The 121,896-nt window shown below is 42.6% G+C and overlaps 8 protein-coding genes and 1 pseudogene across 12 annotated transcripts in view; 6 read left to right on the top strand and 3 right to left on the bottom strand.

Moving 5' to 3' along the window:
- The first annotated feature begins 13,210 nt into the window (after positions 1-13,210).
- Positions 13,211-18,865, top strand: LOC133906674 (transcription factor LHW-like). Of its 3 annotated transcripts, XM_062348643.1 has the most exons (11): positions 13,217-13,803; positions 14,314-14,460; positions 14,564-14,645; positions 15,182-15,223; positions 15,311-15,370; positions 15,760-15,916; positions 16,016-17,481; positions 17,613-17,714; positions 17,823-17,960; positions 18,052-18,177; positions 18,385-18,865. In XM_062348643.1, the coding sequence occupies exons 1-11, from the start codon at positions 13,712-13,714 to the stop codon at positions 18,544-18,546; spliced, it is 2,574 nt and encodes an 857-aa protein (XP_062204627.1). In that variant the 5' UTR covers positions 13,217-13,711; the 3' UTR covers positions 18,547-18,865. The 3 variants fall into 3 exon arrangements, 2 of the variants coding, with proteins under 2 accessions (XP_062204627.1, XP_062204626.1); XM_062348642.1 differs by having other exon boundaries at positions 15,760-17,481; XR_009907827.1 differs by lacking the exons at positions 18,052-18,177; positions 18,385-18,865 and having other exon boundaries at positions 13,211-13,803; positions 15,760-17,481; positions 17,618-17,714; positions 17,823-17,858.
- Positions 18,866-19,451: 586 nt separating this feature from the next.
- Positions 19,452-24,091, top strand: LOC133906675 (protein FAR1-RELATED SEQUENCE 9-like). Its single transcript, XM_062348644.1, has 5 exons — positions 19,452-19,971; positions 20,390-22,604; positions 22,686-22,816; positions 22,909-22,989; positions 23,755-24,091. The coding sequence occupies exons 2-5, from the start codon at positions 20,423-20,425 to the stop codon at positions 23,815-23,817; spliced, it is 2,457 nt and encodes an 818-aa protein (XP_062204628.1). The 5' UTR covers positions 19,452-19,971; positions 20,390-20,422; the 3' UTR covers positions 23,818-24,091.
- A 9,971-nt stretch (positions 24,092-34,062) lies between these two features.
- Positions 34,063-35,672, top strand: LOC133906476 (E3 ubiquitin-protein ligase PUB23-like). The gene has a single exon (XM_062348399.1). It carries the CDS (start codon positions 34,252-34,254, stop codon positions 35,497-35,499), a length of 1,248 nt encoding a protein of 415 aa, XP_062204383.1. The 5' UTR covers positions 34,063-34,251; the 3' UTR covers positions 35,500-35,672.
- A 17,182-nt stretch (positions 35,673-52,854) lies between these two features.
- Positions 52,855-60,499, bottom strand: LOC133905733 (uncharacterized). The gene is made up of 6 exons (XM_062347495.1): positions 60,086-60,499; positions 57,826-57,911; positions 55,647-57,458; positions 55,350-55,562; positions 54,400-54,524; positions 52,855-54,202 (listed from the first exon to the last, which is right to left on the bottom strand). Exons 1-6 carry the CDS (start codon positions 60,086-60,088, stop codon positions 53,280-53,282), a joined length of 3,162 nt encoding a protein of 1,053 aa, XP_062203479.1. The 5' UTR covers positions 60,089-60,499; the 3' UTR covers positions 52,855-53,279.
- A 7,460-nt stretch (positions 60,500-67,959) lies between these two features.
- On the top strand, positions 67,960-86,838 carry LOC133906236 (uncharacterized; annotated as a pseudogene).
- Positions 86,839-94,980: 8,142 nt separating this feature from the next.
- LOC133906479 (calcineurin B-like protein 6) lies at positions 94,981-98,348 on the bottom strand. 2 transcript variants are annotated; one of them, XM_062348403.1, is made up of 9 exons: positions 98,226-98,348; positions 97,709-97,858; positions 97,505-97,587; positions 97,331-97,390; positions 96,791-96,899; positions 96,150-96,202; positions 95,672-95,752; positions 95,467-95,579; positions 94,981-95,280 (listed from the first exon to the last, which is right to left on the bottom strand). In XM_062348403.1, exons 2-9 carry the CDS (start codon positions 97,821-97,823, stop codon positions 95,223-95,225), a joined length of 672 nt encoding a protein of 223 aa, XP_062204387.1. In that variant the 5' UTR covers positions 97,824-97,858; positions 98,226-98,348; the 3' UTR covers positions 94,981-95,222. The 2 variants fall into 2 exon arrangements, with proteins under 2 accessions (XP_062204387.1, XP_062204388.1); XM_062348404.1 differs by having other exon boundaries at positions 97,709-97,829; positions 98,226-98,342.
- A 3,996-nt stretch (positions 98,349-102,344) lies between these two features.
- Positions 102,345-105,879, top strand: LOC133906569 (transcription factor VIP1-like). The gene is made up of 4 exons (XM_062348514.1): positions 102,345-102,901; positions 103,218-103,350; positions 105,060-105,144; positions 105,352-105,879. The coding sequence occupies exons 1-4, from the start codon at positions 102,474-102,476 to the stop codon at positions 105,603-105,605; spliced, it is 900 nt and encodes a 299-aa protein (XP_062204498.1). The 5' UTR covers positions 102,345-102,473; the 3' UTR covers positions 105,606-105,879.
- Positions 105,880-107,139: 1,260 nt separating this feature from the next.
- LOC133906791 (tropinone reductase-like) lies at positions 107,140-107,538 on the bottom strand. Its single transcript, XM_062348807.1, has one exon. The coding sequence runs from the start codon at positions 107,536-107,538 to the stop codon at positions 107,140-107,142; it is 399 nt and encodes a 132-aa protein (XP_062204791.1).
- A 7,839-nt stretch (positions 107,539-115,377) lies between these two features.
- Positions 115,378-121,896, top strand: part of LOC133906284 (serine/threonine-protein kinase STY46-like) — an 8,488-nt gene continuing 1,969 nt past the window's right edge. The window contains exons 1-10 of one of the 2 annotated variants that reach the window (XM_062348145.1): positions 115,378-115,793; positions 116,712-116,826; positions 118,513-118,589; positions 119,438-119,510; positions 119,828-119,938; positions 120,806-120,856; positions 121,004-121,140; positions 121,230-121,337; positions 121,464-121,537; positions 121,805-121,896. The exon at positions 121,805-121,896 is cut by the window's right edge and continues 84 nt beyond it. In XM_062348145.1, the coding sequence (XP_062204129.1) occupies positions 115,561-115,793; positions 116,712-116,826; positions 118,513-118,589; positions 119,438-119,510; positions 119,828-119,938; positions 120,806-120,856; positions 121,004-121,140; positions 121,230-121,337; positions 121,464-121,537; positions 121,805-121,896 (1,071 nt within the window). In that variant the 5' untranslated portion in view covers positions 115,378-115,560. Of the gene's footprint in view, positions 115,794-115,908; positions 116,200-116,711; positions 116,827-118,512; positions 118,590-119,437; positions 119,511-119,827; positions 119,939-120,805; positions 120,857-121,003; positions 121,141-121,229; positions 121,338-121,463; positions 121,538-121,804 lie in introns of those variants that run through there. The other variant, XM_062348146.1, reaches the window with a different exon arrangement.

Below are 121,896 nucleotides of genomic sequence, written 5' to 3'. Positions count from 1 at the left end.
TTTCTTTGTAATCCCTAGCTGTTCGTAGATATATTTGGACGGTCGATTTTGTCATTGGACACTTGGTTGGAAGCTTGATCGTTTAGCAGCGAGAGAACATCCGAAAACTAGAAATGGTTGGAGCCAGTTTCGGCTATGTGTTTAAAGCGAAAGAAGTAGGATATTTCTCGTAGGTGCTCTGGATGTTTTTATCTGCCATCATCGGTTAAGTAGAATAAAAGTTACAGCTCGGTCAGCAAGCAACCCGGGTGTTGGTTGAATTCCCAAGAAAAAGGTAGAATTGGGATTTTGGGGTTCGGCTAGTGAGAGAGAGTAGTTCAGCCATCCAACGTTTAGTCTCGTGGTCGTTTGGGACAACTTCTGAGCGATCTTGTTCTTCAAGTAAACGGCGCGAAGCTAGTTTCTCATCACGGTTAAGGCAAGTGCATTTCAAATCTATGATTGGCTTGCTTTGCTTGACAAATGTTTTGCTGATCTCTTTTAATTGTGTTTATTCAATATTTGAATTTTTCCTATATTCCTATGATTCAAGTCCAAGAATGAGTTCATGTTAGTATTCCAGTTTCAAATTGTTCCAATTTTATCTATCATTCATGGTCCGGTGTTACCGGGCAATTTGATTCTTATGTTCATGATCCTATGAGTGAGTGCTGGCCCCACTTGCTCGGCTTTACCAGTAAATGCAAAGGAAATTCAGGATGGTCCGTATCGATGGAAACTATTATCTTCTTGCTGTTTTCAAGAAAAAGGAAACCCAATATTTCTCATTTTTCATTGACGTTGTTGATGCGTCCGTTCTTCCGGTTTCATATTTGTACTTGCTGAGTGTTTTTACCCACACTTGTGTTTCATTTGTTTTTTAGGTACCTCTGCTCACGACATGTTCGGAAAGGGAAATAGCATCACTTAGGGATAATTGTTCACACTTAAAATACTTTATAGTTGTATCCATAACTCTTTAGCATCGTACTTGGTTATCTTGGTCAGTATGTAACTCGTGGCTATTTTTGGTGTTTCGTAACGGGTCTGTGAGTTGTGTCAGGTTCTAGTTTTAGACGGTTACGTCTACTTTCCCTTTATAAATACCCCGGCCTATGATGAATGCGTTTTTGTTGTCCATGAAAGCAGTAGATACGAGGGAAACTCTACCGAAATTTCTTATAATTTTCGGACTTGTTAGGTTTTTGTTGAGAGTCGGTAGCGTTTCGGGTTTGTTGAAATCCGGGGTGTTACACATACAAAAATTGATCGTTGAATGTAGCAAGTTACAAGCAACTACAAGCGTACCGTCGGCCACGGATGGTGAGCTATGGGAGTTGGCGCACGGCGGTTGCTGGTGGAAAAATAAGATGTGTGCTTTTCCACCCGTGTAAATCTCATTGAGAAATAGGAGTGTAAGTGCGCAAAGCATGAATTCGATGGTCGGGACCTCTACGCTAATGAAGAGAATAGAATCCCCTGCAGAGATGGAAAAGGCGAGAACTGAAATGAGATTTAAGGAGTTCAGAGAGAGGACTTCAGTTCACAAAGCTTTGAAAGATCTTAGCGGGTGCACCGAGCCTGAGCAGCATGTTCGCCTGAGGAACCGGATCCTCTGACTTGAAGAAGGGAAGTCACCGGTGAACAGTATTTTCTGTGAGGCGGCGAACAGTGTTGTGCCTTTACTGTAGCAAATATAATGTACATGAAACTACTGTGGCGATTGTACTGTAGCATAGTATTGTATCAGTATTGTGGCGATCGGTCTCGTTGTTTATTTCCAATCCGACGGTTCGTAGGGATAAAGTCACAGGCATTGTTCACCTCGTGACTTCACTCTCTCAAGTCAGAGGATCTCAGTCCTTCGCCTGATGGGACGAATGTTGGCCCGACTCAATGTATTCGTCATTTTAGAGGAAAACATGTGTCCGTTAGAGCGAGAAAACGGCCGGGCGTTATTGTCATATTGTGTAGGAACACTCCAACACTTCTGCTTTATCATGTTTTCATGGGAGGGGCGGGACGAGGATTTTTGTAGTGGGAACAGGAGGTCTAGGCATGATTTAGATTTTTAGGATCTTCAAAACCGAGAGTTTGCTCAACAAAGATAAGTTCACTAATTTTACCATTCAAAAATGCATTTTTCATATCCATTTTATATAACTTGATATTATGAGATGAAACAAAAACAAGTAAGATTCTAATAGCCTAAGTCTAGCTACGGGAGCAAAAATTTCACCGAAATCCAAACCTTCGACTTGAGTTTATCCTTGTGCAACCAATTTTACTTGTTTCTCACAACAATTTCTTCTTCATCTAGCTTATTCTGAAAAACACATTTTATGTAAATCACATTATGATCTCTTGGTCTTTCTACCAATTCTCATACATTATTACGGGTAAAGTTGTTTAACTCTTCATGCATTGCATTCACCCAATCCGGATCATTTAGAGCTTCTTCTATATGGTTAGACTCGATAGAGGATATAAAAGAATAGTGTTCACAAAATGAAGCAATACGAGAATAAGTTTGAACACCCTTACTAAGGTCACCAATAATTTGATCAATGAGATGATCATTGGCAGTGGCATGCTGAACTTTTGGATGAGTTACCGGCACTTGTGATGGAGTTGATGAAGTAGTAGCTTGTTGTGATTAATCATTTATGTCTTTCACATTATGAGTTTAAACTTGATTATTTATAGTGGTATTAGATGGAATATCTCGAATTAAGATAGGTAGATCATCCTCTTGTTCATCTTCTTTTTTGGTTTAATGTCACCTATTGATGTATTCTTGATAGCACTTCTAAAACAATTATTACCTACATCATTCAAATTTTCTTGCTCTTCTTTAGAGCCATTAGCTTCATCAAATTCAACAACATGTGTCTTTTCAACCAAACCGGAATTTTGGTTATAGACACGATAAGCTTTACTTTGAGAAGAATAACCAAGTAAGAAACATTCATCACATTTTCTTTGGAATTTTAATAAACGAGCACATTTCTTTAGACTGTAGCATTTGCATCTAAATACCCGAAAATATGAAATATTTGGTTTTCTTTCAATAAGGAGCTCATATAGAGTCTTCTTTAACAATTGGTGACAATATAACCTATTTGATAAATGGCAAGCGGTACTGATGGCTTCAACACAAAAATTATCTAAAACATCATATTCCAAAAGCATTCATCTTGCTATATCAATAGAAGTTCGATTATTTCTTTCAACTACTCCATTTTACTCTGGAGTGTATTTGACCGAGAATTCATGTTTGATACCCCTTTTTTCAAAAAAAATCCTCAACCTTTGTGTTCTTGAATTCGAAGCTATTGTCACTTGTCACTTTCACAAAGATGGTTTTGTGATGAATAAATGCTTTCTTACCCTTCTTGGAAACATACCCAAGTCCTTCTTTCTTCATGGAGAACATTTGATTATCCAAAATTTGTCTAAGTTTGGATTCTCCAATATAGCATCTTACAAGATCATTGGTTAGCTTTTCAACATTTTGTTTTAACATGATATTTTCATCAATAATCAGAACATCATTGCAAGATATATCTTTAGGAAAGGTAAGCAAATCATTATGCGAGGTAGATGAATACATAAGAGATGAAGTAGATAAGTCATCAATAATATTGCAAGATATGCTTATATCTACTTTTGTTTTGTTGTTTTTATGAGCAATAAGAGAGTCATGAGTTTCTTTTAGACCCTCATGAGATATTTTTAGCTCCTCATAGGATTCTTGAAGAGAGGTGTGTCTTCTCTTCAAAACCTTAAACTTTGCTTCTTCTTTTTTTCTCATGAAGTCATCAAAAACATTTATTAACTCAACTAGATCATCATATCAATACTCATCTTCATTACATAATACCTTAGAGTCTCCTTCTTTCCATGAGGCAATAAGGTGTGGAGAAGAGGGAATGTGCCTCCTTGATGGCTACACCAGCAAGACTCTTTTGAGATGGCTTCTCATATCGAAATCGGGGCTTGAACTTGCATCCGAATCTCACTCAACATAGCATGCTTGACCATCTTTCTTCTTCTTGTGTATTTCTTAAATATTTTCTTTTCATCACTCTCCTTCTTATTCTTGGTATACTTTTTTTTGTTCTTGCAATTCATGGCAATGTGTCCCTTTTCGCCACATTCAAAGCACATTCTTTCTTCGAAGGGATTCCCTTTGGAAGATTGTCCTTTCTTGCTATATCCACCTTGATATCTCTTATTCTTCATGAATTTCTTGAATCTTCTTACAAAGAGGTTCATTTCTTCATCATCTTCATCTTCATTATCACTCTCTTCATAATCATCTTTGTCTCTTGATGATTGAGCCTTGAATGCAACATTTTTCTTCTTGGCATCGATATTATTATCATGAAGATCTTCTTGTGACTTCTTGAAAATATCATGACTAAGAATTTCACTCAAGATTTATATTAGAGTTGTATCCTTCAAATTTGACCTCATAAGCAAAGTCACAATAGTATCATATTTGTTAGGCAAAGTTCTAAGAAATTTATGAGAGAAATCAACACCGAAAACATCCATACCAAGCCTATTAAGCTCATTTATTTTGTTTAAATGATTAAAAATTTCTTCAATGCTTTCATTTGGTAATATAGTAAATTTCTCAAGTTGCCATTTGTAAACAAAAAGCTTTGTATCATTAACCATGGTTATGCTTTTATGAATTTCTTTGAGTCTTTCTCAAATCTTATGAGCGGTTTCAAGTTTGCAAATGTGTTTAAACTCATTAAGATCTAAAGCACCATAAAGAACATTCATAGCTTGGGTATTTGCAAGAGCATTATCCCTATCTTCAACGGTAAGATTAGTAGGATAAAGAATTACATAATTCTTATCCACTATATCCCATAATTTACCGCGTATAGCCTTAAGATAGGTGATAATTCTAGCATTTCAATAGGCATAGTTTGACCCTAAAAAAACATAGGCTTCCCCGTATTGACATGAGCGTCATTAGCTATAATCCTACTCTGAGATGGTTAAATCTGCTATAAAAAGGAGTCCTAAGCTCTGATACTACTTATAGGATCTAGGATACTAACTAGATAGGGTAAATAGACGGTTTTAAAACTAATTACTAAGCGACCAACCAAACTTGTGGAAAAAAACTAAAAATCACTAGAGCAATATGAAAACAACTAAGAGATATGTCAAGGTTTGCAATCTTAAAGTAACATGCAACAATTTATATTCTAGGAAGATAAATTGCATGAAAGTAAATAGCTCAAAGGATGACACACGGAATTTATCCCGTGGTATCGGGGATTTGCCGATCACCCCTAATCCACATCGAGGTGAGTTCAAGCTTCTAGCCGCTTCTCTATCAAGTATCTAATTCTCATACGAGAAAGGGCTCACACCGAGCAACTTAATGTTAAGCTAGAATAGAACAGGAACTAATCAATACCTCTATTTCACTAGAGTAGCATTTTGCCTCTTCGGCAAAGCGTGCTCCAAGCCTCTCACAATCACCGTCGTGGCTTCTTCAAAATCTTCTTTGAAGAGTTCAACAGCATAACAACCTCCAAGCCGCCTAGGTGACGACAACCTCTAAGAATAACAAGTCGATGATGCTTGCTTGAAGGATCACTAGTGCCACAATGCTCAAACTATATATATGCACACTCCAAAATGTGACAGATTCTGTTGATTTGACACTTCTGCGACACTAGCAGTCAGACCATATGTCAATTGGTGGTCAGACCGTCAGCCGTTCAACGGCTATAAAGTCGTGATGATTATTTCTAACATAGGCTGGTGGTCAAATCGCCAACCCTCTCATCACACCACGAGTAGGGAACATAGTGTCAAAACTCTCTTATCCTGTGCGGTCAGACCGGCCATGCCCGGCGGTCAGACCGTCAGCCAGAGAAGAGGGTCTAAACCCCTCTGTTCCTTGACGATCAGACCGGCCTGCGCCACAGTCAGACCAAGACTAAGGTCCGAACACATCTCAAATATGGTTATATAGCAGTCAGACCGTCAAGGCCCTTCAGCTAGACCATGACACATGAAACTTGAACATAACAGCCTTTTCTATATAGCGATCAGACCGGCCATTTCAGCGATCAGACCACCATAACTCAGAAACACTAAAAGATCGTCTTACTTTCATTTCTCTCAAACTAAATTTCCCACTCTATATAAAATGTAAGTTTGAGCAATTTTGGCACTTTAGATGTCTCAAGTAAACGCATATCAACCAACACTCTTAATAGTACGACACTTATCCTATCAATCCGGTTAATTTTTTCTCTAATCTCCTTTGACCAGTAAAAGAAAATACCATACAATTATACCTTTGCCTTGAGCTAGCTATTTTTATATTTTTCACATATGCTTCTTCTAGCTTTGCAACAACTTTAGGTTTAGCGGTCCACACTAACCTTTTTATAACTCAAATAAACATGTGTCCATAGATTTCTTATCGTCATTAATAACCAAAACATAAAATAGGTGTCTAGATGCTTCAAGCGAGCACAAGGGTCGTGGGCCTCGCCATGACGTAGACAAGCTCGGTGACCTCCTCCGACCCGAGAATGTCATCGTGGTGGCGATGCGTTGCCACCGTCACCTTCTCCATTGCATCACCCCCTCGCTCTCTCTATCTGGTGGCAAATGGAGTTTAGGGTTAGGGTTTGGTCCGGCGATGATTTGGTTCTAGGCGTAGTCGTTCTTAGCCGTCAGATTCAATCCAACCGCTAACATGCATCGCAAGGCACTGCAGGCTTTGACTAAATAACGGGCCACGCGAGGGAGCTAACTGGGCCAGGCCAAATTTAGTACTGTTTGGGTAGTTTTCTTGGGTCTTTTTGTATTGGGCTGCATTTTCAGTCAAGAGCCCAACTAATTAATGTTTTCTTTCCTTTTTCCATGGGCTGCTAAAATGTTCTACGGCCAGGCCGAAAGCAAATTTCGGGCTTCAATTATTTTCAGCGTCCCTACGATCTTTAACACTGTTTTCTCCCTTACGTACTATTCAAATTAACGCTTACTCACCAAAATTCATGCAGAATTCTGAAAAATTATAATTAGTCTCAATAATAGACATTTCCAATGTCAATTTCGAGACTAAATACTCTTTTAAATTTATTTCCTCACTTTTCACAAAAAATGTATCAAAATAACATTTGTTTATAGCTCTTATTATTCATTTTGTCAACTGATGCGTTTAGATTTACATGAATGATATATTGTGTCCGTGAACCAACGGCGTGCTATGTTTCTAGTGGTACCTATGATGAGCGATACAGGTATGATTTTGGAATGTGGAATATATCAGGATGCTGTATTCACTTTCATTGTGGATGTGCATGCATGTTCATGGGCCAGTAGACATTAGTGGAGGCCTGTTCCATGCCATATTACCATCTTTATCCAGTACCATGCAATGTGGGCTCTACGCTGCAGAAAATTGCAGCAGGGGTGCCCCGAGCGGTGATGTGTTTCTGCAATTCTGCTGCTCCTGTGACTGTGAGGGACCATCTGCTGCCCATCGATGGTGCAGCAGGTAGTATGAGCTAGAGCTAGCCTAGACTGGACATCAACAGACGTAAGTAAGATCAGTTTACATTTCCATTTTTTTTTAAAAACTTGTTTTGTTCTTACTAGCATTAAATGCCGTGCTGGTTTCTTCCTCCATCTGCCCAGAGACATCAAGATTTGCCGAGATCCTCCGGGTGATCAGATGGGCCTGCACATTTGTCTCTCTTCCATTTCCATTTCCATTTCATCCATGGAAGCTGTAGACGCTGGGACGGCAGCAGTACCATGCTTATGCTGGAGTGGAGTGACGGCACCTCATGATAGATTAGAGCCAGGCTGCGGTGTGAACTAATGCATACGGCCAATGGGATCTTGCGCTCTCGCCCGCTGGCTGTTTAGACCTACGGGAGGGTACCGTACCTAGCTACTTGTTTACTGCTGCAACGACCGACAAATGGGCTGCTGAATGATCTCCCTTTCCAGACGCGAGATCTGTCCAGATGGCGCCCTTTTGATCTTTAATTCATTGGTCATCAGGACATTCAGATCTTGTTCAGTATGCACAATGGCTGTTTTCCTAATTGTATACTACAGTACTTTATAGTAGAAGTTGCCAGGATAGTGTAGTTGTGTGGGAGTTATACATCTGCTGTAATCATCTCAATGTGACACATATAATATTGTGTGTAGTAGTGGTGAAAGTTTTCAAAGGTTGATTGCGTGCATCTTATGACCATATTTATGTTGGATCCGAGCTAGCATATTATGTACTCCTTCTATTTCATAATACTTGGCAACCTTGACTTTTTGTTCAGGCTTTGACTAATATTAATTTTAAAATATCTAGTTTGGTAAAGTGAAAATAGTATTGTTAGATTTTCCATCAAATGTACTTTAAGAATGTTATATACTTATAAATGTCTCCATATGTGTTGGTCCAAAATCATGAAAGTTGGAAAAGTACCAAGTATTATGAAACGGAGAGGGGCATCTTGGTTATGAATACGTTTAGGTTTTTTTGGGGGAAAGTAGAAGATTTTTTAGAGATTCAGTAGAGAATGTCTGGTTGAATCCAAAAACTACAAAAAAGAATTCAAAAAGAAATTGTAGGTTTTCTCTAGCATTACTCACATACTATCTGAATCGTCAATGCAATAGTATTGCTGTATAGTCACATATTTTGCTGGATTGGGGGTACTGTAGAGCTGTGTGCCCCTCTAGTCTTCACCCTGCTGCTGCCGCCTTTGTGTCATGGCCACCTTTCTTGTCATCCATGATTAGGGCTTTAATCGATGGGAGTAGCAAACAAAAAGAAAGAGGAGGAGACACATCACAATCGCCATCACCGAGCTAGCACCACACTGGGTGGGCACACCATATGGATCCACCATGCCCAGCAATTGTACGCTCCTACTCGCTTTCCCCTCCTCTTCTTGCCCTCTCTCAAGTTTTGTTAACCCTAGCGCTTAGCTAGGATTTTACAGTTAACTTTATGATGGTTCAAAGTTCGTAAAACCTACCTGATATATCATAAGGATTGTTTTCATGAGTAGGAATCATATCACCACGTTCCTTGATCAATTCGTGTGGAAATGTTCAACATCAAATAGAGTAATATGGCAATTAGAGCAAACCCTCGACAAAATGTGCACACTGCATGGCAATCTCTGACTGTAGCGGGATTGATAGATCGCGAAGAATAGACAAATTATGGTATTAAGAAAAAAGAGAACAGGGGACCCAATTCCCTAATACCACTGCTGATCCATGTGTGCCTGCCCCTTTCTTGAGGCCAGTACCCATTGCTAACAGCACCATCAGGTTTCAGTGTGGGGGCAAGGCAGGCTTCAGATCAAAGGAACTGTTGCCCTCTTGCCTAGGGTTTGTAGAGGTGGTGTTATTTGCAAGACGCCAATGCCAAGATTCTCATACAGATTGTGTCCTGTAGTGGGTTGCTGCTTCCTCTATTTTTCATCTCAATCTAATAAATCCCTCCTGCATAGTGCAAGGAATAAAATTTTATTCCCCTTCTTCCATACAAACTTAGTGTTTGTTTTGATACCAATTGAACAAAATATTTTTCGAGTCGCAGATTTGCGACCTTCTGCCTTTTTAAAAAAATCAAATATACCTCATTCTCCCCATGTGTTTCACTTTCTTCTTCTGATCGGATGTCATTCTTTTTCTTGAATGTGTGATCTCATTCCTCTAAGGTTTGTTTGGTATTTGTCCTATGACCTCAATCCCTTGTTTAGCACTAACCATCAGTTGCATCAACAAGATGAGTTGCTGGTGATCCTACTTCTGGTACCAACCACATCAGAACAAACAGTGAGGTGACCATCTAATTTGGCTCTACCTGATAAGCTGACACGTATATATGAAATTGAGCCATTCCAGCCAAAACAGCTTTGGCTTGTTCGACGATGTGACTAGACTCAAATAAACGTCCCTGTTTGTGCTCTAGTGGCGCACTTCTAGAAGCGACGCATCCACATCAAGGAAGAGGAGTAGGATTAGCCTGCAAGCCTCCACTAATGAGTCAGCATAATCTTTGGATTAATACTTCGTTTATCACTTGGATTAGGCCACCTCTCATTAAACAATGGAATGGAATGCCACACGTTTGTTCAAGGATGGATAATGGATGTTTAGTTTTCGTTGCAGGAAAGGATGGATTCATAGGTTGAAAGTTTTGGTTTTTGGTAGTTTAAAAGCTGGTTGTTTCCTTGTCCTGGGGCTCTTGGCTTTCTGACTGTGAAATGGAGAAGCAACAAACTTGGACCGCAGCTCGAGTAATATTATTGTAGTTGTGAACCTAGCACAGACAGATTTGGATCACCTCACTTCACACTATGAAGCGAGAAGGAAATAGTAAAATGTGTCTGTTGCTACAGTGGAGAACAATATCTCTAACTTTAAATACTGCATAGATTTACTGTTCATTAAAATACTGTCCATGTTCACTATTTATAGTGTTGTTGTATCTATGAATCTTGTGTATTCGTTCCGCTACAGTACTCTTAACTTCAAATGATATGCAGTCAGGAGATCTAAATCCAGCACAGACACCGTGCTCACTCTATTTTTCCTTGTTTTTTCAGAACATTTGCAAAATCTGAATGGATATAGTGTATTAGTGTGTACTAGAACGTAGGAATGTTTTCATTGAGATTTTATGAAAAATAGAATAACCCTCAAAGTATCCATGCCTAATATATTACGAAAATTCGATGATGGAACATCAGTTATATGCGTTCTCCATGTTTATCGTCAATAGAGGATCCAGATCAGAATAAATGAAAGTTCTTTATCACATCACTTGAATTAATCAGTAGGAGAACAGCTACATTATCCCAAAATCAAATAACTAATAAATCCTTTTCTTCAGAATAAAAGATCAAGCTCAAACAGCTATGATATAATAACATATCTTTCCAACGAAAAAGCAGGTTCAGTCAGTCTCCCATTCAAAAAAACAACTAAGATCTCACAAAGCACCACATTATGAAATATCCCTGCAAAAAGAGAGCAACAAAAAACAGTTGATATCTGTACACACCTGATGCAGCCATTGCAACTGACCATGGGTCCTTGTGCACATAAAAAGTAGCAGGCCCACCTACCAGTGACTTTGAAAGTGAAATAACCTAGCAAGATTATTTTAACATAAGCATCTGCAGACAGTACATTGCAGCTAACACAGCCTTTGGAAAATGTTTCAATTACAGTAGGCTAAGACAGGCTCTGCCATCTGATTGTTTAGCCTCTGCCTTTTGCCCCCTCTGTAAATATTTTTTATGTGTTTGTTAATCTATAATTACCCCACCACTCCCTCAAAAGAATACACGACCACATAATTGTACTTCATGCCCACCTTTTGAAGGCCCATATTGGCATAGTTATAATTGTTTTGCAACCTTGAGGGCATAACTGTAATGTCTAGATAAATTTAGTACACGACATTCCATTTGTTGGATTAGCTTACATTATCCTGTGTGTCTTCTTTGGAGGGGTTCTGAATATACTATGTCGAGCTTTTGAAAAGAATTGCTACATGGAAGAATGTGACCAAAGCTTTGCACCATGATGATTGTCTTTTTTTTAGAAGTAGAAGAGAATAAGAAGAGCAATAACCGAGGTTTTTAATCCTGGTTTTTGTGGCTTCGTTGTGAATAGGAACTAGCACAATTTGCACACTTGTAAAGCCTTGGCATCAATTACGAACAAAATAAGCTACAACGAAAATTATCCGTCGCGTGTTAGGATCATAAAATGAAACATGCCAAATATATAACAAAATACAAAAAAAAAACATTATTATCTTATTATCTTCCTTTGTTAAGTTTGTCCTTCATCTTGCCCGGGAGCAACTGAAGGAGCTCGAATCTCATTTGTGTTGCTCATGCTCACTGGCATTAGAGAGTTCGTGCTCTGCCACACCACACGAGTAGGTAAGAAGAGTTCATGTTCATCCAAAAAGTAAACTAAGGCAATTCATTTTTATAAATTGTTAGGTGATCAAACGGCACCGAGAGTCTATTTTATGTAAAAAGTTCACAATTTCTTTTACAAGATCTAGCTTAATTTCCACAATAATCAAGAAAAATCTCTGGGTTACAAACAACTCTCACATGATACCGTATATGCATATACCACCTCCGTTTACAAATAATTGCCACTTTTTATTTTTACTATTCAACTTTAACTAATAATATTTATTAAAATATTTAGTTAAATAATATGGAGAAAGTATCAATAGATTTGTTATCAAAAGTGTTTTAAGCATATTTTATATTTCTGATAATTTGCACAAGAGTAAATTTTGTAAAATTACATATACTTTGATAAAATTATTATAAAACTACATATTTAAGTAATAGTTTTACAAAACTACATATTTAACGCTGATTTTATTGTAAAACTATAGATTCTAGAGGGGTTATTCACAGCCCCGTTACCATGACAACCGGACCTCATTTGCAATCTCACAGCAGCTGTCAGCTCATGAAGCAGACTCTTCGGCAGCTTATAAAATTACAAATACTTTGGTAAAATTATCACAAATCGTTAAATTACAGATTTAAGTAATAATTTTATAAAACTATAAATTTAGCATTGATTTTATTGTAAAATTATAGATTCTGTCGCAAACCTGTTAACATGACTAATGTGTCCCACTTGCAGTCACATGAACTGTTGGATGATCTGTTTCATGAGCCGGCAGTTGCCACGTGACTGCAAGTGAGGTCTGATCATTATGATAATAGGGCTGGAAACACCTCCTTAGGATCTGTAATTTTACGATAGAATCTATATTGAATATATTTTTTTAAATTATTACTTAAATTTATAGTTTTACGATAATTTTATCAAAGCATCTATAGTTTTATGATAAAATTAATAATAAATTTGTAGTTTTACAAAACTATTGCTTAAATCTATAAGTTTACCATAATTTCATTAAAGTATATGTAATTTTTACAAAATTTACTCTTTGCACAAATATCCATGAAGAAAAAGTAAAATCAAAAGTGACAGCTATTTGTAAACGGAGCTAGTACATCATCAAGTATCCTGCAAAACATAGGATAGGAGCAGCACAAAGAGCATCCCCATTTTGCCCCTCGTGGAGGGAATGATGTCTGCCTCGGGAGCTGCGAAGGAGGGAAAAGAGAGAGAGAAAGAAAGAATGCAAAAGGGCAAAGCAACAACAAAGAGAGAGATAGAGATAGAGAGAGAGAGGGGAGGCACGAGGCACCCCAAGACCAACAAGAGTGAGAGAAGTGAGAACCCAAACCAAAGCGAAAGCGAGGAGGAAGAAAGTGAGAGACATTGACGAGCTGCAGCACCGAATCCACTCTCCCCTGAGCCCCAGTCCGTAGGCAGGCAGTTTGGCCGCCGCCGCCGTCGGCTACCTCCCCACCCCGACCTCCCCCGTGAAGCGAAGCGCCCCCACGGACGCTGACGCTGGGACCCGCGCCTGCTGCGAGACTGGGAGTGCCTCTCCCCCCCTGATGGCCACCTGTGCGCCGGCGGCGAGAGGAAGCGTTAGGACGAGGAGGGCCAGCGGACTCCGCGCGAAGCAGGCCGGGCGCGCCAGCTGCCACGGCGCCTAGGGAGGCGGCCGTCTTGTTCGTTCCGGAAGGACCGGAGGCTGCGGTCTCCCGAGGAGCTAGGGTTCTCTCTGCGTCTGGGGGTTGCGGGGATGGCGGTAGGGGACGCGCTGCGGCGGCTCTGCGAGGAGGTCGGTTGGTCCTACGCCGTCTTCTGGAAGGCCATCGGCGCCGCCGATCCTGTGTAAGCCTTCCCGTTCTTCTTTCCTCCTTTTTTTTTCTGTGTGATATTTCTTTGGATCTTAAGCTTCTCCTACAGCTCGATCTTGCGAAAAATCTCATCTTTTGGGAACTTTGAATGTCTTTTTTATTTGCTGGGTTTGAACTTTGGAGTTTTGCTGAACATTCCATTTCAGCTAGATTGCCTAGTAGTACAAGGGAAGCGCGCGTGGGGAAGATTCGTACGGGCATATTCCTCCTAGGCATCCTTCCTAATAAGGGAGTTCTTTGGTTGGAGAAACTAGTGTCTTGAACATTTGCCGGTGCTGCAAATTTACTAGAGCATGAACCGAAAGAGTTCGTGCGAATGCGTGATAGTTCTTGAGGTGTACAGGCGCGTGAATGCGCGAAATGCTCTTGCAATTCGGTTTATGCTAATTGCTGTGCATTTTAGCTTCATGTTGCACTTAATGCCTTTCACGAATTCAGCTCTTCTTTGCTGATTCGTGTGTGCCTTTGCCTTGGTGATGTGCAGGCATTTGGTGTGGGAGGACGGCTATTGCGGCCACTCGTCGTGCCCCGCCGGATCTGAGGCTTCTGAGGTTGGGTGCGAACCAAGCAGTTCTGTGTGCACGCTTGTTAGGAAGGTTATGACATCACAAGTTCATGTTGTCGGAGAAGGGTAAGCAAGAATCGCATTTGCTTTTTACAGTGTTCTTAGTTAAGTGCTTGCCTTGATGGGTGTTGTCGTACTGATGGATGTCTGCTGCATTTGTATTCTTCAGTACCATTGGCCGTGCCGCTTTTACTGGAAATCATCAATGGATCGTCCAAGATGCTGCCAATGATCACAAGCTCAGATCCGAGGTACAATTCCTTCTTCTTCCTTGTGAACTGATATAATGTAGCCCAATTTCAGTTTTCCGTGGTCCATCTTGCTGTCACCTTATTTAAAGCGTGAGGCTATGGGATTTATACCGTTGCAGCAGTCCTTGTGGGGTTACTTTGTCCTCAAGTATTTGTTCTATGTCTTAAAATTTTGGCATGTAGTGAATTTGATCTATTATTCTGCCGAACAAGTGGTCATTGTGATAAGCTAGCTGCAAAAGCACACAGATAGACATGCGAATAAGTGGAAACGTCTGCTGAGGTTCTTGTTTATATGGTTTGCCCTAGAAGCTAAAGTCAACCAAGGTGTTATTTCCATGAGGACTTCCTTTTTTCCATGCATGCTACATGAGAATTTCCTAATTATCTTTGAGAATAATGTGGCGGGGATTTAGTCTATTGCTTACTTATTGCCCTAAACAGATATTTATTTTACTTGTTTTGGGGATTTTAATTTGTTATATGAGCTTCTGTAATGGAACAACAAGCTAATGAATTAATTCTCACGATAATAGGTTGCTGCTGAGATGAATAATCAGTTCATAGCTGGCATTCAGGTTTGTACGATAGTTGTCCTTACATGGTAGATTATTTGCTGACACTCTGTTTGCCTCTAAACTCTCAGTAAGTTACTTCTCGTGCAGACTATTGCAATTATTCCTGTGTTACCACGTGGTGTACTGCAGCTAGGCTCTACTAGTGTGGTAAGATATCCAAGCTTTAGCAACTGGGATTACTATATATCATTCTACATCTCTTGAAGTTGTTCTCTGTCATTATTATATGGGCCATGCCGTACTACTTTATGACTGTGTTACATTGTTGACTGGTCAAATGTTCTGTTCTCTTGATATCTGTATAAACTTTATCGTGGTGAGATCCTAGGAGGACAAAGCCTTCTTGTCTTGTCGATGGTAGTGGAAACCCGGAAAGAACAACGACTTGTGATATTTCTGCTCTAGTTAGCCCTTAGGATTGTTGTGAAAGAAATAAGGAAAAGATTTCCAGAGGACTGTATTAAGATGAATTTGCTTTTAGTCTGCTAACCATGCTTTGTACATGTTAGAGCTAACAAATCCTTACTTTCTGATAGGTCATGGAAAACACAAACTTTGTGCTCCAATATAAGAAGCTGTGTTCTCAGCTAAACAACCGATCAAATATGGCTTCATCTTCGTCTGTTAAAAATGATTTGAACCAGAAGGTTCAGTCAAGCCCTTTAAATGGTCCCCCAAGTATCTACCCTGCAGGTGCTTGCTCAAAAAATTTCAGTGGATCCCCAGTGACTTATGAACAATTCTATGGTCCTGATGTGACAACTTTATCAAGCAGTACATTGGCAAATGCAGGTAGGAACACTTCAATGCTTGTTGCACAGAGAAATGGTCAAGCGGTTAAAGAGCACATTTTATATGCTCCTGACATGAGGTTCAGGCAGCAAACACCTTACTGTGACAGGAGAGTTGAAAGCAACACCCAAAGTAGTGTTGTGAGCTCTGGTTTTATCTCATCTGTCTCCACAACAGTGGAAAAGCATCCAGCGTTGATGACAAACACTAGACAGTTTGAACAGGGAAACATGGAAGAGTCGTCAGAATTCAGAAATATTCTCTTGAAATCTCTTGGGTGCCGGAATCCTTTAGCCCATGGAAATACAAACATGATTCCGTTGCATGACAGAGGCCAGGTGTCAGATTTTCTTAATGGTCGTAGGAATTTTGATTTTCTCCCAGAAGGTACTAGGGTAGTCAAGGGTAACTTGTATGCCAGCACAGAAAATCAAAGGTTAGGCCAAAGAGGCAATTCCACTTCTGGGATGACAGGGCACAAACAAGCTATTTCATATAAAATGCCCCAATCTACCCAATTCATTATGAAAATGGAGGGCTCCAAGAGAGAGACATTTCAAGGTTCTGCAGCTCTATCGTCTGGCTCTGATATTCAAGTTTCTAGTGGTTTTAAAACGACCATTTCTCAAGAGAATAAGATGAGTAGCTCAGATCTTATTGGCCCAAAAAAGGCTAATGAAGTAAATGACCCTGCTGATGTAATTATTCAAGGTGCTAAGAATGTGGATAGACGCAAGCTCCTAGACATTTCTAATGAGAGAGCACCCTCCCTCCTTATGGATCCTACTACAGAAAATGATTTGTTCGACATATTTGGTACTGAATTTCATCACTTGTACCACAATGTGGATAATGATCTTACCTGGAAAGCTGCAAAACCTGATAGTTCAAATAGAGATGCACCTGAATCCTCTGTTCATCTTGATACCTCTGCTCCCTTTGATTCAGTGGACAACGAGTTCCCTTATTCTGGGATCTTCTCACTAACTGACTCCGACCAACTATTGGATGCGGTTATCTCCAATGTCAATCCTGGTGGCAAGCAGATCTCGGGCGACAGTGCCTCTTGCAAGACTTCATTGACAGACATTCCTAGCAGTTCTTATTGTCGCTCAAAAGAGACAAAACACTGCGAATCATCCGGTGCTCCTCCTTTGCTAATAAAGAATGAGTTGGCTGTTTCAAAATTTGTTAAACAGCCATCTTTCGTAGAAAAGGCAGAGGATGGCTGTCTTTCCCAAAATAATGGAACGCACAAATCTCAGATACGCCTTTGGATTGAGAGTGGTCAGAACATGAAATGTGAAAGTGTCTCAGCCTCCAACAGCAAGGGCATTGATACACCAAGCAAGGCAAGTCGAAAGAGATCTCGACCAGGAGAGAATCCTAAGCCACGACCAAAGGACCGTCAGCTTATTCAGGATCGTATAAAGGAGCTCCGGGAACTTGTACCTAATGGAGCAAAGGTATCCTTTTGTTGACTTGCACATTTCAAATGTCTTTTATGATTATTTAAGCTTTCAATTGCACTTGGTTCAGATTATTCATATGTTTGTAGTGTAATGACTGGTATTCTCACGCCATTTGTTGTCAACAGTGTAGCATTGATGCATTGCTGGAAAAGACCATTAAACACATGCTTTTCTTGCAAAGTGTGACAAAGCATGCAGACAACCTCAAGGATTCTAATGATTCTAAGGTATGCACATACTTGTTAATTTGGATCCTTTAGTTGCAGCCTATTCAATGAGATAATAGTTGCTAACCTCATGCGGTCCGTTGCCATGCTATTGATAAATCCAAACAGATACTTGGTGGTGAGAACGGTCCGCTTAAAAACTGCTTCGAAGGTGGTGCAACTTGGGCCTTTGATGTTGCTAGTCAATCTATGACATGCCCGATCATTGTTGAGGATCTTGACCGGCCTCGCCAGATGCTTGTTGAGGTAAATGATTCTGCTACTGCCGGTTCTTTCTATTCTATCATTCTCGATGCATGCATTGTTCTTTCCATTGCTGATGTTAGTGCCTCTGCAGATGCTTTGTGAGGATAGAGGTATCTTCTTGGAGATAGCTGACTTCATCAAAGGACTAGGATTAACCATCTTGCGGGGCGTGATGGAAGCACGCAAAAATAAAATATGGGCACGATTCACTGTTGAAGTAAGTAGTGTAATGCATTGAAAAAATCGCTAGGTTGGCTGAGAACTCAGAAGCCAAGAATAGCTTCTCCCAACATTGGGGTTTATGTTGCTTCCTCGGAGCATGCTGCAACATTTCTTTTTCATGAATTTAGATTTCTGTTGCTTCCTTCATTGTCAGTTTTTTTGGCAGAAGTTCTTATTTTATTGTGTTCAACTGTTTATGCAGGCCAATAGGGACGTGACTAGAATGGAAATCTTTCTCTCCCTAATGCGCTTGCTGGAACCTAGCTGTGACAGCGGCGGAGCAGGGGATAATCCTAACAATGTAAAACTGCCTCTTGGGATTGTGCAATACCCTGTCATCCCCGCGACAGGCCATCTGAGGTGAGCGAGCGAGTACAAATGTGACCGGAGGCATCTTTGAAATGCTAAGAGCGGGAGTTCGACTCACTTCTGCCATGACTAGCATTGTCAATGCACGACGAGCTGGATTCTTGTGACATACAGTGCATTGTTCCTGCAATGCGCATGCAGAAAGCCTGACAGTAGATGCATATCAAGACATGGATTGTTGGTTCGGCAAATGATCATTAGGCGATGTTTTGGTTGTATAATCTCATTTCTGTTTGTTGCTGATGTTTTTTCTGCATGTTAGTGAATTTTGTGCTGTTCATCGACTGAATGGAAATTCTGAGTTGATTTGTCTAGCATCAGAGTTGGGAAGCCTTCTTTGCAGGCCTTGTTGTCACTAACTCAGAGCTCCCTCCCCCCCAACTATTCCTGTGTGGTAGTTCTCCGAGATAGTGACTTATGAAAAACTACAGTGTTACTCTTACCAAATTATGAGGGTTTGTTTTTTCTCCTCTTACCAAATTATGATTAGCATCAGTTTTACTTATGAAAAGCTTGACATCCATGAGTTTTTACACTCAACCAAATCAGCCGTTGTTCTCCTCTTAAAAATTTTCATGAATTGTAGCTTGTTGATCTCTACTATATAAAAACAAAAATTGGTTCTCGCATCATCTCTTTCTCTACTCTCTTCTCATATAATAAAACCTCTAAAATTCAAATAATTTACTTATATTTATAATTTTTTAGTTTTCTCATCCTATTATCATCGGTAACAGATATATGATTTGTTTTACTAATAAAAATAAATAACGAAATTAGGAAGAAATTTAACTGAAAATTCTTTTTTTAAAATTTTTATCTAAAATTAAACTACCACATCGTTCCCCATGTATTCGCTCGATAGCGTATTTATATTTTTATTGTAACATACGGATGCTATTTAAGTGAAAATCTATTTTACCTCTGGTCAATTTTGCTTCTCTCCCTACCTGACCTGGTGCAGGTAGGGTCCGATCCATGCCAAGGCAAGCCATCTCTCCCGACTCCGAGCCCCCCGACCCGACCCAAACTAGGCGCCGGCGACTCCCGACCGCCGCAACCAGCCAGGGGGCGCCACCACCGCAGGGAGGGAAGTCTCTGGCGGCGCGCACGTGAGCAGCAGCCGAGTCGCTTCTACCCGCTCCCGGCGGCCCTTCGACGCCGGTCGCCGGTCCCTCCCGCCGGCCGACGCCGTGGCCAGAGAGGCCCACCAGCCGCCGCCGCTCCTCTCTCCCTCCCTCGGTAACTCTGCAGAAGCCGGCAGGCCTGCCGCCGCTCCTCTATCCTCGCGCTCCTACCGTCAGGCGGCCCCGGCTCGGCCTCACTCCGGCTTGGGTTCCTCACTGCGCCGCCACCTGCCGCTCGTCAGTCTTCTCCCCGTTATTCTGCCTCTGCTGAGGTCTCAAGTACTAGCCTTCAGGTATGCCAAATTGCTATTATATTCAAGTTTCAAATTATGTTGCCCGAGATTTTGACATTTCTATTATCTCGAATCTCAAAATTTATGGTGCTCCTGCCTGCCTAGGTCCTTGGCACATTCATAGGTTGATTGCAATTCACATACAGTTTTTACTGTAATTTGTAGTTTTAGTCTCACAAGTTAGCACCGGGTTGACTCAATTTGTGGATGACTACCGCAGTAGAAGCTTGATAATCAAAGACAATGGCTGGTTGGCCAGATGTCTAAAGTGTGTTTTCAGTAGGCTTCATTTTCAAATAGTCATGTGAGGGTTAGCATAGAATGTTTGATATTCTACTGTTTCTCAGTTTCACTTGTTGCATTTATCATGTCTTGTGTTGTTGGTAGATCATTGCTCATATTTCACTTTTCTTGGCAGTTGGACCAATACACTGCCTTTTGTGGTATAGTGATGGAAGGCACTAGCATTGCTATTGAGATTGATGGGGAGGCCATCTGTCTTGACAGTGTCAGAGATAATGAACAAGAAGCTCAGAAGAACGGAGAGAAGCAGCAAATAATTTACAACGCTGAAGGTGGGGAGCAAGTAGCCTTTGACAGCCAAGAACAGGGAAGGGAGGCAAATCCTGCGGGAAATGAAGAAGAGCATAGGGAAAATAATTCTATAATCCCAAGCCGTGAGGAGTTGACTGAAGAATTGAGGAATAAAGTTGCATATAGCGAGGAAGAAGCTTATAGGCTGTACTGCGACTATGGGCACCGGATGGGCTTTAGTGTCCGGAAGGGAAAGCAGTACTACTTTACAGGGACCAAAACTATCCGCACGAAAGATTATTACTGCTCAAAGGAAGGTATGAAGGATGACGAGCAGCTTACAGAGTCAAACTTTAATAAGCCGGAGACTAGAACTAATTGCAAAGCGATGGTCCGTTTTAGAGTTGATGCTGAAGGTCAATGGCGAGTTATTCAGATAATTCCTGAACACAATCATGAGTTGGTTCGGCCTGAAGAGATACACTTACTGAGATCAGTGAGGACCCTTTCAGTTCCAAAACCTGGTGTGCTGAATGCAATGGTGAATGCTGAAATCCAAGCAATGCATGATAGTTTGCATATAAATGAAGATGGTATGGAATGTAACAGTCAGCTTAGCATCCGGAGTTACTCACTGCTTCAACCAGAGGACTCTGAGGCACTTGTTAGCTATTTCAAGCACAGAACAAATGAACAAGGTATGTTCTACTGGGATGTAGAAGTAGACCAAGAAGGTCGAATGATTAATTTCTTTTGGAGGGATGGGAGAAGCCGGGTCGACTATGACAGTTTCGGAGATGTTGTGATATTTGATACAACATATCGTACCAGCAAGTATAATATGATATGTGCCCCATTCATTGGTGTGAATCACCACTGGCAAAATGTCATGTTTGGCTGTGCATTGTTGTTGGATGAATCCTCAACATCCTATGAATGGTTATTTAAGTCATTCTTGGAGTCAATGGGTGGTCGTCCTCCTAAAACAATCTTTACTGATCAGAATGAATCTATCTCCAAGGCAGTTGAAGATGTTCTTCGTGGGACACGTCATTGCCTTTGTCAACAGTACATCGAAAAGAACCTGCAGTCCCATTTAGGCACTATAAGTGCTTCTGGAACATTTCATAGCATGCTTTCAAAGTGCATGAAAGAATGTGAGTCAGAAGCTGAGTTTGATGAAGCATGGGCAATGATGCATCATAAATATAATATGCAGGAACACCAGTGGCTCAGTGATCTATATCAGAAGAGGCATAAATGGTGCACAGCTCTTCATAAGGATGTATTTGATGGTGGGATTGAATCGTTGGATAGGGGTGAGAGCTCAAACAATGTTCTGAGCAGCATTTGTGATGAATCAACTTCACTCGCCACTCTAGTTCTGGAGTTTGATAAAATCGTAGGGAGTTGGCGTAAAAATGAATCTTTAGAGGACATTCAGTGCAATCAGACTGCTCCAGAGTGTACAGTTAACCACAGCAGAATTTTGCAACATGCCGCTGAAGTTTACACACACACAGTCTATAAGTCTCTTGAAACAGATTTTCTAGATGGATGCGGTGCAACTTCGTATCAGGAAGTTCAATGTAATGAAACATTCTATAGGTTTGAGTTTATTTTACAAAGAAGTGGTCCAAAAGTTTGGATAGTTTTCCTTGACACCTCTACCATGGACTTGAGCTGTAGTTGTAAAAAGTTTGATACCATGGGCATACTTTGTTCACATGCTCTAAATGCACTTGGTCTCAAGAATCTTGATAGAATTCCTGAAAGGTATATTTTAAAGCGATGGACAAAATATGTTAGAAAAGGAACATATCCATTTCCAGTTGACGAGTTTGCAGAACAAGATCGCACAGAGGCTGAGCTTGCATATCATAATAAAGCTATGTGGTTTGTTTATGATCTGCTCATGAAGAGCAAAAGTCATCAAAATACAAGAAAACTTATTCTGGATGTGCTTGAAAATGGAGAAAAGTCACTGGAAAGTGTGTGTGAATTCAAAAGATTGCATATGCATCCCTCGGGAAAAGAGAAAGATGGAAGTAGGGCTGAAAAGAGAAAGAAAAAATCAACTAGACAGGAGAAACATTCAAGTAACTCCTCTTTTACTTTGTGTGCAAATTTGCTTCTTCAATTATTAAGTTCGTTTTGATAAACTCACTGTTTTTTTATAGGAAATGTAAAACAAGTGGTTTTGCCCCAGCCAGCTGACTCGGTTTTTGTCGATCCACCAAATCAAGTCCAATATTATGCAGCAGAAGATATTGCACCAAACTCGTCTATTGGTAGACCTTTCTTCTACCAGGTAGTGGTCCTACCGTGTTTTCTTTATGAATATTTTTTTATTAACTACTTCCAAATATGTTACTGAATTCATGCACCTTATATGCTTTTTAGGGATATCCTGCTACTGGTGTTTCAGTAAGTCCGATTGAGGGGCATACAAATATGCAATCTGTGCCTCAGTGTGCATCACAGGTACTTCAGTGAACTTTGTACTCTATCTTATTGTAATTGAGGGTATCCTATGTTAAGAAGTATATACAATTGGAAGCTAGAAGACATTACTAGCTAAATACAATTAGCTTGATTAGTCTTAACATTAAGCAAATGTCATAAGCTAATCTGGCATCTTGGCTTCTTCTTTTCTACTATTTTCAAACTTCAAAACATACACAAAATCTGCTTCTAACTAATCTATGATGATAGACTTAGCAGCAAAACAATAAGGTGGGTGGGATATGGTAACGGGGCTATTTTTGATGTTGTTTTAGGCTACCTTGGTCTAGTTTCTATAAATCCGTGTCTTCTTCAGAGGGTATATATCCTTGTTTCCTCACTTCCTCAGTTGGATGATTGACCTTGGAGCAGAGGCTGTATAGTTTTGTTCCACTGTTAAGTCATCACATCAAATAAGAGGTGGCTCTTTTCAGTGCTTCCTGTACTGATGTTGCCATGTCCTGTGAAAAGTAGAAAAATATGATCTGTGCCCCCCTGCCTTGACACACACATGAAAAGAAAAAGGAAGAAGGGCTAAACTTTCCTCGAGTAATGACAGTTTTTTTATGTTTCTAGCACTTAGCTATTAACTGTCATTGTCACAGAGTACATATATCCTAGAAATACTACTTAGTGTTCTTGCCTTTATTTCTGTTCATGTTTTGTACTGATCTCACCTAGTTGCTTTAATGCTTCATGCTTTTATTAGTTTAGTAAGTTCAGTGTATTTGTAAATCATGACAGGAATATTCAGCATACGGCGCAGTTCAACCACCATCGCAATTTGGTGGTGGAAGAAATTTCTGAAAGATGCAGTACCATTGATGTGTGAATATCTGAAGCTCGCATTTGTTCTGCCGATTGTTGTATGTGAATGGTTTATTGAACATTCTACTTAGGCAGTAGGCACCAACCAAGCAACTCTCTCTCTCTCTCTCTCTCTCTCTCTCTCTCTCTCTCTCTCTCTCTCTCTCTCAATGAATTTGCTAATTGATGAACTAGATGTAAATCTCTTCTTCACGTAATCGTATGCAATGGATCAGTGGAAGCATCATGCAGTAGAAAACTACACAAATAAGAATGTTCTAATTTTCTGGCTCCCCATATGTAAATAATTCTTCAAACAACATGAAAAAGACCATGAAATCTGCTTTACTGAGTGAAATCAATACTATTTATGTGCTAGCTTCATAAATGGCTGGTATTAAATGAGAAATGCACTATAATTGAACCCTCCACCACATGCTACTGATTATTCCAAATTCGACCACCAAGTGTTTCACTTGTCCGTGCTGTTGGAAGCGTCGTCACTGAAGCATGGTCTTAAGGAGTTTACGGATGGCAAATTCTTCGATTCAATAATTGTTTAGAAGTTTGAATTGGGAATCTGAATTGAGTCATGAAATCTTTGACTTGTATAAGTGGAAGACTGATTGTTTTTTTTTTTTATGTCCGGTTATTTTTAGGAGCATATATGTTCAAGTGGCAATGGTTCTGCCTAAGGTTGAATTATTTATAGGTCTTTTGAAGGCTTTAGTCATACAACCAATGAATAAAATTACCATCTTTTGCTGGTGATACACTAGTTTTCATCTCCCCTGTGTTGCTTATTGTTTTCAGTTGATTTTATTTTGTTTGTTATATATTGTCGTCTTGCCATACCTCATATGAAGTTCACGTTTGCAATTGAGATGAACAGGGAGCCGTGCACTGGTCCAAAGCGAAGGTTGATGGTGGCAGTTAAGAGAGCATGGGACTTGTTTTGGGTTTATTATATATGCAGCCTGACCCAGTGAAGTTCACTTCTCACTTGTCCTGACGATAGCTCCTCTGTTTCTTTTTTGTAGCATATCCCTTCTCTCGGCTTGGGCCAAGGGCCAGCCCAACAGTCCAGCTTTCAAGCCCACTCCAAAGGCCCATCAGCCATCACGCACATGACATTGCTGAAACATGCTATCATCCTTCCTAACTGTAGTAAGCTTGTGCAGCTCTAGACGAGTCGGCAACATCGCAACAAGAAGCGCAAAGGGGCAATAGACTTGTGCAGTTTCTGACAGCGAACCTTTTTTTGAGAGAGAGTTACTGGGACTTCATTACTCGACGTTCGCGGGCAGATACATTACTGTCCCAACTATATGCGGAATTGACAGATAATTGAGACCCCAACTTGGCAAGCTCATGAGCTGCCCTATTACATTCACGACTCGTTGGTGTTACCCGTGACAGCCCTTCTCTGACGTTGGTGAGGGTTAGCGTTCTGGGCTAGGGGAGAAGCAGAAATCAAGTCGATCTATGGCCGGGGAGGAAGATCTGGCGGCAAGGGAGGCTTGGAGGTTGCGATGGGGGCGAGAAGGTCCTTCTGTTTTTGTTCCTCTGCTTTTGTTTCCGGTAAGTTGATCACAAGCGTAGCATCCGAAATGAAAGAGAAACATGGCATGGCACTAGAAATGTTTATCTGATACTTTTCCTTTAACAAAAGATGCACCTCACAACGATGCTACATTGATCGATTTTATTTACTAGCATATTTTTATTTCAGACCCCTTATTACGGCCATGCGTTCCATTCATCGACATGGCAGCTAGCCGTCCCTTTACCCCATGACCTGATAGGAAAATTAGTGTAGCCCAGTGTTAGAAGAAGGAACAATCTATCTCTCAGCTTATTAGCACTTGCATGTTGTGTAGTAGTGGTATGAAATGGAGAAACAATTAATGAAATTACTGGCAAAAGCGCACCAGTTCCCATACCTGGTGAGGAGGATACAACCATTCCATTTGGCAGTGCTCTTTTAAGTTGAGGGGATTTTTATAACTATGCTATTTCTTTCGTTAAATGTGCATAAGCTTGAGATGCAGTTCATCTCCATGTTTGGCACTTTTTCCACTGTCTTGCAACATCTGGTCAGGTAGGAATGGGGCACTCCTTTCGGGTACTCAGTCTCTGCATTTCTCACAGTCCCTGAAGACGGCAAGTTTATCATCCATGGTACACTCTCCATTCACTTGGTGGCAATGAGTAATTGCACACATTAGGAGGAGAACTCCTAGTTTCCCAAGCATCGTCTCGGTGCTAATCTATAGCAGATGTGAGTGAGGTGAGTGGAGATACAAGGCCTCAAACTAGGTGCTCCAATATATAGGAAAGTGGCCACCAACTTATCAGATTACCAATGCTCATAATCCTCGATAGTACCGATGTTAGATATGTTATCATTTATGGACAATATGATATAGTTGAAAATGGATACTCCTAGACCGATTCTAGATATGTTATCATTTATGGAGAATAGGATATAGTGGGAAACGGATACTCCTAGACCGATGCTAGATATGTTATCATTTATGAACAATGGATTTGTATAGTTTTATTTATATCTAACAGGAAAAAAATCATTTTACTCCTCCAAACTATATCAATGATCTGAATAACCCCTTAACTTTAAATTGATCTAAATAACCCCTTAGAGTATCTTCCCCTTAGAGTATCTTTAGAGACTCTCTAAGGCTCAATCTCAATATCAGCATATCCCTAAATCTTTTTCCTCTCCAACAAACTCCTAATACTCATTCTCTATATTTCCTCTTATATATTACCGATGAGTGGATTCCACCCGTCATCTCTCTCCCCTCTTTTTTTCTCTGTTCGCACGCAGAAGCCACGCGGCCGAGCTCGCCTACGCTCGTTTTGACGTCGTCCAACATTGTGAAGCCCCTCGTCTCTGCCTCCTCCCACTGCCTACCGACATTGTCGGCCTGCCGTAAAGAAACTCGAGCGGTCGGCTTTATCCTCCTACTGTGGCTCTCCCTGCTCTTCTCTCTCTCATTTGCTCTCTCGGCTGAACCATGGCAAGTAGCAGCTTCCGTCCTCCTCTGCCTCTTCTCTGACTAGATCCACATCATATAACTACTGCGAGCTCCTACCTTCCCCGGTGTTCGTGTTTCCTCTGCCATCGAGTGAACCGAGACGCGTCTGTTTGCTTCAATGCCGGTCATGGCAGGGCACTCGACTCTGCCACCGAGAAAGCCCACGACCACCAGGCCCTCTCCGACGTTGTCCAGAACAGCTGCTCCTCTGCTCAAGCCAGCGCGCAGCCCGAGCTAAAGTCTTTCTTTCCCAAGCCCAGCACTGCAGTAGGGCTCCGCCATCAAGGAAGCTCGTCGCCGCTGGCAGTCGTGTGCGGACGAGGGGGTGGGCCTGGGGCTAGTCGGTTATTTTTGGGAGCGAGAGGGTTCTCCCCAAAAGTAGAGATCGAGAAGGGTGATTTTGGGGATTGGTTAATTTTGGAAGTGGTATTAGGGAGCAGTTGGAGCTGTGTTTTAGGGTGAAATTCCCTAAATTTGACCATAGGGGTGGGATTGGGAGACTTTTGAAGATGCTCTTAGGATTCCTAAACTAGATCAAATTTCACATTTTTTCTTATGACAATACCGATTTTGATGACTTGGACTCCGGGTTACATGATTTTGTTGTGTCATCCACGTGTGCAAGCTGACCTGGTATTTCTTCTTCTTACTTGATTCCATTCCCCTCTCTCCCCCCCTCCCTCCAGGTTTTGTACCCAGTTTGGATGACATATATGCCACATCACCACGTGAGGCCCAACTGCTTGTCAATCTCACCTCAAATCTCTCTCTCTCTCTCTCTCTCTCTCTCTCTCTCTCTCTCTCTCTCTCTCTTGGGCTCTTCTCACACTCTCTCCGCTCTCGTTCTCTCCTCTGGTCCTCCCGAACCCCTTCCTCCCTCTACACTGCGGCGGCTCATCGCTGGCTGACTGTTGCTCGTGAGACCTCCGGTCGGCTCCCTCCCAGCTTTTCTCTCTAACTAATATGGTCCCTGCTGCGCATGTAGCCAGTCGCCGCTGCCATTTGGGATTGGGGGCCGTCGCCTCCCGATGGTTCCCCGTCGGAGTTAGGGATAGGGACAAGGTAGGCCGAATCTTGAGCTCCCTCGCCCGAGTCGATGCCCTCCCTTCCCATCCCCTCCATGGTAGCGCGCATCTCGCTGCTTCGTCTAGGCTGATTCGGTGGCCTGGGATTCTATGAGGAGAAGCGGTGGGTACGACGCGCGACGAGTGCTTTGTCCAGGTCTATTCAGCTCGCCATGGCTGCAGTTCAGATGACATAGCATCTCGCCGCTCCGTTGCGGCGTTGGCGCCAGCAGTAGAGATGTGGCGTCGGTTAAAGCTGAGGCATTGTGTCGGCCTCCTTTTCCTTCTGCAAGCGTCATCGTCCTAGGAGCCCTCTACTGCCACGTTGCCATCGCACGCCAGTGAGCAGCTCGCGCTCCCCCTCTCTTGCCTACACCATCCTTGGGCTGAACCACGACGACCTCAACCGTCACAGAGCTTCCCGAACTCGACCGTCGGTGCCTGCACACATGCGAAAGGTCGAGAGCAATAGCTCTGGCGCACCAGCGACCGCGCCGCTCGGCTACGGGGGGAGGGGGAGGGAGAGAGAGAGAGGGGAATGGAATTAGGGAAGAAGAAGAAATGATAGGTTAGCTTGCACATGTGGATGGTACAGTTAGCTAAATCATGTAACCCGGAGTCCACATCATCAAAACCGATATTTTCATAAGCAAAAAGGTGAAATTTGATCCGTTTAGGAATCCTAAGGATTATTCAGACAAATTTAAAGTTCAAAGGGTTATTCAGACCATTAGCATAATTCAGATGAATAAAATGGACTTTTTTCTATCTAATATATAGTCCCATTTAATTCCTTATCCCGAAATGAACACTATTCAACCATTCAGGGGTACCCAAGCCAGCTGTTCAATTGCCCTTCGTAATCTCTCTCCTTAGCAGGGCAGGGGCAGCCAAGTCAAGGGCAAACGGAAGGGGAAAGAGAAGAAAAGAAAAGAAAAGCTAGGCACAACGTATCGTGTGCACTCTGAATGAGTTCATCATGGTTTGAGATATTGCTGATCTTACTTGTCGCGCGGTGTATAAAAAAACTGAATGTGAAGGCATATAGGGAATGTTTGGTAGAGTTTATCTAATCTAATTTTTTTGAGGAAAATGATTATTTTAAAAAATGATTATGGAACTAAAAATGATTCTCGTAAATTTTATAGAGGAAATGATTATATATGAAAAGTGAATTAAAAAAGACTGATTTTTTCAGCTCTTAATATCTAGTTTATTTCAGAGAATAACTCTGAAAACTAAAGATTGCAAACAGTCGTTTGTTAAAGCTCTCAGTTATTCTACTCTAAGAGCTCTACCAAACAAGCTATTAATTATTTTATCAAGACGAATCGAGACCACCCATGACTTTTAACGCTTTACTCCCTCCAATCTAAAATAAGTATCATTTTGGATTACGTGTAGCCGGCTATTTTAAATTTTAGCTACATATTATTTTTTATGTATTGAATTTGTATCCTTAAAAATGACACGTATGGATTTATCTAAAAAGTACTTTCTTAATAATATGTATTTGCTATATTTTATCAATATATTATAAAAATAGTAATTAAAAATATATTTTAAGAATCATATCTATATTCAAATGACACTTATTTAGAGCGAATGGAGTACTAGGAAGAAACTGGACGGCTTGGCTAGTAAGTAAACTTACTTAAACAGTGCAGACTTCGAAAGAAAAGGTTCTCTGTAATATATGGACGGGTTGGGCTGCCCACCTGTTACAGATTCGTGCACTAGGGGCTCAGACAACTGAGATTCCATACAAACTTTTTGTTGTGGGACATCCGTCGGGTTGGTGTCTGTAACCGCTCTGGTATAAAGGATTATGATCTTTGAGATCGTGTTGTCGTGGGTCTCGGTGAATATGACCTACCCGAACAACCACAGGAGGTACGTCTCTAGATGTCGTGAGACGTCCTCGTCGTCTACCGGTGGGTAGATGGTGTCCACCTATCAAATAAGGAAAAAGTACAAATATCTGCATCCGTTAATAACGTAAAAGAGATACCAAACTATTAAAAGACATACGTACCACAAACTAAACGATAAAGATCTTCGTCAAGCCATGCTTCTTGGTTGCTAGAAAAGGCACGAATGCGGCTATGTCATCCCTCCGTTCAACGATGTAGAAGCGGCCCAGCATCTCGTCCTATCAGCCCACGCCCATATCCTTAGCCCCAACAGCGGCACCCGCGTAAGGCAGGCCCATCAAGAGCGAGGCGTCCTTGAGCGTGGGTGCCATCTTGCCGCATGGGAGGTGGAATGTGTGTATCTTGGAACGCTACCTGTCGACAAGGGACGTGAGAAGGGCCATGTCGTAGCTGAACTGTGTCGCCGCTCCGAGGCCCTCGCCAATGCGTCCACCTCCATAAGTCGACAAAGTAGAAGTATGCCAGCAGCACGCAACCTGCAAACATACTACAATTAACAACCAATATCGTATCTAAATCCGTATGAAACCATAAATTCAAAATTAACAAACCTCGAGATCTAGCGCTCATCAATCCTCATGAGCTCATCTAGCACACGAGGTCAAAGTACCGAGAGGTCCTCAGTCTGCACCGCGATGCGGTATGAACGGTGCCTGACGTCGATCTAGGGTTCAAGCAGCTTCAGCTGCGCCTGCATGTTCACAAGTTATTTACATTTTTATATGCAAAACAAATAAAGAGCAAGAAGGGTCGACCGGTATAAACCTGGTCTAAACTGGTCTAGACTAGTCTTTATTTCTAGGAATTGAATAAGTAAGCATCCAACATATAACATGATATAATATATTGTTCAAATCGTACACAAATATATGAACAAATCATAACATAACACGTTACAACCTCGCACATTGTGACCATCTCGGTACTAACACAGTAAAGTACAATGGTATACATATGAATATCCATCACACCACAAATTAGAATATTAATCGATCTCAATGAGCCGATGAAGCCGATGATCAACGACTACGAGGACGTCTCCCATCTGCAGTAGACTCGGAAGGACCTACTTCCACGAGGTTCACATTTGAGACACCAACGGTGTATTTCTTGTAAGTGTGACTTGTTCCATTGCATTTGCTGCACCATTTCACTTGACGTCTAGTTTATGTTTCATCCATGTCATTACAAAGCCTTGTAGTCCTGCGCCGCCCCTTCTTTTGCTTCATTTTGTCGGAATCAAGTATGATTCCTTCATGAAAGAACCATAAATCCTGAAACCATAGACCTCATGGTTTCAGGTGTCGAACAGAGCTTCCTTCTTGAAGTAGTCGGAGACGTACCTCCGAGTTTTCATCCCCGTCACAGCACACATGGAAATCACATGGGAGCATGGCTTATGCAGTAGCATCGGCTTATAGCAGGTACAAACGCACATGTCATCGAAGATGGTGAACTCGTGAATAACTCTCTCACGCTTTCCCCCTCTCCTTCCTTTGTCCCTGTATAGAATTTCGTATCTGTGATGTGCAGTTCCTATGATCTTCACCCGGTGCATCTTTGCCTTATCCGCCTTGTCTTCCATGTACTTAGTCATTTTCATCCCATAAATCATATTAGCATCATTCAGTATCGTGTGCGCTACTGCATAGTAGTCTCTGAAATACTTGTATGTCCATTGAAGTATGAACTCTACAATCTCCACCAGCGGCAACCCCTTCACACATTTCATCACCCAGTTGTAAACCTCTAGTAAATATGTAGTTATAATACCGTATCTAACCTCATTTGTGTCGTAGAGAAGAGCCCACTTCTCCTTGGGCTCATTCTCAATCCACTCGCTAAATGACCTGGTAGATGACCCATTCCTTTGCATGATGCCAGCTTCATAGTCATTTGGTAGGGGCTCAAGAGGTACTGGTATGTCCTCCGGTCTCGTCATGGGCCTCCCTACACACTCATATGATTGCTTCTTCGCTAGCTCATCCAGTGTCTTCCAAAGAGCATTGAACTTTCGCTGCTAGTTTTGACCGCATAACCTCTTGAATATGTTCATGATGTTCTTGTTCTTGAATTAACGAAAAAAGTTTACACCCAAATACCTCATGCACCACCTACTCTGCAGATCTAGCCACACAGGTCTAATCAAGCCATCGTCTGTTCCATTTTGTAACTCCACAATTGCCTTGAGCATCCATATGTGCCGTTCATGTATAATGCACACATTCGACCGAGCACCAACAACTATCATCCTCACACGATACAGGAACCAATACCAACTACTGTTGTTCTCACTCTCCACAAAAGCAAATGCCAACGGTAAAACTTAATTGTTCCTATCAACCTCAATAGCAGTCAGGATCTATCCCGTGAACTTGCCGGTAAGGAAAGTATCATCGATGCACAGGATAGGCCAACAATGCTTGAAAGCTTTGATACATGACCCTATTGTGAAGAAACATCACTTCAGGATGTTGTGCGCAGAGGTTGCCTACAATGCTAATGGTCATCTCTTGAACCTCGTGGTCTATTTTGAAACCCCGCACCAACCAGGCATACAAGTGTACGACACTTTATGCATTGGTCTAGATATACCTTTGTCTATTGACTTAAATACAAACAATACTACCCCTTCTAGACCATATAAGATTTCATTGTCCCTAAAAAATTCTAAACTACCACATATCCGATATACCTAACAACCATCGACAAAAACTATGATATTATTACAACAGAACAGAAAGAATCATGTTAAACTATATCTACAATGCAAAATTCATTACAAATGTAACCCAACATGTAATATATACTGCAACAACATATTCCTTATTCACTACATCAAACACATCTAAATCCTACGTCTATCATATCCGTTATAACTACACTGTATCTAAATTCTACATCTAATACCTAACATATGTCTAAATACTACATCTAATTGCTAAAATATACGTATAAATACGATCTAATTGTTGAACTATATCTAACCCTAATTCTAAAACTAGATCTATATTTTAACCTACGTCTATGAACTATCCTACCAGGTTTATAAAATAAAACCTAGATCTAACATATAACCAATATAAAAAAACTAGCACCATTTGCTATCATACCTGGTTTGTTAAAAAAATAGAAAAAAATTTACCTCTTTTTTCCAGCAGAGCTTTGCCGCACATATCTCCCTCCCCTCCTCTCCTTTCCTCTCATCTCCTCTTCTCTCAGCTAAATGGAAATGAAATGAGATGTTGATGTCGACAGGGCCAACTGCGCTGGCCTAAATACTCAAAAGATCTCGCCCGTTGAACGGGCGAGACCTTGTGGGTGGGCCTGCACGGTGTCATAGCCATGAAGTTCTCGCCCGTTTAACGGACGAAATCAAGTTCTCACTCGCTGAACGGGCGAGACATTTCTCTCTCTGGTTATTAAATTCGCTGACAGTCGGGGCTCATAAAATCTCGCCTGTTCAACGAACGACGATAAAGTAGATCTTATTATTTTTCAAACAGGCATGTAATCTTGAAATGTTTGAAAAAAAGAATATATAAAAATTCTCTTGGGACGTTGCACTCAGCTACTGGGATGTCTGATTTGGTGGGAGTTTTCAGACTCACATTGTATGAATTTTTATTTTTTAATATTTGCAAAAATATAGAATTATTTTAAAATATTACACATCTAATGTACCGTTGTCTGTTAGAGAGACGATAATAAGATGTCATTTATCTAACAAATGATATTTTGTGAGACACATAACATAATAATCAAAAATTAAATACTCTAATCGACGTAACGTCTACATCAACCTATCTTCTAACCAATAACCGACATCTTTACTATCACTGGTTGGACAAGCTTCTCGTCAAACTACGTACCGACTGTCTGGTCAAAGTAGCGATGCCGGTCAAAGAAGACGCATTTCATTGAAGGATGTCCCTCGAATGTATCCACGTCAGGATTTGACGAGAAGGATTTCGTGAAACCGTGTCTGCATCTCTTCTTCCAGACTTGAAACAGGCCGGATAAAACCTGACCAAAATGATGCAAGAATGATCATCTGATAGTGAGAGGACAGAGGAGTGACAATTACCCATCGATATCTAGCTCACATACATGGAACATCTTTGGTGTGTGTGTATATATATATGAACACAGACGGATTAATCGGCCGGTTATGCATCATTTGTAGTGTTGTACAGACTATTACGAACCCTGCAACTAACTGGGTTTAATTTTTTTCCATCGTAATGTCATACTCTGGGATACACCCCCAACACCTATATAAAGCAACCCCATGTCATGAAGCACTCCAACCAGCAAGGCCCAAGCTTGTCAACTATACGTGCTAAGTTACAAGTCACAAGTCACGGCTGCTGACAGATGGAGGCGACGGGCGGCATGCGTCGCCACTTGCTGTGCCCGATCTCGCTGCAGCCCATGCAGGACCCTGTCACGGCGCCCACCGGCATCACCTACGACCGCTGCGCCATCGAGCGCTGGCTCGCCGCCGGCCACGATACCTGCCCCGTCACCGGCCAGCCGCTCTCCCTCGCCAACCTCACCCCGAACCACACGCTCCGGAGGCTCATCCAGTCCTGGCGTCCGAATTCGACGCCGGTGGAGCGAGAGCAGCCGGATGTTGCTGCCGACGTTGTCAAGAAGCTCTTGTCATCAGCGTCTTGCCCGCCGGTTGATGTGCTTTGTAAGGCCGCTGAGGTGGCGTCGGAAAGCGAGGTGGCGCGGCGGTACATGGTGGACGCCGGTGTGCTCCAGCGCGTGCTCCGCCTCGTCGTGTCCTGCGCCAAGAACAAGAGCAGCCCCGGTGATCAGGGGAGTTTCGATATACCGACTACTGTCGAGGCGTGCCTGGCTCTCATCCGCGCGCTCGACGTCTCTGGGGACGAGCTTCGGCCGCTCGTAGTCGACAGCCACGACCTCGTCGACGCGCTGACCGACGTGCTCGTAGCCTTCGAGCCCGGTCCCGGCGGCGCGGCGCGAGCGAGCGCGGTGCAGCTGCTGGAGTCCGTGACCGAGGAGGCCAGTGCTTCGGTCCTGGGGAGATTGAGGCTGGAGCTCTTCCGCGCCGTCACGGCCGTGGTGCGGGACCGGCTGTCCCCGGGCGCGACTCGCGCGGCGCTGTGCGCGCTCCTGCACGCGTGCCCCGTTGGCCGGAACCGCGCGCTGATCGTGGAGGCCGGCGCGGTGCACGAAGCCATCGAGCTGGAGCTCGCCGCGCCATCGTCCCCGGGCTTTGGAGCGGGAGACAGGCGCGTGACGGAGCTGACGATGGCGCTGCTCGCGGAGCTGTGCGCGTGCGCGGACGGACGCGCGGCCGTGGCGGCGCACCCTGCGGGCATCGCCGTGGTGGCCCGGCGGCTGCTGCGCGTGTCCGCGGGCGCCGACGCGTGCGCGGTGCGCGTGCTGGCGGCCGTGAGCGGCAGGGCGGCGTCTCCGGAGACGCTGCGGGAGATGGCGCGCGTGGGCGCCGTGGGGAAGCTCTGCTGCGTGCTGCAGGCGGACTGCGACGCCAGCGTGAAGGAGGCGGCGAGGGCCGTGCTGCGGCTGCACTCCGCCTTGTGGAGCGGGTCGCCCTGCGTCAGCGCCTACCTGCTCTCTAGGTACCTGTAGCTGTGGGCATAGCAGCAGTTCTTGCGGTGCAACATGTTGATTAGATGCCTGTAACCTTAGCATGTAGGAGAGATTTGATTTTGTTAATTTCCCGAGCAATCCTCGCTGCAGGTTGTAAATGTTAATTAGTCATCTCTCACAAAGAAATTTAAAAATCTCATGCGGTATTTTGAACGAGTTACTTTATTTTTTACCGGTGTTCTTTTCTTTGTTTTTCTTGAGACATCACGCGGATTTTCGGATGGTGAGAAGTAGAATTTGTGAGGAAGGGCATGAGAAGAAACCAGCATGATAACATTGTACGGTCAGTTATTCCAGGTTGAAGAACCAAGAATTTGACTTTGAGCAACAGTGCAATGGAAGGCAGCAAAGCAATGTTGCATACACGTTAACGTACCATCCGGATGGGTCTTGAATTCTTGATCGATATCAATGTATGGTACGTTGTTGCCGTGCCACACCAACGTGTTGTATGCAGGGAGTACGTCCTGTCTAAAAGAACATGTGGACTACCAGCAAAGAAATGTGGCATCCAATTAGTTGAATACATCTCAAGTCTACAAGCAAAGTTGGACATTACAGACTTGGAGATTATTTTTCGATTCATATAGACTAGCTAGGGAGGCTTGATTAATCGACACCTTGTCTCCATGAACGCTACTATGGCAATTGGAAAACATGCATGGAAGTCCACACCTGGTCATCAGAGCAGAGTCTGGCTCAAGTGCAGGGTGCCCTGCACCTATTATTTGCAGGGTCAATAGATCGGCTACACCTGTTCTCTTTGCCAACAAAAATTAACTGTTTTTGAAAGCTAATCTGATTGCTACGGGACGTACCCGCCCGCGCCAAATGCTTTGCGCCTTCTTTGACTCATCACCGTCGCGGGATCATCCATTTTTCGACTCTGCGTCGTCGCGTGATCATCCTTTCTTCGACTCCATGTCGACGCGCGGGATCGTCCTCATCTCAGTAAGCAAGCCGAGGCGCTCTCCTTTTCCTCTGCTTCATCTATACTCCATAACGTGAAGGCATGACATATATCACATCCAATCTCCCGTGTCTACAGAGTTTTACGTAATTACTGAACATATGGGCTGTCCCCCTTAATGAATCGAATGGTCCTTCGACCCTCGTTTGACCAAATGCATATGATAATGGTATCAGTCTACTGAATTTTTTTAATATTATCATGTCTAAGTTCCACATCTTGAAGGTAATCTTGTATTTTATTTATTCTTATAGGTCTCACTTTTCCCATTTTTTAATATTTTAATATTATTCTTATATTCTTATAGGACTTCACATATATCATTCAAAAAAATTCTATGCTCTCGTTTTGGAATAGAGTTTGACATAGCGGTTTTCTATTAAAATAAGTCGAAATGAAATGTGATCAGTTTCAAGCTCTATTATTTCTAGTTTTTGATTGAATATTAAATGTGAAATATGATGAGGACTTCGCTATAGATTTTTTATCTTTTGAGGGAAGAAAACATAACATTACAAGTTTCAGAGACCGAGTCTGAAATAGTTCAGAGAATGCTTTTGTACATGTACACACACAAGATAACTACATGTCCAAATAATCAAGCGCTTGTCAGGTCCATTTTGTTCGATCTAGTATGCTAGAGCTACAATGATCGAGCAATGTGCATTTAGAAACCATCTTCCTATTTCCCACATTACCTTGCTTCAATGTATAGTCAAGCTCAAATCTCTCCTAAGTTCCCTGTTAATCCAAGTACCATCGACGGAGCAGGTCATCAAGATCTCTCAACGTCCAAAAACAGTTAATTTTTGTTGGCAAGGAGGATAGGTATTGCTGATCTATTGATCCTGCAAATAATAGTTGCAGTGCGTCTTGCACCAGAGCCGGACTCGTCATAACATGGTATACACACGGTTGCACATCGCCAGTTTTTCCCTATCAAATGGGACTTCGCAAATACTATAGTTGTCTTCGAAACGGGAGAATTTCATCATTGGATTTCATGTCTCTTGCTGAAATTTATTTGCCCCAAACTCGCGTTAGAGAAAGATGCTAGATAAATGTGTGAACATGAGAAAAATTTACGGGAGGAGGTAGCATTGTTCAGAGAATATCGACGCGAAATTGACTAGATACCAATCATATTCACATTATCACATGCATGAACCGACGGGTTACGGCTTCCCATGCAGCACGTTTTCTTCCATTCCAGCGTTCAGATGGGAACGATCGAGACTAGCAGGGACAAGGGTACATGCCGGTTGTTCAAGTAGTAATTAGTTTGGTGCACCGTTGAGCAAAGCATCGCTGTGCTAAGATAGACAAAACCCATAGTTTAACATCAATGTCCCATATTTGTTTTAATGGACTACGCTTCTCAGAAGAGGAAAATTAATAATATTGCAAGCAATGTGCTGGGTCACACCTCATGTGAACACTCGTGTGCATCATGCATGCAGGTTCATACTTGCTTGACTACTTCTCTAGTCATGCGTGCATGCTACACCTATGGCTAATTTCCCAAAAATCACACCTCTGGCTAATTTCTCAAAAATCATCGAATTTTTTAACTGTTGGATACGCCAAACCAATCATTCGATCAGAAATAGGATCACACCTTACACCTGCTCATTCTGACTACCGGAATGTTTGCGTTAGGATGATTAATCTAGGCAATTTCTATGAGAACGATTGGTTTGGCGTAACCAATTCTGGCTGTGTACATGCATTCCACGTGAGTCTGGTGGAGTTAGACGGAGGTGGAGCGGTTGCGGCGGCAAACAAATATGAGATGGCTGATCCACAGATTCTGAATCCGATGCCCTTCAGATTGGAGAGGATGAATGGTCATTTTCAACACTACTCAAAGAACAATCAGCTTTTGCAGTCATCTTCATCTTCGTTTGAGACCACAATCTGAACTTGCAATGGTTCTGTTCATTAGCTCACACACCAGACCTGAAAGTTTCATTCGACGTAGAGCAGATACCACAGCCGGGGTTCTACAATACCACCAGGTTACAACAGAAGCGTCAGACTCATATTCAGAATGAGACATGTGATCAGTCAATTACACTATAAGCGACAATTGTATTACAGCGAACATGCCACAGCTGTGTTAATCTTCATCCGAAGCTTCTTAACAAATATGATTATACATGCAATGCGTGGGATGACAATAATTTCAAATAGCACGTAGCACTCCTCAAGAGCTACGAACAAAACAAGCAGCTTAACACATCTTATCTGCATGCACGCGGAATGCAAAATAAGAGACAAATACGTAATCAGATGCATGTAGACACAAATGCAATGCAAGGAAATGACAAGCATTCACAGAGGTGTACTCATATGTCATACTAGAGAAACTATTTACATAAACAAACCTTCATTAAACTACACTAAGCTACTAGCAGGGATACAAACACCTGAACCTTACTAAGCAGGGATACAAGAGCTGACAAAAAGGCTCATATATAAGAATTCTTGGACCTGATCATCTCAGCTCTAGAAATTCTTAAAGCTAGAACTGTAGATAGATAGAGGGCCTTTGATTTAGTCATCTTATTCTTATTTTGGATTAAAAAAGATATTAAACTACTTTATTTTGTCCTAAAACTCCAGATCTTGCATGGATCTAAGAACTAGAGCTTTGCCAAACAGTCTTCCTTCCCCTTTTTTTTTTTGACAGGGGAAACAGTAGGGGAGGCCCCTACTGCATAAAATATATTAAAAGAGGGAGAACTGTACAACAAAGAAGAAAAAGAAACAGAAGGAGAAGCAAATACCAAAACCCCCAAAACAGGGGAAAAGAAAAGAAACTAAAGAGAGGAGGAGGAAACCCAGTCAAGGAAAGCCTGTCTGTAAACATCTTTAAACCTATGAGCTTGAAGGAAGATATCTTCCTTAAAAGTCCTCTTCCAGAAAGGAAAATTTCGTTGCTTGTGATCGAAGATGAAGGCATTTCTCTGCTTTCAGATGTTCCAGGCTCCGATAATAAAGATATCCATGAAGAAAGAGTGACTGAAGTTGTTTCTAGCTTGAACCATCATATCAAAGAATGGTTTAGAGAAGTCCCAGAAGATGCCCAAAGAACTCCAACACCTCATACTAAAGTTACACCCGAAGAAAAGATAAAAGGCAGTTTCTTCAACATGTAGGCTGCAAAGAACACAATTGTAGTTGTCATTGTCCACTTTGAAGTGTTCTCTTTTGAGAATGTTCCTTGTGTTAAGTCTATCCATAAAGAGTAGCCAGGAGAAGACTTTAAGTTTGTTACAACACTTAGATTTCCATATCCAGTTGAAGGGTTGCGGGGGAAAGAAATACTTGTAAGGTAGGTTATAACACTGTTTGGAAGAATACACATGAGAACCCCAATGATAATGCCAAGAGTCCTTGGCATTTTCTTGAATCTGAATACCCTAGATGAAATCTTGAAGAGAATTGTATTCTTCATAAGCCTGAGCTGAGAGAGGAGTGTGGAATTGCGCATATATATTATTATTTGCCAGGAACTGCGCTACTGAAATTTTCTTGTTCTTTGCAAAGGAATAAAGTCTAGGAAACTTTTGTTCTAGGAGATTATTATTCCATAAGTCAGCCCAAAACATGACTATTTTCCCACAACCGAAAGAACAAGTAGCAATGCCTCTGAATAAAGCACTAAGTCTTAGGACATCCTTCCACCAAAAGGAACCTTTTTCGGAAGAAGCATGAGGCACATGGCCATTTTGATAGTACGAATCCCAAATGAGTCTGACCCAAGGTAGATTCTTCTGGTTATAAAATTTGTCAAGATGTTTGAGCAGGAGAGTGATGTTCTGATTCCTCAGGTTGACAACTCCTAGTCCACCTTTTGATTTGGGCTTACACACTTTTTTCCAAGCAACTAGAGGGATGCTTCTGGCATTAATGTTAGATTTTCTCCAAAGACAATGCCTTCTAGCTCTGTCCATATAATCAATGACAGCAGCTGGGATTTTTAAGGTACACATTGTGTAGGTGGGGAGAGAGGAGATAACAAAATTGGTTAATTGTAATCTTCCAGCAAGGGAGAGAAGAGCAGAAGTAGAATTCAGCCTTCTCTCAGTTTGATTCATAAGAGGAGCATAATGTTCAATTCTTGGTTTAGAGGTTCCCAGAGGCAAACCTAAATATGTGAAAGGAAGCGAGCCCAGTTTGCAACCAAAAACACCAGCCATGCATTTGGCTTTGTCCTGACTGAGATTCAAAGGGATGAGGCAGGACTTTGAGTAATTGACTTTAAGAACAGTTGATTGAGTAAAAGCTTCCAGAATTCCTTTAAGACAAAATAATTCCATTTGGGAGGCATTCAGAAAAAGAATTGTGTCATCTGCATATTGAACCATAGGGAAATCCTTTGTGTACATAGCTGGGATTGGAAGTTTGAGCAGGCCAATCTCATGAGCTTTGTTGATTATGCATTGGAGCATCTCAGCCGCCAAGACAAATAGGAGAGGGGATAGAGGATCACCCTGCCTCACTCCCCTATTACAGTGAAAGAATTTACCAGGTACACTATTGAGAAGAATAGCCAAAGTTCTAGAATTAAGAATTCTATGAGTCCAGTCAATCCATTTGTCGTTAAAACCCAGATGAGCGAACATCTTTAAAATTACAGAGTGTTCAATAGTATCAAAAGCTTTTTCCAAGTCCAACTTAAGCACCACAATTTCCCTCTTAGAGTGCTGACATTGATAGATGTATTCAAAGGACCAAGTACTTTCTACAGTTTCAAAGAATCCTGGGTGATCAATCCAAAAGTTCTCAAATCTGAAGACCTTTGCCTTGGGAATGGAGGTTTGAATTTGCACCATGCAAGGAATGTGATCTGATAGAGGTTTGGATAGAGGTTGAAGGAGAGTATTAGGAAAATTAGAAGACCAATTGACTGTGGTGAAACACCAATCCAACTGTTCTAGCAACGGATTATCTTGCATGTTACTCCAAGTGTATTTCCTCCCTTTGAGAGGTATTTCGATTAAACCCAGATTGCTGATAATCTCATTGAAGATGAAGATGTCATTGAGGTTACCACCCTCCGTGTTTCTATCCGAAATAGATCTATAAAAATTAAAGTCACCAATAAACATCCAGTTTTGAGAGTCATCAATGCTGATAGAGTTCATCCAATTGGCAAAAGCCTCTCTATCAGGACTATGACAGGGGCCATAAACTGTGGTGAGAGTCTAAGAAACATCGTTGTGTTTGGAAGTGAAGATAACAGTGATAGCAAAATTCGAGATTTCCACAACCTCACCAGAGAAGAAAGAACTGTTCCAACCCATCAAAATGCCTCCTGAATTCCCTCTTGACGGAAAGAAGGAAAATTTATCAAATTTTTTTGGAGCTAGGGTCTTAATGAAAGAGTGATCAAAATGTTCCCTTTTTGTTTCCTGGATTCAATAGATATCACAAACAATTTCTTCGATCTTGGACTTGATGGCATTGCATTTATCTGTTGAGTTGATACCTCTAATATTCCAATTCAAAATGTTCCAATTTCTCCTAGCTTGATTATCCATATAGACCAACCAATGGAAAGGAAATCTTTGAATCTCCAACAAAGTAGGAGAATAGAGTTGAAAGAAAGCCACCAATTTGAAAAATAACTCAAGAAGGAAGACATAAAAGACCAGTTACTCCAGCATATTAAAATAGAGTAGACAAACCAAGTCTCAGGGAATACAGAGAACCCCTTCTTAACATAGTCATACTTATCCAGACTATAGCGCAAAATAAGGACCCAGCTTCCACAAAAGGGTGCATACCCACACTGAAGAAAAACAGAGAGATGGGTACAATAGAGGGTATCAGGGCATTCCCTGATGGAAACACAAAATCTGCAGTTTTCAACCATTGGTAACTGGATTAAGATCCTAGAAGCTGCTCCTATCAGATCTGTACAAACCCAGATCCCTTCTGAATCTTGAATCTCCTTCAGAAGTCTCCATTGATCTTGTCAGGAGCAGCTCTAGTGTAATCTCCGAAGGAGGCACACAACATCTTTCTTTTGCTACCAGCTGAATTTGCATAAGTGGAATTTCAGGATAAATCAAATCCAATTTGCTGTAATCTTCTAACAAAGATAGTCCAGAAAAATCAACAACAGAATTGAAATCATTCTGAAGAGATTTACCAGAAAGGAGACATTGGGAGGGGGTTCTGTTGAATTTGGACCTACTTTTTGTGACCCTCTTTTGGATTTTTATGCACTGGGATAACTTGTGGCCATCTAGTATGTTCCTGATTCTCTCACTTCTTCTCAGACTCCTGTCAGTAACAGGAGTAGGACTATCATTCTTTTCCTTGCTTTTGAGACTCCTACCCTTTTGAAAGCTGTTTTTTCCTGAACAAACTCTACAGCAGTTGCAAGAAAGAGGTGTGAAACATTAACCCTATCATTCATTCCATTCTTCGACTTTCTGAACTTCTTCCTATAGAAGACTCTTGAAATAACTGGTTTGACAGAATAAATATCCTTGTTTTCATAATGGAGTTGTAAGCCTTTAGAATCTCTTATCCAGGTCAAGCAAAACTGCTTGCTAGCTATAGAGCTAGGTTGAGAAAGGACATCATAGCCTTCTAACAATAAATTCATCCCAATTGACAGAAATTGAGAGAAGAGATCCTGGTTAACCAACAGAACCGAATTCCCCATAGTAAAGCTGATTTATTCAGCATTACGGCTGATCGTGACCTGTGAGACAGGTACAGTTGGAGAAAGGAGGCTTTTCAGACTGTTGAGGGGATGAATGAGGGAACCATTGAGGACGTTCCTAAAAAGAGCAGTTAAGAGGCCAGCATACCCATTAGAGCTGGCAGCAGACTGAATACTTGAGATTTGAGGAACCAATCGCAGGCAAGGTAACTTGTCAATAGGCGACAACAGCTGGAGGGACTAAGAATTTGTACCTGACTGCTCTGAATTCTCATTTTGCAACTTATCAAGAATAGATGACCGCTGATGAGACTTTAAACTCAAAACCATTTCAGAAGAGTGGACCAAAGGCACGGAGGCAGAAGAAGCCTGATTTACTGAACTGACTTAAGATATTTCATCAATTTGCATTTCCTGCTCTTGGTTGTTTAATTGTTCATTGCCAAGGAGCTGATCAGCTAGGTGTGCAACTTCTTCAGGTTCTCTAGGAAGGATAGGACCCTCAAAAGGATGAGGATTGCCATTGTGCACTGGGGGATCATCTTCATCTGGTGGGATAACATCAGCCATAGTGGTGTTGAAGATATAAACTGGGACAGTCCGGGATCTACCATCACCATCAAGTTCTCTGCCAAGCTTTATGACTAAACTTCTAGGAATATCAAGAGGGTTGTCAATCAACACTTTGACTAGAACCCAAGCCAGGCTACGATCAGAAGAATGCCAATGGAGTAACTTGCCAAAGGAAGAGCAGACTTGCTGAATGAAATGCAGTTCTTTGAAGTCCAGAGGGAAGCCTAGGAACATAATCCATCCTTTCCTAGTAAAAGGAGATCTTTTGTGATTCTTAGCGTCGTCATGCTTCAAAAATCTGACGTCATGCAGACCAATCCAGTGAGGGTTACAAGATAACAAAACATCTCTTTCGCAAAGGTCCCGGAGCTTAAAGATACCAATCCCATGAGGGTGAGGACTAAAGAAAAGAACATGTTTCTTGAGGTCTATCTCAATGTAATGTCTAATGTCATGTAACAGAGCAAGTTCTTGAGCTGGAGAAAGCACCTCATCAGATTCCGCAATCAACACATCTTCATGTCTCTTAGCAGGGTTTCCTGCTATGCTGACGAAGGTTCTGACCTTGCGATGTTGACCACCATCCTCAATGATAAGACCCGGGGGGATGAAGCGCGTCGGATTCACGGCGAAGTTTGCCATAATCGCATTCAAGAATACAGAATCAAAGAGAAAGTGGAAGAGAGGGTTTTTTGCTCTGGAGGAAGGCGGGGAGGTCGAGAGAGAGCACTGGGAAGGTGAAGCGTTCTCGATGCGAAGTTGAAGCGGAGGAGAGACCTCTGAGAGTGCCGATGGGTTGGGCCTGGAAGGGGGAGAGACGTTTGGGCTAGATTTGATGACCCACCTGTACCTCGAGTTAAGACGTCGTTTGAAGCAAAATCTGGCCCGGTGACCATAGTTAAAACAAAATAGGCATCTTGGGACAGCACAATCTCTGCTGGAATGGGCCATGCGCAGATGTTGGAGGGTTAACTCCTGTCGCAAAGATCCTGAGGGACCCCTTTTTAGAGATTCGGTCGGGGGATGATCCTGAATATGTTCGCCGGAGAAATAAATGGGTATGAATGCGATGGCCGGTGGGGTGGAACGATCTAGTGGGGAACGGAGTAAATACGCTGGTGTTTAGACAGGTTCGGGCCGCACGGAGGCGTAACACCCTACTCTTGTATGTATACTATAAATGCCTTGAGAATGTCCCTCAAGGATGTTGCTGGTTACAAGAATGTTTGTCTATCTTAGAGTCTGAGGCTCCTTGTTCTTCGGTCTGCGTGTATCTGTTGGCTTTGGGTGCTCTCGATCTTCTCTTCTCTTCACTGCTTTAAAGCCTATTCTCAGTTTCTTCAACTTGCTCAGAGATTTTCCAGCTTCAAAAACTTGTCTTTGTCCGTGCTGCCGGCTGCTTTAAATACCTGCCGGCAGTAGCGTGCCCCGAACGGGAGGGGGGCACGAGTTCCAAGATACCATAAATGGAAAGGGTGTCATCATAGCCTCTGTGTGAAGTGACCGGGGGTGGAAAATGCGCCCCACGCCCGGTCATCCATCACCATAAATGCACTGGCAACAGGCGCCGTGGAGAGGGCCCACCGGGCAGCCGCAGAACGGTCCGGCGTGCCCGTCCTGTCTTGTTCTCCTGCCATAGCAGCGCGACAGATGGAACGCCTCGGCCCTTACGACGTTATCCCGAGATGGGCCGGATGGCACGGGATGGGACCCGTGCATTTAATGACCCCACGCCCTTATGCCAGAATGTGGCAGGAACTGACACCGCGCGTGGCGGGAGCAGTTGAGGGTGACAGGACACGCGCGCTCTTTAAATGCGGCCTTGGGCCTTTGACTGGCTGACACCTCATCAGTGGGCCCCTGCGGGGGCCACTATCAGGGGGCTCTCTAAGTCGTCGGGGAACCGAGTGCTCGAAGGTATTGTTCACCTCCCCGAGCACTCTCTCCCGGGCACACTTGTACGGACCTTCGGGGGACCGAGTGCTCGGGGGCCGTTGCTCGCAGCCCCGAGCACTCTCTCCCAGAACTTCCTTCAGTGGGTCCTCGGGGTACTTGGGTGCCCAAGGGGCCACCGCTCGCGGCCCCAGGCACACTTCTCCCGGTACTTAGCTTTCCTAATCGTCGGGGGACTCGGGTGCTCGGGGGTCACCGTATACCTCCCCGAGCACTTTCTTCCCGGTACTTAGACTTCGCAGATCATCGGGGAACTTGGGTACTCGGGGACCACTGACTGTGGCCCCAAGCGCCCTCTCCCGAGACTTAATCTTTTTTACCTCGCGGAGGAGACTCTGCGGGATGGCACCACGTGGCGGATTGCTGGCCTGGTCTCGGGATTCGGGGACCTCCGGTTCCTGATTCACCGATAGCAGACATTTGGGGCAAGGAATTGAATGGTGTTGTAAAGCGGCACAAGTACCAGCGATAGGAGGAGAAGACGAGGCAACAACAGCCTGCTCCATGTTGTTCCCCATGACAGATTGGGAACCCAAATCATTATTGAGCCTTTGAAAGACACAATTAAGGGGAATTTGAGTTGAGTTTTTACTGGTTTGACCGTCATCAGCAGACTGAAACAAACTTTTTGAGGCTTGAGAATGATCATCAAGCACAAGAGAAGGTCTGAAAAACCCTGAGAGATGAGCCTTAGACTGAGGAAGAACATCTTCCTTCCCTACCTCCACCACAAAAGTCCAGCACATCTGCTGCTGCTACACCGGAAATGGCTCGAGGCTGCGATCCCCTTGTCAGGACAATTTCTGCTCATGCTGACATGTGACCTTGGCTGGTAGGCTATTTCCAGCGAGCAACTCATGCTCCGCTCCTACCACTGCATGGTGGTCGCCATGTTGCCTGGCCAAGGCACAAAACCTATCGCCTGCCCCTGCATAATAGCTACCAATGCACCATCGTGTTCCATGTCCTGAATGAATCGCTTGAGTTTCTGTTCAAGATTTGGAGTTTGTCAAACAACAACACCAAACACGCTCCTAGGGGGAACTCCCACACTTGAGTCAATCAGCCCATGGTTTGCAGTTAAGGTAGCAGCATCGGTAGCAAACACAGTTGCTTCAGTGGGAACGGTAGCAGCATTAGTAGCAAGAGCAGTAGCTTCAGCAGGAACTGCGGTAGCATCAGTAGCAACTGCAGGAACTGCGGTAGCATCAGTAGCAACTGCAGTAACTTCGGTAGTGCGCAAAACGTGATACGATGCATCTGGCAGTCTCCTTTCTTCATGAATTTCAAGTTTAAGGCCCATGTTGGTGGGCCTTTGAACACAGCAAGCTTGAACTTGTTGAGTGCTCTTAGCAGGAAACCGCTTGTTCTCCAAAGGCATGATCATTTCTTGATCTGATTCTTCACATTGTACCTCATCTTGCTGGTTTGATACATTAAAATTGAGATTACTCCCATTGCCTTTGTCGGGTATTGCGTTTACATGGCTTACTTTACTTGCTCCGTATTCAATTCATATGTGGTCAAAAAATGGAGCATAAGTTTCATGATTATTTTTTGCTAGAAATTCAAAGTTTAAACTTGATAAAATTAAAGAGACCGATATTAGTGATAGTTCTAAGATATCGGACAAGAAAGGCACAAACAAATGTCTAGCTAAATGGTTAGATGTGGATTCTGAACCATTCGTTTGCTTAGCTTTAAAGTCGTTTCCGCAAAAGAATCGGCACAAAGGAGATAAATATACATTTGATAGTGCTAAATGTAGTAGAATTTTTTCTCTTGTTGCAAAGAAAAGGAATTAGACTGCCTAATCATCATGTTATACCATCACCTAAAGAGTTAGGGAAGCGTGCATATTACAAGTGGTATAATTCTTTTTCTCATAGTATTAATAATTGCAATTCGTTTCGTCGGCAGTTACAATTGGCTATTAATGAAGGTCGATTAAAGTTTGCAGGCCATCTAAAGACAGGGGGCATAAATTTGATAAGCAGCCCTTCCCTATAGGTATGATTAATTTTGAAAACAAGAAGATGCTTGTTCGGCCATCTCAGGCCGAGTCAACAAAGGGCAGACATTAGTAACTTGAATGAAGTTGATTCGATTAAATCAAAACACATGATTCATAGTCCATTGTTCCTCGAGACCCAAACTGATACACCGATTACCAGATACCACCTATCATGGACCATGATTGTTACAAAGAGAAGTTCTTGGTTTCATCATGAAAAGCAGGGACTGCTGATACAATAGAGCCTCTCAAGACGGCTGATAGAAAACATTGAATCTCAACTCAGAATAAACACTACTGAAGACATGGCCTGTATATATATCACTTCTCCTATCATATATAAACAACCAGAACCAAAGTTGGTGTTCTTTACATTTGCAGGGACTCGAACTGTTATGGACCGGAGATCAAGGCTTGCCATTTAATTAAAGAGATAAGTTTGATAGGAGTTAGATTTAATTTGGTTAGGAGATAAATTTGATTTGGTTTCCGATTCAATACGAGATAAGTTTGGTAAGTTATAATTTAGAGTTGATTTATGATTGTAATTTTTCCTCTCTATATAAAAGGGCAGCCACACATCATTACAATCAAGCAAGAGAAAAATTAATCTAAGTCTCCTTAATCTCTAGTTTAATCCCTTCCTTAATGACCGACGTTGTCCGGTTATCCTCCCAACGGATATTTATCCTCTAATGATCTTAGGATCATAACATTTGGTATCAGAGATAGGTGATCTCAACCCACGGCTTCAGCTACATCATTGTCATCCCTATGGGCAACGCCACGGAGCCAACAGTGGCATTGTCTACCACACCATTTGACTTGGTCGCGCCTTCACTGGTCATTGTTGATATCCCAATGGGTAGCGGTGCCGAGAACAACGTTGGGTGACTACACCACCTTGTTGTCCATCGCTAATCGCCCTCAATGCTGGCGCCACCGATGGTCTCACCGCTGCTATCCCCATGGGTGGCGCCATCGAGACCATCCTTGACGTGACTGCGCCACCCGTTAACCTCTCTGTTAATGCCACCACTAGCTTTTCCATTACTATCCCTATAGGCAATGCCACCAAGGCCGACTGTGGTGCTACGGTAGCATGGGCGATGGAATCTAGATAATTTGGTGCTCTCCTGTGACGGGACGATGACGCTGCAACCCTTCATTGATGTGGGCTTCGAAGGCATGCAGCCACGGTTTCTACCATAGCTCAAGGACGAGTTGTATCCCAAGGAGAGAGGAGATGTTATGGGTAAGAGATCAAGGCTTGCAATTTGATTAGGAGATAAGTTTGGTAAGAGTTTTATTTGATTTTGTTAGGAGATATGTTTGATTTGGTTTTCAATTCAATAGGAGATAAGTTTGTTAAATTAGGATTTAGAGTTGATTTAGGATTATAATTTCCCCTCTCTATATAAAGGGGCAGCCGCGCATCATTTTAATCAAGTTAAGAGAAGAATTTAGGATTTTAAGTTAGGATTTAGAGTTAATTTAGGATTTTAAGTTAGGATTTAGACTTCATGTTAAGAGAAGAATTAATCAAGCCTTCCCAATCTCTGATCTAATCCCTCCTCTAGTAGCTGACGTCTCTCGACTATCCTCCTAATAGATATTTATTCTCTAATGATCATAAGATCATAACATAAACAGAGTATGAAAACACAGATACATAAACAAGGACCAATGTGACCATGCATCATTGCATTGGTCCTTGTTCGCGCATGTAGCAGACCTGAAAAACTGGATTCGGTATCAACAAAACAAAAATGCTACAGTATGGAGTCCTACTAGGCAGCCTGACGAGTAAACCAGGGTAAGGGGGGGAAAGGTATTTGCTACTGCACATGTGACAGTTTTTGGAGGCAAAAGGAGTAGTCAATTCTCTAACCTCTAGATCTAAAAGCTGATGTAATATGAGATATCAGAAGCAGAAACTAAGTAGGCTGGAAGCAGAATAATCATTATACACGTACCCAAATATTCGGAAAATTTCATGAAAAATTGCAGTCAATACCACTACCAGTGATAAACCAACTACAGCGAATCACTTCCAATTAAGTTAATCCATATCAGAAACTTCTTAGCAAATACGATTATACACCCAATCCAAGGGATGAGCAGTAGTAATTTCAAGAAGCAGTGCAGTACTCCAAAAGAGCTACAAGCCAAACAAGCAGCCTAACCAGTTATCTTACTTTCATGCAGGTGGAACGCAATATAAGAGACTAGAAAGTAATCAGATGCTATGCAGACACAACTGCAACCTGAGGAAACAACAAGCATTCAGAAAACTGGAGCAACTCACATGTCATACTAGAGAATATTTACATCTTGGCCGAAACCACTATACTACATTAAGGTACGCTACTAGCAGGGACACAAACAGCTGAACCTTAAACAGGTGCCTTTAGACTAGCTCATTACAAAAGCTAAGATCCAAGTCCACTACCTTACCTACTCCACCCCAAAAGCCCAGCTCATTTGCTGCTGCTTCGCCGGAAATAGCTCAAGGCGGCGGTCACCTTGTCAGGAGAAACTCGGCGGCCCTCTGCTCATGCTGACATGGGACATTGGCTATTCAGCTATCTCCAGTGAGCAGCAGCTCATGCCGTGCTCCCTAGTCCCTGCTACTGCATGGTGGTTGACATATTGCCCTGGCCAAGGGCCGGCACCAATTGCCTCCCCTCCATAACAGCTATCAATGCACCTTCGTGTTCCATCTCCTGAATGAATTGCTCGAGTTTCGCAGTTTGTCTGACAACAATACCAAACACGCTGCCAGGGGGGACTCCCATGCTTGAGTTGATCAGTCCATGATTTGCAGGTAAGGTGGCAGCATCAGTAGTAAATGCAACAGCTTCAGCCGGAACGGTAGCAGCATTAGTAGCAAGTAGCTTCAGCAGGAACAGTGGTAGCATTAGTAGCAAGTTGAGTATCTTCAATCATGCGCAAGCGTGACGCGGCGCATCTCGCAGTCTTCCTTCTTCAAGAGCTTCAACTTCAAGGCCAACATTTGCAGGCCCTTGAACACTGAAAGCTTCAATTTGTTGAGTGCTCTTAGCAGGCAGCCGCTGGTCCTCCTATGGCATGGCACATTTCATCAAAATCATTTCTTGATTTGGTTCTTCAGATTGTACTTCATTTATCTGGTTTAAGAAATGTTGTTTTACCCTATCTTCCTCCTGTGCACAACTCCCTGTACCATCTAGTTGTTCTGCAATTATAGTATCATCTTCCCTTGGATTGAATGCTCCCCACAGGTAGTGTTTCGTTTGAAAATGCTGCGAATATAAGAGAGCATGGTGAGTGACTCAACCCATGACAGAAACAGTATATCATAACTGGCTACTTTTGAATTTGATTGGTGACACGTACAGGAAATCAGGTGCAGCATCATATTTTTTCTATCACACGAAGAGATCATATTTTCAAAAAGAAAACTCCACACATACTCTGATAGCGCTCAGGCAGCAGAACAGAAGGGAATATCAGCATCTCAGCTTCACCAATAACAGCCTGCAAGACCAAATTGTTCTCCATGACATCCTTAACTAGCTGATCAAGTGCTTCATCATGCCTAGGATAGAAACATGAAGATTAGACAGTTTATTTCACATAAAAAAAGAAGGTACAAGTGATGAGTCAAAGGTTAAGCAAGGCACCTCATTTTATGTGGAAAGAAGTACAAGTCAATGTTTTCACCGGTGGGTTTTGATGCCTTCCATATCTCGGGCCAGGCTGCTGACCTAGATACCTTTGTCACTTCAACCACCGGCAGCAATGATCTTGACAATCTTCATTTGAATCATCTTTATTAGGAAACAAGAGCTCACTTGCCGTTAGGATCTTTGATCCTTTCAAACCTTCTTTGCCCCTTAAAGGTTTTGAATTCTTAGTGCTATCCTTTGCAACACGGAGCCAGTAGCTGGGGCTCGATTTGGTGGTTTGCCGATGACAAACTCGTGAATATTCCCACACTCGTCAATCCAACAGTAGCTGGGGCTCGATTTGGCGCCGAGCTTTGCGGATCCCGGTAGCGGGACCTCGATTTGGTGGTCCGTAGGTGTCGAGCTAGCTAGCCGATCCCATGCCATGGCCGCTAAGTTAGTCTTGCCTAGCTAAGGTCTCTAGTGACGATAGATGTTCAATCAAATACTAACATATAGAATATAGCAAGCAACAAATTAATATAATCTAGTACTAAGCAGCTGGACTAATTAGCTTCTCCTAAAAACCTGTATAGAAAACTGATTAGGCGGCCTTTTAAATGACAAGTGTCACCTTGCTTCCCCCAAAAACTTTGTCTACGAGCACCAGAATCCCTCGATCCCGGCAGAGGAAGAGAAGAGAAAACCCCCGGTCGCCAAGAGAAAAAAGAAGCGAAGCAAAACCTCTACTTGTTGAACACTGTGACCATCCACAGGTAAATAAGAAGAGTAATGATCGCGCAGAAAGAGTCTTTTTTTCTGGGCACATTGCAAACCAAACTCAATCCCGCCACATCTCTTCCATCAAGAACCGAGAAAAAGGCAGGAAATCACAACAGGAGAAAAGAGGAATAGAAGACCGAATACATACCATCTTCCTTCCAACGCCCAGTACCTCCGGCTCCAAGAAACAACAACTGTCTCGGCCTCAACAACTCAAATCCATTTCAACTCCACCCCGGCCTCAACGGTGCGGTTACAAGAGTCGATTCTATGGCCCGGACGTGGGGGTGGGCGGTTTCCTTTCAGGATTATCAATTGGGTTTTTCTTTCTCTCTTTTTTTTGAATCAACCAATTGGGATCAAATATCTATTTGGTTTAATGCAAGTCAAAGTCAAATATTCTCTACTGCCAATGAAATATATGGTCTCCAAAGCCGAGGAGATTCGTTGTGGCAACTAGAAATGAAATTGTCCTTTATCAAATGTAGAGCAGGAACGCGTATTTCACTAGAATTGTCCTTAATCTCAAAGGGGACGCCATTGCTGATAATGGTAATTAACAACACGCGCTAGCAAGGACTACTACGGCCCATCCAAAACAGATGTGTTTTGCAATTGTTGTAAAAGCATTCAGATTTGTCACATGCAAATTACAAACAGATTTACGAGTACATTTCATTGGATGCACAACAAGTTGAACAGTGGATCCAAATAAACCATTCATCTTGAAAAATCTCCTCTCCCCATACAAAATTAACAAACCTTTCCACTCAGCTTTGCCCTTTTCGTCACCATTGCCAAAACAAAAGGCGCCCAAACAGTAAACTGAAAGGGGCACAAAGACTTGATCTACATCATACTGAATGCAAAATTACTAACGAACGGCCTTTCCCGACAACATAACTGTTAGCTGTGGAGGGCTCCATACATCAGTTTGGAATCTACATCATCACAAAACTAAATCCTAACGAGAAAAATATCCTGCACAAAAGAACTTACAGGCACTGGCAAGCCGTAACTAGAGAAAGCAATCATCACTGGGAGACAAGGCAACAACACTACATTGTGATTCACAGCAAAATTGAACTTGTCCAGGAGTCCTGTACGACACCTTTAACTCCGAAGCAAGCTTCAGAAGAGCGGCATTGAGGGCGCTCCCGAGCACTTGCCAAGGCTCAAGTCAAGGTCTACTTCCCGGCTAACTTCCACCCTGGGAGCCCATCCAATCTGTTCCTGCCGTACCGGGAACAGCTCCAGGCAGGCTTCAGAAGCCACACCAGGCTCACCATTGCCCATGGAGACGAAATCAAAGGCCTGAGGGCAGTCACGCGGATGAGGGCACTCGGCTTCAGGGTTCAGCTCAGATGCAACTCCAGTGCTGCCACCTGCGCTAGAATCAGCAGTCACCATCTCTTCCAGCATTGGGAGTAACAATGCACCTTCTTCACTGGCCATCTCCTGGATGAGTTGCTGAGATCTTGGTGTCCGGGCAACAACAAATCCAAACAGCTTTGTTGTGGAATGTTCTGAGTCTGAGAGGGGTTGTCCGTGACCACGCTCACAAGGTTTGATCAGCTTGGTAGTGACTGCACAACTTGACTGTTCGGTAATACTTGAGGCAGTCCACACGGCCAAAGAGCTGGCGTCTTCCTGCTGGTCCACTTCTCCAAGCGCATGCAATTTACGCTCAATTCTTGGATGCACAGAGCAGTTTGATCTGGCTTTTGGAGAGTCCGTCTTAGCAGAGGACCAATTGCTGCCAGGTGACGTAATTCCTTCTCTTGTGGCAACTTTCATAGCCTCCTTTTGTGCCTCAGGGTCACGCTCCACCAGCAGTTGATTCTCAACGTGCACAACATGCTTCACAACAAAAGTCTCTTGGTCCGATGACTCATATAGTACTTCATCATGTTGGTCCAAAAGATCCTGCTCTTGTAGTTCCCCTTCCTCTGCGGCATGCGCTGAACCATCTTGCTCTTCAGATTGAACACCTTTGTCAGGCATATCTTCCTTTCGCTTGAACACTCCCCACAGGTAGTGTTTCCCCTGGAAAACTGAAGTTTAATTGTTCAGTAACTGGTAAGACGAGGCTATATAAGAGCAACACTAGTTCACAAGAAAATAATTTAAAGTAGGAAATTACTATGAACATCTGCACAGAATATCTGGTGACGTACCCTACTAAGTGTTTGCATTGTATGCACATGGAAAAATCAGAAAGAAAAAAAGGATTCTTCAACTAGACACTTACAGTGATATTGTTCTGGCAATAAAACAGAGGGGAAGATTAGTAGCTCGGCAATACCAACAGTAACTTTTAAGGCAGCATCACTCTTGATTATTTTGTTAACTACTCTGTTTGATACTTCATTTGCCCTGGAATGCAATAAGAACATTAGAACTTCAGAATCACCCCTTGATTGACCTCACCATGGATACCACAGGCTCCATTTCTTGGCGGTGGACAACTCAACTCATGGCGAATACACTGCAAAATCGGCCTACATAGCCCAATTCCAAGGATCCCTGCCACCTTTTGACGCCAACGTCATATGGAAAGCAAAATCGTAAAACAAATGCAAGTTCTTCGCTTGAACATTGATCCAAAGTAAAATCCCAACGGCTGACAACCTTGTGCTTAAAGGGTGGCCACACCCGCCCCGCTGCCCCCTTTGCCAAAGCCATCCGGAAACTGCGTTACACCTATGCCTACAATGTTCATATGCAAAGGAGGCATGGGCTAGGGTGACGTCCATGACTCAGTACACCCTCCCACCGGATCTCGACCCATCCAATTTTACAAACACGGCCGAGTGGTGGCATCAAGTGTCCAAGACAACACAAAAGGAAAAGAGAAGCGAGGTGAATGGCATCATCATTTACACGATGTGGAACATATGGAAAGAACGCAATAGAAGCGTCTTCAACCATAAGTCCCTACAATACGATGTGGTCACCAATTTGGTGGTTGAGAATATTACACAACGAACCAAAGCGTTTTTCCTTGCAGCCTAGTGCCCGTATTGTTTTTTGTTTTGTGTGTGTTGATGCTTGTAGCACACCCAGGCGCTTGTGTATTGTCGCCCTGCATGGCGATGTGCTTATGCTTGTAATTTGCTTAAACTTATCCTATTCTACTTATTTATGCCTGATTCGCAAAAAAAACATCAAGCAGAAGAAAAGAGAGAAAGTCACATGCACCTCGAAACACGTGGGAAGAAAAACAATCCAATGCTATCATCAGTAGGTCCTGAAGATGTCCATCTCTTTGGCCACGCTTGCAACCGTGGGAGCTTCATTACTTCAACTACTGGTTGCAACAATCCTGACAATTCCCACACTCTCTGACATGCTTTGTTTGACAAGTGAGCATCCAACTTAACAAACACTTCACCATCTATCTTAAAGATTCCACTATTGACATAAATAGAAGATATCACCATTTTATACAAAAGAATATTACTTTAACTTGGAGAAGAAAAAGAGCATAAAAAATACCTCCAAATAGGTTCATCAAGGGGTTGCGAGTAAATATAATATTGTTGACCAGCAGATTCTGAATCAGATGCTGTTGTGGATTGGAGAAGATGGTCCTTTGCAACTATATTTTGTGATGCCAACTTTGCATCATCATTTAGAGAACAGTTTGCAGCATCATTCAGAGCGCATTCAGCATACGCAGCACCTACAGTATCCTCTTCATCTTCATCTTCAATTTCAATTATGTATCTTCGTCTCTTCACAGGCCTACCATTCATGAGATTTTGATCATTCAAATCTCCAGTCTGTACAGCCTCCTCCACATAACATTTAGTGTCTATCCTATGCTTTGGCATTGGTCCATCAAACTTAAGAGGTCGAGGATTGACATTTTCCTGCTGCACATCTTCAGCCTTCTCTTCGTCTCTGTCATCATCGTCATCGTCATATGGTAGAATGAGTCGTCTTCGCTTTCTTGGGTTCTCCTTGGCAAAGTTTTGGGCAGCGTCAGAATTTTCTACTTCTGTAGCGCTAGCTTCAAGAGCAAATTTTGCTGTTGAAGAGATATGTAAGGATGAACTCGAATACTGATCCAATAGCTTTGATGGTTCCCTCTGGTTTTCCTTCAGATTATCATTTTCAATATGCACAGATGGCAGACAGTTTTTTTCCTTCGACAACACACCCATATTTGGATTGGACATGGCTTTGTCCAAATCATCATTTTGAAGAATGGAAGGCTGTGGTACATTGACAGCCATGCTTCTCTGCTGCAACTCGTTGCTATCCTTATAATCCAGCTGGAAACTGACCTCTTTCTTCTCTCTTTCCAACACCAAGCCATCTAACACATTGCTATTACTATCACCATGTGCTTCAGGCTTGTCCTTGTTTCTCAGCGATGACACTGCCCAATACTTGTTTTGATGAGCACCAACCAAAGTTCTATTATCATTTCCAGACTTAACTTTCATATTTTTGCAGCCAACTGGAGCATGTTGATTTGTCTGTTTGTCATGATCAGTGCGTTTGGAAGATAAGGTTGCACCACTGTTATCTTTCAACCCTGATACCTGGCTTACAGCTACTTTGCCAACAGAAAATGGAAGTTTTCTTATGTTACTTTGGAGATCAATCTGACCAGTTCGGTTGCCCTCAAGTGCGGACCTAGGATTGGGACTTTCCTTTGCCTTCAAAGAATTATATTGCTTGTTAGGATCATAATGAGTAAAATGAACATTACCGCTTGATGTATTTTGAGATGAAGCAATTGTCAATCCTCCTTGCCTCTCAACTTTATCGCTTACCAAGAATTCATCCAATGGTGCCAAATGATTTGAACCACGATCATTGTTCAATGTTTGAACAGAGCTTTCATTGTCAACCTGCTGGTTGTCACCATTGTTGCTCTTAGCTGTTTCAGTCGCAATGGTCTCACAAGAATGTAATGCCTCCCCACTGGTGCAGGCAATACTTGCAGCATCGCGTCCTCTTCTATTTATGCTTTTGCCTCTCATATTTGACTTCTTTCTAATGCACTTCTTTTGCAAAGAATTCATTCTTGAAGAATAATTCTTCTTTAGGCATGCACTTATAGTCATGTAGGACTTACTTTTTGGGTGTTCCCATGGCCCTACAGCCCTTGCTGACTCCACTCTCTTGGTAATTGGCTGCTGTGATGTAGAGCCAAGATGAGCATGACTTGAGGGCCTTTCACTTGACAACTTCACTAGAGATCTGCTGTAAGCAACTTCACCATGCTTTTGTTGGCATTCATCACACAACCAGTCTGCTAATGATCCATCATAGACAACTTTGTCCAAACAGTATCTGCACCAATTATGAATCATAATAAGAAGAGGAGAGGTCAATCATTACTTTTCTTGAAACCCAGAAAAAGGAAACTAAATATGTAATACCAGCATAGCTAAACTACAGAAGGTAGCATTTGATGGGTTCTATGATAAAAAGAACTTTCAGAAGAGAAAAAATCTATTGTGGGTTATGCCCATTAATAAGTAAAACATAAAAACTGGATTCAACGAAATAGATTCAAAGGTGCAGCAAAAGCTTGTTTAGAACAAGTGGTGATTGCAGACTCAAAAAAACAGATGGGCCAGGGAATAATCTGTTCCTATTCTTGCTACATGTTATATTTAATACAAGAAAGCATCATTAGGGTGAAAAGAAAACATACTGGTGTGTAGCAGCTCCATTGCAGTCACTGCAACATAGCAGAAGAAGTTTGAAACCAATATCTCCACACACTTCACACACAGTGTTCTGCATAAATGCCAAGAGGTTTGTTATTAAATTATCAGCTATAGAAGGACCTCATGATAAAATAAAAAATGTCATATAATACTCTCATATTTGCTGATACAGTATCCAAGTTTGTGGGCATCAAATGATTAACTAATCAAAACATTAGACTCGCTAATAACAGTAACTGAAGATTTAAATATCAGTCATTGAGATGCGAGAGCTTGACAAGTTTCTCTTAATACATTAATCATTTCATCTCCTGCCTTACTGCTTGACTTCCTGTTTGCTTTTCTTTCATCTCATCGCACCAAACTGCACCCAACAGCTAGTGCCAACCATACATTATGAACTGTCACTATCCTTAACAATGCGAAATCGAAACCCTGTCGTACCCTGCACCAACAAAAGGTGCTCTGCCCTGACCCAGTAAAAAGTTATTGGCAGGTTAATGTCCCATGCCAATGGTGTCTTTTTAGCCATCTGTAGTTGTCAAACGTCAACTCGGATAGTCAAGTTGTTATGGACTCTTTTTAAAAATTGGTACTTCCCAACCTAAAATTACTTGACTAAAGTTCATTAGAAGCCAGGTTTGAAACCACATCCTAAAGAACTAAATACTAAAAGTTCCACACAAGAAAGCCTCCCTTTATAGCATGACATAGGCAAGCATAGCATGGCATAACAAGCTGCATCAATAGCACACATTGATCTCTCCAGAGTCTCCTCCGCAGTTTAGCTTTGTACGTCCTTACCCATTGTCACCTTCTCCCTCCCTCCTGTCAACACCGCCTTCTTTCCTCCCTCCTAGAGGTTCACCACCTTCTGCGCTTCACCTACCACCACCACCTTATCACAACTTTACTTGACCCACATGCCACCACCGAAACTTATCCCAACCTAACTCGCCACTTGACCCTTCACTCCGTCCTACGCAAATCCCAATTCCTTCCCTATTGAACATTGACAAAACCTACATTTGTTATAATCTTCGCCACAATATGAACCGAAACACCACAATCAACCCCTTCTAAGCAAATGGCAATCTTCAACCTTAAATGTTGAGACCTCTATGACCAACTAATAACAAAGGATTGTTTGGCTATTTTCCACACTTCACCACTCACATTAGCAAACTTTCACAACTTGGAGACCATTATTCCTGCCATAGCTTGCAGTTATGTTGTGCCTACTTTATTTCGACCATGACCGCTACAGATAAATTATACCATGCTTGATCCATTTCCACACTTTGCCACGAATGAGTTTTGAAAGATACCCCGTTTGTCTTACTAGTGCAACTGTATCATTGTGGCACTCATTTACCTGCCTACATTCCCTAAGTTAGGCATGGGTAAGGGTAAGTATGGTAGCCAACAAGAGGCAAGGCTAGCTGAGTAGTGGGGGTACAAATCCTAGGACATGTTTGGTTCACGCCTAAGGTTAGCCAAGTATAGTTTACTAAAAAAATTGTGGCTAACAAATTCTTAGCCACAAATGTGACAAAGTTAGTCAAAAAACTAAATATATGACGGGTGGGTCAATGGGTTAAGAAAATATGGCTTGCTATAGTTGTGGCAGTCAATCAAACAGTTGCCCAAAAATCTATGACATGACTAACCTTAGACGTGGCAAACTTAGGTGTGAACCAAAGAAACCATTAGTGATTGCGCAGACGGGATCACGGGTCACAGCATGCGTTGTAATTAAAAAATAGGTTTGTAGCCAATCAACAAACCCTTTGCAGCCATGCCCAAAATCTACGGAGGTGAGCAGCCACAGAAAGCTGTGTAGTATACATTCAACCAGTCACTGAACAATCCCTGCCAATAGACAGTTTTGGATTTCGGTAAGCTGTGTAGTATACATGCTCCGTTAGCTGCGTAGTATACATTAAACCAGCCACAGAAAGCTAGCGGAAGGATCGACCTTTCGGTAACGAGACTCGAATTTCGTCCAGATTGAATACCAGATTACCAAAACCAAACGAACGGTACACCACAATAATGGCTTTCACAACAGTAAAGCCCTAACCTTGTTGGGGAATGGGACCATCCAGATCGAAGCATGCACAATCGGTGGCACACATTGCCAACCAAATCCACTCCGACTCCGTCCACATTTCTTCCGTAAAAGAACCAAAAAAAAGATAGGAAAAAAGAACCGCAAGGGCTGAACAGAAACGGAAAACATACCATGTTCCACCACCTTCCGCTCTCCAAGAAACAAGAGCCGCCGCCGCCGCCTCACGAACTCAAACTGATCCCAACTCCGAAAATCTCCAAGGAACCCAATCCGCCCGGCGCCTCAAGAACCCAACAGAAGGCATAAAACCCACATCTCCCCCAAAAATATCCAAGAACGGATTTTGAAGGCAAGAACCCCGCCCCCTCCCCAGAAGCAACGAGCAAGGCGAAAAAAACTGCTCTCCCTCTCTCTCTCTCTCTCTCTCTCTCTTCGCAAGAAAGCAGCGGGATGAATGGAGGAATGGCGGCGCAGAGGGCGGGATTAAGATTGCAGTTGCAGCGATGGGCTTCCGCATTTGGTCGAGGTGGGGCCCGCCACCATCCCGGCGGTTTGCATCAAAACTCGCGATGGCCGCGCGGGGTGGTTTACTGGTTTCCTTTCCCGGCCATTAGCCCATTAGTAACCTCACCTCATATGTTATAAAAAAAGTATCACGTTCGGCTTAAAACAATTATGTTTTGGAGATATTGTGCATCATTCATGTTATGTGATATTTAAATACTTTTTAAACCTGGATATATCCAACATATCTATTACACCTATGCACTTAAGCGTAATTGAGAATTTATCCTAAAAAATTGAAGAACTGCATAAACAAAGAAGAAAAACTCTAGCATTACCTTGTTTACATATATCATCAATGAATAATAAAACACAGCAATCTCTGAAATAATTTTTTAATAAAATAATATTATTAGAAAAAATCATGTGACGATAATATTCTAAAATTAGGTGTAGCTTTGAATATTTAGATCTGAAAAACTAGATATGGTATTTGTAGAAGATGATATTGTGCGTTTCTTGCTGCTAGATAATGGTCGGCCTTCAATCTTTTGACCAATGCATGGTTTCCGGCAAACTATGTGGTTTTCGTATGATCTGATATCTACCTTCTGTTCATCGAATCATGATGTGTCCATTTTCGGCAGCTCGGAAAGAATCTTTCTTTCTAGCGATAGCGTTCTGTTCCTTCAGATTTACGTGTTCCTGTTCACTTTGTAACTAGTCAAATACTCAAATGAGACTGGATCGAATCATCCACAGGACAAGTCTTATCTATGTCTTGCTTCTTTTACCTTTTAATCTAAGGACTTTAACTTTTGTAACCGCTTGAAGCTTGCTCACTTCGCACGACCAGTATATTTGTCTAACTTAAAGAAGGGAAAATATCAGATGCACAAGCACCATTTGATGGGTACGGCGTGACCCGTACACATCTACGGTCTTGCTCTGCAAATAGCCATGCATCAGTGCAGTCTTTGCCGTGACAATATTGTAGCACACCGTGCACTTGGCATGCGGTCTAGCTAGCACGTCCGGAGCGAGCTCCAGATCCCCCGCGCGCGTAGCAGGAGACCATGACAAGTCGTCTCAGCCGGACATCGCGTTGAACAGCTGCCGGGCGTCATTGACAAGGCCGTGGTTTGAGCACTCAGTGATCATGCTGTTCCAGGAGATGCCGCCGTGATTTGAGGGGAGCAGGATTGGGAGGGGCGACATGACGAAACAGGGACCAACTTTCACTTTCAGCTATTGGATCGAGTATGATCAATGGTGAATTATACAGGACAGTAGTATAGATATGGATGTTATGTATACAATAGCAGTAGTTCTTATTAAACCACAAACATATCATGCTTCAACACAAGACAACATATATATTTTCGAGATATGATCATCACACGCCATGTGCGTAGGCACTATATGCATGCATGCATATATGTTTGGTTTGATGATTGATGATTTTTAGATGATGAAATAATTAATACATCATCTTGTCGGTGGATGTAGGCGATGATCGATGCATATTTGACTTAGGCCAACTCCAATGGAATCGGCAAGTCGGCAAAATTCAGTGCTACAGTAATTTGCGAGCTACTGTAGTGCCTGCATCCACCTCCAACGGAGCTGGAATCCAGTGCTACAGCAATGCGGTGGCGGCAAAGGGAGGGGAGAGGGGTAGCTTTTTTGCAGATGAAAAGGAGGAGCCGCAACACTGTACGCTTCTTTCCCGCGACGACGCCGAGCACGGCAGACTCGCCAGGCTTCTGCACTCCGTCGGAAGCGTCGTCACAAATCCCCCACCCTTCACCGTGGAATGGTAACTGCTACATACCTTGAGATGGCGGCGGGAGGAGGCCTTTGTCGCTGAGCGCCGGGAACGCCATGTAGGCGATGAGGCAGGCGGCACTTCCGGTGCGCAGCACGAGCGTCGGCACGCCGAGCTCCTCCACCACGAGCTGCATCCCGCGCAGGTTGGAGTCCACCACCAAGCACGCCGAGCTCCTCCGCCACGAGCTGCATCCCGCGTAGGTTGGAGTCCACCACCAGGCACGCTGGCGCACTGCCCTCGTCCTCGTCGAGCACCTGGTGCAGGCTATCCCGGAACGGCCCACGCAAGCGCTCGTTCATCTGTAGCAGCGCCCTGGCGAAGTCCGCGTCGCTTCCGGAAGGGAGCAGGTCGCCGGACGACACGCCGTGGGATGGAGGAGGGAGGGAGGGAGGAGCAGGGAGGAGGGAGGGAGAGCTGGGAGGGAGGAGGAGGGAGGAGGGAGGGAGGCGGCGGCGGATGGAGGAGAGCTGGGAGTGAACGGTTAAAAGAAAATAATATAATATAGGATAGAAGATAGGGTTAATTTATAGAATATCTGTTGGAGATGTTTGAAAAAAATAGTGCTGTAATAGTGATAGTTGATACTGTAATAGTGTTATAGAGTACGAAATTTTAAAATAGCTGTTGGAGTTGGCCTTAATTAGTTGGTGATCGGGACGAGCTTTGTCTTATGCCTTGCGGTCGTTGTCCTTGGAGATGGTGATGGTGAGCACTCCTCTTCGCTCGTCAAGATTGGAGGCACTGTGCAGCAACTAAAAGCAATTGTCACTAGAGAACTGTGCATCAATTAAGTGGAAGGAGATGAATTTCGGATGGAAGGAGACATCTAGTATAGAAGATAAATAATGGGTGATTGATAGTATTTTTTAAAGAAAGTAGGGTCAAACTTTACACAGTGATCGTTTGATCAATATGGGTAGACGGTGAACATCATCTAGACCTGTTACAACTGATGAATTATATAGGAGTGTAGATATAGATAGTTATGCTTTGTGAGGATTTGTTGCTGAAGCTGTTTTCTTAGGTTTTTTGGATCCAGGTGACCGCTTCGTCTCGTGGACTCGTCTTCCAGCCGATGACGTTATCATGTGGTTATAAGTTGTCGTAGTAATATATATCCTTTGGATAGTTTAGCTGTTGTCTGATGTTTGCCTAGTATGGGGAGCCGCAGGTTTACAAATTCATCTGAGGGTCAAAAACTGCCTCCTAGCAAATTTCCGAAATTCATAAATATTGGAAAATTCACTTAAAATTTGGTGAGAATTTGGCCAAATTCACTCGATCAAATTTGTAAATCGGAGGCAAAATCCAGTCGAATCGATATTTGGTAACTGCTCGAATTCAACTGAAAAAATGCTCAAATTGTACTGAAAACTGACTGAATTTCCTGCATTTTCCTCATTTTATGCATTTTGAACGAATTCTTCAAAACCCGTTCAGTTTTCCCAATTTACCGATCGCGTTTCTCGACTTTCAATGAAGTTTAACAAAAGAACTACAATGCTCAACCTTGCAAAATCGATAACTAATTCACCTGAGCTTCAAATTTATTTTGTTTGTTTCCTTGTAACATGATATACATGATAAAAGTATTTATACTCATAAAAAGTTGAATATTTTCTGTAAGAAAATGTATTTTCTATACCTAGTTAAATACATATTTAATTCTTTGCTAATCCAAAAATCATGAAAACAATTTTGATAGTCTTCTTACATGATTCTATATCTTTTAAAAATACATGAACTCATGAAATAGTTATTGTAACATGCATGACTGTATAAATATGTTGCAACTAGATTAATTCATAATTAACTCATCACACATTCAAAATTAGTGAAACCACTTTTATTAGTTTAGTTATACTATGCTTTATGTAGGAAAAATAATGTAGACATGAAAAAATTAATTACAGTATTTTTTCTTAATATGTTCACTTTATGCTTGTGAATTTGTAAAAATTATGGAGAAATTAATAAAACTCTACATGAGGTGAAACCAATTTTGAAGATTACCTTAAGATACGCTCTAAAAAATGTATTTGCATATTAAGCTTTTCCTTAACGTGATGTGCCAAATCATCCTGTTCATATGGCCCATTTCAACATTTTTTCTTTTTTTTCAAACTTTCTCTCCATGAAATATGATGAAAACAATATTATTTTTGAAAAAAAAATCATAGAATGTCTTATAATTGTCTCTAGTATTTTTAGGTTTTTGTGATTTTTTTGAATTCAAATTCAAAAACCGGTCGAATTTAGAACGCGGTGCGGACCGAATCGACCAATATTCACGATATTCGAGCGGTTTTCGACACATTTTTGAACCCTGAGGAGCGGTAGTTGTTTCCTTCACTTGTTCAACTCTTTTTTATATATAATAGGTAGATCTTTTGCTTGTTCGTTTAAAAAAGTCTCTTTCTTTTTTCACAATTTAGATTTGTCCCGGATTTTTAGCTTACACTCATTTTGGGACACATATGGGGGGGTGTTCGAATTGAGGGATAATCCATTCTAGATGGAGTGGTCTATCATATCATAGGGTCATCCCATGGATGGACATATTACACTAGTTAGTTAATTGTGAGCCACGAGGTGGTAATAGATCAACCTATTCTATTCTTCAAGCCAAACAAGTTAATTAGAATCAAACACCTCAACAAAAGACCAAACATGTTCCAAAAATCTAATCATGGATATGAGGGAACACGTGGCCTCAATTTGTAGATAGTAGCAACATGTATTCTCGGTTGAGTTCATGAGATGTCTATGTTTCTAGTTTCTTGTCTAGCCAGAGCTAAATTGCCTAAAATTGATGTAACTTTGCATACAACAAGTTTTCACATCTTCACAGTTACGGATCCATAACCAAAAATTAGGAGGCTCCCCCTCCTCCTTTACTCTTCCTCCTCCTCTTGTCTTCTCCTTCCTCTTTGGGCCTTTGGCCATTTTGGGAAGTATCATGCTAGGGTTTTGGGAGGCAGTAAAGTCTCACGCAGAGCAAGAACACAATTTCCATTAAATATAAAATTTATGAGAGCAAAATTTCTTATTAGCCTAATCTTTGGCTGATTTGGGAAGGGTTAAACTTTATGAACGTTCACCATCCAGATTAGGCAAATGCTGGATATGTAGAACATGATATTGTGCCTTCCTTGCTGCTAGATAATGATCGGCCTTCAATCTTTTGACCAATGCATGGTTTCCGGCAAAGTAGTGGTTTTTGTATGATATGATATCTACCATCTGTTCATCGAATCATGATGTGTCCATTTTCGGCAGCTCGGAAAGAATATTTCTTCCTAGCGATAGCGTTTTTGTTCCTTCAGATTTACGTATTCCTGCTCACTTTCTAACTAGTCAAATGCTCAAATGAGATTGGAATCATCCACATTACTTCCTAGAGATAGCGTTTTTGTTCCTTCAGATTTACGTATTCCTTGCTTCTTTTACCTTTTAATCTAAGGACTTGAACTTTTGTCACTGCCTGAGGCTTTCTCTGTCTTGCGTCTTTAGCTTTTAACCAGACTTAAACTTTTGTAACTGTTTGAAGCTTGCTCACTTCGTACGACCAGTATATTTGTCTAACTTAAAGAAGGGAAAATATTAGGTGCACAAGCACCATTTGATGCACAAACCATGTCAAACCAACATAATTTCTTTTTTTTTTAATGAAAAATCTAGATACAGTCTATGCCTCTATGGTGTCTTGTGCCACCCTTCAAAATTTGAATCCAAACTCCGGAGTACTTCGGAGAACTTCGCTGAGCAACACCTGTTTTTTTTATCTTTTCTTCCTCTTGTTTTTGTAAGAGTGTTTTTCATTCCTTTTACTCTCTATGTGGACGATTTTGGACCTGAAATATTTCATGCATGTAGAGTAGTTTTAAAAGTGGATCTACAATTCTTTTCATAACTTTTCGTTCTAATTTGATAGTCAAATTGAAAGTTTATGCATATGTGCGCCAAATAGTGCTTGTGCACCAGATATTTCCTCTTTAGGGAAATGGTTTTTTCTTCCAAACCAAAATGTACCCATTACAATTCTACTTATGTAGGTGTTGCGTATTAGTGCAGTGGCTTCATCCATTTTACTTTTGGGCTAGTTAAGTACTTTGTACTCATGTTGATGTTCTTCCGCAGGGTTGGACAAAGACGACTCACATGTGACCTCAGTACAATAATTTATATAAAAATATCTCTAGTGTTGTCTCTCTTGCTTGATTCAATGGAGCTTTTACAGTAATGTGCTATTACTATGTATTTGGCCTTCATTATCTAATGATCAAAACTACGATTGCAAGAGAAACAAGGCCTTTTGCATGCATGTTCTTTTTTTCATTGAATCGAATGGATGTGCAACTATTCTGGCTTCAGAGAACTTGGTTAGAAATTCAAATTGCTATATGAGGACAACATTGGGCAAAACTTGAGGTTGGTGCTCCTAATTTTTCTCTGACTAGCGCATGTTCTTTTAAGATATGAATATTGAAGTGTTGCTTCCAAACAATCAACAATTTACATCACAACGTTGCTCTAGCCAGTGTCAAGGATTTCCACGCTCTTCGTCAGAAAACATTCAATTCAAGTGGTTCAATAGTTGTTCTTGGCTAGTAGTTGTTAGGGTGATGCTCAAAATCAGGCATGTTCATGGCTGCAAGAGGACAGCTGGTTGGCTGCTGGGGAAAACTTGGTTACAAATTGCTTGTAACTTCGACATGTAAAATCACTAAGATACCGCTGTTGAATTTCCTTGATAACTTTTACCTGTTCAGAATATCATATCATGTACTAAACCATGCCTATTTGGCTGGGATTAGAATTGCCCTTGTTGATTTCGACAAAATTTATCGGCACATGAACAACCCTACTGTGCGATGAGATTCTCGACTCTAAACCTCTCTGGCTTTCGTAGCTGACTGATACCAATCTTACAAGCGTCAATGCCACGATGAACAATGTCTATTTCTCTTCTCTATACTGGTTTTCTGGATCCCCATACGGCATCCTGCATATATTGCCCCAGAAGTATATACTTAGTACGAGTACTTGTGTTATTCTGAATGCCCCAGGATCCAACGGCTGATAGTGGGTGTGCAGATACCTGGTTGTACGTGCATACTTCCATTTTTTGGTATTAGAGTGCTTGTGCAGCTACCCACTTATTGGTTGTATCACTTCTATGAGCATTTTAAGAATCTTGTAAAAGCATGTTTAGTAGCATAATTTTCTATTAATACGTTCCATGGTATTTTTTTTCGAAGAATGCGTTCGATGGGATGTTTGACAGGACTGTCGCCCAAGTTGGCACTGATGGAGTACTTGCATCGCGATAGCAGTGTGTCCAGGAAGGTAGGTATTTTTGTCCACCTCATATTCACATTAGAATATATGAAAGCAGCGCGGCTTCTCGGCCAGTCGGCCCGTCCACGTCGGCTAAAAAAATTTTGTTCGTCCGTTTCGCAGCGTGCGGCTCTCGGTGTGCGGCTCTCGCTCGGCTGCACGGGTCTCGCGCCTCAGTGCTCGTGATGTTTGCCTCTGCGTCTCGAGCCACGCGCCGTCACTCGCCACGCGCCGGTCGACCGCGCATGTTGTGCCGGTTGGCTCTCGGTGCCTAGCCGGTGTGCCGCGTTGCGTGGGCACTTCGGCGCGTGTGCCCTCTGGTGGGGAGCTCCTCGGCCTGGTCGCCGGGCGATAGAGCCCAGGCTCCTCCTCTTTCCTCCGTCCTCGTCCCTTTTTCGTTTCTCTGCTGAGCTTTCGTTCTTGTGCCTACAGTGTTCCTGGCTCTGGTCAGTGCCTGCTCTGGCGTTTCGGATCCCTTGCGATGGCGATTTTTTGCTTGTTCTTCCGATTGCTTTTTGTTTGTTCGTGTGATAAGGGGCAGAGAAAGCGACTTAGAACTTTCTCCCCTTTCCTTTCCTCCTGTATCTCCGGGTTGTTTTGTGCTACGGCGATTTTCGTATTCTTCCGATTGCTTTTTGTTCTCGGCCTGGTCGCCGGGCGATAGAGCCCAGGCTCCTCCTCTTTCCTCCTTCCTCTCCTCCTCTTTCCTCCGTCCTCGTCCCTTTTTCGTTTCTCTGCTGAGCTTTCATTCTTGCGCCTACAGTGTTCCTGGCTCTGGTCAGTGCCTGCTCTGGCGTTTCAGATCCCTTGCGATGGCGATTTTTTGCTTGTTCTTCCGATTGCTTTTTGTTTGTTCGTGTGATAAGGGGCAGAGAAAGCGACTTAGAACTTTCTCCCCTTTCCTTTCCTCCTGTATCTCCGGGTTGTTTTGTGCTACGGCGATTTTCGTATTCTTTCGATTGCTTTTTGTTTGTTCGTGTGATAAGGGGCAGAGAAAGCGACTTAGAACTTTCTCCCCTTTCCTTTCCTCCTGTATCTCCGGGTTGTTTTGTGCTACGGCGATTTTCGTATCGATTGCTTTCTCTTTGTTTGTGTGGTAAGGGGCAGAGAAAGCGACGAAAGTGACCTAGAGCTTTCTCCTCTTTGCTTTCCTCCTATATCTCTGGGTTGTTTTGGGCTACGGCGATTTTGAGATTTGCATGCTCCTTTTCGCACGCCTCCGTGTGCATGTTTCGCTTATTTTCGCATTATTCCAATCATTGCTTTCTACTCTGCGGTGCATGTTCTATGTTTCTACTGCTTCTTGTGATTTTTTTATAGAAAAAAAAGAGAAGGTTGCCGGTTTTTTTGCCTGCACATGATTTTTTTAGTTAGTCGCTTTTTGCTCTGAGCGCTCGGTGGTTTCGTCCTCATTGTGGCCTCATTCGTGTGCTTGCCCCCTCGGTATCGATTGGTGTTTGTTTGTTTGTGTGGTAAGCGGCAGAGAAGGCGGTCTAGAGCTTTCTCCCCTTTCCTTTCGTTCTATATCTTCGGGCTGTTTTGCGCTACGACGATTTTGAGATTCCCATGGCTCTTTTCCCACGCCTCGGTGTGCGTATTTCGCTTGTTTTCCCATTATTTCAACCATCGCTTTTCGCCCTGCAGTGCATCTTCCGTCTTTCCACGGCTTCTTGTGATTTCTTTTAAAGAGAAAAAAGAAACAAGGTTGCCGTTTTTTTCCTACACATGATTTTTGGAGTTAGCCGCTTTTTACTCTGAGCGTCTGGTAGTTTTTCCCTTCTTGTGATCCCATACGTCTGCTCTGATGTTGCTTCCTGCTTAGTGTTTGTTAGTCTTACGCAAAGATTTGATCCTCATCGGTACAAGATTGTTCCTGTGTGCAACGGTGGAAAAGCCAGGAAAGTAAAGAAGAAGGTAAAGAAAGCAGATGGAAAGAATGGCGGCGTTCCTCATCATTCGTTTTTTTCTTATTAACGGAAAAACAATTGAAGCTAGCTTCGTAATGTCGCTGCTGTATTGAATTGTGCCTACTAAACTAATGGGTGTCCTTTCTTGCATCTAGGTTTTTGATCTGCTGCAGCTCTTTACACTGTTTGGCCTGCAGCAGGCTGGTCCCTGGATTCAAAGCGTTATCTTCGGTAAGATATAACCCCCTCGGCCATTTTGTTGTTTCTAGGTAATACGTTTGTATCTATACTATATGGAGATCTGATTGGCGCTGAGTTTATGCATCATATTACCAGCTGTATTTCCATTCTTCTTTGCTTCATCATGGCATCATACATCGTACAGCAGCTGCTACATTGTTCCCACATGTTTTATTATACCATGTTTTTATTGTTCCCATTATAGTGTGCTACATTTGCTTATAATGTCTTTTTTACGCTTCCTGATATGCTAAATACCTCGGATGCTTTTTTAAAGATTACTTGTGTTTCTACCTCTTGCAGCTCTCTGCGCCGTTTGATTCGCATCTAAATTGTCTCAAGATTGAAGTCAGCTTTCCTGGTGAGATGTAGTGCTCTCCCTTTTTCTTGCGCTTCGAATAATTCGTGCGTGTTTATCCTATGTCGAGGACAGATAAACAATAATGATTAATAAAATGTGCCTTCTTTTTCTTATCGCCATCGAATCCATCGAATGATTTGTCCATGCCTAAGCTATCTAAACATCTTATAGTTTTCAATGTTATGCGTAGCGTTATGAACCGTGTTATTAGGCAGCTCTGTTACATGATTCGCTCATGTATAGTATAGCGTCTTACACGCTGCTCCTGCGTAACACGTTATGCCTTACTTTTCTTGCCTCTTCATGCTTGATGTGATGGTGTCTGTTAAACTGACAGGTATTCTTCATTAACATGCAGGTTTTTTACAAGTTGAAGCCCTTTGTGTTGTTTGATCGACAAGGGACTAGCACTGACCTGGATTTGCTATTCTTGGTAAGATACATCCCCCCCTATTGTGCTTGGTTAATTTATCTGTGCCCATATTATGTGAACATATTATTGTCAGCTGCCTTACACATGAAATTATTAGTCGTATTTGTACTATGCATGTTACATTATGTTATTATACAGAGTATATTGGCTAACACATTGTCCTCTTCTTTTTTTTATTTTCTTCCCTTTTCCTTGTTTTGCCCGTTATCTTTTGCTTTTTGCCACTTTTGTTTAATCTCTTGCTTCCTTTTACCTGAACGATGCGAAAATGTATATAACATAGCCAGAACAACGTTAGTAACCACATGTTCGCTATTGGAACTTCTTACATCTCCCTCTTGCAAACTGTCGCGGCTAGATGTCGCTTGACATACGCTTCGTTCCTCTGTGAAGTTGTCGATGATGGGAGCATCCTTTGTGGCGTAGAGATTGAATTGCCTTTACTAAGCTTCCAGACCACCCCACGGCGACTCTTTTTCTGGTCATCTTGTGAGGCAGGGTGCATGGCTGCTTATGAGCAAGCTGCACTACAAGCTGTTGTCTGTCTTCAAAGCATATACGGTTTTGTTGTAGTTGATTACAATTTTGGAAGGTTAGTGCTATGCAAAAAAAGAGAAAAGATGTGCATGTCCTTTAGGTACTAAGCTATGTCTTTAGTGAATATACATGCACATACTGCGTCACACCGTTCCTAATACCTTAATGATCCCTGAGCTTTTTCTCGAGAGTTTACATCGCCGGAATTTGCTTGTTTGCTTAACCCCTTGATTACATGCTTTCCCTGGTTTATTTTACACGATTGCTCGTGCCTTTTCTTTGCTCAACCTTGCACTATTAATCAGCAAATGCGTATCAACATTGCTACACACTACCGTGTTTTTAAACAGAGAAGGAGAGAAAGAGAGAGAGACCCACTATGATGGTTTTAGACAGAGAGAGAGAGAGAGAGAGAGAGAGGCAGAACCGTATAAAAGAACACTTTTCCCTCCATGGTTATTCTAAATAAGTTGCTACTGGGTCTTTTTCTTGTTATTTGTTTCCCTACCTCATTGCTCCTGTGTAGGCGCATGCTTTTCACATTGGCAGCCAATGGAGCCGCACCCATCCCAACCGCATGATGCCACTAATAGCCTTCCATGTGCGTTCACCAGCGTTTTTCTTTGACTTTGCATCTTTTCCCCTACATTTAATATGTGTGGATTCCAAGTTCACCAAATCCACACCATTCTGCACGTCTTCGCTTCTCTATCTCCTTCTGGTCCCTGTACACACTACTTTGGTGGCACCCAGCATCTTCGTCTACCCACCACGCACGCCCTAGGAGTGAAACTCGTAGGAGACAAAGTATGTTTCTTTTCCAATTGCTCCTAGATCTAAAACTTGCACCCTCACAGGCCTAAATATACGTATCCATCATTGATAAATAGGAAACCTTGGAGAAGACGGTGCATATCACTGCCCTTTAACTCTGAGCCCAGCTGAGTGCCGTCGTAAGCGCCGCAGATTACTAGATCAGCGGAGATTGAGATTGTTAGGTGATTGGTACCAACCTATGGCATTAATGATAGCTCCTTCTTACCGCTGATAATGATCTTCGCCTTCACTATCTAAGCCATGTTTGTTCTCATACTTTTCTAGGATCATTAAATAATAACAATCCATCCATAGAATACGGCCACTTCAATCAAAATTACATTGACGCGTTAAAAGGTACGTGTGGTTGCATGGTGCACCAAAACTTTCTATAATATCGCCGCGTATTTTGATCTCTTGCTGCTCTTGCCTTTTCCCCACCCTTTTCTCCACTCTATTTTTTGCTCTCCACCTAATGCAAATAAATAATTAGCCGCATATAATTACAACATGCTTATAGCGTAACTAACCATTGTTTTTCTGCCTTTGTATTCTACTATGGCAAATCTCTTTGCTGTTGCAACACTTGCAATGTTCTAATTCAAATATGTCGCTATATAGCTTCTTATCCCCATCGGTCCTATTTTGGCTCACCTGACTATGAGTGCAGATATTGCCATGCTGTATTTTGGCTTGGAGAAAGAGTTAAATCTGATTCATCAGTCAGGAATAATAGAATTATTTACAATTCTTGTTGTAGAGGAGGCAAGGTTTCCATACCACCTTTTAGAGTCCGGCCTGAACCTCTCAATACCTTGGCTAAATTCAATGGCAGCGCTCATTCAAAAAAATTTATAAAACATATGCGCCAATATAACTGTTTATTCGCCTTTACATCAATGGGAGCCAATATAGATCGTTCTATGAATGATGGCCGAGGCCCTCCCATTTTCAAAATTAACGGTCAAGTTCATCATCGCATTGGATCTTTACTTCCACATGATGGAATGCCTCCTAAGTTCATTCAGCTATACATATATGATACTGCTAATGAAATTAAAAACAGATTGCACGCTTTAGATGCAAAAGAAATGCCTGCAGACCCTTTAGATGCAAAAATAATTGAAAATCTAAAGCAAATGCTAGATGATCATAACCCATTTGCAAGAAAATTTAAACTTGCAAGAGATAGATTGAAAGAGCATGGCAGCGAAGAATTTATCATTAGAATCATAGGCGCGAGAGAAGGTGATGCAGTGCAATACAATTTACCCACGACTGATCAACTTGCCATGCTTATTGTCGGCGAATTCACATTAGACACATTCAAGCGAGACATAATAATAGAGACACATGCTGGCCAGCTGCAACAGATATCTGCGTTGCACCCTGCTTTCATGGCGCTTCAGTATCCCCTTCTCTTTCCGTACGGCGAGCGCGGTTTCCAAATTGGAATGCCTTATAATGATACAAACGCGGCTCATAATCCAACCCGTTCCAAAATGACAATGCAAGACTACTACCGCTATATGTTCCATTATAGAAAAAATCAGCCAAATCCCTATCTATGTTATGGTCCTTTATCAAGCCAGGCTAAGGTTGATGCTCGCGCTTGCATAGACGAAATAAGACTATGGTTTGTACTTAAGAATCAAGCTAAGCTCAGAGTAGAGAATTTGCAAGGTATAACTGATGCTGTCAGCCACGGTTGTACAGATGGCAATCAAATCGGCAAAACAGTCTTACCGGCTTCACACACAGGTGGGAGACGATATATGATCCAAAATTACCACGACAGCATAGCAATATGTAGAGTGTATGGCGCACCAGATTTCTTTACGACATTTACATGTGATTCCAAATGGCCAGAAATTACTGAAGCCCTAAGTAACGAGCCAGGTCAAAAAGCAGCGGATAGAGCTGATATTGTCGTGCGAGTATACAACATGAAACTTGAAGAGCTCTTACAAGATATTAAAAGCGGTGCAGTGTTTGGCCCGATCGTTGCAAGTTCGTTGTCCTATTTAAAATACCTTTTCATCACAAGTTTTCCCCATACCGAATCAACCTGCACCAATACTAACATTGGTCTTTTTCTTTTATTGCCGTCCCGAATCCCTCCACACTGCAACAGTCCTACATACCGTCGAGTTCCAAAAGCGCGGCCTCCCTCATGCACACATTATTGTGTGGGTCTCCCAGGACACCTCACAACCAACAGCTGCATTTATTGATTCATTCATAAGTGCAGAGATCCCTGATCCAAATATTGATCCTCTAGGATATGCATTAGTCGCTGAGCACATGACGCATGGCCCATGTGGTAGAAATCACTATGATAGTCCCTGCATGAAAAATGGCAAATGTTCGAAAGGGTACCCTAAGGCCTTGCAATCTGAAACCACGATTGACCAGAATGGCTTCACAGTGTATAAAAGACCTGCCAATGACAGATACATTCAAAAAGGAAATACAAGGCTAAACAATCAATGGATAGTTCCCTACAATACATATTTGATAAAGAAATTCCAGGCTCATATAAATGTAGAATGGTGCAACAAAGGTATTTTTATCAAATATTTATTCAAATACGTAACGAAAGGTCCAGATTGTGGCAAAGTTTATATCGAGAGAATAAGAGGTGGCCATGATGCACCATACGACAGTGAAACTCAAACTATAAATGAAGTTAAAGAATATTTAGATTATCGCTATATCTGTGAGCAAGATGTATGCTGGCGCATATTCGGATTTGACATTCACAGACATTTCCCGGCGGTGGAACACCTCCCTATACACTTGCCACATGAAAATAACATAGCATACAATAGTGATGCTAATTTATCCATTATACTCTCACAAGAATTTCTTCGCAGGACAATGCTAACTGAATGGTTCGTCGCCAACCAAACATACCCTCAGGCGAGAAATCTAACATATTGCGAATTCCCGTCAAAGTGGCGCTGGGATGAAACACTAAGAATATGGCAGCCTAGACAAATAGGATCAAAAATAGGCCGTTTATACTATGTACATCCATCTGTTGGTGAGCGTTATTACCTCAGAATGTTATTGATGATTGTTAAAGGCGCGCAAAGTTACAATGATGTCAAAACATACAACGCTATTACATACCCAACATTCAAAGACGCATGCAACTCTCGTGGCCTCCTTGGTAATGATGAAGAATGGTTTAATGCTTTTGACGAAGCAGCAGCTTGGGCCACTTCCGCACAATTAAGACAGCTATTTGTTACAATGTTGCTTTTTTGCGAGGTCAACGACGAGTACGCATTCTTCGAGAAAGTTTGGACACAATTAGCCGATGATATTCAATATAGATTTAGACAGGTCATCAATAATCAAAATTACCAAATGCCTGACGTTGAGTTGCGAAATTATTTGCTAGATGATCTTTCAACGCTATTTGCAAAGAATGGAGGCAGAATTAGAGACTACAACTTACCACAGAGATCAGGAAATTTTGAAGTAGCATGCACCAATCGATTTATAGACGAAGAATTATCGTATAACACTGAAGAACTAATGCTTCAATCAGATGATTTGGTTTCGAATCTTAATGATGAACAACACCATGCCTTTAAATGCATAACGAATGCAATCGTTAATAATACTGCTAGCTGCTTTTTTGTTTCGGGTTATGGAGGTACTGGTAAGACCTATTTATGGAACGCTATAGTTACATACTTGCGAGCACGGAACAAAATTGCCCTTACTGTTGCTTCCTCCGGTGTTGCATCATTGCTATTGCCAGGTGGTAGAACGGCACATTCTCGCTTCAAAATTCCTTGTGATATAGATGACGCATCTGTTTGCGATATCAAGCGAGGAGCCATGCTTGCTGAGCTTATTAAAGTAACTTCATTGGTGATTTGGGACGAGGCCCTAATGACACATAGAAGAGCATTTGAAACCCTTGATAGAACATTTCGTGATTTACTATCGTTTCAGTCACCGGACATCCAACACATTTCCTTTGGTGGCAAAATTGTTGTCTTGGGAGGCGATTTTAGGCAGATCCTACCAGTCATTGAAGGTGGTACTAGAGCACAAATCGTAAATGCGGCAATAATGAATTCACCTCTTTGGGCTAACATCTCTATTTTAACACTAAGCAAAAATATGAGGCTCCTCTCGCCGATTTTAGATCCACAAGCTCAACAAGAACTTGCTAAATTCAGCAAATGGGTGCTAGACCTAGGTGAAGGCAAACTAGAGGCAGTTGCACATGAAGGTGAATTAGAAGCCACGTGGATACAAATACCTCATGACCTATTACTTATGACCAGTGAAGACAAGATCGCTCGTTTAGTTGACGCTATATACCCTGATTTAGAAATAAACTTCCCTGATATTTCATATCTTCGTGCAAGAGCTATACTAACTCCAACAAATGATTTAGCTGATGAAATAAATACGCACATAGTGCATCTAATTCCTACTGATGAAAAGGAATACCTTAGCTGCGATAAAATATCGAAAGCACAAAGTGTCCATGATTCATATGACTTACTATATCCCATCGAATTTTTAAATTTGTTGAATGGAAATAACTTCCCACCTCATAAACTGCACCTTAAAAAAAGAGTTCCAATAATGTTACTTCGCAATTTAAACCAATCCGGTGGCTTATGCAACGGAACACGCTTGGTAGTTACAGCTATGCATGATATGATTATCGAAGCGCAAATAATCACCGGGACTCATACAGGCCAGACCGTATATATTCCGCGCATTTGTGTAACACTAAAGAACCCTAAATTACCTTTTATACTCAAGCGTCGTCAGTTCCCTATAAAAGTATGCTATGCTATGACCATTAATAAAAGCCAAGGGCAAACACTGGATAGGGTTGGCGTGTACTTAAGGAAACCTGTTTTCAGCCATGGTCAGTTATATGTAGCAGTATCCCGTGTTACCTCAAAAAATGGTCTTACATTATTAATAGAGGATGACGATGGAAACTGCACCGATACAACACGTAACATAGTTTATAAAGAAATATTGCAATTTACTTTACCTGCATCTGCTTCATCATAGAATAAATATGCATTCCTCCACAGAACAAAGAAAAAACAAACAAAAATAGGGGGGGTTGAAAAAGCTAACATCCCTATGTTGGGCATAAAAAAGAATCATGCGGCGGCATAAAATCATGCTACTATTACCATCTACAGCTACATACTGCAGCATCACAGCTTAACTATCAGCCTTATTTTTCCATTGAAACATTGTGATGCCAGAGATATCCTCCATCACTTATTTCTAAAATGAAAGGTACACTTAAGCATTTATTTATAAACTGTTGTTTTTCATCAGCGCCTATTATTTATACCCGCTTGGCACAGATGATTTCTATTCATTAATCAATAGAGCACCTTTGTTGTGATCTAACATTTTCAATGCATGGACCCCGTGCAGGTTTCCAACATGCCATTTGATCTGTTCCCCACATTGCACCCAAAATCTAGGCACTGGGTGATTTGTGCGCGTGCCTCGCGGAAATGGGAGTACCGTGGCGGTACCGATGATGGACCAATAGTGCATGTGGACCTCGTTCTTGGAGATGAGAAGGTACTAAACCACTTCAACCTTGCCAAATTTGCACACACACTCTAAAATACTTGCTTGACAACACAAAACGCTAACCTTCAGTTCGAAAAGCACAAGAAGATGCCACACATAGCAAAATACCCAATTTTGAAATGCACATTAAACTTAGCTTACACATCTCCACCCTGTTATTGCACGCATAAATGTGCTAACACTTCTCAATTTCCACACGTATTCTAAAATGCTTACTTGATAATGCAAAACACCAACCTTCAACAAAAAAAAATAGCATACACATGTACTGAGATACTCAATTGTGAAATCAATACTAAAACTACTTTGCAGATGCACATCTTGTTCTTGCACATTCAAATATGCCAGCACACTTCTTTACATACTTTACGCACTGTACTATCATGCATCTTGATATATCTTCCATCCATACAATTCTGACTAAATTTACACATATAACTCCAGAATAGTTGCTTCTTGCGAAAAGACACTACGATACTCCTTCATGCATTTTGCGCTCTTTCCTGTCATACATTTTATTAAACCTCGCATTCATTTTATTGTTCCACGCAAAAAAAAATACTAACACTCCTAAATTTTCACGTGCGTTCTAACATTCTTACCTAACAATGCAATGCACTAGCCTTCATTTCCAAAAATTAGAATGACATACACATATACTCAAATACTGAATTTTCAAATGAATACTAAAATTACTTTGCAGATGCGCATCTCGCTCTTCGACATCCAAATATGTTAGCACACTCCTTAGAGATACTCAGTTTTGAAATCGATACTAAAACTACTCTGCCGATCCACATCTTGTGCTTGCACATCCAAATATACTAGCACATTTCTTCATATAGTTTACACAGTATACCATCATGCATCTTATCCAAATATGTTAGTGCACCTCTTTCCATACTTTAGACACTATACTGTCATGCATCTTCGCATATCTTCCATCCATACAATTCTTGCTCGATTTACACACATAGCTGCAAAATAGTCGCTTGCTGTGAAAAGGCACTAGGTCACTTCTTCATGCATTTCATGCATTTTCCTACCTTACATTTTGCTACACGTTTCGTTCACCTTATTATCGCGCACACAAAAACACTAGCACTCCTAAATTTTCGCACGCATACTAAAATACTTACTTGATAATCCAAAACACTAGCCTTGAATTCAAAAAAACACAACGGCATACACATATACTGACGTACTCAGTGATTAACATACACATATACTGACATACTCAATTGTAAAATGAATACTAAAACTACTTTACAGATGCACATCTTGTTCTTGCAGATTCAAATATGCCAACACGCTTTTTTACACACTTTACACACTATACTATCATGCATCTTAACATATCTTCCATCCATACAATCCTGACCGAATTTACACGCATAGCTCCAAAATACTTGCTTGCTGTGAAAAGGCGCCACGCTGCTACTTCATGCATTTTCCACACTTTCCACACTTTCCTGTCATACATTTTATTAGACCTCCCATTCATTTTATTGTTCCACACATAAAAATACTAACACTCCTAAATTTTCGCACGCATTCTAACATTCTTACCTGATAATGCAACGCACTAGCCTTCGATTCAAAAAATTACAATACCATACGCATATATTCAGATACTGCATTTTGAAATGAATACTAAAATTACTTTGCACATGCAAATCTTCCTCTTGCACATCCAAATATGTTAGCACAGTCCTTAAAAATACTCAGTTTTGAAATCAATACTAAAACCACTTTGCCAATGCATAGTTCTTTCACATCCAAATATGCTAACATATTTCCTTATATAGTTTACACACTATACCGTCATGCATCTTATCCAAATATGTTACTGCACTTCTTTTCATACTTTACATACTATACTATCATGCATCTTGACATATCTTCCATCCATACAATTCTTGCTGAATTTACACACATAGCTGCAAAATAGTCACTCTATGTGAAAAGGCACTAGGTCACTTCTTCATCCATTTTGTGCATTTTCCTATCATACATTTTACTACACCTTCCATTCACCTTATTATCACGCACATAAAAACACTAACAGTCCTAGATTTTCACACACGTTCTAAAATACTTACCTGATAATCCAAAACGCTACCCTTGAATTTAAAAAAACACAACGGCATACACATATACTGAGCTACTCAATGTTGAAACAAATACTAAAAGTACTTTGCAAATGCACATCTTACTTTACGCATCCAAAATATACTTTACATACTATACTGCCACGCGTCTTGGCATGTGTCCCATCCATACAATTCTTAGTGAATTTACACACATAGCTTCACAATAGTTGCTTCCTGTGAAAAGCCGCTACGCCGCTTGCACATGCATTTGCTGCACTTCCCTGTCGTACATTTTACTAGACCTTCCATTTAAAGTCTTGCTCAATTTACACACATACTCCAAAACACTAGCTTGATAATACAAAACACTAGCCTCTATTTTGAAAAGCGCAAAAACATACCATATATACTGAAATACTCAACTTTGAAACACACAGCGAAATTACTTTGTAGAGGTAGACCTTGCTCTTGCGCATATAAATATGTTATCGCTCCTAATTTTTCACACATGCTCTAAAATATTTGCTTGATAATGCAAGACACTGAACTTCGACTCAAAAAACACAAGGGCACACCACATATACTGAAATACCCAACGTTGGAATAGACATTAAAAAGTGCATTGCAGATGTACACTTTGGTCCTCCACATACAAATATACTAGCACACTTCTTTACACACTTCACATGCACCTTAACATATCTTCTATAGATATAATTCTTACAGAATTTACACATATAGCTCTAAAATAGCTGCTTGATGATTTCAAACACTTACCTTCAGTTTGAAACCGCAGGGAAATGCTATCTATGCTGAAATACCCAGCTCTGAGATAGACACTAAAAGTCCACTCATCCAAGAGGGTGGCATCTACATCATCAGCCGCTTTAGAGTATCAAAAGCTAAATCCCTCTACAGGCCAGTTGATGGACCTTACATGGTAGAATTCACTTGCTACACAAAATATAACTCCAGCAAAGGATGTGCCACAAACATTCCCAACACACATCTACAAGCTTACTCCTTTTACTGACCTTCGAAGACATATCGGCGAGAATAGAAATTTCCTAGGTTAATACCACTGATATCTATAACTCAATATTAGTATATTTCCACTTCTCAACCAAAAGCTTAACACATACTGATTTAATCGCTGCAGATGTTCTTGGCATGATCACTGAAGTTTCTGACACACGCTCGGTGCAGCTTCCAAATCAACCAACGCCCACCCTAAACAGAAATATTGTCCTTAAGGACCTCAGGTAATCAACTTATCTTTTCAATCTTATGTGCTAATATTTCCTACAGCCCACCACCCAGTGTTCTCAATACCAAATACTGCGTGTTCTCAATACCATCTCCTAATATTCGCAATGCTTCAACACAGATACAGCCCATAGAACTTAATACAATACTAACTGCTTTTGCCAACAGCAATCTTGAAATTAGATTAACTCTGTGGGGACAGCGAGCCGCTGAATTCACAATCGATGGCATTTACAATGAAGAACAACCTGAGCCAATTATTATTCTCGTTGTTGGTAGTCTTATGAAAAGCTATTCAGGTAATCATAGCCCCACGCACAAAAACAGCAACTACTTTATAATCATACGCCAACATCTCTAACTCTTTTATTTAAACAGGTGAAGAATACCTGAGCGGAAATACAGCATGCCGCTGGTATTTCAATCCTGCAATTCCAGAGGCCGAACACTTTTACACAGTGTACACAATACTAAAACACCTCCACATCACTGCATACCATTGCCATGCCACTCTATATTCTATTCTTTGTTACACTTTCACTATATATTTATTCACAAATATTCATGTATAGCCTTCGCAACCAGCGCCTGCCAATCAAACATACCGCTGCTTCTACAGACCAAACAGCGCCAATGCGAACATCACTTCCTCTTGAAGACAAGCATCTCAATGACTTAGAAGCAATGGATCCATATGACTTTCCGGTATGCAACAACTATCCCATCATTGCTGCTCCATACTCAGACATTTATTCTTCCCACCATTGCTCTACAAACTATACCTAAATAGGAAACCATAACTAATTAATCTCTCATTATTAATTGCATCTCCTAACAATCACTGAATAAATCCAACAATAGGATGGTGGATGTCAATGTACTATTACTATCACTCGCCTGGTGTTAACCACACCATGGTGGTTCCCATCGTGTAATAGATGCAGTAGAGCCTGCATACCAGATGGTGATGGTTATAGGTGCAACACATGCTCCTGCACAGGCTACCGCTTCAAGTAAGAATCGTTTTTCCCTCCCTTACCATACAGGTAAAACTGCACTGATTGATACATTGTTCAAATCGACGTATATAGATACAAACTGTGCTTCATCGGAAATGATGGAACCGCCGAAGCTGAAATGATAGCTTTCGGTGAGGTTGGCAGGCGCATTGTGGGTAAACCTGTGCAGCAGGTCCTGCGAACATCAAGATTCGCAAACGACACACCACCAGACATTGCAGCCATAGTATCCTTAAAATTCACTCTTGCAGTCACCTTAACAGAACAAAGCTACTATAATCCTCAAAAATCATATCAAGTCAATTCTGTTATTACTGCTTATGGCAGACAGCATGCACTTCCACATACAAGGCATGACCAACATAAACATACAACAGGTTCCCAAATGCCACCTCATGCACTCACATATCCAACATCATCAAGCACTGATCTAGCATCACAAACACTAAACTATCCAATGACTTCTTATAGCACTCCACCCAATCCTACCATACAATACAGGTCCACAAACATCTCACCATCATCGGCACCCGAAATTCAGATAGCAGCACAGAAAACCATCCCAAGAGATATTGTAAGAATGCACTTACTCTTGTAGCCTATTCAATAGCACATAAATACATCATCTTTTTACTGTGATTGCATACCAATATACTGAATTACTATTGTAGACCCCTCCACCTCCACTGGACCACGATGAAACACCATCGAAGAAAACTGCACCCACGTAACTATCCAGCAGCATTGCAAAGAAAAATAAACATTCTTGCTGTCCTACTACGTAATATAGTAAGTGATTATCTTTATGACATGCAGGCATGATGTTGCTTCATCTAAACACTCTATTGCTCAGAAGAGGCTATTCCAAGATACAATGGATACTGCAAAGGCAAGCGTGCTTTGACCTTGTCACTATACGATCATCTGCGCATATAAACCATCACTCTATTGACTCAATTTTACACATATGCTTTCCTGTTTACCTAGCAGGACAGTAGCGCTCCGAAGAAAACTAAAGATGACACTTCCAAAGCAGCAGCCAGCGCACCACTCTCCCTCACAATCCAGCAGTATGATAATAACCCTCCTCCTACCTTACAATTTGCATATCACCTTTTACAATCAATGTTAATACTGATTTTGTTACAACGTTGTATATCCACAAAGAATTGCTTCCCAACAACCTACAAGTGGAGCCACAAAAGTGCCTGACCTCGAACCTGCTGATGCTAAAAAAACAAATAGCGAAGGTTACTTTCACCACATACCACTTTTCTATCTATCACCTCTACAGGCATAATACAAACACACTAATTATTACCCTCTCTTGCACCTGCAGGCAACCAAAACAACAGGCACATTTTGATCTTGAAGCACAGCTTGTCTTTTGCCGCACGAAACAGTCTAGTCTTGCTCCTTTTTTGTTGCAGCTTGCTTTTGGAACTGTGAAAGGCAGCCTCTTAGCGCGCTAGCCATACCTCAGGAAAAAACAGTCTGCTCTACCCTTTTTTTCCCCTTGCTGAAACTTGCTTTTGGAACTGTGGCACGCAACCTCTTAACGTGCCAGCCATGACTGGAAACACTATTAGTATACTTCCTATAACATCATATGTACAAATATATGCTTCTAAAATAGAAAATGTATGAAAAGAACTAGCCATAACAATTCGCTGTTGCCATAGCCTCCTCAAACTACATGTTATGAACAAAATAGCATCAAGCTCCCCTAATGTTGCTTATATATATCTCAGCAATGTATATTTCAGCACCCATTAACAACTACATGCCAATACAACCATTATGGTCCCAGGTAACCAACATATAGACATATCCAGTAGTATCTCTAGCACTGTTGTCTCTTAGATCCCTGCTGCAGTGCGTCAACACTACCGTTACCTATTTGGGATAAATGCAAATTTTCTCTTGTAATTCTCTTTCCTTCAGTTTAGGAGTCTACCGGTATATTTTTAACAATGATTCTTAGATTATTAGTTTTCATGATACTTGCATATAGTAGTTTCTTCCACCACATGATATCACAGTGCTCATTTTCAAATGCTCAAACATTACACTAATGTTAGATATGGTGCTTATTTCTTATCATGTTGCATAATAGAAATCAATAGACACAGAAACTGATGTGTACATGTACACCATGCATTCTCCTAGCTTCATTAAGTACATCCTATATTGTTCTTATGAAGTGTACTTCTTGTTTTACAAAATCTATACCTTTTTTGTATGCTATCATTCACCAGTTTCATACAGTAGTTCAAAACATGTCCCTTTTCCCTAGCTTACAAAAAAAATCTGACACATAATGATTCTTAGATTATTAGTTTCCATGGTGCTTGCATATAGCAGTTTGTTCCACCACATCATATCACAGTGCCCATTTTCAAATGCTCAAACATCACACTGATCTTAGATACGATGCTTATTTCTTGTCATGTTGCATAATAGAAGTCAATACACATACAAACTGATGTGTATGTGTACACCATGCATTCTCCCAGCTCGATTAAATACATCCTATATTGTTCTTCCGAAGTGTACTTCTTGTTTTACAAAATCTTTACCTTTTTTGTGCGTTATCATTCACCAATCTCATGCACTAATTCAAAACATGTCCCTTTTTCCTAGCTTAAAAAAGAAATCTGACAAATAACGATTACATAACACATACCAACTCTTTCTGTTCTAAACTTTCAATTCATCACTTGCTCCATTGCCTGTTTCCTATAGGCTGTTGCCTGATACTCCAAAAAATTTCTCGTTGCACAAAAACACTTTACACTGCTTGCACCACTCCTTTCACATTGTGCCCACATCGTTTGAGATGCTCTCTGATATATCGTTTGCTCCTATGGTGCTTGAACCTATTTCATATTCCTACACAATACATGTTCTATATTATGCTTCATATATGAATTATATGTAACATCCATATTGTATTAGATCCCTGTTGCAGTACGTTAAGTCTAGCAATCAGCACTACTGTTACCTATTTAACATAAGTGCAAATTTCCGCTGGTAATTTTCTTTGCTTCATTTTAGTAGCCCACCGGTATTTTTTCGACGATGATTCCCAAGTTATTGATCCTCATGATGCTTGCATGTAGCACTTTATTGCATCAGAACATATCACAGTCCTCATTTTCACATGCTGAGACACCACACTGATCTTATATGTAATGCTTACTTCTCATCATGTTCTATAATCAAAATCGATAAACGCACAACTTGATGTGTATATGTACCGCATGCAATCTCTTGGCTTAACCAAGTGCATCCTATGTTCTTCTTATAAAGTGTGCTCCCTGTTTTACAACATCTTTACCCTTTTTGTGTGTGATTTGATTCACCTATCTCATCCGCTACTCCAACACATATGCTTTTTCCCTACCTTAGGAAAAAAATATGACAGATAAGAGTTGCATAACAAATGTCAACTTTTTCTCTTCTACCCTTTTAGTTGATTACTTGCTGCATTCCCTCTATCCTATAGGCTGTTACCCGATACTTCAAAAAATTTGCCATCGGAGAAAAACACTTTATACTTCTTACATCACTCCTTTCACATTGTGCTGACAGCATCTCAGATGCTTCTGATGTCTGATTTCCTCCTATGATGCTTAAGCCTATTTCATTTCCCTGCGCCATACAGGTTCTATATTATGCTTCAGTGGTAATTCTCTTTACTTCACTTTAGTACACTACCGGTATACTTTTGACAATACTTCTCACATTATTCGTTTCCATGATGCTTGCATGTAGCACTTTATTCCATCAGATCATATCACAATCCTCATTTTTGCATACTCAAACATCGTGCTGATCTTACACGTAACACTCACTTCTTATCATGTTGCATAATCGAAATCAGTAGATGCACAAACTCATGTGTATGTGTATAGTATGCAATCTCTTGGCTTGATCAAGTGCATCCTACGTTATTACTCTTATAAAATGTAGTTTTTGTTTCACAAGATCTTTACCCTTTTTTTTGTCTACTATAATTCACCTAATTCATCCAGCACTTCAAGACATATGCTTTCTTCCCTAGCTTAACAAAGAAACGTGACAGATAACAACTACATGACAAATATGAACTCTTTTTGTTCTACCCTTTTAGTTGATTACTACCTACATTGCCTCTGTCCTATAGCCTGTTGACTGGTGCTCCAAAATTTTTGTCGTTGCAGAAAAACAGTTCATACTACTTGCACCACTCCCTTCACGCTCCGCTGACAGCATCTGAGTTGCTTCTGATTTGTGATTTCCTCCTATGGTGCTTAAGTCTATTTCATTTTGTTGCGCCATACATGTTCTATATTATGCTTCACTGGTAATTCTCTTTGCTTCCCTTTAATAATCTACCGATATACTTTCCACCATAATTCTCGCATTATTGATTTCCATGATCCCTGCATATAGCGCTTTATTCCATGAGATCATACCGCAATGCTCATTTTCACATCCTCAGAGATCTTAGATGTAATCCTCACTTCGTATCATGTTGCACAATGGAACTCAATAAACACATAAACTTATGTGTATGTGTAGCACATGCAATCTCTTAGCTTGATCAAGTGCAACCTACATTGTTCTTATAAACTGTACTTTCTGTTTTACAGTATCTTTACCATTTTCTTTTGTGTCCTATGATTCACCTATCTCATCCACTACTTCAAGACATACGCCTTTTCCCTAGCTTACAAAGAAAATGTGCCAGATAACAATTACATGACAAATATGAACTTTTACTGTTCAACACTCACCTTGATTACTTGCAGCATTGCTTGTGTCCCATAGGCTGTTAACTGGTGCTCCGAAAATTTTGTCATTGCAAAAACACAGTTTATAATATCTGCACCACTCCTTTCGCATTCTACTGATAGCATCTAAGATGCTTCTGATATGTAATTTTCTCCTATAATACTCAGACCTATTTCATTTTGCTGCACCATACATATTCTATATTATGCTTCATGTATGAGTTATTATATGCAACATCCGACTGATATAATCAGCGCAGCTTACTACTACAAACCTTCGTGTATTCTCAAGCATCGCATCACAGACAAGACACATACTAAACACCAAACCAACATATTACCGACCAAAATATTTTCGCCCGCGCGGCGGGCCGCGCGCAAATCACTAGTTGCTATGCTTCGCACAAAATTTGTCGATTTCATATCCACATTACGTTGTGGGGGAAAATTACTGAACGCCAGGTGGCCCGTGCCGGTGCCGTATTGGTGCCATCCTGACCATCTGAAAGATGATGAATCTGAAATGCAATCCGCCAGACAGATACGTTTACCATTGAGACATATAATTGTCCTGTTGGAAGCCATTACGTTCTTGTTCTACTCTGATGAACTACTCTCCTTATGCCATAGCTACTTATTATCTTTTTTATAATGTTTGAAACAGTGCAACAAAAGGGGGTCTAGGTTGGAGATGGTTATTCCCTCACTGAGGCAATTATAAAGATGATTATATCACGTCTATATTTACGTACTTTTGAATAATCTGTTATTCAGTTTTCTGAATAATTATCATTTATATTGATTGACAAGTATGTGATTTATTTGTGAAGTTACTTATTTTATTATGATGCTATTCTAAATGATCATTAGGTCATATTTGTTTCCTACTTCTTGTTCTACTTCTGCTGCTGTCAGAAGCCAGAACAAATAGGATTCTGAAGAAGTGGCTTCCGGGAGGAAAATAAACTAAAGATGAGAAGTTCACTGAGAAATGCTTTTCTAAGAAGCTATGTGCTGATAAGCTAAAAATTTATTGTAGAAGTCAACATCCTATTTCCAAAAGTAGCTTTTCAGACAACCCAAAAGCACAGCTCTTCATAAAAAACCCAAAAGCAGAAACCCAAACAAACAAGCACATAGTCTTATATCATTACGTGGGACCATAATGATTCATAGAATGACACACGTATTGATTGATGATCATATTTCATAAGTCATAGATATAGAGATATCAAATCAATAATGCGAACATATATTAGACAACATGGTGTTGGATAGAACCATATTAAGATACTGTTGGAACCCAATGCAGCTTTCAGAGCTCGCTCCACTTGATCCGGACGTGCATTTAGAGGTGGCTCATAAATCGACTTAGAGTGATAGTACGCCTCCCCATCCTCTCTGCGCTTGCTTCGTCCTCCTCTACCCTTCGCCATGACTCCTTCTAACTTCCTTGCCTCCCTCATGCAAAGAGGATGACCCACACGTACCGCATGTAGTCGTCCACTAGCAATAAGAAGAAGCGTCGTCCTCCCGGAGTCACTGGTGAGATTGGCCCGCAAAGATCCCCATGGACAAGATCGAGGCAACCGTCAGCTCGAAACTTGGCCTGCTTGGGGAAGGGGGTGCATTGGTGCTTGGTCATCATGCAGACGTCGCAGAGCTGCTCGACATGCTCCAACTCAGACAGTCAGCGAACCATGTTCTAACGTTCCATCCGCCACAATGCATCGAAGCTGATGTAGCCAAATCAACCGTGTCAATGCCAGGCATCGCGTCATGACGCGTAGCAAGGCAGATTGGTCTTGCCACGTTAAGACGCAGCACGTACAGACGGTTTCGCCTGCACTACACCTTAGCGAGAAGACAGCGCTAGCGGTCTCAAATGCGGAGAATGCCATCCTCGATAAGGACTTTGGAGCCGCTCTCATCCAATTGGCAGATGCTGATGGTGGAATTCCTAAGGCATGGAATGTAGTACACTTCGGTGAGCGCCTTGTTGGAAATGCTCTGAAACAGAGCTCTAAACACAGGTGAGTTGTGCTGCGATGAAGCTGCAGCTTTTCTGGTGTTTTGCCTCTTTTATTTTATAGCAAAAGATTACAACTAGAAAAGGCCTTAGTGGCCGGCTAAACATGGCCGTAGTGGCCCTAAAACTTAGGCATGATCTAACTAACTACCTTGACTAACTGGAGCCCTGAAGAATAGCTCCTGACTGACTCTAACTGACGCTGAAACAACTGCAGAACTGAAATGAAAACACACACAGGATTACACTAACAATTTTCCCCCTAATCCTTGTGCGCTGAATTGATCAAGATCATTCCGATCCTTGCACAGAGCTCCTGGAATTTGACTCGCCCAAGTGCTTTTGTCAGAATGTCAGCGAGTTGATCCTTGGTGCCGATGAAATCAGCGCTGACACTCCCATCCTCCAAGCAGTCCCTGATGAAATGATAGCGAAGATCGATGTGCTTACTGCGTTCGTGGAAGATCGGGTTCTTGCTCAGCGCCAAGGTGGATTTGCTATCCACCTTCAGCTCGACCACTTCAGCTTTTCTCCCAAAAAGTTCTCCAAGCAGTCGAGCCAACCAAAGTCCTTGCGTTGCGGCAGTAGTGGCGGCTACGTATTCTGCTTCACACGAAGATAATGCCACCACCCTTTGCTTGAGAGATTGCCAGCTCACCAAGCAACTTTCGAAGAAGAACAGCGTGCCGCTCGTGCTCTTCCTTGTGTCGATGTCACCGGCGAGGTCGCTGTCGCTATAGCCGATCAGCCGTGCCTCTCCAACCTTCCGCCCGTAGCGTAATCCGTAGTTGACTGTGCCGGCGACGTAGCGGAGAATGCGTTTCACAGCCGCCAAGTGCTCCTCTGTTGGCCGCTCCATGAAGCGGCTCACAAACCCGACAGCGAATGTCAGGTCTGGCCGTGTATGAACGAGGTAGCGGAGGCTGCCGACGATGCGCCGATACTCCGTAGCGTCCACCTCCATGGCCATGGAGTCCTTGCTGAGCCTGAGCCTCTCCTCCATTGGTGTGGAGGCAGGATTGCAGCCCTCCATGCCGCCCAATTTCAGAATTTTGGCGGCGTAGTGTGCCTGGCCAAGGCTGATGCCGCCGCCGTCCTGCTGTACTTCAATTCCGAGATAAAATGACAACATCCGAGGTCACTCATCTGGAATTTGATCTTCATCTCGCCCTTGAACTCCTCCACCGCCTCCATAGTTGACCCGGTGATGATTAGGTCGTCCACATAAACGCCGACGAGCAGATTCGTCCCGCCACAGCCGCGCCGGTAGATGGCGTGCTCGTGTTCGCTCTGCTTGAAACCGAGGTCCTTGAGTGTGCAGTCGAGCTTCGAGTTCCAAGCCCGCGGCGCCTGGCGCAGGCCATAGAGTGCCTTGCGCAGCCGCAAGACCTTCCCTTCTTCTCCGGCGATGATGAAACCGGGCGGCTGCCTCACGTACACTTCCTCCTTCAAATCTCCGTTGAGGAAGGCGGATTTTACATCCATGTGGTGGACGAACCACCCCTCCTGGGTGGCAAGAGCGAGCAGCAGCCGAATGGACTCCATGCGGGCGACGGGAGCGAACACTTCGTCAAAGTCGACGCCGGCCTGCTGGACGAAGCCCCTTGCAACAAGCCACGCCTTGTGCTTGATCACCGCACCGGCCTCGTTCTTCTTCATCTTGAAGACCCATTTGAGGCCGATCGGGTGATGGCCGTTCGGTAGATTGACAAGTTCCCACGTCTTGTTCTGCTCCACAGCGTCGATCTCCTCCCGCATGGCCGCGCGCCACGCCTCGTCACGCTCGGCCTCGGCAAACGAGCATGGCTCGCCTGCGCTCGCCAAGTGCAACTCGGCCTCGTCCAGCTCCCGCATCGCTAGCCCCGGCGGTTCAGCTCCATCTCCTACCAGGTTGTCCACAGTGCGATAGCGTACTGGCTCGTTGTCGTACACCGTGTCAAGCCTGGTGGAGTCTTGCACTGGTGGTGAGACGAATCCCGACGCAGGCAGGGCCGGAACGGGCGTCGGTGTTGTCGGTGTAGCTGCCGTAGGAGTAGGCAACGCTGAAATGGGTGGCGACGGAGTCCGCGCTCCTTGCGCCGGCTGCACACTCTCGTTTCCCCCAGAGATGGATACAGGGCTCGCTGCCGCTGCGACCTGGGCGAAGGTGTACTCGACGGTGAAGTCGCTGGTGGTTTGCACGTCGCCGCCGTTGTCCGCAGTCCACTGCCAGCCTTGATCCTCGTCGAAAACGACGTCGCGGGTGATGCGCACGCGTCGCGTCACCGGGTCCAGGACGCGGTACGCCTTCACTCCTTCTTCGTATCCGATGAAGACGACAGGGGTGCTTCGGTCGTCCAGCTTGCGGAGGTGGCCCTGCTCCTTCACATACGCCAGGCAGCCGAAGGTTCGAAGGAACTGGACCGCTGGCTTGCGTCCGTGCCACGCCTCATAAGGCGTTTTACCAATGAGACTTTTGGTAGGGGAACGGTTAAGAAGAAAAACCGCCATAGTCACCGCTTCCCCCCAGAATTCAGCCGGCATACCTCTCTGCTTCAGCAGTGCGCGCGCCATGGACACCACAGTCTGGTTCCGCCGCTCGACCACACCGTTCTGCTGCGGGGTGTAGGGCGCAGAGAAGTGACGCTGCATCCCTTGGTTGGCGCAGTAGGCGGCGAACTCCAGAGATGTGAATTCTCCACCGTTGTCAGTGCGGAAGACGCGCAGCCGCCGCCCACTCTGGACCTCCACCGACGCCTGGATCCACTTGATCGCGTCGGGCGCACCGCTCTTGGCTGCGAGGAGCACCACCCACATGTATCGGGTGGCATCATCAACCAGCAGCAGGCAGAACCGCCGTCCGCCTGGCGTCGCCGACGTGATGGGGCCACAGAGGTCACCATGGACGAGCTCCAGTGGCTCCTGCGCGCGGTACTTGGCCTGCTTCGGGAACGCGCGCGCCGGTGTTTGGTGACGACGCAAGTGTCGCAGAGCTGCTCTACATGCTCGAGCCGTGGTAGTCCACGTACCCATCCATGGCGGCCCATCTTCTCCAGTGAGTCGAAGTTGATGTGCCCGAAGCTATCGTGCCAGCGCCAGGCGTCGTCGTCGTGGCGCGCGGAGAGGCAAATCGGGCGAGAGACCTCGAGACGAAGAATGTAGAGGCGATTGCGGCCGCGCTCGACCTTGGAGAGAAGGCATCGCTGGCGATCCCAGATCCTCAGCACACCATCCTCAATCAGTACGCGCGATCTGCTCTCGTCAATCTGCCCGATGCTGAGGATGGAGTTTCTCAGCTGCGGAATGTAGTAGACGCCGCTGAGTGCCTTGTGCTCGCCATTCTTGCCGACGAAGATGATGGTGCCGCACCCACGAATGTCGACAAGGGAGCCGTCGCCGAATTTCACAGTCCCTACCACCGCGCGGTCGAGCTCGGCGAAGACATCGCTGCGGCCCGTCATGTGATTTGAGGCACCGGTGTCGAGGTACCATCCTTCCAGGCGATCACCGTCGTCTTTGGTGCCGAGGAAGACCTGCACCCGTGGTTCGTCGATATGGAGTGGCACAAGTTCCAACGGAGCAGAGATGGTGTCTATTTGAGCCATGAGGAGCGCCGGTTCTTCATCAGCCTCCTCCACCTGGGTCAAATTGACCCGCTCCTTCTTCGGCTGGCGACAATCCTTGGCCCAGTGGCCACGGCGCCCGCAGTTGCGGCATTTGTCATCGCGCGTTCCTTCCTTGACATCAGGGCCTCCGCCGCCGCTCTTGTTCCGCGGTGCTCGCGACCGCCGCTGGCCTCTTCCACCACCGCGGCCCGACTTGGTGGAGCCCTCGCCCGGCTGGCGGTCCTTCATCCGCTCCAGCCACTGCTCTTCGGTGAGGTAGAGTTTGCCGGGTTCTCCAGGCTGTTCCGGCGGCTCAAAATGTTCTTCTGCAGCCTTCAGGCGCCCGGTGACTTCCTCTAGCGACAGCTCGGAGATGTCGAGCAGGGTCTCGATCGATAACGCGATCTGTGAGAACCTGAGCGGCACAACACATAAGAATTTCTCGACTACCTTTTGTTCGTCGATCAATTCTCCGAGTGTGGCGAGGCTGGTGACGAGATTGGTGAGGCGTAGCGAGAAATCGTCGACGTTCTCTCCGTCGCGGAACGAGATGGACTCGAACTCCTTTCTCAACTGCTGCGCCTTGCCCTTCCGCACGCGGTCGCTCCCGACGCGCATGGCTCGGATCGCCTCCCACGCCTCCTGCGCGGTTCGCTTGACGGCGAGGCCGGACATCATCTCCGGAGGCACAGCATGAAGGATGGCCTCCAGTGCCATGCGATCTTCCTGGACATTTGCGGCGCCGTGCTCGATCGTGTCCCAAATACCTCGGGCTTGCATCATCACTTTCATGAGGAGGCTCCACTCAGTGTAGTTTGTCCGCATGAGCGTCGGATACTTGCCGCCGCCGACTTCCTTAACCACTCGCTCGACAATGACCTCGCACCCACCATGGTCACGGTGTCGCGGTCGTCTTGGCGGCGGCGAAGGGGAAGCACATCGGGGCAGACGACGCGGGCTGCGGGACTCCTCACGGAGGGGAGCTGACATTGCCCAGGACCCTCAACACAGCTCTGATCACCAATTGTTGGAAATGCTCTGAAACAGAGCTCTAAACACAGGTGAGTTGTGCTGCGATGAAGCTGCAGCTTTTCTGGTGTTTTGCCTCTTTTATTTTATAGCAAAAGATTACAACTAGATAAGGCCTTAGTGGCCGGCTAAACATGGCCGTAGTGGCCCTAAAACTTAGGCATGATCTAACTAACTACCTTGACTAACTGGAGCCCTGAAGAATAGCTCCTGACTGACTCTAACTGACGCTGAAACAACTGCAGAACTGAAATGAAAACACACACAGGATTACACTAACACGCCTTGTGTTCGTCATCCTTGCCAATGAAGATGATGGTGTCACATCCGTGGATGCCGATAATGGACCCATCATCAAAGCGGACGGAGCCCATCACCGCATGATCAAGCTTGGAAAGATGTTGTTGCGCTATGTCATGTGGTTTGTGGCACCAATGTCGAGGTACCACCCCTCCAGGCGATCGCCATGGTCATCGGCGCCCCCCAAGAACACTTGTGCGCACGGCTCGCTGAGGTGGATGTGACCAGGGAAGGTTCGTGCGTGACGAAGAGTAAGCTGACTTGTGCCATCAACAATGCAGGTTCATCGTTGTCATTGTCCTTCTTGACTAAATTCGCCTGCTCCCTCTTGGGTTGCCAGCAATCCTTGGCCCATAGGCCATGGCACCCACAATTGTGACATTTGTCACGAGAAAGATCATGGCACATCCTGGGTGTCGGAGCCAGAGGCACCACCCTTCTTCCTCGGTCCACGTGGGCGACGACGCACTCCACCGCCGCTGGTAGGCATGGAGCTCCTTTCGCTTGCCTACCTCTCCTTGTACTGCTTGCACACCTTCTGTGTGATGGCCTTGTGGACGCGATCGCTGCTGATTCACATCGATGTGATGGAGTGCTAAGCATCCTTGGCACTCGACTTCATCGCCAGAGTGTAGATCATCTCCGGGGGCACGGTGCAAATGATGACCTCCAACGCCATGCGGTCCTCCTGCATCTCGACGCCGCAATGCTCAATCGCGTCCCAGAGGCCACGTGCTTGAAGCATCACCTTCATCAACAACGACAAGTCACCATAGTTGCTCTTTGTTAGGATCAAAAACATGGCACCACCAGCCTCCTTCACAACCCACTGTACCACAACATCATGGCCTCCGTCATCATGACGCTGTCCGCACACGGAGTAGGAGATAGTGTCAACCGGCGATCATGGCATGGAGGGGTCCTCGACGCACCAACATTCACAGGAGCAGACATCGGTCTCCCGGATTACAACACAAACTCTGATACCAAATGTTAGATTTGATCCTGAACTTAGGAAAGAAACACACAAGTGTTTTTATGTTGCGACAGCTGCAACTTTTTTGGTTTCTTTCCTCTTTATTTATAGAGTATAAGAAAAGAGTAAACGTGGCCTAGCTCACAATATGAAGGCATACTGTAAGCACAAGTGCGTGACCACACACGCAAAACAGGCATGTCAACATGAGCATTCTGTACAGGTACCAGCTTTGGATAAGCCATCAGCTACAAGTCTACAACACAAATCTCAAGTAACAGCTTCACAGGGAAGAGTATTCATCCTGACTCATGATCATGACAACACCAAGGCAGGAAGGGGCACCAGTACCACCCCAAAAACCAACAGATGAACCGGAAAATAGTATCACATGACTACCCATTTCTCAGGTCAATAAAGCAAGTACAAGTTGATAAGCAATATATATGAAGAACATTTTATACATACACAACATAAAACAGTTCACACCGATCCAGTGTAGAATAAACTCGACTATACAAAAGAACGCTCAGAAGAAGATTGCCATGACAGTATATTCACATTTTAAGGAAATAATAACACAGAACACAAGTGCCCCCCTAGAATGTGGTCTGCTGTGCCCCAGAAGCTTGAATGGTGTCTTAAGAGCTTGGGATCTCAAGCATCCTCTACCTGAGAGTTGAAGACAAAGCTTGGAAAAGTTGTTGTAATATCCCTGTTCAAAAAGTAATTTATAATAAGATCAACACTGCCGCACACACTATTAGTCAAATAACATATGCAGATTTTGTCAAAATACTCCAAACTTCCAAAGGGCATTAAATCTCCACTTCTTTACAATGCAAAATTACTAAAAGACACATCTGTTATTAAGAAAGGACAATATGTCAAGAATACTGACCGAAGATATGGGAGAGTCATATTCTTCAACAAAGATGGATGCCTTAATACAAGGTTGCGCCATTCCTCCTTGTCTATTTTCCCATCATGCTTTGTATCTGCTTCCTCAAATGTCTAGTAACAGAGAAAATGAAGTTCACGGAGTCAGCGACAAAGCATAAACTCAATACATATACACCCTGTACAGAAATGCAGATGTTCTATACTTTGTCGATAATGCCTTCTATAATATCATCTGAAAGATTCATTCCTGATTCAGCAAGTGTCGCGACCACCATTTGCTTGACCTGACAATCAAGAAGGTACACAATATGATTTTCAGTGCTGCTGGCTGCATTTTATGTTAAATTGGATATGCTTCTTCCAAGCAAGTAAAAGAAAAGTGCTCCAAAAGGGGTTTGTACAAGGGCTTCAGTTTAGACGCATGGATGTTTAACATCGTTAACTTAGTTCATTTCAAATTGACAGATAAAAGTCTACATCCACTCTTAATTTTCATTGCAGTACAACTATTTGCTAAAACAGGAACATGACTTGAGAGGATGAATAATAGCACTAACATATAAGGCACTGTAGCCCATATAGGAATAAAGCTGCAACACGCCACAGGTAAACAAATCAAATGCTTTAAAACATATAGCCTCCCAAAAAAGAGATATTTAAGAACAAGCAAAAGGAAGGTACCTCTTGCTTCTCAATGAATCCTTGTTGCTTGAGATCGTACAGTTTGAAAGCAACTGCAAGTTGATATGGAATTAAATCACGAGGATGAATGATTTAATATGACATGAGCATAATAAATTCTCACAGAAACTACTAACGAGCGATATTTAAAATCAATTGAATGGGTTGACTACATACTTTGCCTTTTCGTGAAAAGAAAATACGCTAAACCTAAAGATTTTGCATTTTCGTGAAAACAAAGATGCAAACCTTGCGCTAATATATGCTACAGGCCTCTCTCCCTCACTTGTGTCTCTGCAGGCAACCAAACTAAAAGAAACTATTTCCAATTGCAACATCTAGGATTTTAATGACAGTCCATTTAACTTGTGCACAGGGGGGGGGGGGATGTTTTCGTAGAAATGTCGAACATAATATGTGTAGCAGTTCCAGCTGCATATCATGTCCATAAACACATCAAAGGATCTGCCAATGAATCCAACAGCTAACTGCCTTTTCATGAATATTTGGTAAGCAGTAATGGCTTAAAATCATGTCATGAACGATTATCACATAGAAAAACTGTAACTGGATACTTGATTGCTTATGTGGCACTATTAAGGATAAAGAAGTAAATTAATTAATAAAGCATGAAGGCTTACAATCAATTTTGTCATCAAGTGGTGCATTAGGATGGAACACAGAAAGAGCTCGAGCAAATTCCTCAAATTCAAGAATTCCATTATGCTTCGTGTCAAACAAATCGAATACCTAAGTGTCAATGAATTGAAAACAGAATACTTTAGTGTTGACTTCAGGTCACCCCAAATAAATGTACATATGCATGTTTTGAAAGTCAAATTAATCTGTAGCAACAATAGAGAGTTCACATTTAGCACTCCCTTGCCATAATTGTAGGTGGGTGATTACGCATGCAGAAAATAGCACATGCTTTAAGCTTGAAAAGCTCAGGGTCTATTGTGTTCTAGATTACTTGGCGTAACATTGCCAAATGCCAATGTCCATACAATGCGTACAATTGATCCTTTTGTGATGGCCAAGTAGAGACATAATGTGACCCAAATAGCGCAAAATGACACAATAAATGGCAAAGAATAGACGGAAAACCATGTACCGAGCAACAGTGAACTTGTTTTCATGACAACAAAAATATTTACTGAGCAAAGCTCCTGTAGACATACCCGATCAGCGAACATGCTATCCTTTCTGTTAGTCTTAAACAGCGCCAGTTGGAATTCTTCCTGCAGAAAAGACAGGGCGACAGGCAAAACCTCAGGCCCAATTAGGGCATCATGGGGTCCAAAATTCTCAACTACCACACTTGACACTCAACGAAATTAGCAGAACTTACAAACCTTATTAATCAAGCCATCATCAACCACAGCGCTGCTAATCTTCTTGAACAATTCATACAGCGCCTCTATTTCATTCACATTAACTGCATAGCATAATGACAAAAGCTTTTTGCTGAGAAAAGGCATGAAATTCGAAAACAGTACCTAAGGATGTAGCATACACACAGTCTCTATAAAAGTAAATGAGAGTAAAAGAAAACATACAAACTGTTTCCCTGGCCAGCCGTTCGGGATCCTCGAGGCCCTTTGGTCGATTGGGTATGTCGAGATCGCAGCACTTGAGCAGGACAGCAGCGAGCCGGCAAAGGGAGTCCACCATTTCACACTGTAGCAGCAGCCAGCTAAGTCAAACAGCTGCAAGACCAACAAGGAGATCAGGCTCCATCATGACATCCCTGCTCGAGTTATTTTCTGTGACCGGATGCCACCACCACCAAATTTCCACCCGATTGAAAGGGGAAAAAAATGAAACTGAAACCATCCACTCCCCCATCCAGGATCACAAGCTCAACTGGACCACGCAAATCGAAATCCCGAACCCCAGGAACCTGAAACACGCAATCAAGCCAGAAACGGGTCGCAAAGATGCGCGCCACCATGCCGCATTCTCTCCTCGACTGGCGGGGTCTAGGCGCGACCATCTATCTAATCCACCGCATCAAAGTTCCGGGGCTAAGAGGGAAGTGTGGTCCGAGGAGATCCGTAGGGCAGTCAAACTCACCGCATGAAGGATCCTCCTCGCGGCCGGCGGCGTGGGGTGGGGAAGAGACCGGAGCTGTTGTGGAACCTGAGGATATCGTCCTCCCAGATTCCCTCCGGAGCTTCTGCTTTGGTTAGATCATCTCCGGCAGTTATCTTAAATTTTTATCTTTAAAAACACTATTATAATATCCTATATTACTATTATATTATCTTTTAATTTTTTATCTCCAACAACTACTCTATCTCCTAATTTCTACTTCCCTTATTCTCACTCCGGCCGGCTGTAAGCCTCGGTGAACATTGTTGCTACAGTGTCCGACTTTGTTTTCTGCCTCCGGCCACCGTCAGTCCCTGTGAGCGGTGTTGCTACAGTGTCCAGTAGCTCCGCCGCAGTACTGTACCGTACTGTAACACCGTTACCGATTCTGCTACAGTTGCTACAGTACGTAGACAGTACACCGTAAATCGCTGTAGCAGCCGAATCTGAAAAAATATCTCCTCTGCTGATGGCCTTACGGGCCAAGCCCTGTCATTTAATCGCTTGATTTATTATATAGAAATTAAATGGGAGATTTCGTGATTTGCAATAACTTATCATGTCCTTATATGTCACCGTTACGTCAATGATACGCTGATTCAAATTTTATACGTCATCCTCATAACAGATGGTATATTAAAAATTAAATAGTTATTTAGTGGTATATTGTAGATTTATTATTTAAAAAACATATATTATGGAGACCTATAGGATTTCTAAACACATAAACAAATAACGCTCAAGAATGCATTCCATAGGAAATTGTTGTACCTATTCCATGTTCCAAACAACTTATATATGGAAAGTTCTTGAGGGGTGCATATTAGTGAACCTAAAGTATTCATCAATCCTTTTTAGTTCAACTAGTTAAGAAAAGATATTTGCGCATATAAGCTCGTCATCTAGAAGAAGGGTTAGCACATCTAAAAAAAGAAGGGTTAGCATGAGTATGTTACTGTCTCAAAGTCACCATAAGGAAAAATTATTTTCTTCTCATGTAAGATGAGGCACAGGGTCAAGAATCTCCAAGATAAGCCAAGACTGCGATTAATGTTGCTCCCAGGTGTAGAGGGTAGCCTCCCCTTGGTCAGCTCTAGTGATGGCAACTTGGTCAGCGGGCGTGGCGCTCTACGCTTGAAGCTGGAGGCTGCTTGCATTGAAGAAGAAGAGATCCTTGGTCCTGGGACCCCATAGATAAAAATGTAAAATTTCTATTTTTGAGACCGTTGAAAAAGGGCATTCAACGAGAAAGAAATTGTCCACAGGTAATCGATTTTGGGCCACCACTCCGAAGAAAGTGCCCTGCCTATTGGGCCTCATGACCGACCGCGACGACAAGACCATCAAGCTTCGATCCAATCCACCTGACGCCTCAACGCTCCGTCCTAGTCCTTAATTACTACTCGCAAGCATGAGCGCACGACGACCGATGGGTTCGACGCTCAGGCTCAGCTGGCTGTGAGCCTGCGGCAATCGGCGGGCTATGGCGCGGCACTACAGTTGCAGCCTGCGGTAATCAGTAGCGCTCGACTGGTTGTGGCTGAGAGCTCAGCTCGGCGGTGAGCATAAGTGTATAACTCCATTAGTCCATTCATGTTCATGTCCATTAGCTCTCAAGTCTCCTGATTCGGTGGTTCATTGGCTTTGTTTAGCTTGTTGAGCCCAACCCTTCCTAAAAATTTGGTCTGGATTTGCCACTGCTCCTACGACATTTTCGTTTGGTGTTGCATCAGCACCGGAAATGATATGGCAATAATCATCTTTGCCTTGCAGCCAGTCTTACAAATAAACATGCACTCTAAGCGAATGAAGCAATGTTATCTTACATCCACTGTCTCAAAAGAAGCTTAGGCCCCATCCAGAATATATAAATTATTTCATAGAAATTTCACTAGGACTTTATAGGAATTATGCGCTGAAATCCAATTTAATTCATATATTTCTATAACATCCTCAGAAAAAAAACAAAGAAAAAAGGAAGAACAATGCTTACCTGCTCTCATGCTCGCCGCCGCCGCCCATGTCATTGCATGTGCCAAACGCCGTCATCTTTCCGCACACTGTAGCCATGTCGCCGCCCCCATGCCATCGCCATCCCCGGTGAAAGTGTATCTTAGTCTTCATTGTGGGTTTTGATGATTGATAATAAGCGATTAAGAGACTAATGTGTTCAATTGAGCATGCAAACAGGCGAAAGTCCCAAATAACGTAAGGGCAATTACATTGGCTACTGTAAAAAAAGAAGAAAGAATATGACACACGACTATTATGTGTGATACACTCTTTTGTTTTGAATTGAGTTTAAGAAAACGCCGCACTATCAAGAGGGATACTTTGTGGCATTGCTCAGTCTTGTCTTAGAGCTCATATCTCATGGTTATATGAGAGACACAAGTAACAACATGAACACCGAGCTAAAAAGACTGTTATATCGAAAGTTCCGATTAAGTCGAAATGTCCGATTTTTACGAATAAAGGGCTCTCGATTCTCATTTCTAATTTAATCGGAAGTTCCGATATGGTCGGACTATCCGATTTTCTCAAACCTAGGGTTCTCGAGTTGGTGCTATATATTTAATTGGAAGTTCCGATTGTTTAGGTCAGAAGTTCTGATACTTTGGTATTTTGTACACATCGAAAGTTCCAATTATGGGTATCGGAAGTTCCGATGTGGGCTAAGCCTATCGGAAGTTTTTAGGGGTTCCCTATTTATACCCCTCACCCTCTCTTCTCGGGGTTGGTGGTTCTTTGACAAAGAAAAGCATTTCTAGAGTCCCAAAGAGCATATCTCCTCTCCCTTGTTTTGTGATTCATTTTGTGAAAGGGATTTGAGTGAGAGATTGAGTGAAAGTGAAATTGAGTTGATCTTTGAGCATTTGAGTTCATCACCAAGCTTTGCTTCGTGTGCATTTGTTACTCTTGGAGATTGAGGTCTCTTAGACGGTTAGGAGTCACCCAAGAATCCAAATCGATTGTGGTGTACCGTGAGAAGTTTGTGAAGGTCGGATTCTACCTCTAAAAGGAAAGGAATACCAAGTGAAGCCAATGAGTGCTTTGTGTAAGCTTGGGAGGTAAAGGGTTGAAATAGATCTAGCTTTGTGCCTCTCAACGGAGATATAGGATCCCCTTAAGGATCTGAACTTCGGGAAACAAATTTGTCGAGTCTCTCCTCCTTGCTTATCTCTTACCTCTTATGTTATTTTGAGCAATTCAATTGTTATCTTGCTTTGTGCCTTATGATCACTAGTTCCATATTAAATTGACTAGTTTTATACCCTGCTTGATCTAGCATTTTGTTATATAATCCATCCTTACGTGTAAATCTAGCTAGGGTTGTTTGCAGCAAATCGAAAGTTCTGATCATTTGAACCAAAACTTCCGATATCTGTCGGGATATCTGATTCTAGATCAGAATATCCGACCTACTTTTGCATCTCAGATTTAGTTTTGAAAAAGCATCTATTCACCCTCTCTAGGCTACTCTCTCGATCCTTCACCCGGTCGCTTGCCCGCGCCTATACATGTTGTGCGCCCTAGCCGCTCGCCCCCTTTGCATGACATCTCCCCCTCCACCTCACGCTTGCACTTCTTTACAAGGTGGATTTTCCATTCCGGACAAGTATGGTAGAGACACAGTTTAATGGTAAGTGTAGTTTTATGGTTAGTTGTGTAAATGTGAAATTCAATGATAAGGTTGCAAAGAAGAGTAGTTTGAAGGTTGCCTTTGTTTCTGAAAATCAAATTTCCTAAGAAACAACATAAATTTAAGTTTTAAAAACTCTTGTTGAGAAGCAAAGTCTTTTGGTACCTACGGTTTGTTTGGTTGAGTTAAGGTTTTTTCAGAAGCTGCTTCTAAAAGTTACGGTTGAAAAGCTGCTTATAGAAAAACTATTTTTAAATTATTTTTTGATGCGGATGTAATATATAATATATGTAATACTTTTCAAAATATCATCTCTCAGAAGCTACAATAATTCATCCAGATCAGCTTCTATCTTTCTATAATAATAATAGTTTTTTGTCAACTTTTACTTCTCCGAAATCATTATCCAGATAGAAAGGAACTATTTAGTTTAACTTTCCATTTCTATATAGTAAAAGCAAAACTGAAAAACCTTCTAGGCTTCTTCTACTCCTCACACCTCACACCCGACCTCTCTCCGCACCGCCACCGCCGCCGCCGCCGCCGAGTCACGCTAACGACCTCTCTTCGCACCGGAGTTGGCCGACATGGACCCGCGCTTCCCGCTGCCGCCGGCCGGCGGCGGAGCTCGGGCCCACCACCGCCGGGCCCACTCGGAGACGTTCCTGCGCCTCCCCGACGCCGACCTCCTCCTCGACCCCGACGCCGACTTCTCCTTCTCCGACCTCGACTTCCCCTCCCTCTCCGACGACTCCCCAAACGCCTCCGACCCCACCCCGCCCCCGCCACCGCCCCGTCCCTCCGCCCACACGAGGAGCCTCTCCCTCGACGCCGCCTTCTTCGAGGTCGGCGGGGGCGGGGGTGGCCATAAGAGGAGCGGGTCCATGGATGGGGTCACCTCGCCGTTCGAAGGCGAGTCGGCGCTGTCGAGCGGCCTGCCGGACTACGCGAAGAAGGCCATGCCCGCCGAGAGGATCGCCGAGCTCGCCCTCATCGACCCCAAGCGCGCAAAGAGGTGGGGAAATATTTAGCTGTTTCTTTTTTTTCCCATCAGTTGATATTTGATGCTTCCTAGATCCGGAAGATGCCTTGTCATCCTGTACTGCAATTTAGCGTGCGAAGCATGTATGCTAGAGTTAATTGTTATTGCTGCTAGTGTTGGTTTTTGTAAACGTCCGGCTCTATACCTGCTGCTAGTGTTAGCGTGCTATCTGTTTAGAGATCCGAGCTATCTCGGCAATAATTGCGAAATTCTAGGGTTACCTGTGGTGGTATGGAGGTGTATTGGGGTTGTCGATTCAGGCTAAGTTTGTGGTGGTGCTGATTTGCAGGATTCTAGCAAACAGGCAGTCGGCAGCTAGGTCGAAGGAGAGGAAGATCAAGTACACTAGTGAGCTGGAGAGGAAGGTCCAGACTCTGCAGACGGAGGCCACTACGCTGTCAGCACAGCTCACGCTTCTCCAGGTATAGGGTTATTGTTGCCTAATCAGTTAAATTCATTGATTAAATTCACCACGCCTGTACTTTTTTGGTTGTGTTCGTGTGTAATGGCATGTTGTCTGTTTCCTTGAAACTCAACTTGCATGTATCAGCTCCAACTTGATGAACCCAGCAGTTTATAAGGAATTTAGCATGCCATGTAACATGTGTTAATATTGGGAGCGGGCAGTTGATACTTTTATATGGATACCATAGTCTTTTCAGTTTGCATATGCGAGCTCTTAACTGTAGAACAATTGGAGGTAGGATTTTTCAAACTGAAAAATGGTCATTTACGGATAAAAGCAAGTGCAACGAACAGTTCTGAATACATAAATACTGACCATTTCTAGAAGAATGCACAAAGCCAAAAAGGATGCAGAAAAATCGTGTTCTCTATATTGCAAAGAAGTTGATGTTATGTATCATCATGTATTCATGTGCAGCTAGCATTTGAATGCATCATGCTGTTAGGCGCTGTTTGTGGAAAAGGGATTTTACATGTACGTAACAGTTCGATTCCATGAGAATCTTTATAAAGGACTTAATTCCGAGGATAGATGTGCTTATAGAGAAGAAGTCATAACATGAGTATGCACTGAAATTGATATGTTAATGGGAAGTGAGAAAGGCATAGTAAACCGGTTTCCTATTAATATTCTCAGATCATTTCTGGATTTTTTTTTATGGCATCATGTATAAACATTTTTTTTTTTTTAAATGGAATCAGAGCTTAAGGATTTCTTTCCTTTATATAATACCATTCTGCCTCTGGATTCATAGTTGGCATGGCAAATGGAGTAGGGTAGGAGTCAATGTGCCTAGTAATTTTAGAGATAAAGTGGATGTTTGTAGCCCGATAGGTCGCTGCTCACTACAAATGGGCTAGTTTTTCTCCATTTCAGGGTATGATTTGATTGAAGTGGATATAATCAGATGGTTAGTGTTAAGCTGAAGATTAAGTGGTCGCTGATAGAAGATATATCTCTATCAAGAAAACTTGGCTAGTAATCTACCATTTAGTTTGGCAAGGACAATCAACCCACAACCCCTGGAGTAACGTTATGCTCTAGAAAAGAAATAAGAGAAATGACGCTGAGATTACTGGATTAATTCATATTGGTAATTTGCAGTTGTGCATGTATCACTTGAACTTCCAAACAGCTTTCTACTGCTACTGATAAGGCCTCTGTGATAATAGATAAATTTTCGCAATATAATGAAATTTGTCCTGGCTTTATCTTTATCATGTATGTGACCTTTAATACCTTCAAATGATATTGTTAGCTTACTTAACATTTAAATTGAGAGACGGGGTGTACATAATACTGATTGTTATCGAGTACATTGCTTTTGGGCCAAAAAAGTTAACTATTATTTAAGAGTATACTTTTGCGGAGTTAGTATTTCTCAGTTTAGTAATTTTTCCTGTATGCTGCATTGTAGTAATGGCTTTCCATAGTTTACCTTTATTGAATTTTTTTGATCTTGCTATTGCACAACCTTTTTGTATGTCTGAGAATATTCAATAGGGGATTTCTATTGAAGACTGTAAGCCAACAGTTTCTTTCCCATTTTCTCTTTTCCTTTTGTGAATATATGCTGTTTAGTATTTTATGATGCGACCTTTTCTTTTGTTCCTCACATATATAATATTCTCATCACTGATGTATTGCAATTTACTTCAAACCCAGAGGGATACAACTGGTTTAACTGCTGAGAATAGAGAGCTCAAACTCCGGTTGCAGTCCATGGAAGAGCAAGCTAAACTGCGGGATGGTATGCTCTGATCTTCCTTTGGAACTTCTTCATTTCTCCTATTTGTCATTATTGAATGCTCTGAAACACAAAGTTTGACTGCTACAAGATCTCTGAATGTACTGATGAATTGATTAGTCTGTTAGTAAAATGAACTAGAACGATTCTAGTTTCCCGGTTACTTATGGAATCAGCACATTGAAACATTTCGTTTTCTACTTAACACAGCTTTGAATGAAGCCCTGCGAGAAGAAGTCCAACGACTAAGGATAGCTGCAGGTCAAGCTGCGAACATGAACGGGAACCCCTTCAACGGTGGACTCCAGCAGCAGATCCCATCCTATTTCTTGCAACAGCAGCAGATGGGCTACTTTGGTGGGCACCAGGCTCAGCACCACAATCCAAGCCATCACCAGAGTTCAGCGAACGGTGGCCAGTCGCTGAGTGGTCAGTCCCTAAACGACTCCATGGATTTCATATGAGGACAATTCCTGGGCCTATTAAATCATATACCAACTGCAGTTCAGCATTGTAAAGATAGCTAATGTACAATGTATGCATATGACTCATTGGTAGGGTAGTTAGCTCTTCTTTGTATCATTAACCAGAAAGTAATTGTTGTATGACATAATCTTTTTTTTTGTTGGTTTCTGGAGTAATGCGTTAGTCTGGATTAACTACCCTTAACAATTTACCTGTCAGTGTTTACCCTGTTAAGTGGCTCTGTAAATGTTAAGTTTTTTTTCCTGGTGGCAAGGCTCTAGTTCCCTGGTACGTACGTAGTTCTGTTCCATTCTGTGCCCCTTCACTGTCTTGGGTTTGTATACATGTGGCCTAGCTATGCCACCACCAACTGCTCCCTTAAATCACAAAACCATCATCATAGATAATTTTGAGTTCAAAAGATTTGAGGATTCTAAATCCGGCAGGATTGCGCAGAACAGGAGAGTGCCACACATCACCCTCATGAAAGGATGTGGCACTGGCGCCTTGCAGCCAGTTGCTTGCCCTCTTCGATAGGAAGTCTACGTAGAGGCTCTACTTTATCTTACACTCAGTATTCTCGATTAACTATTGGGTAATCTCTCTGTTCTTTCTGAGGATGTTTGGGGATCTTGCATGTAACTAATGTGATGATAATCATGTTTACAGCACGTGGAAGGATGATATTGTTAGGATACGTGGTCCAGTGCCACCTAATCTATTAATTGGTGGCCGGTGGTTTAATTTAGCTGCAACAATAAGCCCGCAAAATTATGGTTTCAATTCCTCTTGTAGACTGAACATTGAGGTGTGATGGTATGGATAAGAAAAGAAGCTGCAAAGTCCTCCATATGATCCTATCCATCATGTATTCACATGTGCAGAATGCAGAATTCAAGCAAGAGTTGGGAGAGGCCAAGTGCAGTCATACATAATTAGAGTTCAAGCAAGAGTTGTGTTCGATCATATACATAATTAGAGGATTCAAACAAGAGTTGGGAGGGGGAAAATTGAGTGGCAATTAAGTGTTATCACATATCGTACTTAATTTTGGTCCAGGTGTACGGTCCTGATTAATTTTGTTTGCAGAAAAGAGAAGTGTTAATTGAGGCCGGGCCAACCAAGAAACATAGGGCACTACTACAAAACTGATCAAAAGTAGCGGCACATTAGTGCCGGTTATACAGGAACCGGAATTAAAGATGTATCAGTGCTGGTTCTTAAGCTCCTGCGCGTAAAAAGTGATCGAGGTGTTAAAGAACCGGCACTGATGTATCAGTGCCGGTTGGTAACATTAACTGACACTGATAGTCGACTATCAGTGTCGGTTCCAGTCACAACCGCTACTAAAAGTAATCAGATCTGAAATTTCACTTAAATCACATTTTGGCTCGTCCTCGCATTCGTTTGGCTGACAACGTCCTCAATCCTCACGCGTTTTATCTCTTCCTCAGTCCTTATCTCTCTCCACATTCTCTCTTCCCCTCTCTCCCTCCCTCACTCCTGCCTCGTCGCTGCTACTCCTCCTCTTTGCTATGTCGCCATCGTCCGCTTCGGGGCTGGGCGATGGAGGTGGGGGGCGAGGTGCGGCACCCACTTGGCGACAAGGCACTTGGTGAGCGGGATCAGGCCACCCTTGGTGAGCGAGTAGAGGGACAATGCCAGGTACGCGATGAAGGAGGCGACGGAGGACATGTGCACAAGGTGAGCAAGTAGATTGGTGGCCATGAGGCGGGAGTAGTCGTCGGATGTGGTGTCCGCGTTGGGCTTGTGGAGGGATTGGCCGACGTTGTTGACGAGGATGTGGAGCTGGTTGTGGAAGAGGTCGCGCACGACAGCGACGAGGTTGTCCCTGTCGTGCTGCGAGGAGATGTCGCAGACGGAGGCGGTGACACAGGGAAGGAGGTCCTTGTCGACCCAGTGCGACGGCATGCGTCCAGGTCGACGGCGGTGCGGGAGCAGGTGTGCACCCTGGCGCCCTCAGGTACCCCCACCTCCTCTTCCCCCTTCGCCCACCATGTTTCGACGTATTGCCCCCATCAAGCTCTCTTCTTTGTGCTCATCGCTTTCTTATCTTGCACAGGTGGTTTGAGCGCCATCATTGGGATGATGCTGAATCGAGTTCTTTGTGTGCCGTTGAATTGAGTCTAGGGGTGGAATCCGTTCATGTGATTGAATCGATTCTCTTGTGTGATGTTGAATCATTTTTCAGTGAGTTTGTGTGATGGAATCTATTCATCGGGATGATATTGAATCAGTTTGTGTGATTTTGGATTTTATCAATTTAGCTAATGTTGAATCAGCTTTGACACGAGCAAGGAGAATCAGTGGCGACGGTGACGACGACGAGAGCGGCGGTTGGAGCTGTATCAAAGCCGGCTCGAATACCGCTCTGTCGGTGAATCAGGAACCAGGGGTCCCTAAATCCCGAGGCCAGGCCAGCAATCCGCCACATGGCGCCATCCCACAGAGTCTCCTCCGCAAGGTAAAAAAGATTAAGTCCTGGGAGAGGGCGCTCGGGGCCACAGTCGGTAGTCCCCGAGTACCCCAGTTCCCCGATGATCCACGAAGTCTAAGTGCCGGGAAGAAAGTGCTCGGGAAGGTGTACGGTGACCCCCGAGCACCCGAGTCCCCCGACAATCATGAAGGCTAAGTACCGGGAGAAGTGTGCCCGGGGCAGCGAGCGGTGGCTCCCTGGGCGCCCAAGTATCCCGAGGGCCCACTGAAGGAAGTTCCGGGAGAGAGTGTTCGGAGCTGTGTGCAGCAGCCCCCGAGCACTCGGTCCCCCGAGGATCCGTACAAGTGTGCCCGGGAGAGAGTGCTCGGGGAGGTGAACAATACCCCCGAGCACTCGGTTCCTCGAGGATCAAGAAAGGGTATTCTCGGGAGAGAGTGCTCAGGGAGGTGTACAGTGACCCTCGAGCACTCGGTTCCCCGACGACCCAGAGAGCCCCCTAACAGTGGCCCCCGAGGGGCCCACCGATGAGGTGTCAGCTAGTCAAAGGTACAATGCCTCATTTAAAGAGCGCGCGTGGCCTGTCACCTCCAACTGCTCCCGCCACGCTCGGTGTCAGTTTCTGCCACATTCTGGCAGAATGGCGTGGGGTCATTGAATGCACGGGTCCCATCCCGTGCCATCCGGCCCGTCTCGGGATAACGTCGTAAGGGCCGATGCGTTCTGTCTGCCGCGCTGCTGTGGCAGGGGAACAAGACAGGGCGGGCACATCGGGCCGCTCTGCGGCTGCCCGGTGGGCCCTCTCCACGGCGCCCGTTGCTAGTGCATTTATGGTGACGGACGACTGGGCGTGGGACGCATTTTTCACCCCCGGTCACTTTGCCCAGAGGTAATGATGACGCCCTTTCTATTTATGGTGTCTCGGAACTCGTGTCCCTCCTCCCGTTCGGGGCACGCTACCGCCGGCGGGTATTTAAAGCCGGCAGAACGGACGAAAAAGAGAGGAGGAAATAATTACTCACAAGCAGAGAAGAGAAGATCGAGAGCACCCAAAGCCGGCGGCTACACACAGATCGAAGAACAAGGAGCCCCAGGCTCTAAGATAGATAAACATTCTTGTAACTAGCAATATCCTTGAGGGACTTTCTTAGGGCATTTATAGTATCCATACAGGAGTAGGTTAAACCTGTTCAACACTCGAAAAGTATGTTAGTTCTTTAATCATTTTATCATCAATAAGCCAAAATCCACTTAGGGGGCCTAGATGCACTTTCAATTTATAGTATCCATACAGGAGTAGGGTGTTACGCCCCCGTGCGGCCCGAACATGTCTAAACGCCGGTGCATTTACTCTGTTCCGCACTAGGTCGCTCCACCCCACCGGCCATCACATTCATACCCATTTATTTCTCCGGCGAACATATTCAGGATCATCCCCGGCCGAATCTCTAAAAAGGGGTCCCTCAGGATCCCTGCGACAGGAGTTAATCCTCCGACACGCTCCCGCAGCCAATTTTCTTTCCTTTTTATTCATTGAAAATAACAACTGTATTGGATGGACAACCGGCACTGATACTAGTTAGTACCAATGTCGAGTAAAGAGTGTCGGTTGAAAAATCGGTATAAAAGCTATTTTTTAACCGGCACTTTTATGCTTTTTACGGTAGTGGGGGTAGAACTATAAAGCTACTGCTCATGATTGTGCAAGTAAGTCTACTACTGCACTGCAGGCCCGCCTCACACACCTCAACCTTTGGAAAGCTACTTCATCATTCAATCCCTCCCAATCATCCCCAACCTTTCAAGCCTTCATTCTCTGCAGAAATGGATAAGTATGACACTCACTCACATTGCTGCCTATATATTAAACTGACTTGGGTAGGACCGGTCATCCACTCCAAAACGTACTATCTAGCACTTCCTTCTAGTCAACCATGCAATCACACATGCTTTGCTTCAAGCTTTTACCTTTACCAATGAAAGGGAAATGTTTGGAAGCTGAGGCTTTTGTAGCATTCAGCAGCTTTCATGGCTTCTCAAGTGCATGCCTTGCAGCCACGGCAAGGCAATCATGTCTGAATTCGTGTAGTTCCTTTGATGATTACTCGAAAGACCCAAGTGATGGATAAGCTTTTATATTTCTAGGCAATTGCTTACCGAAGAAATGTTGTATTTATAGGCACGAATCGCGTTTAATGTACATGCCCCTTTGAAAATTATATGATGCTTTGGGATTCGAATATATGGCCAAACCTGCTTGTTAGCTTTGAGTGCTAATATATAATACTTTGTATTAATTGATCATGTGATTTGACTTTTATGCCGATCATGTGGTGTCGACATCGTTCCTTCAAATTTGCTATGAAAAGTATTTTCAAAATATAATATTTGAATAGTAGGAGAACTAATTTTGTTTCCCTTTCAATTCAAATCTCAAGAATGTACTATACATGGTACAACACAAATGGTACCATACGGATCGTGCCATGAAAAGTAATGAGTTTGTGTGTACTGCACCATTTATGAAGGATAAATAATCTTTAAACACGGGTGAGAACCCACCCGCTTGTATTTTTTGTAGGATATATGGATTGCAGATTTTTGGATAGTATTGATGACTAATATTCATATTTTTTGTAGGATACTAACCATTGGACGATGTGAATTATTATATACTCGGATATGAGAAATAGTCCATAAGGTTCCAGAAATTCATATATTTGAATCCAAATAAAAATTCCACATCTTTTATTAATTATTATTAAATAGCACTTAATTTTTGAGAAATTCGAAAGGGATTTTCCATTTTAGAAGGAAAAGATTAAAAAGAAACATTTGAGATGTTACCCTGTGATTAAATAATTTTTGCAACTTGCCATTTGCAAGAACCTATGTGATGAACTATAAATATTATTAGAAGCCAAGGTTATTTCTCTATATTTTTCATAAGGTGTGATCAATGTTCTCTTACTATTTTTCTTTGGCTTCTCACCTATAAATTTTATACATACGTAATGATCAAATATTCTCTATTTCCTTGTTTCTCTTCTCTTTAATTTCTGCTAAGGTGATTTCTTGTTATGCAAGATATATCGTGCCCATATTCACATTCGACGATTCAACTGATATTAACATTTGTTTCAGGCACTCATATATATCCGCTTCCGTATCTGGAAAAATACAAAATCAAACCTGTATTATCATACAGGTCCGTATTCAGCCCATTTTCACCTTTTACTCCCACGAAATGATATCTCTTTTCCAATAAAATGGCTTTCATTATATAAGTGACACACCAAGAAGGGTGCCATTATATTCCTTTTTGCCATAGGGGCCAAAAGGGAAGGAATAGGAAGGGGTGAATCGTCATGTAATGGCCGACAGCAGTGCTCCTTCAGTTCCAGGCTTACGTAGCCTACCCATCAACCTCGAAAGGTTTCTTTTTGTCAGGAATTTTTCAGCTCTGCTAATGTGCATCTCAGCCGTAATTAGCCTCCAATCCTCGATTACGTGCCTGTGTAACAGATAACTACGAACATTAGATGTGGCTGTGCCTTTAATTGCTGATGATCATTGCACATTATTGAACGTAACTGCAATCATCATCACTTTCAATTCGGTAATGGACTAATTAAATTATCTTGCTTTGATGCCCATTTGTCAAAAAGAGATCTTGCTTTAGTGCTAAGATCGAGTATATATGCTAGCTAGCTTGATGATGTCACCCAAGCAAACAAAATAATTGATGAACACATAATGAGACAGGCGTAGGACTAACAAGGGCAAAAGTAGCTCGTATGCATGATCTATATATCACATGCTGCAAGAAGGCATGCTTAAAAAATTGTAGCTACAATCATCCTGGTCACAAAACCTCATAAACAAAAGCTTTCTTTAACAATATAAAGAGCCCTATGGCCTTTATACAACTAAAAACAACAACAAGCTAGCAACATACATTACTATAGAAGGGGTCAAAAGTAGCGTATCGATTCAACAATAACCGTTACTGTGGATGTATCAGTGCCGGTTCTTAAATTTTCATGCGTGAACAATGAGTGAGGCGCTAAAAACCGGCACTGATACTGACTATCAGTGTCGATTAGTGGTTGGAACCGGCACTGATACTGACTATCAGTACCGGTTGTAACCTCTAACCGACACTGAAACAGAGCCGAACCCGAAATTTTTATTCAATTGGATTTTGGCTCGATCTTATCTCTCTCACGTCCGATCGACGCTGAGCTTATCTCTACCTCTGTCTCTCTCTACCTTATCTCCTGCGCTCGTCCGTCGCTCTCAGCTGCTCCCTCTTCCCCGCCCTCACCCGCTCCCGCTTCACCACCCACAGCCCTTTCTTCACGATCGCTTTGTCGCAGCACAGCACCATGCCCATATTGATGGATCTCTTCTTCCCTCTCTTTGCTTCGCGGTGGTCAGGTCAAGCTCTCGAGTGGCGGTTATGGTGCCCTTTCGCCACCGCCGACCCTAAAGGACCTCTGGCGCGGCATCGCCTCCGGCAGACACACGGCGCCGGAGAACGCCGAGACCGTCGTCGACTTCGTTGCGGACAAGGTGCTCGGTGTTTCTCGTCGTTTGCATTTGGGGTTTGTGTGGGGTTCCTGATGGCGTGGTTTGGATGCGTAGATGAACCGGGCGTGCATCTGGTTCGGGAGCGTGCCAGAGGGGTCGATGAAGAGTCGGATCCACATGTGAGTTGGGGGGGGGGGGAGTTAAATGTTTGGTGTTGAGGTGTGTAGAATCAGAAGTGATGGAATGATGTTGAGTTGTTGGGCTTACGCGCCTTTTGCTTTTGTTGTGGTGCAGCTTCGGGCTGAAGTTGCTCTTGCGGGTGTGGCCGTCAAAGGTGTTCTTGAAGTCGGTGACGAAGGATGTAAGTACGGCGGGGAGCAGCGGCTCTGAGGGCAGCGGGTCCAAGGATGGCGTCTCCAAGGGCGGTAGGTTTGAGGGTGCGGAGCACTGTGGGGGCAGCGGCTCCAAGGGCGGCAGGTCCAAGAGCGCGACAGTGGTGACAGGAGCGGCAATGCCCGGCGGCAGCGGCGACGGGAGCGGCATCCGAGCTGGTTTGAGGCTCGATTCCGAGCCGGTTTGGATGCCGCTCCCGTCGCTGCCAATTTTTGTTACTCGCTGGAAATGGCAATAGTGCTGGGTGGTGAACCGGTACTGATAATAGTGGACTACCAGTGCTAAGTAAAAAGTACCGGTTGAAAAATCGGCATTGATGCAATTTTTAACCGGCACTGATTAGCTTTTTTCAGTAGTGATAATATTCTAGAAAAAAGATACAATATAGTAATTAATAAGTAGATTTATAGAATCACTGAAAACTTTTGGAAATCTTTGTGCACTACTTAAGGTGACGAATGGAACAGGGGATGTGACATGCTTGCGTGAGAATAAGCATGCATGGACCCTAAAGAGAGATCCATCAGTTCAGGTTCTCCCCTTCCCTCCCACTTAAAGCAGATTCCATCCAGCACTACTATGGCTTGGTTCCAATCCACATTTTGGATAAAGGCAAAGAGCAAGGTTTAGAGCAATCGCATCGAGGGGCACCTTTGTCAATTTTCCTCATGAAATATACATCGACTAGTAAATGATTCTTTCTTCATTTAACCCTTTCAATTGAACAATTATTTCATCATGTCATGAGTGAGGAAAGGACCGGGAATAATATCCTAATGTGTCAATGGAACTAAGCCAATGTTGAGACTTGCGTTGGCTCCTCTATGTTGATATCATTTGTTGTTTTGTGAGATTATTACAGTCTTATTCGAAGATCGAAGAATGTACTTAAGGATCAACCTCGAAGAACACGATCAATTATCTTAGTTTTATTGAGATGTCGATATCCATCTGGACTGCCAACTTAATGTTGCAATGTTTACCAGATATAAAACCTTTGAATAGATCTTCAGAACACAACTACATATAGTTGGTCTGATTCTAAAATTAAAACTGACAAAAAAGTGGACCATAGTGTCGCTACTCCTTCTATCAGTAAGTCATACTTAATTTGGGCATACAACTTTGAATGGATATCTCTTTGAGCTAGCTAGCCTAATAAGGTCATCTCCAACAGAAACTCTAAAAATCCACCTCCTATAACACTATTATAGTATCTCCTATCACTATTACAGTATCTCCTATTTTTTCTATCTCCAACAGACACCCTATTTCCTACATTCTTTTACTCTCCTCCTCCGCTCGGACCCACAGATCAGCCTCAATACACAGTGATGTGGGCTGCTACATTGTGCCGCAACTTTGCCGCCGAAAAATATGAGCGGCATTCCTGTAGCGCCAAATGCCGCTTCTGTTGGAGTGCTGCGACGTGCGCTGCAAACGGCAAAAGCTGAGGTAGCAGCCAGCACAGTAGTTTAGAGTCTCGTTTGCAGCTTCTCTTGGAGACGGCCTAACACCCGATCGTTTTAGTAAAGTTGGCTTTTCATTCCATATTGGTTGAAGTGATCAGCACTTGGCATTATATATTTGTAATACATATATCATTTTGGTTATGTGAAAAGCACTAATGTCGTACTACATTAATTTTAACTAGCTAGTGGAATATATGACATTCGGCAAACATTACTTATAATAAACGAGGTATACGAAAATGACTTATTTCTAACGACAAGCATCGTTCTGGACTGAGAATGAGTGGCACTTGATCTCTCTATTATTGCATGCCGCGTTGATGTCTTTTTTCTATTGTACACCTTGCTACTACTGCAATCATAGATTCTAGAATCAAAGAATGATGCTTAGTATCAACCTAGAACGAGAAAGAAGCAATTTCCTAGTCCTAATGAGAGATGTCAATGTTTGGATGGAGCGTTCATCAAAATGGTTGACGATGGAGACGCGTGAAATAAAAATAAAAATAAAAAATAGAACCTATTCATTGTACTAAGGTTGATTAGTAATCTCACTACTCTCCCTCCTGCAATAAGCTGTTAATTACTTATTTATTTATTTTCTTTGCGAAATAAGCTATTGCTTATTTACCACACACTTGTGAGATGAGGGGTTTTATCATATATATTGTTTTGGAGATATACTGGTTTGGACTTGATATACTAAAATCAATAAAATATTAGGAGCATTAGATCATCCAAGCGTACTGATGATACATCTCGGACCCACCTGTCAGTTGGTAACCCAAACTTGCTAGGGAGCTTCGTGGCGTGCACGTAGCAGCACCACTCGCTCACAAACCTGATCCACGCACCGTGTCCACTGACATCAGGGCCCACCGCCAGAGAAAGGACGCTTCTGCCCCTCCAGTCGAGTCCGCTCGTCTAGTATTCTCTTCCTCGCCTCGCCTCCCTCCCTCCCTCGTCTTCTCCCACTCCTCCCGCCACCACTCTAGAACCTTCTAGAACACGCACGCGTGCGTGCGAGGCGGAACCCTAGGCGAGCCGAAGACTCAGAGGAGGGGCAGTGATGCGAGCCAGCTGACCCGCGGAGTGGCCGGGATGGTGGCGGCGGCGGTGGGTGGTCCCCTTGGGGGCGTCGAGGAGGGCATCGGGGAGAGCTCGTCCCCGCCGCGCGACGCCGCCCCAGCGCCCTCCACCTCGGGTGGCAGCGGTGGCTCCCGAGAAATCTGCGGCCAGGTGCTCGAGCGCCTCCTCGCCGACGGCCACGAGGAGGCCTCCGATCCCGGGTTCAGCGACAAGCTCGTCGCCCATTTCGCGCGGCTTCCTCCCAGGTGATGGTGATCGATTGGCTCGGCCCGCTCTTAGCTGCCACTTAGGTTTCCCATGGTTTGGCGCTCGTGGTTGTGGGGTCTGCGCTCACTGTTTCGGTCCAACAGGGTGGCGTGGTCGTTTACGCTTGGGTTTTTGTCTGGGTCTCTCGAAGCTTATTGGTGAGATTCGTGTTATTGTGAATTTGTAGCATATTTGACCTCTGAGTCAGCTTTCACTGGTGCTTGGTATGCTAAGAATGCTGTTTGACTCGGCCATGGAATTGGAGTTGACTGACTACTGTTTGCTTGACAACTGGATCTATTTACTCTACTGGGATGATGGAATAGTGCCTAGCATGCCCTTGTTCGATATTGATCTGGTGTGCTCTGGGATTAAGCTAAAGTTGCAAGTAAATACAGTGAACAGGTTTGGTCTTACGCACTTCCAAAAAGGAAAGCTTTGATCCTCGTTCTCAATTATTGTCTTTCACTAGGCTGGTTGACTCTTCTGATTGAGTGATTGTGCTTGTGAGGTGTTTTTGCACACACACACACACAGAGAGAGAGAGAGGAGTTGAGGAATAATTGGTTGAATTTATGTTTTAATTGAAAGCATCTCTTTTAGACCCATTACAGCCAACTTTACTGGTTTACTAAATATTCTTGTAAATAACTAGATTCATAGCACAACAATCACAAACTGGCCCTTAGTCTTGTAGCAGTCACAAACTCATCCCTTAGTCTTGTAGTTCGTCTTTCTACTCTTTACTTGTGGGGATGGTTCTTTTGTATGATGTTTCATATTTAAAATGAAGCTGGTAGCTGCAGTCACTATTTTTGGATTTGGCATTGTCAGGCCAATTAATTAATTCTTTCATTGTCTTATTTGTATAATCATAAAGCTAACATTGGCTCTTCTTTTGTTTTCCCACGCTGCAGCTATCAGCTGGACATCAATGTTGACAGAGCAGCAGATGTCTTGGTCCATCAGAAGGTCTTGGCAGAAGCAAAGGATCCTGATAGGCGCCCTGCGTTCCAAGTTCGTTTCTTGAGGGTAAAGCTCTTTCTTATGTTGGTTTGGACGGTTATACAAGCAACTAATATGTGCTATGTAACAGCGGTAGCTACTTTTAGTGATTAGTGGTTCCATATTGATTATAGAGTGAATTGCACAAAACTACAAGTATTGTGCCATTTGTAACACAAAACTACAAATATTGTGCCTAGTAATACAAAACTACAAGTATTGTGCACTAATTTCACATAAAACCTGATTTTAATTGAATTCATCCAAAAAGTGGTCCTATATTTCTCCAAAAAATCCTAGAACTTTTTGTACGTGTTCCATAATTCATGAGCAACCAATTTTAATTGGATTCACCTAAAAAGACTGTTTAGAATTTAAACTAAAATTCTCCAAAAAAGGCTACTTTTATAACTCCTAACAATTGTTAGGGCCTCAAATAAAATCCTAAAAATCTGAAAAAATTCATTAATATTCTTTTTATGTGATGGACTAATTTCTAAAATTATTTTCAGCCCTAGGTTATATGGTGAAAAAGTGAGTTCATTTATATACTTACAAAGGAACTCACTTTTTCACCATATAACCTAGGGCTAGAAATAATTTTAGAAATTAGTCCATCATATAAGAAGAATATTAGTGATTTTCCCATATTTTTGGGATTTTATTTGAGGCACTAACAACTGTTAGGAGTTATAAATTAGCCTTTTTGGAGAATTTTAGTTTAAATTCTACACATGCTTTTTCGGTGAATCCAATTAAAATGGGTTGTACATGGATTATGGAAAACGTAAAAAAAGTACTAGTATTTTTGGAGAAACATAAGACCATTTTTTGGGTGAATCTAATTAAAATAAATTAGTGCACAATACTTGTAGTTTTGTGTTACTAGATACAATATTTGTAGTTGTGTGTTACAAATAGTACATACTTGTAGTTTTGTGCTATTCACTCTTGATTATATTATTTCCAAAGTTTAGTTTGGAGAAAATGGTAGCTCCAGTTATCAATGTTCATATTCCTCACTCTGGACCACAACACTGCCCTTCGCAGCAGGAATTTTGTGCCAAATGAATGCATGCTTGAACAGCTTAGTCATTACTATAACTTGGCCCATGTGTTACAAGGGATTCCTAAACTAGAATGTTTGTTGTATATTTATGTTGTTTTTATGCATAAAGTAAAATAGTTTTTAATATTTTGAAATATGAAGGAGAAAGTGGATTTAAAAGCAATAGTTATCATAAGTGCCAAAAAGAAATTCAGTTGCCAAATATGACAGGGCAAATTTTATGGATGATTATATGGAAATTTAACTAAAATTAGATAGTTAGATATGTAATTAAGATTATTTGCTTATTTTGTGGGTTCTAATGTGTATTGATGATGCACATAACAGATAACAACTTGCTTGCGAAATGTGAACAAAGGAGATAATGACTTGCTCTGATTGATAAATTATCCAGACAGGGCCCAAAACCTACATGAGCCAGCCCAGCTCACTACCTACTTTTTTGTTGATGTGATATTAGCTTAGATAAGAAAGCCTTTACAGATGAGATTAGGAAAAGAGAAGATTTATTAGCTTGCAGACTTTACTTTTTTTCCTTCATCTCTTGTCCAGGCTAAATGTTTTCCAATGCATTAATGATTGTTTATCTTTAGTATCACAATAGAAATCAGAGTTGTCGAATTGACTCTAAACTTTGTTCAAAGATTGAAAATATGGATCCGACATATGACTCCGATGCGTCTGAAGAAGAGGCTGGTGATGGTGATGATCTCTCTATAAGGTAGATGCACTATGCTATGTGCTGCTTCCGTAGCTTTTGAGGAACCCCAAGTTGAATGCTACTAACAAAGTAACATGTCTCATTGATTTTTTGTTGTTTATACTAAAAACTTTGTCTTCACTAAAGTTATGGTTCTTCTGCACGCTGGTTGAGTGGGTGTAATCTTAAAATATTTTTACATCCTCAGACGGTTGATAATGCAATCTATTGTCGAGTAACAATAATATAGATCAGCAAACAGGAAATCAGTTGACCTGCTAAAGAATTAACGAAAAACAGTAGAATGTGTACATAATAGTAGGACTTAGGAGGCACAAATAAGAGTTTTCCTTATCTATGTTAGACTCTGTAAACAAATTTTGTGGTGAATTTGACTCCGTAAGCTTTTTTTTTCGGTGAATTTGATGTTCCCAAACTCATGGAAGATCAAAATCTTTTACTTTGTGTGTGTGTGTGTGTGTGTGTGTGTGTGTGCGCGCGCGCGCGCGTGCAGCGGAAGGAGCTTTTATTTAACTATACAATATTTATAAAAAAAGTAGAACTCAACCCTGGCACAGCAGTAAACTTTATCTGATGAGCAATGGCCAACCTTCCTACCACATAGTTGCCCATTTTCTTTGCCTTCCTTCTAACTATTGCATCTAAAGGGTTGTGACCTTTGAATACTAATGTATTCACTTAATAGTTATGTAATTCCGCATGAATAAAAATTAAAATTGCTCATGCATTTGCATTTGCATGAAATAACTATGACATGCCTGGCATAATTGTACCCCATCTTTCACAGAAAACTTTTTATGTATAAACCTGTTGTGAATGTACTAATCTTGACTGTGCATCTTTCACAGGCAGGACACACCATACACTCGCATTCATGAGATAGTTTTCTCCACAATTGACAAGCCAAAGCTCCTTAGTCAGGTCAGCAGTTCTGTGTTCCCCTTAGCTTATCTCCAACCTCATGATACATTTTTTAAAGCTTTCCAGATGTAAAAGCATTGTTCGGTCATACAAAGCTTAAGCACTCATTTTGCCATGCTCAAGTTGTGTTATATCCGGAAGTCTAATTTTGAACACATGAGATTAATTGTTATCCGTGCTTATACTCAAGGCTTCTTAGTAAAGGGCACTTTTTCTGCATTCAACCATGTATTAGACTGTACATGCTAATAATTGGTTAGAGTAATTCGACCTTTTTTTTTCACATTATACCATCTAACTGAAACATGTTCTGCCAGCTGTCTGCGTTGTTATCTGACATTGGACTGAACATAAGAGAAGCACACATTTTCTCAACCTCCGATGGCTATTCTCTTGATGTTTTTGTTGTTGATGGTTGGCCCATTGAGGTAATTTTTGGCCCTTATCATGGCATTGGTTGAATTATTTGAGTGAAAAATATGAGGGATTGATGTATTGGGGTTGTTTCAGGACTTCTTTTCTTTTAGGTAGCGCTTCTTGCTGCCAATAGTAAGATTTATCTTGAGTGAGGGCAGCCTTAACAAATATGAGTGCACGGTGCACATTAAATTGGCACACAGTTTATTGCGAATAGTTGATTGTGCAAGTAAATCATCTAGTGTGTACAGTTATGTGACTCACTTTGTGAAGCAACAACCTTATGAAATATCCAGTTGCAATGTTGCAAATTACTTCCTTTGGCACTAATCCTTTGCGACACAGCGACACCCTACTTATAAATTTGATAGAATATTTTCTGAGGCGCACTTCATTTAATATGTGCATATGGAAGCAACTTGACATCCATGCTAAGTTATGTTGCACAAGGTTGGTTACCTGTGGGGATGCAAGTACGTTGATCCAAAATCCACTCCACTTAACCAATTTAGTTGATAGCTCATGTTGTACACATTATTTGTAAATAAACAGAACTTGGATAAGTCAATGGCTCGTCCCAACCCGATCCACTTGCATACCTTGTTACCTGGATCTACTTAATGTAATATTACCACAACCTTCTTGTAATTCTGTATTAGAAGAATACACACTTCGCCAAAATATAGTGAATTCATCATCCTTAAGTGTGAAGGAATTTGAGATTGTTTCCCTAGTGATATATTAAACTGTCTAGTGTCTACCAACACAATGGGGCCTGCATGGCTACATCAGTCAATTAGCTAAGGCACCTGATTCTATATTAACTATATTTTTTACATGCCCCTCAAATGATGCTAACTTCACAACTTCATTATCAGGACACTGATGGCTTGCACAAGGCACTGGAAGCATCCATTTTAAGAAATGAGGTAACTTCTGAATTATTCATATACAAATACAAATTATGATTGCCTAAGCATTAGGTAGGAAGGTCCTACTGGTTGATGCAGGATTCTGTATGCATTGTTCTATTTTCCAAAACTAACAACACATTTGATGGTTCCTTCCGAGCGCAGGGTTCATGGTCTGGTTCGTCTCACTCGTCAGCTGCGGAAAGAACACTGCCATTCCAAGTTAAAGGTGGTGAATGGGAAATCGACAAACGACTTCTGAAGATGGGAGAGATGATTGCATCTGGTTCTTGTGGGGACTTGTGAGTCAAGTTTATACTGCTGACGACTTGTTTGCTGTGTTCCTGTATTGAGTAGTGCTTTCTTTTTATTGTGCTAATCTTATGTGAAGGTTTCGTGGGACTTACCTTGGTGAGGATGTAGCTGTTAAAGTTCTAAGAGCTGAGCATTTGAATAAGAATGTTTGGAACGAGTTTACGCAAGAAGTGTATATTCTAAGGTATCCGACATTTTACGGAACCACTGTTGACTTATGTGATGTAGCTGAATATCCTATATCCTGCTTATAGCTGGATTCTAATAGTTTAATAATGTATGGCTTTCCTTCACCTTCCACACTTTTCAGAGAAGTTCAACATACAAATGTTGTGAGATTCATTGGTGCTTGCACAAAACCACCACAATTTTGCATAATTACAGGTGAGCTTTATGGTTGCGTCTGCTGGATCCAATAGGAACCTACAAAGAATTGTTTGTCATACAGAAAATCTGACCTGAATATGTGTAACATATTAACACAATACCCTACTTTTTCATAGCATTGGCCAATTATAACTCGTAGCTCCCAGGGATTATGCTTCTTAGTTTCTGAAAATAATTTTTTCCATGCTTCTTAACTGATTTCTTTGTAGGTTTTAGCATTTCCCTGTGGTAATACTCGCTAACTTCTTTTTTAATACCTTACAGAATACATGTCTGGAGGAAGCCTGTATGACTATGTGCACAAGCAACATAATGTCCTCAAGCTCACAACTCTCTTGAAATTTGTCGTTGATGTT

Source organism: Phragmites australis, chromosome 23, assembly GCF_958298935.1.
Source record: "Phragmites australis chromosome 23, lpPhrAust1.1, whole genome shotgun sequence".
NCBI lineage: Eukaryota > Viridiplantae > Streptophyta > Magnoliopsida > Poales > Poaceae > Phragmites > Phragmites australis.
The sequence above is the reverse complement of the archived record's forward strand: the minus strand, read 5'-3'. Positions and strand labels throughout refer to the sequence as shown.

Coding starts and splice junctions, on each gene's coding strand:
- LOC133906674 (XM_062348642.1), top strand. CDS start 13,712: ATGGCGGTAGGGGACGCGCTGCGGCGGCTCTGCGAGGAGGTCGGTTGG. Junction 15,371..15,759: donor AGCTAGGCTCTACTAGTGTG/GTAAGATATCCA, acceptor ACTTTCTGATAG/GTCATGGAAAACACAAACTT. Junction 18,178..18,384: donor GGGCACGATTCACTGTTGAA/GTAAGTAGTGTA, acceptor CTGTTTATGCAG/GCCAATAGGGACGTGACTAG.
- LOC133906675 (XM_062348644.1), top strand. CDS start 20,423: ATGGAAGGCACTAGCATTGCTATTGAGATTGATGGGGAGGCCATCTGT. Junction 22,605..22,685: donor TAGACAGGAGAAACATTCAA/GTAACTCCTCTT, acceptor GTTTTTTTATAG/GAAATGTAAAACAAGTGGTT. Junction 22,817..22,908: donor GTAGACCTTTCTTCTACCAG/GTAGTGGTCCTA, acceptor TATGCTTTTTAG/GGATATCCTGCTACTGGTGT.
- LOC133906476 (XM_062348399.1), top strand. CDS start 34,252: ATGGAGGCGACGGGCGGCATGCGTCGCCACTTGCTGTGCCCGATCTCG.
- LOC133905733 (XM_062347495.1), bottom strand. Junction 57,459..57,825: donor AATGGAGCTGCTACACACCA/GTATGTTTTCTT, acceptor TAATTGGTGCAG/ATACTGTTTGGACAAAGTTG. Junction 54,203..54,399: donor ATTGCCAGAACAATATCACT/GTAAGTGTCTAG, acceptor ATTAAACTTCAG/TTTTCCAGGGGAAACACTAC.
- LOC133906479 (XM_062348403.1), bottom strand. CDS start 97,823: ATGGTGGACTCCCTTTGCCGGCTCGCTGCTGTCCTGCTCAAGTGCTGC. Junction 95,753..96,149: donor GATTCATTGAGAAGCAAGAG/GTACCTTCCTTT, acceptor CTTGATTGTCAG/GTCAAGCAAATGGTGGTCGC. Junction 95,281..95,466: donor ATGACTCTCCCATATCTTCG/GTCAGTATTCTT, acceptor CTTTTTGAACAG/GGATATTACAACAACTTTTC.
- LOC133906569 (XM_062348514.1), top strand. CDS start 102,474: ATGGACCCGCGCTTCCCGCTGCCGCCGGCCGGCGGCGGAGCTCGGGCC. Junction 102,902..103,217: donor GACCCCAAGCGCGCAAAGAG/GTGGGGAAATAT, acceptor GCTGATTTGCAG/GATTCTAGCAAACAGGCAGT. Junction 105,145..105,351: donor GCAAGCTAAACTGCGGGATG/GTATGCTCTGAT, acceptor TACTTAACACAG/CTTTGAATGAAGCCCTGCGA.
- LOC133906791 (XM_062348807.1), bottom strand. CDS start 107,538: ATGCCGTCGCACTGGGTCGACAAGGACCTCCTTCCCTGTGTCACCGCC.